Source organism: Camellia sinensis, chromosome 10 (genome assembly GCF_055761805.1).
Source record: "Camellia sinensis isolate YWXY chromosome 10, ASM5576180v1, whole genome shotgun sequence".
Lineage (NCBI taxonomy): Eukaryota > Viridiplantae > Streptophyta > Magnoliopsida > Ericales > Theaceae > Camellia > Camellia sinensis.
In genome coordinates, this window is record NC_138970.1 from 26,192,411 (window position 1) to 26,336,589 (window position 144,179).

The 144,179-nt window shown below is 37.5% G+C and overlaps 6 protein-coding genes and 1 pseudogene across 23 annotated transcripts; 2 read left to right on the forward strand and 5 right to left on the reverse strand.

The window, feature by feature from the left end:
• Window positions 1-20,064: 20,064 nt before the first annotated feature.
• Window positions 20,065-28,709, reverse strand: LOC114266951 (NADH dehydrogenase ubiquinone 1 alpha subcomplex subunit). Its single transcript, XM_028207913.2, is given in 4 exon segments — window positions 20,065-20,366; window positions 28,241-28,275; window positions 28,277-28,342; window positions 28,485-28,709. Coding segments are annotated over 4 exon segments (255 nt in total). The 5' UTR covers window positions 28,593-28,709; the 3' UTR covers window positions 20,065-20,320.
• Window positions 28,710-39,663: 10,954 nt separating this feature from the next.
• Window positions 39,664-40,737, reverse strand: LOC114266996 (uncharacterized; annotated as a pseudogene).
• A 777-nt stretch (window positions 40,738-41,514) lies between these two features.
• On the forward strand, window positions 41,515-49,961 carry LOC114266952 (KH domain-containing protein At2g38610). 5 transcript variants are annotated; one of them, XM_082891119.1, is made up of 8 exons: window positions 41,515-42,048; window positions 42,200-42,291; window positions 43,877-44,028; window positions 46,982-47,101; window positions 47,215-47,331; window positions 47,490-47,633; window positions 48,571-48,682; window positions 49,298-49,961. In XM_082891119.1, the coding sequence occupies exons 1-7, from the start codon at window positions 41,969-41,971 to the stop codon at window positions 48,661-48,663; spliced, it is 798 nt and encodes a 265-aa protein (XP_082747245.1). In that variant the 5' UTR covers window positions 41,515-41,968; the 3' UTR covers window positions 48,664-48,682; window positions 49,298-49,961. The 5 variants fall into 5 exon arrangements, with proteins under 5 accessions (XP_082747245.1, XP_082747241.1, XP_082747240.1 ...); XM_082891114.1 differs by having other exon boundaries at window positions 41,539-42,048; window positions 48,493-48,682; XM_082891116.1 differs by having other exon boundaries at window positions 41,585-42,048; window positions 43,913-44,028; window positions 48,493-48,682.
• Window positions 49,962-51,608: 1,647 nt separating this feature from the next.
• On the forward strand, window positions 51,609-53,504 carry LOC114266953 (protein RETICULATA-RELATED 3, chloroplastic). Its single transcript, XM_028207918.2, has one exon. It carries the CDS (start codon window positions 52,425-52,427, stop codon window positions 53,373-53,375), a length of 951 nt encoding a protein of 316 aa, XP_028063719.1. The 5' UTR covers window positions 51,609-52,424; the 3' UTR covers window positions 53,376-53,504.
• A 3,058-nt stretch (window positions 53,505-56,562) lies between these two features.
• LOC114266954 (ZIP metal ion transporter family) lies at window positions 56,563-65,069 on the reverse strand. Of its 10 annotated transcripts, none has more exons than XM_082891125.1 (8): window positions 64,725-65,025; window positions 64,111-64,174; window positions 63,373-64,012; window positions 61,284-61,568; window positions 60,355-60,483; window positions 59,694-59,791; window positions 57,227-58,051; window positions 56,563-57,041 (listed from the first exon to the last, which is right to left on the reverse strand). In XM_082891125.1, the coding sequence occupies exons 3-7, from the start codon at window positions 63,835-63,837 to the stop codon at window positions 57,238-57,240; spliced, it is 1,791 nt and encodes a 596-aa protein (XP_082747251.1). In that variant the 5' UTR covers window positions 63,838-64,012; window positions 64,111-64,174; window positions 64,725-65,025; the 3' UTR covers window positions 56,563-57,041; window positions 57,227-57,237. The 10 variants fall into 10 exon arrangements, with proteins under 10 accessions (XP_082747251.1, XP_082747256.1, XP_082747252.1 ...); XM_082891130.1 differs by having other exon boundaries at window positions 64,153-64,174; window positions 64,725-64,845; XM_082891126.1 differs by lacking the exon at window positions 64,111-64,174 and having other exon boundaries at window positions 64,725-65,027.
• A 2,856-nt stretch (window positions 65,070-67,925) lies between these two features.
• Window positions 67,926-115,173, reverse strand: LOC114266956 (putative LRR receptor-like serine/threonine-protein kinase At1g06840). 5 transcript variants are annotated; one of them, XM_082891132.1, is made up of 21 exons: window positions 114,978-115,033; window positions 114,790-114,882; window positions 113,978-114,080; window positions 112,656-112,803; window positions 112,335-112,406; window positions 112,165-112,236; window positions 111,079-111,222; window positions 110,915-110,986; window positions 110,737-110,808; window positions 110,207-110,281; window positions 77,678-77,746; window positions 77,463-77,531; window positions 76,968-77,039; window positions 76,020-76,088; window positions 73,879-74,399; window positions 73,423-73,581; window positions 73,031-73,317; window positions 72,069-72,120; window positions 70,460-70,710; window positions 69,353-69,487; window positions 67,926-68,510 (listed from the first exon to the last, which is right to left on the reverse strand). In XM_082891132.1, exons 3-21 carry the CDS (start codon window positions 114,072-114,074, stop codon window positions 68,166-68,168), a joined length of 2,781 nt encoding a protein of 926 aa, XP_082747258.1. In that variant the 5' UTR covers window positions 114,075-114,080; window positions 114,790-114,882; window positions 114,978-115,033; the 3' UTR covers window positions 67,926-68,165. The 5 variants fall into 5 exon arrangements, with proteins under 5 accessions (XP_082747258.1, XP_082747260.1, XP_082747261.1 ...); XM_082891134.1 differs by having other exon boundaries at window positions 114,606-115,173; XM_082891135.1 differs by having other exon boundaries at window positions 114,790-115,070.
• Window positions 88,946-91,648, reverse strand: LOC145801037 (uncharacterized). Its single transcript, XM_082891137.1, has 4 exons — window positions 90,708-91,648; window positions 89,785-90,597; window positions 89,569-89,687; window positions 88,946-89,477 (listed from the first exon to the last, which is right to left on the reverse strand). The coding sequence occupies exons 1-4, from the start codon at window positions 91,462-91,464 to the stop codon at window positions 89,013-89,015; spliced, it is 2,154 nt and encodes a 717-aa protein (XP_082747263.1). The 5' UTR covers window positions 91,465-91,648; the 3' UTR covers window positions 88,946-89,012.
• Window positions 115,174-144,179: the final 29,006 nt, after the last annotated feature.

The following is a 144,179-nucleotide window of genomic DNA, read 5'->3' on the forward strand; positions in this document are numbered from 1 at the left end:
AAGGGAAAATGTTTGGAGCGTTTTTCTTTCCTTAGTTAGGCATGTTTCAAGCTCAGCATCTATTCTGGTTCTAAATTTTGTGTGCCATTAGGCATCAAACAATCTATTTGTCAATGTAGGCTTTTTGGCCTTTTAAGTGTGAAACTCCTTGTTCAAAGTTGAGATTTTTTAATTTTGTACTCTTCATATTTTCCAGGGCTTTGTCCAATTGTCATATACTTTTAAAAATGGTTTTTTAATTTCTCAGTGCCTTGTGAGAATTCTTATTGTTGGTTTGTTTTAGATACTTTGGTTTGGCAGGCAACAATGGTTCTCAAGTGTATTCTATTAATGTACTACAAAAACAGCAGAGGGTGAAATTATCGTAGACAGGTGAGTTCATGTTGACTCATGCATTTAGAAAATTCATTTAGGTTCGTAGAATGCACAATGGTCGTTTTAAAATTCATTTAGGTTCATTTTATGGCTGATAATAAAATAAATTCATTTACTAAAATATTCAACAATTGTATTTATTTCATTTGAAACTTATTTATTTACTAAAATGACACTCTTGGGATATGATGAGAATTTCAAAAAAATATTCAAATAAAAATTGGAGTTTACTATAAGAAATTTAAAATATTTCATATCAAATAAAGCTCTTAACTAAAGAGTTAGGAAAACATTACCAAAAAAGAGTTAGGAAATGAAAGGTTTTCGTGAAGTGTGTATTTACTACTAGACTGTGAATGAAGAGTTTGATCTTGGGGTATCAAATGAATTTGTGGACGAAGTGAAAACAAAATACATAATTGCTAAGGTGAAGATTTATAACTCATTCGAACAGAAAGCCCAACTTCGATAGGATAATCTTCACAAGAATCGATTATCCCTAACCATGGGATAGTGGTCACCGAACAACACATTGTTGATACGGTTCCATTGAGGAATAATGGAGGTTTAACGATTGCTTCGACCTCAAGCTCAAGCTCTACATTGACAAATAGATTGTTTGATGCCTAATGGTGCACAAAATTTAGAAGCAGAATAGATACTGAGCTTGAAACATGCCTAACTAAGGGAAAAAAAACGCTCCAAACATTTTCCCTTCGTAAAAGACAAAATACATTGCTGAGATTTAGGAGGAAACACGAGAAAGAAATCACTTTCCAGCAGGTGCTGAATATAACCTGATCTAGAAGAAAGCAACATGCTTTTATACGTATTATTATGAAGTCAATAAGCACTATACCAGCTAAACTTTAACACTTTCTGATGACTTCCCCAACCTCACACAAAACCTTAGAAAAGGGTGAGGATGTAAATGTTAAAATAATAATAATTACCAAAAAAAATGTATTAAAAAACACTTATTAGAAAAAAATATTCTAATAAATCATAATATAGTATGCGTCAGTTAAAAACAACAGCCAAAAAAAAAAAAAAAAACAGCAGTCAACATAATGACTAAGTGACAAGACACACCACTCACCATAATGATGAAGATAGCATGCCAAAAAGGTGGTATAGCTTTTGAGGCAACCATGATCAACGGATATAGAATATCATCATTCCAATACCACCAGTACACAACAATCACATGAAGCCCAAACACGAAAGAGATGCCAATGAGAATAGGTATTTTCCTCTCCCCCTACAGAGAGAAACACTTCATATGCTTAATAATCAAATTTTTAGGTTATTAAAAATGATAGGAACCATTATAGCTGCATCAACAAACAAAATCCTAAACAGCATTCATAATAGAGAAAAACATTTACAGCACCTTCAGAGCTGTCAGAGCTGTCTGTTTTCGTAAAATATCATTTGACTTAAACATCACGGCAGCAATCCAAATTGTAACAAAAAAACCTACACCCTTGGAACATGTCAATTGTCAATGACTTTAAATATGGTTACAAGAAATGAAAATCAACCCGAAGTTAAAGCCTCAATGGCCACAACAAAGAACATGCTCAACTCAAAATTCTAAAACGCATAAGTTCAGGTGAGCCCCAAAACTAAAGAGAGAGATATATATATCAACAAAAGAATAACTAGATTGTCCACATGTAACCTCCCCTCCAAGGTTGAGCCATGCCAGCCAAGGCAGGCAAGAAGATTCAAACTATTGATGGTTCCTAGGAAGAGTTATTGTTCCGGGTATCCAAAATAGGCATTCATGTATTTTGTTAGAGAATTAAATAACTTGGTGTTGGAATACTAAATGACTGCTCAGGGAAAGTAAATGAGAGTTAAAGGGCATTAAAGTATAAAAGGGGCAGTACCTTTAGTATATTGTAATAAGAATTTCAAAATTGTTGAATTTATCTCATGACATTTGAATTACAAACTTTCAAGGTTTTTTCCATATTTTTGTTTAGAAATCTAGATTCCACAGTGATTGGAGATCTAGCAATCATTACTTGCAACCAAAGGTGTAATTTTCTCTATTTTGATCGCTTCAAAAATAGCACCCTCATCTTGGGCGCTGCTAGCACTAAGGCAAGGTCCACCTAAGCATATATGTCTTTGCTTGCCTATCTTTGCCATCTCAAGACTAAGGCATGGTCATTCTCGCCCAAGCATGCCTTCCCACCTCAGGTAGGCTTGGCAAGTAACAGCATGTTTCGTGTCTATACTTCTCCAAGGACCCCGATGTGGGTAGGGAGTGAAAAATCTAGAAACCTCCTAGATGTTGATTTGTGATTATGTATCAATTTTAAGCAGAATATAACAATCCCAATCAAACAATCAAGACAAAGAGATACAACGATTTTACGTGGAAAAACCTCAATTGGACACCTCCAATTGTGATAAAAAAAACCACGACAACAGCCACAAGAACAATCCACTAAGAAGATTTAAAGGAATTACACAAGTATACTCTCAATTATCTAGCGAATCCACAACCCCTAATTGAACCAACCTCTATGTGCCTCTTCCAACCCCATCTTCACCACGGAATTGTCTTTCTGATGAGCCACTCCAGAATCCACAGAAGCTTCAGGCTCGAATTTTTTAGAATCCACCGAAGAACAAGTCTCTCTTTTGTATAAAAAACAAAACCTTTGATGTACTCTCTTTTAAACCATGAGTTGAATACTCAATAAAAACATCAAAGAAAACTTAACAAAATATCTCCAGATATAACCCTTAAGAACCAAAAAGAAGATCTGGAGGAAAAATTAATCAATCATCTAGTTTTGGGAGAAAACCAACTACTTATAGAAAATCCAAAGTAATCCTGTTTTTGGAAGAAAACCAACTTCTTAAAGGACTCCAAAGTAATCCTAGTTTTGGAAGAAAATCAACTTCCTAGAGAAATCGAAAGTAATCCTAGTTTGACCCAACATGTGAATTTAAAAAATTACAACCTTGGGTTTGATCCATGGAATTTGACAACAAAGAGTCCTAACAGGGAGCAAGGCCTAGGAACCCCTACTTTCTCTCTCCCTCTCTCAGAGTTAGAATTCTTCAATTGGAAGCACCATAGTGAATTGGGTAAAAAAAAAAATGGCCACTGGAGTGCTAATCCGTTCGGACTCTGAATCCCCTCCAACGAGGGGATTAGCAAAGGTGCAAAGGACTTGGTATTAGAATTTAAGCCGTTGGTATTAGAGTGTGAATGACGATTTTGCCCACAAAAATGTTCCTTCCATCTCTAGAAAATATTAACAAACCCAGAAATTTACAGAAAATTGACTCAAATGAGGCAACATTGTTGTTCTGATCCACAAACATCCACTAACCCAAAAATTTGCAAGAAAAAAAAAAATCATACCCGAATGAAGCCATCATTATTTCATCCTTCGATTTTCAGAAAATATCAACAACCCCAGAAATTTACAAAAAATTGGCTCAAATGAGACAACATCGTCGTTCTCATCCACAAACCCAGAAATTTGCAAGAAAAAAAAAATCATACCTGAATGAAGCACCATCATCGTTCTCATTGATCTTGTTCTTAGTCACTGTCGGCCTTAGATGAATGAAGTAAAAGCGTCATCGTCGGCCTTACATGGATGAAATCACAGCGTAAAAGGCAACATATTTTTCTTAATATTTTTAACATTTTTTCAAAACCATGGGCTGGTTTTGGAGAAACCATTGGTTGGTTTCTTTAATAATAATAAAAAGATTAATAGTTGAATTTTTTATTATTTTTAATTATATAATTTTTGAATTAATTTCTGAATTGTTTAATTAGGTAATGTATTTATTAGTTGGTATAACCTTAAATTTAAAACTAATACAACAAGGGTATTTGTGTAATTTTATATGGTTAATCCCATCCATATCTCGATTTTCAACTCCAACTCCACTCTTGATTTTCATCCTTAAATTTTTCGTCATTCTCAAACCAAAATGTCCCAGCTTGTCATTAATTTCATTTGTACTTGTTGAAAAAAGTTTCATCAATCATAAGGCAAAAAATCTTTGTCATCTCCAAAATTGTACTTGTTGAAAAAATTTCAAAATTGTCATCAATTTCATTTGTTCTTAGTATGGAGGGCCGTAACTTCTAACATTTTAATTTCCATCAAAAGACCCTCCACACTAAGAAAATTAACTCTATCTTGTTCCTTGACACCCAGCATATTATTTGATGTAGTTGAACAAAAAACAAATTAAATCAACTTTAATTTGTTATGAGACTCTTCTCTCTTTGTCGACTGCAATTGTTTCTAATTAATACTATTAGTTGTTTCCAACTAACAATTATTAGTAAATATCAGTTCCTAGTTTTTGTTGGCTTCCCCCTCACCTATACTCTTCAACTTAGGCTGCCACATTAATAAGCAAAGTGCATACAGTTGCCGCTTATACATAACGACACATGTTTGGATCTCAGCAATATGGGTTCCATCTCGAAGTCAACGGTTCAAGCCCCATAAATACATGACAAATAAATAAATAACGGATCTCAAGAAGACTCAAACCTCACAATTATTTGAACATTTTTAGAACAAATTGAACTCTCACACCTACTCAGTCTTGGCAATACTAGGATATGATTACCACCAGACGCTTCCATTGCCGATGAGGATGATTCCGTAAACCCAACCCTAACCATAATCCATCAAAATTTATCAATAATTCAACAAAATCAAACGACAAAACGCGTCGATACGTGAACACGAACGATTAAATAGAGAATTACCTTCGAGATCGAAGCTCCGTTGAAGATTCAGTTGATGATGATGATGATTGATTGATTCTAGAAACCAATCGATGAATCGAATTTTATCAACTTTTGATGAAGATCAACAGGTGCGAAGAAGAGAGAGTATCAAAAAGAGAAATGATTGTGTGTATGAATTTGATTTGCTGTCTGGAAGCAAATCATCTCGAGAATTTTGACCTTTCTTCTCTCTCTTTCTTTCTCGCTCTCTCTCCAGAGAAGAAGGGCGCGAGAAGAAGAGAGAGCTAGGAGGACCACCAACAAAAAGAAATAAAATAAATTTAAATAAAAAAACAAATCCACCTCTCCACCCTTTAATTTTAATTTATTTATTTTTTAAATATGTATATAATTTAATTCCACTTTTTTTAATTGTATTATATTAAATACTCTTTACTAATCTATGACCATGTGGTGCTGTGATTGTCACTAAAGTTAGGCCATCTTTTTTCTTTTGTTTTCATTTTTTTCTTTTGTTATTAAATATATATATATATATTTTTTTTTTTTTGAAATAAGACTCGAGCCATGTCTAAATTTTTACGATATGAAAAACATGCCTAATTTAAGGAGATTCTTACAATTTGGAGAAGTAGGATAAGACACCACATGGATACTAAGGTCTTATTTGAAAACATGTTTAAATTAGTCAAAAATTCAATATAAAAATTGATTAAATTTTTTTATACGTCTTTTCACAAAAAAAAAAAATTAAAAAAAATTTGAAATTCTAATTGACAAATGAACTCTAAACATATATGCATAAAATATGTCTAACAAATCAGTCCAATTATTAAAGGCCAACATATTTATAATGTTACGAAAATGCAATTTGCATGGCAAACTCTCTCATATCTTAACAAGTAAGAAATCATGCCTAAAATATAAGAAAAGAAAAATAAGACATTTGTCACAAATGTGTAGAACTAAACATATATTTAAGATGACTCATCTTCATACTTTTTAATTTTGTCTTTTTGCTTATTGTTAGTAATGAGAGTTAAAGAGAATTTGCCAAAAATGTTCCATATATTATCCTCGTGTTTTGTATTTGTTTAAATCGTTTTAAGAATTTCTTTCTATTCTCATTGCTTGATAAGGACAAATCATAAGAACTTTAAATCCAGCTCCATTCATTATTTTCCTTAGCTCCCAACTCTCTGATTTCTTTAATAAGATTAGACACTAGAAGTTGTGGAAGATTTGGAAATGATTGACAAGAAATATTAAAAGAAGACAGAGAACCATACACTAGGTCTCTATGTTTTGATGGTGCACCCAAAGAAGGCACACAAGCCTTATTCCCCTTAACACTAACTATACCTTGATCTCCCTATGAAGGTATATACCCTATTATTCTCATTCTTCCTCCACAATTGAAAAGTGGGCTTTCAAGGATTAAGGGGCACCTATTGTGAGTATGACCAAAACTTGCATTTGTTTCACATTGGAGGTTTCCATTGTACCTCCAAATTGAGGTGTCATTAACCATACCATTACTAAGTTTGATTGTGAAGTTCTTTGGAATTTCTTTATGAGCTTCTATCAAGATGCTCACCCTTTAAAAAATTAAGTCTAGTTCTTCACTTGGGTTGGGTAGACTCATCAAGATATAACTGAGTGACTAAACGCATAGTAAGAAACTCAATTCATCATCATGCCATAGCCGCAGTGGCACATTAAAAATTTTAGTCCAAATCAAAATTAAGTACCACACACCACCTTTTTAATATTAAAAGCCTCTCTCTACAATAATAATAACCCAAACTTACTTTGGTCTCCAATTGCATAGGGTAAAACCCCTCTCTCCTCTAACATTGCAACAACTATGGACGGGATGATTTGAGGTTTCTGAATTTGATTTATAATCAAAGTTGAGATTTTTTAATTTTGTACTCTTCATATTTTCCAGGGCTTTGTCCAATTGTGGTATACTTTTAAAAATGGTTTTTTAATTTCTCAGTGCCTTGTGAGAATTCTTATTGTTGGTTTGTTTCAGATACTTTGGTTCGGCAGGCAGCAATGGTTCTCAATTGTATTCTATTAATGTACTACAAAAACAGCAGAGGGCGAAATTATCGTAGACAAGTGAGTTCATGTTGACTCGTGCATTTAGAAAATTCATTTAGGTTCGTATAATGCACAACGGTCGTTTTAAAATTCATTTAGGTTCATTTTATTGCTGATAATAAATTTTTTATATTATGCCCATGTTTTGAAGATTGTTTCTCAAACTGAAGATTGTTTTTCAAGAGTAGGCTTGGCAAGTAACAGCGTGTTCCCCGTCTATACTCCTCCAAGAACCCCGATGAGGGTAGGGAGCAAGGCCTAGGAACCCCTACTCTCTCTCTCTCAGCTAGAATTCTTCAATTGGAAGCACCATAGTGAATTGGGTAAAAAAAAATGGGAGGCTATTTTGAATAAATTTAATGTCATGGGATTTTGAAGAAATCCTCACATAATCCCTACTCACCCATCCCTCTGCTCCTAGCCTTTACACTCACCTCCCCAACGTCTGGCAGTCCCATCTTGTGAGACTGCCCCAAATCTAGCTACTTCAGGAACAACAATTCACAATCATTTAAGATTAGCCACCCAAGATCTTATATATTTTAAAAGGTTGCCTTAAGGTAAATATATCTTTCATTCAAGACCATGAAACGAGGCACCTCTGTGATCAACAATAAAAAAAAATTTGGACATAGATTTTTAAATTTTATCCTACCACCTCACTTTTTTTCCTTTCCCTTTAGGAAAACTTTCCTTTAATTGGTGTAATTGATCTCTAGGTGGGTCCATTTATAGGAAGTTTTGATTTCTTAAACGTAAGAGAGCAATAAGTAACATGGTTGTGGCTTGTGACATTTGGTTCTAGCTCAGGTGATAACTGTAACATTTTTATGTTTGAGAATAATCTAAATAATTCTAGACTTCTAGTATTTCAGAAATTTTCTAATTTACTCGTTTTTTAACATTTCATGATACTAATTAATCTTGTCCTTGTGGCAATATAATCTTAACGTCCAACTTTGAAGGGAAAACAATTGAAGTCCAACCATATGAGGTCATCCTAAGTTCTCTCACACTTTTTTTTTTTTTTAAATTTAATGCATAGGATCGTATTTAATGGACACCGAGGGATGTCACCCTTGTACATCAAAGGAAATAGATACAAAATAGAAAATTGTATTTCTCCTATAAAATCCACCAACAAATAAGCTATGAACCATGGACACTCCTGTAGGGGACACGGCGGGGACACGCGTCATGGCATGGGACACAGCAAGGGGACACAGAGAAGGAGAAAGAGAAGACCTAAATTCTAAATCAAAAGAAGAAGAAAAAATAGAGAAAAGAAGACTAACATGTTCGATCGATCTCCATGAAAAACAACTAAGGCTTTGAATTCGAATCGACTTACGACTTCGATCTCCGAAATGACGAACAAATGCCGACTCAAATAAAAACCCAGATGCCACGAACTTGAATCGACGAACCCACCCAGATGATGCGAACTGAAATCGCCTTCAACTTCAAACTGAAATGCTCTCTCTCCCTCTCTCTCTCTCTCTCTAAAGGTATATGTGTTTATAAAAGTAAAAAAATTAAATAGAGAAATTAAAAGAAAATAGAATGATGGTAAATACATAAAAGACATAAATTTATAAAGAAAAAAAAAACTAAATAAAAATATATAATATATAACTATATATATTTATACGGAAAATAATTAAAGGTATATATGTTTATAAAAGTAAAAAAATTAAATAGAGAAATTAAAAGAAAATAGAATGATGGTAAATACATAAAAGACATAAATTTATAAAGAAAAAAAAAACAAAACAAAAATATATAATATATAAGTATATATATTTATACGGAAAATAATTAAAGGTATATATGTTTATAAAAGTAAAAAAATTAAATAGAGAAATTAAAAGAAAATAGAATGATGGTAAATACATAAAAGACATAAATTTATAAAGAAAAAAAACTAAATAAAAATATATAATATATAAGTATATATATTTATACGGAAAATAAATTAAAAAAAGAAAAAGAAAGAAAGAAGAGAGTCGGGAGAAGAAAAAGAAGAGAGAGATGTGAGAGGTGAGAGGTGAGAGAGAGAGAGAGAGAGAAAGGGCATTTCAATTCGAAGTTGAAGGCGAATTCAGTTCGCATCATCTGGGTGGGTTCGTCGATTCAAGTTCGCGATATCTGGGTTTTCATTTGAGTCGACATCTGTTCATCATTTCGGAGATCGAAGTCGCAAGTTGATTCGAATTCGAAGCCCTAGTTGTTTTTCATGGAGATCGATCGAACAGGTTAGTCTTCTTTTCTCTGTTTTTTCTTCTTCTTTTGATTTAGGATTTAGGTCTTCTCTTTCTCCTTCTCTGTTTCCCCTTGTCCTGTCCCATGCCGTGACACATGTGTCCCCGCCGTGTCCTTTACAAAAAAAATCATTAAATTAAAGGGACACGCCATCTAGCGTGTCCCATACGTGTCCACGGTGTGTCCACGTGTCGGACACCACCACGGCACCGATTTTGGAGTGTCTATGCTTCATAGGTTCTTAATATGGAGGGCCGTAACTTCCAACATTTTAATTTCCATCAAAAGACCCTCTACACTAAGAAAATTAACTCTATCTTGTTCCTTGACACCTAACATATTATTTGATGTAGTTGAACAAAAAACAAATTAAATCAACTTTAATTTTTTATGAGACTCTTCTCTCTTTGTCGACTGTAATTGTTTCTAATTAATACTATTAGTTGTTTCCAACTAACAATTATTAGTAAATATCAGTTCCTAGTTTTTGTTGGCTTCCCCCTCATCTATACTCTTCAACTTAGGCTGCCACATTAATAAGCAAAGTGCATACAGTTGCCGCTTATACATAACGGCACATGTTTGGATCTCAGCAATATGGGTCCCATCTCGAAGTCAACGGTTCAAGCCTCATAAATACACGACAAATAAACAAATAAATAAATAACGGATCTCAAGAAGACTCAAACCTCACAATTATTTGAACATTTTTAAAACAAATTGAACTCTCACACCTACTCAGTCTTGGCAATACTAGGATATGATTTATGAATGTGACAAAATTTACATATACAAACATGCATTCTACAACCAATAGAACATGCATTCTACAACCAATAGAACAAGGCCCTCTCCTACAACAGCTAAAACGTCAAAATTGAAATTTTGTTGAAGTGTATACCTTGCAAATGCTGCCGGATAAAAACCACCAAGAGAAGCAAAGAGAACGGAAGCACCTGCTCAATCCATCGCGTAGCCTGCGATATGTCGTATCTCTGGTATGAAGAATCCCTGCTATTGGACCCAGCTCCATCCACAGCCTCCCCATCTCCATTCAGTGATTGTGAACCACTCTCTCCCACCCCGCGATCACTCTTGGAATCTCCCTGACCATCCAGTACCGACGAAACTGATGTGGCCGACGCTGTTCTACCAATGGGCTAAACATATGCTTCATTCTGGGCATTCATTGAAGGCGGCAAAAGCCGATCGTGTTCTTGTTCGCCGACACCAATTATCCTAATAGAAACCTCTCCGCCATTGTTAGCCACAAGAGAAGAATCATTCTGAATGTGATCTTGGTAACCAACAGACACGCCGTTGCTGTTTATCGAGTTTTCAGATTCCAAATAATTCGACCTCGTTCGAAGGATTCCTGAGTATTACAACAATGTCGAAAGTGGTGAACGGAAAAAATTCGAAGCCGATAACTGCATTCCGTTTCTTCTCAAATTGCTACTGCTAATCACCAAAGAACCTCTGTACGCGTCCGAATTACCACCAGACGCTTCCATTTTCGATGAGGATGATTCCCTAAACCTAACCCTAACCCTAATCTATCAAAATTTATCAAGAATTCAACAAAATCAAACGACAAAACGCGTCAATACATGAACACGAACGATTAAATAGAGAATTACCTTCGAGATCGAAGCTCCGTTGAAGATTCAGATGATAATGATGATGATTGATTGATTTTAGAAACCGATCGATGAATCGAATTTTATCAACTTTTGATGAAGATCAACGGGTACGAAGAAAAGAAAGTATCAAAAAGAGAAATGATTGTGTGTATGAATTTGATTTGTTGTCTGGAAGCAAATCATCTCGAGAATTCTAACCTTTCTTCTCTCTCTTTCTTTCTCGTTGTCTCTCCAGGGAAGAAGGGCGCGAGAAGAAGAGGGAGCTAGGAGGAGGACCAACGAAAAGAAATAAAATAAATTTAAAAAAAAAACAAAAAAAACAAATCCACCTCTCCACCCTTTAATTTTAATTTATTTTTTTTTAAATGTGTATATAATTTAACTCTACTTTTTTAACGGTATTATAATAAATACTCTTTGCTAGTCTATGATCATGTGGTGCTGTGATTGTCACTAAAGTTTTGGGCCATCCTTTTTTTATTTTGTTTTTTTCTTTGGTTATTAAATACACATATATATATATATATATATATATATATATTAAAATAAAGCTCAAGACATGTTTAAATTTTCACGAGATGAAAAACATGCCTAATTTAAGGAAATTCTTACAACTTGTAGAACTAGGATAAGACGCCACAAAAGTATTAAGGTCTTATTTGGAACAGTCCCGTTGTAGAGCCCGAATTTTTCATGGCTCGACTATTCCGAATTTCAAAACAATGCCGTTTTGAAAAAAAAAAAATTGTTTTCTTTTCTTCTTCCTCCCCTTCCTTCCCCCTCTGCTCTGCTCTACTCTTCGAAACTGTTGGTGAAAATACCAGAAAAAATTATATGTTATTGATAAATAATGCAAAGAAAATGAGATACAAATAAATCAGGCTGAGGCACGGATATCTCATTTTCTTTAAGGAGATCGAGTCCACTGCGGTAGGAAGAACCCCACTACCGATGCAACAGTCACAAAACTATGACTTGTCCACTCCATGATACAACAGCCCGACCACTTGTCGTATGGTTTAGGCCAACTCTGCACAAGATGGTGAACCCAAAACTCCACCAAGAAAAATACCCTTCTTTGCTAGTAATCTCTCTTGTATAGAAAATAGTTGGTGTGTGTTGGTGTAGAAAAGAATAGATGAGAGGGACTATTTATAGGCCACTAGGACCTTACAGTTACACCAAAAATAAAGATGATCATTAAACTAGAGAAAATGGAGAAATTCCAAAAATTAACTCACCACCAAGGTCATGAATTCTAATTAATCTCTATTCATGACCAAGATAAGAGGTTACCAAAGTAATGAAACTCCATTTATGTCCATTTATGACCAAGATGAGAGGTTACCAAAGTAATGAAACCCCATTCTTGAACAAGATATATAAATAAATAAATAAAAGATATTAAAATGGTCCAACAATCCCCCACTCATTTTAATATCAAGGATAAGAGAGACTACCAAACAAAGATAGACTAGTATGCATCATGAAGGTGTGCTCTACATTAAACCTTCATTAGTGAAACAACAACCTCTACTCCAGAGTCAGCAGTGGTCTCAGACTTGAACTATGACTGCTTAGGGGAAATAAAGAATTACTGCTCACACATAATAATCCAGGTGTTGACACGAGCTTTAATAGCTAGCACATTGCGGCCTTGTGCTAATCCCAGTTTTCATGAGCATATTCAAGAATAAGCTTTATTCTCATAGAAAGCGGCCCCACTTTCATGCTCACATAGGTGAAATTTGTCAAGGATGTTCCTATAATTTACACACCCCACTCAACAAGAGCTAGTGAATTTCATTAAGAGTATAAAAATTCAACCCTCCAACATTATAGGACAAATGCACTTACATCATAGGGATGGATAACAAAATATTAAAGAGTGCATTTTTTACAACCACTATATGATTCGTTCTTCCCATTGAACCTAGTTACAGGATCTCTGGTCCCTAGGTTGGGTATCCTCATACATGGTTTATGATTTTATAGGCTTCAAACCCATCCCCCTCGATGTATTCCAGACCCTATCTCTCGCCAAGACCTTGGTTAACGGATCTGCAAGATTATCACAAGATCTTACATAATTCACAGTTATGATGCCATTACTCAAATAGAATCTCACATTACTGTGTTTCCTTCGAATAGGTCTGGATTTACCATTATAAAAATGATTGTTCACTCTACCAATAACAGCAGTGCTATCACAACGAATTAACACAAGAGGAATTGGTTTTTCCCAAAAAGGGATTTCTTGTAACAAATCCCTCAACCAATTCGCTTCCTCACATGCTAAAGCTAACGCTATAAGCTCAGCTTCCATTGTAGAATTAGCAATTATAGTCTGTTTTTTAGACTTCCAACATATAGCAGCACCACCCAAGGTAAAAATAAAACCCGAGGTAGAGAGAGAATCACCTGACAAAGTGTTCCAATCGGCATCACTATATCCCTCAAGTACTGCAGGATACTTGTTATAAAACAAACCATAATTTTTGGTTCCAGATAAATATCTCATAATTCTTCCCATGGCTAGCCAATGATCTCGACTTGGTTTGCTAGTAAACCTGCTAAGTACTCCAACAGCATATGCAATGTCAGGTCTGGTACAGTTAGTAGCATATCTCAAAGTACCAATCATGCTAGCATATTCCTTTTGATTAATCACTTCTTTTTCATTTGTTACAACAGATAAATGTATGCTTGCATCAAAAGGAGTAGCAACATGTTTACAGTCTAGAAAGTTATATTTCTGTAAAATTTTCTCAACATAATGCGACTGATCAAGAAAAATGACATCCTTAGTCTTGGTAATTTTAATTCCCAAAATAAAATTGGCTTCACCAAGATCTTTCATATCAAAATGGCTATTGAACATATTTTTAGTCTCATTTATAATATGTAAATTAGAGCCAAAGATAAGTAGATCATCCACATATAGGCTAATAATCACATATGCATTTTCACAAGTTTTATAATATATGCACTTATCACATTCATTAGTCTTATAGCCATTCTCAAGCATGCAGGAATCAAATTTCTCATACTACTGTTTAGGAGCTTATTTTAAACCATAAAGGGATTTAGTTAGCTTACACGCCTTGCTTTCTTGGCCAGGCTCTACAAAGCCTACGGGCTAGTCCATGTAAATCTCCTCATCTAGATCTCCATTTAAAAAATCTGTTTTTACATCCATTTGATGAATTTTTAAATCATGAACTGCAGCCACTGTTATCAACAATCTAATGGATGTAACTCTAGTAACTGGAGAAAAAGTATCAAAGAAATCAAGATCAACTTGTTACTTAAAACCTTTAGCGACAAGCCTTACTTCATATTTATCTATAGTTTCATCCGGTTTAAGTTTTTTACGAATGACCCATTTACACCCAATAGTTTTACAACCTGGAGGTAAATCCACTAACTTCCATGTTTTTTTTGAAAGTAGTGAGTCTATCTCATCATTTACAGCCTCTCTCCAGAAAATAGCATCAGGTAATGATAAAGCTTCTTGCACCGTAAGAAGAATTTCTTCCACATCGTAAAGATAATAGTCAGGGCCAAAATCTTTTTCAACTCTAGCTTGTTTACTTCTTCTTGGTTGGATTTGAAAATATTCTTTTTCTTGAAAAACTTGAGAAGGAGTAGAAGAGCTAGGCATAGATAAATTTTTTCATAAATTATTTGACCCCCACTATTTCTAGATTTGAAAGGAAATTTATTTTCATGAAAAATAGTATCACCTGATTCAAAAATAATATTATTTTTCATATTACAAAATCTATAAGCTGTACTATGCAACGCATAACCAAGAAAAGCACAGATGTTAGCTCGTTCACCCAATTTAGGTCGTTTAAGATCTGCAAGCCTCACAAAAACTAAACAACCCCAAACTCTCAAATAACCTAGATTTGGTTTATGCCCCCGCCACAAAAGGTACAATTTTAGTTTTTTTGTGTGGCACTCTATTTATCATATGGCAAGCTGTCAAAATAGCCTCGCCCCAAAGATTTGAGGGAGTACCTGAATCAATAAGCATAGCATTCGTCAAGTCAATTAACGTTTTATTTTTTCTTTCAGCTACACCATTAGATGAAGGTGAATATGGTGGAGTAGTCTCATGAATAATTCCCAATGACAGAACAAAAGAGTTGAATCCAAGAGATTCATACTCTCGGCCTCTTTCACTTCTAATTCTTTTAATCTTTTTATCGAATTGATTTTTCACTTCACGAAGAAATTCTTTAAATTTATCAAAAGCATCACTTTTATTTTTTAATAAATATACGTTTGTGTATTTTGAAAAATCATCAATAAAAGTGATAAAATAGCAGCTACCACCTCGAGTTAAAATTCCTTCAAACTCACATAGATCAGTACGAAATAATTCTAGCAATTCGGTATTTTTTGCAATACTTTTATGAGGCCTCTTTGTAATTTTTGTTTTACTGCAAACTTCACATTTCTCAAAAAAAATTTATCACTTTAGGAATTAACCATAAACTACTCATGATTCCCACATATTTACTATTTATATCACACAAACGAGCATGCCAAAAATTAATAGAAGACAACATGTAAATAGTGCCATAGTAATAATCATCAAATTAATCAGCAAGGAAATTTAAGAGATAAAATTGACGTTTATACTGATCTGTATTATAGGAAGCCACTTTTGCTTCATGTGCCTCGTAGTCTTCATCATTCATCTCCTCGGTTGGGATTTTGTTTGGGTTCTTTTCGGTAAGAACATATGCAACTTTTAAAAGGCTAAGGTATAAAAGAACTTTTCCTTTCCACCTTTTAAAATGAACTCCCTTGAACTTGAAAAGCTTGTTGAGATCTCCAATTCCATCATTGATTTTTTCTAGTACTTGTTCCATGGTTGATCTCCTTAAAATTGTTGGTGAAAATACCAGAAAAAATTATATTTTATTGATAAATAATGCAAAGAAAATGAGATATAAATAGATCAGGCTGAGACACGGATATCTCGTTTTCTTTAAGGAGATCAAGTCCACTGCGGTAGGAAGAACCCCAATACCGATGCAGCAGTCACAAAACTATGACTCGTCCCCTCCAAAATACAACAGCCCAACCACTTGTTGTATGGTTCAGGTCAACTCTGCACAAGATTGTGAACCCAAAACTCCACCAAGAAAAACACCATTCTTTGCTAGTAATCTCTCTTGTATAGAAAATAGTTGGTGTGTGTTGGTGTAAAAAAAAGTAGATGAGAGGGACTATTTATAAGCCACTAGGACCTTACAGTTACACCAAAAATAAAGATGATCATTAAACTAGAGAAAATGGAGAAACTCCAAAAATTAACTCACCACCAAGGTCATGAATTCTAATTAATCTCCATTCATGACCAATATAAGAGGTTACCAAAGTAATGAAACTCCATTTATGACCAAGATGAGAGGTTACCAAAGTAATGAAACCCCATTCATGAACAAGATATATAAATAAATAAATAAAAGATATTAAAATGGTCCAACAGAAACAGATGAGTCAAAATCAAAAACAAAAACTCAAAAAAAAAAAATCAACAAACCCAACAAAAAAAATCAACAAACCCAGCAACAGACATGAAAAATCTTAATCAACAAACCCACATGAAAATCAAAATCAAAAACTCAAAAAAATCTCACAAATTGCCAAATCTACAAAAATCAAAAAAATCCACAGCAATAGATGAAGAAATAAGAAGAAAAGAAATAGAAAGAAAAAGAGAGAAGAACAGGGGAAGAAGCTGCCATTGCCTGCTGTCCGTCTCTCTGTCGCCATCATCGTCTCTCCGCCGTTGCTCTTTTCTCTGGCCATCCCTCCTCTCTCTCTTCTCCTTTCTCGGTCGCCATCACACTGTTGTTCTCCTCCCTCTTCTCTCAGCTCTCTTCTCCCCTATTTAAAGAGAGGAAAAAGTAAAAAAAAATTCAAAACGATGTCGTTTTGAATTTTGAGCCAATTTGAGCCTCATACTATTCGGGCTACCAATCTTTTTTGTATTTGGAAACATGTTTAAATTAGTAAAAAACTCAATATAAAAAATTAATTAAATTTTTTTATTTTTTTATACGACTTTTTATAAAAAAATTAAAAAATGATTTGAAAAGCTAATTTACAAATGAACACTAAACATATATGCATAAAATATGTCTAACAAATCAATCCAGTTATTAAGGACCAACATATTTATAATGTTACGAAAATACAATTTGCATGGCAAACTCTCTCATATTTTAACACTTATGAAATCATGCCTAAAATGTAAGAAAAGTAAAACAAGACGTGATCGTTAAACCCCAATTGCACAGAGCAAAACCCCTTCCTTTTTAATATTAAAAACCTTTCTCTACAATAATAATGACCCAAACTTTGGTCTCCAATTGCACAGAGCAAAACCCCTTCCTTCTCTAACATTGCAACAACTTTGGACTGGATGATTTGAGATTTCTGAATTTGATTTACAACACCATGTCAATCAACTGAGCTTAAGGTTGAGGTCGAAGTGATCGTTAAACCCCAATTATTCCTCAATGGAACTATATCAACAATGTGTTGTCTGGTGACCACTATCCCATGGTTAGGGATAATCAATTCTTGTGAAGATTATCCTATAGAAGTTGGACTTTCTCTTTGAATGGGTTATAAATCTGCACCTTAGCAATTATGTATTTTGTTTTCACTTCGTCCACAAATTCATTTGACATCCCAAGATCAAACTCTTCATTCACAATCTGGTAATAAATACCAAGCTATGAAGACACTTCACGGAAGCCTTTGATTTCCTAACTCTTTTTTGGTAATGTTTTCCTAACTCTTTAGTTAAGAGCTTTATTTGATATGAAATATTTTAAATTTCTTATAGTAAACTCCAATTTTTATTTGAATATTTTTTTGAAATTCTCATCATATCCCAAGAGTGTCATTTTAGTAAATAAATAAGTTTCAAATGAAATAAATATAATTGTTGATTATTTTAGTCAAGATCGGGTTTCATTTTATTTGGGTCAAAAACAGGTAAAATTCAATTTGGAATTAAAGAAGTGCTTTGAAAGTTTTTAAATTAAATTTAAATTTAAATTAAGATTCAAGTAAGAATTAGTTACCCCAAAACTCACATTCCAAACATCACACAAGCACTCAAAGTGCACAAAATGAGGAAGAAAGTACAAGCTAAAAAGCACCATGTAAAAGGTATGCAGTAGGCATGTTTTGAAAGCAACATATAAATTCTGCCAATAATGACATTTGAGGACTTATAACACATCAAAAATGTTACGGATCTAAAAAAATTAATAAAAACTTTACATAATATTTATTTGGGTGTAAAAAAAAATTATCAAAAATTATATATAATATTCAGTGAAAAATTTTTGATAAATTTTTTTAGGTCCTTAGCAGTGCTCTTAACAATTCAATAACATCGATACCATCCGATCTTCGTAAGTTTACAATGAAATTTATTTTGATAATCTGAATAATTTATATTGTAAAATTTACCGAACAAATCAACCATTCAAAAATCAAATTAGTTGGACAGTCCAACTCTTCTTTCTGTCAATCACTAGATCTTCACTACTTTACTAGCAGACTGCGTTATAGCTTGAGCAAGAACAAAGGCAAACATCTCTATTGCTTGAGTTGGAGCTTTGGACTCGATGAGATATTGGGTGCATACCCTAGAGTATCTTCCATTCTCTCCTTACCATACAAATGAACAAATAGGCAATCTAATAGATAAATTATGACTTCCTCACCATTAGCAAGCTTCCACAGCCAATGAACTTATGTGATGTGCTGACGATTGTCCAATTAATTTTTTCATGAATAATTTTCTTGATATATTTTATGAATAATTATTTTGATAAATTTTATAATATAAACGATTTAAATCATCTAAATAAGCTCTAACAAACCCAAGGTACCTCAAGTTGACTACAAAAGCCTTGCCCACCACAACGAAGAGTTCAATGATGATTGGCTACAAAATGCTGTAGCCCCTCTCTCACCATGACCACCAATTGAATTCGATTTTTTATGAATAGTGTAAATAGAAGACATTTTATGATTAATTATTACAATAAACCTTTCATTTTAAATAAAATTTGGTCACACTTCAAATGAAATTCATTACATTATTTTAACCAGTCACGATTTGTTTTTTAATTTTCCTTTCAACTCAAGTGAAAGGCAAATTCAATCTTGCAAAATTACCACCCCACCAAACTTTATCAGCTAAAATGCACATTTCCAAGTTTTGTAAATGTCAAATCCACCACATACCATCACAAAGTCTAATAAAGTAGAATATCTTATCTTCTTTACTTCTCACCTAGAAGATTAACTTGAAACCAATATGAGCCATACACATTTTTTTCAAAGAACAAAAAAAGAATATTCATTTTCACAAAGTACATCCAAATGTAAAAAATATGACCATGAAATTTTGTCATCCATTGACAAGTCCAAAAAAAAAAAAAAAAAAAAAGAGAGAGGCTTTCCTACCATGGAGTCCAGAATTACAAGCGTGAAATTAAAAACCATGCAAATTATGCATGGACAGTTTGGTGTACACAAATTGCAGTAGTTCCATGATGACAAGGACGAATCGAGGAATGGTAATGACAAACAGCAATAATAGAGACTGTTTTAATTTGGATCGTGACTTTCTGGTTTGGCATTACCTTTAAAATAGATTCAGAATATTATGAAATCCAGGGATAAAGAGGCCAAAGATAGGGATGAGTGAAGTCATGGTTATATAGTAGAATCCACCTGAATATTTTGTCTGTAAGAGTGAAATTTTACACAATCAAGGCTGTTTTCACTAGGAACCAAGAAGTAGAAGTCAATATCACATATGGAAACAAGAGAACAGACAAAATCGCATAAGTTGTAAGTCTGGCAGACTGAAATAAAAGTGTAATCATCGAATACCTAATGATTTCCAAGGAACAGCAAGCAATGCAATTAGATAACAGGGACCCAACAGCTAACAAGTTTTTAAAAGCCAAATTCTGATTGTTAACATCAATGATTCAACTTGGTTGATTGACCTTTTTTTCCCCTTTGCAAGGTTCAAAAGCTTATGCAAATTCACACACTAAAGCAAAAGAAAATGTAGATTAAAGGTTCCCCTAAGCATATTTCCTGCATTCCTGGAACATCAGATAAGCACTTTATTCCTCACGAATCCATTGAAAAAGAGTTTCCTACATCAATGCAAAACAACTCAATAAGTTAACAATTGATAAACAAACATAAACACGTTTAAATGAGAAAAATATAGAGTACTTTGCAGGTCCACTCTTAAGGAAACTATTGAAAAACAATCTTCAATTTGAGAAACAATCTTCAAAACATGGCAATAATATCCTCACCATTAAGCCTATCAACAAATTGGATAAGAGCCGGGACTGGCACAATCCGAATCTGATCTGAAAATCCATCCCGACCTGATTTATTATAATACATTATTTAAAATCAAATTTCACTTTCTTCATTTTTTTTGTTGTTGCGCATTATTTTTAAAATATAATAGTCTTATATATACATAGAAAATTAAAGTATGAAAATCATACCAGGTCGATAATCGGATCAGATCCAAATAAATATCCAAATCCGACAATAAGTGAATCAACTGGATTTGGATTCCAATTTATCGGATTATAGGATTGGATATTCCCCTAACGGATTCAAATTTTTCACGTCGGGTTTGAAATGAATCTGATTCATTGACAGGCCTACTCACCCTGTTGTAGCACCAGCAGATATGCAGGTTTGCTTTAAAAAATGCCGAGTGATTCAAAGTTGAAGGTTCTCTCTCTTGGAAGTGAGATCATGGAGTGGTTAGAATCTAATTCTCAAGCCTATTGTCAGCAGTTATTAATTACCATATATATAACCAACCTAATATTAAATGGCAAAATTAACAAAGGTCGAGACGTACAGCTAGAAGGCCTCCCTAGATAAAGCCAGAGACAGTTTTCTCATTAATAAAACCCTAGGTAAAGGAAAGAAAACTTTAAAGTTGAAAACTGAATGATATCAACCAAGCACTGCCCTGATTCTGGCAATATGAAGTACATCTACATTTTTGTACAAAGGTGACCAATACTTTCCTCACACAGCTCTGCAATATGCCACAAGTATGCTTTGAATTGTGAGTAGTAAGGTGTGGGTGTCAGCTTCTTAGAAAAAGGAATGGGAAGATGCTAAACACTCATCTTCATATACTTTCAAAATAATTACTCAAATATTGACAAGAATACTTTTTCAATCGGCAACAAAAGAAATTTATTTATTAAAACAGTAAACAAGTACAAGAGGTGAGGGACAAGGAGTACACTAAAATCAAGAGAAAAGAAAAACATGAATCCTCACACCCTACAGATAGCACTCAAATTTCTTGAATTTGTTTTTGTAAAAAAATGGAATCTCTTTAAAAGAAAGGACCCCTGAACCCAAAAAAAAGAAGCCAAATAACAAATTTTCTTCCAAATACTCTCAATGTCTTCACTTTTCTCCTAAAAAATCCTAGCATTCCATTCTAGCCATAAAACCCAAAGAATTGCATAATACAACACATCTCCAAAGATCCCAAGCCTTGCCAAGAACAAATTTTCTCCTAAATACTCTCAACATCTTTGCTTTTCTCCTTAAAATTTGTAGCATTCCTTTCTAGCCATAAATCCCAAAGAACCGCACGATATAACACACCTCCAAAGATCCTGAGCTTCGACATTTGAACCAAATCCTGTAAAATCAATGCTTAACACACCATTTCGGTGGAAAAACCCAATCCTGCTCCACCAAATGAAAAACTCTGCACCATAAAGATAAAACCAAAGGACAATACAAAAATAAATTATCCATACTTTCATCGGTCCCTACACATAACACACCATTTTGGGAATAAGTACCAACTCGGCCTGTTTAGCAGAGAATATAATTCCTTGAATGTTCAAAGAAGAGCAAGGCTAGACTTACGTTCGTCTTAAATTACAAGATTTAGATGTAGATGGTGGTATTAGATATATAATGCATAGTTGCACAAAGCGGGAACGGGAGCAAGGGAACATAGCCACTTAGAGGAGTCGTAAATTAGGAGCGCTTATGTATTATTTTTATTAATTATATTTTTAATTTATCTATATAAATTTTTTTATTTTTAATTGACATACATGTACATATTTTTTCAATAAATAAATTGACATACATATATATATATATATATATGTTATAAATGAAAAAAGATGAGTTTAAAAAAAACCAAGGAATAATAGATTTTATATATAAATGAAAAAAGATGAGTTTAAAAAAAAACCAAGGAATAATAGATTTTTTTAAAATATATATATATATATATAAATAAAATTATAAAAATTATTATAGATACAAAATAAATTATATTATATATGATAAAATAAGTTATTTTTATTTTAGACATTTATATTATACAATTTTTTTTGGATGAACAATATTATATATTATTATATTAATGTAATTTATATCGTATAATATAAACTTAATTAAAAATATTAGAAAAGAGAACAGAGAGAGAAGAGAAGACAAAAAAAAAGAAGGAAGAAGAGAGAAGTCAACAAAAGGAGGGAGAGAGAGAGAGAGATCGAGAGAGAGAGAGAGAGGAGAGGAGGAAGAGGGAGATCGAGAGACAAGAGGAGAAGAAGAGAGAGATCGAGAGAGAAGACAAAGAAGGAGATCGAGCAACGAGCGACAGTTGAAGCAGTCGAAGCAGCGACCAAAGGGATCGAAGTTGGTGACCGATGTCTTCATCCTTTCGAATGGCAACTAGGTTCTCTCTTGCTCTCTACTCTTTCATTTCTTTTGTCATTTGTAAAGAGCTGTGTCCAAGAGAGAAGAGTTGAATCCGACGAGAGAGAAGAGCCGTGTCTGAGAGAGAACGGAGTTGTTTGATTTTCACAGACGTTTTCATCTCATACCGAAACGAGATTTTCTCTCTTAAGAATCGCGTTTCTTACACGATTCTGATTCGGGAACGCAAAATTGTATTTCTTCCAGAAAATCGTCACCTACTTTAACGATTCTTGCTACTAAGATATAATGACTGCTATGACAACTTGGCCTACATCAAAAGGACCTACAACTACAGAAAATGCAGAAATAAAGAGTACTATGATCTGAGTGGACGCAGGGTTGACAACAAAAGAACAGCTAAAGACAACCTATTACTGGCAATGGAAGATTATGCTCACAAAAATCATTACAACACCATGTTGGACAATCTTTTCCTCTTCCATCTCTTCCACTCGAAAAGAATAAAGAAAGGCTTAATTGAGTGCTTCTGTCCCACCCTTTTGCATTTCAGAGAGCCAATTTTGGGTAGACCTGGGTTACCACGAGCCTAGTAGTAGAATTCAGTTTGATGGCGTTAAAAGGAAGTTCATTCTCAATTCTTGTTGCAGCCATGGGCACTGCTCATGGAATTACAAACAATTCATAATAAACAGAAGAGAAGATCTATACATGCAAAATAATATGATCTCTGACAGACTGGAAGCTGCTGTGCGATATATATGCAGACTATCATTTAACAGAATGTTTATATGTTTGTGTAAGAGAGAATGGAAGAAGTTTCTTGGTTGGCTGTTGGGAAAAGCATTTCTGAGCTGTCCAAAAATCCCACTGAACTGACAAAATAAAACTTTCCATCAAAATTAATCAATTAGATTATTTGCTGAAATCTGCAAGGTAATATAGGTCATGTCAATGTTAATAACCAGCAACTTTGTGGATCTGTTAATAAGGAGAATAAGTTTAGAGAATAAAGTACATTATGTGGATGCTTGGAAGTACGTGAAATAACCTGCTGAAAAAACATGAAAATGGATATGGTATTGTGCTAGATGCACGTGGTTGGACTCACCCAATAAGCATTTCCCACAAACAGATTAGTGTTATCACAATCCAAAAGATCCAGAAGTTGCTGAGGTATTTCTTCTCTATTGCTATGTTACAAGCATATCTTAATATAAATGAACTACCATGTTAGACTTCCTAGCTCCTAATGTAGAAACTTTATTCTACCTTAAAATATAAATGGAGGAAAATTGGATATCTTTACCACACATTGCCACAAATTAGGGGACATCTTGACTCAAATCCAACATGAACTACATGCCAAAGTCCAAATATAATATTGGTGGCCAACAGCAAGCAACCTAGTCTACTGCACTATTTTAGATAATTCAATCCGCATAAACTTAGTTTTGAGAGACCAAGACCAAGACCAAGTACACGATAGGTCCAAAAGAATGAGGAGAGGGGGTGTTTTTATAAGAGGTACATGAGTAAACACCTCTCTTGCACACATCGCAAGAGAGTCCCAAGGCTCAAGGGCAAGAACACTAAATGTTTACCTTCACATGCTACAAGTGATGCTCCACATTTTTTTTTTTCATCGCAAGAGAGTCCCAAGGCTCAAGGGCAAGAACACCAAATGTTTACCTTCACATGATACAAGTGATGCTGCACATTTTTTTTTTTTTTTTTTTTTTTTGTGTCCGAATCAAAACCCAACTAATCCCTAGGGGTGCACAAGCTCTCGGCAAGGAATTTCCCGCAAGTGCACCATGGTTAATTCAAGAGTTATCCCCCAGTCTAATGATCCAAGAGAATTGTTAACACCTAAGAGATTTCGATCCCTGAACCTTAAAATAAGCACACCCTAAGACCTAAGGCCTTGTCACCTATGAAGTACAGGTACGGGCAATGGTAATGGTACGATACGGGGCACGTCAATACAGTAAAATTCAAAAAAAATAGGGTACAGGTATAGCTTGGACTTGGTATGCTTGTAAAAAAAAATTTATTTTTAATTTAGATAATGCAAAAATTAATAAAATGGTTTAATTTGTTAGGGTCCAACCTACAATTAAAATTTAGTGTCAAAAGTAAAGGTATCAATCAAAATTAAATGTTAATATATTAAATAACTTACAAACCATATTTTAATTTTAAAATCATGCAAAGCATAAAACAAAAAATGAAAAGAAAGTCTAGTGAAAGGAGTTTTATCTCTGTAGTAAAAGAAAAAATTATTTGGGCAAATTACATATACCCCCTTGAGGTTTGGTTAAATTACAGATACCCCCCTGAGGTTTGAGAAATTACGAATTCCTCCCTGAATGCTATATTTGCATAAGAAATTAGGGGGTAATTTGTTATGAAATATAAACCTCAGGGGGCAAATTGTTATGAAAATACAAACCTCAGGGGGCGGGATGTAATTTCCGAAACCTCAGGGGGGTATCTGTAATTTAGCTAAACCTCGAGGGAGGTATATGTAATTTGCCCAACTAAGGTACAATACGGTTTAGGTATATATTAAGTACGTCTAGGTACGCCAAAAATTGAAAAGAAAAAATTTGGGTACGTGTTTCATGTATTCAGTACGTATGCAGAAATACTATACGAGGAACCATACGATGGTAAATACGCGGTACGGGTACGGCATGTTTTTCCAAGTACTCATGCTTCATAGCTTGCCACCAAGCCAACCCCTCGGGGTTTACAAGTGATGCTCCACATCAACCAAGCACACACCTTTACATCTATATAATACTTCAACTATTATTAATCATCTAGAATTCAATAAATAGAGACAACATTTTCACTTAGGGGAGCCGATCAATTCTTGGCTTGGTTGGGGCTAGGGCTGTAAATCGAGCTTTGATGCATGTGAACAGCTTCAGATCACTTCATTGGGAACCCTTTTGAGTTTGATTCATGCAAGTTTATTGGTCAAGCTTGAACTTCATTCCAAGCTTGGGTAGATAAAGATCAGCTCATAAAAGTTGATTAAGGCCTCGTTTGGGAACATACTATTTTAGTAACCTTTTGACTAAAATATGAGGTAAAAAAATTAATATGTTTGAAATGACTTTTTGAGTTTTTACAAAAAGATGTACAAAAAGTAAAGAGAAAATGGAATCTTTGACTTTTTTATATAGGTTATAGACTTTTGATTTTTTTTAATAATTTTTTGACTTTTAGGCTAAAACAAACACTCGCCAAATGAGGCCTAAATAACATTTTGTTACCAGCTTAAAGGCCTACTTTCTTGGCTTTTTAGGCTATAAAAGCCAGCTTTTGGGGGTTTTTAGCGTAAAACACCGAAAAAAACATATAGATTTTAAATAGGTGCCAAATAGGGAAAAAGAAAATCCTAACCTTTTGTAATTCAAATTCGAATATTTTTACCTCACAAAATCGTTTTTTTAAGCTTCAAAATAGCACCCAAAACCACAACTTCATAAAAGTTAAGCAGCGTTTGGAGTTTATTTTGAAGCTGAAATAAGCATGTGAATTTCAATTTTTGAACTTAAAAAAAAATTTAATAATAATCAAAATAATTTTTAACATACGGAGCCAAAAGTGTATTAGAGCTAGATCATCTTGAAATCCTTATTGAAATAAAACAATAACTTGCCATGACCAACAGTTTCGTTTAGCCGTCATGACGATTTTGAAAGTATTGCATCAAGTATCGAGTAGGCCAAGCCAACTGAAGAGCTTGAGCAGTTCACCGCATAGCTAATTCAAGCTTGAGCTAAACTTATAGTGGCCATCTTCATGTGAGTCAAGTTTTAATTATTATTATGATCAAAATTAATTCCCAAATTGATACTCAGCTCATCTAATCTATGACCTTAATTAGAGTAATCTAACCTTCCACCCCAAAATGACTCAAGGTGGTCAATTCTTCTAAAATAGAAACCAGTGTTGAACCAATGACTTTGGGAAACAAGTTAACCCAACCATGGACACAAAGTTGGTTCACATTATTATTTTTTTGGGCTCTAATGTGCACACACCCCTAGGCTACAGTCTACTACACAAGAATCCCTAGTGCTGAAAATCAGCCATAAACCACCCACCACCTTATCCAAAACACATCCACACACGACCTATCTTATCAAAAATCGACCAACTGATCAAAACATGCATACGGTCTACATTCTCATTTCATCAGTAAACATATCAGATATTAGCCTTGCATCAGTGCACATAGCAAGATCTTGGCCACAGCCGATTACACTCTGACCAATACCATTCCCTCAAAACCATGTAGTGATGTGATCCTATACCCTGAATTTGTGGTTTATGTAAGTGACAACATCCAGAACCAGTGATAACAAACAAACCAAAGAGAACACAATTCATGTAAAAGTTCATGCCAGACAATTCATGTAAAAGGTCATGCCCGAGGATACCAACGAGATATTAAACAACATCAAGGAAATCTTATAAGAACTCCACCCTAGAAGCTACAAGTTATAAAAGGCCTGTGCCATAGAACATAATTAAATTAAGGGTAAATTACACTAACCTCCCTCGGGATTAGAAAAAAATACAATAAGGCCCATAGTTTTGACATAATTATACTGACCACTCTTTTAGTAAGGTTAAATGGACCGAAACTAATCCAAATGGTGCAAAAACACAAATAAACAACGTAGAGTATAAATTTTCATGTAAAATAAACAACATTATTTTTTCTGTTCATATAACTAACAAATTATTGACAAAATAGGGGCCAAGTGTTATATAAATTAAAATCTCAAGGAAGCTCAATGTAATTATGTCAGAACTGTGGAACTTACTGTATTTCTCTAAAACTAAAACTCAAGGTCAGTGTAATTTACCCTTAAATTAACCATGTTATTGACACCTTTTCTATCTAAATACAACTACATAAAAAAATATACAGAATCATACCCAAAAAAATACTCAGAAAAGTAGAGGACAATCATAATCATCCTGTGTGTGACCCACATTTTATCAATTTTAAATTTGCACCATATATGTTCAGAGTAATTTGGGGGGCAAAAATTCACCATAGATTAAGTTTTCTGGGTAATTTTAGCATTGTCGTTCTATATATGCTGTTCCAATATCAAAGTTGAACCCTCACAATACCGATTGTTCAAATCAGACAGTATCAATCAAAACCCTAAATTCACAAGTAGAAACAGATAGAGAAGGCTAAATCATTCAGAAACTAGTAATTAAAAAAATACAAAGAAAGTAACAAAGGGATTACCAGAAGTGGGGACTAATTTGGGGACGAAACAAACTTCTCGATGAGCTTCTTGTCCCGTCTCTCCATAGCGACGTCCCACACATCGTTGCCGACGTGCTTCGGCTGTGATTGTCAAATCAACAACAACAAAATAAGAACAAGAAGAAGCAATCGATTTGGATGCAAAAACACACAAAGATTCAATCTGAAAATAAACAAAACAGTTTGGATCTAAACAACAAAAAGAAGTAAATTGAGATTATACTCGGCCGTGAGCGGCTTTGTGGATGTAATACTGAGAATTTCCCATTATGCAAAGCATTCCGGCTATGATCCCCAATGGCAGTGCTGCTTCCAACCATTGCAACCCCATCTTCTCGCTCTCTCTCTCTCTCTCTCTCTCTCTCTCTCTGCGTCTCTCTATACAAGGCCCAGTTTTTTCCCAGTGTTTTATGTTACCGCAAATCACACTTGGATGAGTTTTGGCATAGAAAGCCACATTTTTTAAAACATTTACAAGCACACTCCACTTCTTGTAATTCTGAAAATTACAATATGTCACACAAGAATTTTAATTTTATAACAAATAAATTTTTTTTATTAATAAATTATTAAATTAATTAACAGTTTTTAATATTGTTAAAATTTTATTTCAATTAATAATTTATATAATTTTATTATTATATAAGAGAACAGTTATAAACTATATTTTTGCAATTAATTCTGTTAAATAAAAAATTCTGACAAACTCCAAGAGGTTTATTTAAATTACGAATTACTTTCTGTAGTTCTAGAAATTACAATATGTCTCGTAAGGTTTTTAATTTCATAATAAATAAGTTCTTTATTAATAAATTATCAAATTAATTAATAGTTTTTAATGTTATTAAAAATTTATTTTGATTAATAATTTAAATAATTTTATTATTATATAAGAGAACAGTTAGAAACTTTGTTTTTCAGTTAATTCTATTAAATAAAATATTTTGACATTGAGATATTTGTAATTTTTCAAATCACAAGGGACTAGAGATGGCAATACGAACCCGGCCCGACGGGGACCCGGACCGTTCCACCTCGATAAATAGGGTTTCTCCCAAAAATTACTCCCCATAGAACCGGGGTTGGTATTAAAAAATACATCCTTGATATTTTTGGGTCGGAGACGGTGATAGGTTCCCTGGGTCCTGGCCCGCTCCTGCCATGAAATTCCCCCGAACCATCCCCGCCTATATACATGTGTTTAGTTTATATTATATATCTCTCACTCTCTCACTTTCTGACTCTCTCACTCTCTCTTTTTTCTCTCTCTCAACTCTTTCACTCTCACAGTCACTGATACGGTGACACCACTACCACTTTCTCCCTCTCTCACAGTCGCTGATCGCACACCACAGTCACCGACACCACCCACCATCGTTGGTCCAGATTCTAATCTATGACAACATCGACTCAAATGGACAAAAACCTCCAATCTCATTTTCCCCATCGCCGATCTCAAGTCTGCATCACCAATCATCACAAAACCCCATCTCTCTTTCTCTCTCTCTCATATATATAAATGTACTACATGTGTGATGATGATGATGATAGTTCCAGTTGTTTGAATCTGTTCTGTTGGTGATGATAATAGACATATCTGTTGATGATGTCGGGGAATTTTTGGGGTCGGGAAAATCCGATCCCCGTTAGCGGGTGAGAGCGATGATAGGTTCCTAGTCCAGGATTGGGGCTGGAGACCGGGAAATTTTTACCATTGGAGATCGGGGACGGAGAGTGTGATCCACGGTCCCACCCCAGCCCGTTGCTATCTCTACGGGAGACAATTCATATTTTAAGCAAACTTCAAGGGATGTATTTGTAATTTATCCAAGCATTTACCTTCTTTGGTTTACATTTTTTTGAAAATTATTTTTTCATTTTTAATAAATTATTTTAATATTTTACACAATATTTTTTATTTTTTAAATACATATAACCCAGATGCATTTAAAAGGTATATAATTTTTGTGAACAAAAAAAATTAAAATCCACCGAATACAAAAAATACAAAATTTCACTGATGGCGTTTGGAAAGTGAGTTTTTATGTAGGTTTTTTTAGTTGTAGGTTTTTATTGGATAAAAAATTTTTGGTGTTTTGGAAGATAGTTGGGTTTTTATGTGGTTGGATGTGATGTTTGTGAGAGAAAAAGTGAAATGATTATGGGGTTGGATGTGATATTTTGTTTGGATGTGTTTTTTTTGATTTTGTAAAAAGTTTGTCTTTTAGTGGAAAAAATGAGAAAAAAATTTGGAACCTAGGTTCCCAAACACCACCATGTTTTTATATTTAGCTGTATTCAATGATTTTTTAAATTTTTTTGTATACTTTTTAAATATATCAAGATTAATTGGATCTAAAAAGTAAACTATTTCTAAAAATTACTAAAAATACAAAAATGCTAATGGAAAATTTGGAAAATTATTTTTGAAAACTCCAATTTTTTTATTCTTGGGGCATGTACCAATAAATCCCAAATTAATAACTTATATACTGTTTAGTCCCAAATGTTTTCTTATGAACTGAACAGTCCCATTGTAAGGGAATTGTCCATTGAGGGCATATACATTGTGGGCGTGTGTAGTATAACTGCTGGGCAACGTTGGTAATTTATTAATGTGAAATTACAGAAAAGGGCCATCCATCATCGAAAATCAGGGCCATGATCAAACATTAGGGCCATGTTGAACATCATCAACATTCGTTCCATCATCAACATCAGCGACATCCACCACCACCGTATCCACCCTCACGACGACTACCGCCACCGGGGAACCCGCCGCCTCCGCCATCGCCGCTTCCGCCGGACTGGGCCTCGTCGACGGTGATGTTGCGCCCGTCAAGATCCTGACCGTTCGGAACAGATCCGCGGAACAAATCTGATCTCTGCGACGTGTGGATCAAACGGACCTTCGATCGATTACTTCATCGAACTGAGAGAAAGTCGTGGTTCGCATTCGAGATCGGATCGCAGTTGAACCCCTATTTGTCTCTTCGAATGGGCCCCCTCGTTCGTCACTAGCGCTATGGTACATCGTGAACATCATCAACATGTTGCTCTGGTTCTCTCTCTGCGATCGGATTCTGTTGGCGGAGTGGCCAGGTCAACAACGCCGGATTCAACCGTCCTCCGCCTCTCGTGTTCTTCGAATGGGGCCCCTCGTTCGTCACCGGCTCTAGGGTACATCGTGAACATCATCAAACCACGAAGGCGGAAAGGTCACCAATTCTCAGATCTCATATCTCAAATAAATCCCAAATTTCAGATGATGAACTACAACATTGGTCACCAATTCTTGCTTCGGAAATGAGGCATTTTTGCGAATCACAGAATGATCCCAAAAAATTGAGCAACAAATCAAAAGTATTGATGATGTCGATGATGTTCAACAAATCAAAAAAATGATGTAGTTGATGATGTTCAATGTTGTAGTTGATGTAGTTCAACATCATCATACATCATCAACAAATCAAAAAAATGGGGCATTTCAGATGATGTCGATGATGTTCAATGTTGGTGATGTATGATGATGTTTGATGATATTTGATGATGTTGATGATGTGTGATGATGTTGATGACGTAGTTGACGATATTTTATGATGTTGATGATGTTTTGATGATGTTGGTGTAGTTAATGTTACTAATGTAGTTAATATTTGGATGATGTAGTTGATGTTGAAAGGGTAAATAGGTAAAGTCTCACCAAAACAAATCAAAAGGAAATATTCCTTATTAGCTAAATAGGACCAAATGGTTTATAAGAAAAAACACAGGACTAAATGGAGTAACATTCTCTCAAGTGGGATTTACCGGTAATTTTTCCTTTATTCTTTAAGTCAGTCTTATATTGTGTTGAGGAATCTCCCATTTGGTACGGCCTATTTTAGCTTAGAAGTTAAAAGTCATTATATATTGTTACATTATTTTTTATTTTTATTTTTTTGCATTTCTTTTTGTTGAAAAAAATTTTAAAAATCAACTAACAGTTAATTTTCAAACCACTCCTAAAAGTTTTTAAAATAAAATATATATTTTTTATATTCAATAAGATTGTGTTTGGTTAATGAATTTGATGAAAGATTTGAAAAAAGTAAATGAAATGTGACTAAAATATAACGACATTTCACCTACGTTTCACACATATTTTCCCTTTTTCTTTACAAATTCCTCTCCAAATCGATAAACCAAACACAACCTAAAGATAATAAAAAAAATCAATTTTTTTTTATCCTTTTTTTTTATTTTAAATTAGTTTTTCAATCTATTCATTTTATCGGACATTTATATTATTCATATAAAAAATTAGGTCAATCTGATAATTATAATCTATTCAATTTATCGTGTTTGTCTCTAAAAATATAGACGGCAAGTTTATTTTTAAAAATAGACTATCTATTATTATTATCTTTATTTTGACAAGCATAACAAATTATATAAATTATGATTATCGAGTATATCTAATTTTATATATGACTAATATACATAATTAACTTCCTAAAATAAAGGATTCAAATAAGAGTCTGGCTTCCCTCCAGAGTCTCAGATTAGATTATATGATGCTGTTGGGCCTGTGGGGGCCCACCATGGGACCCATTTCAATAAACCCTTCAATTGGGGTGTTTGGTGGGGCTTTTTTGAGCCAACTTATGGCTTCTGACTTTTAAAAAGTTATTTTGGACTGTTTGATTAAACTTATTTCAAACAGCTTATGATTCTAACAACTTATTTTAAGTCAAAAAATTTGATTCTGAAAAGCTGCTCACCCCTTACTTCTGATTATCAACTTTTGTTGTGGACATATTAATTCACTGTTATACTCTTAGATTTTTTTTATTTTTTTTTAAATAGAAAAAGACCTAAATAGACTATAGAATATTATTATTTTTATTTTTATTAAAAATGTAGACAAATAGTGAATAATAAAAAATAAAAGTTAATTGAAAAAGCTACTGTACAGTTTATTTAACAAACATTACTCAGCAACTTAAATCTATAATCCAATATTACACCAAACAGATTAATAACTTCTGATTAAAGTTATAATCTATAATCTGTTAAGCTACAATATGTATTAGCCCTGTCTGGTAGAACTGTGAGAAAGTACTTATAACTTATACTTTAACAGCTTATAGCTTATAACTATGAATATAAACTGATTTCTGACTTATAAATTAAGCTTCTCATGCCCCACTCAAAGAATAAGTTGATTTCTGACTTATAAAATGCTATAAGCTGTATTGTTAAGGTAAACCAAACACATCAAAATAGCTTAAATTCAGCTGAAAGCTAAAATAAGCTGAAATTAAGCAGCTGTACCAAACAGGGCCATTATCTGTTTTAACAGCTACACCAAACAGGACCAATATGTAGAACTCGCTGAATACTATATGCTTGTAAAAAATCACGTTGATCGGATATTGATAATTACGTGATCAAATAAGTTTTGTATAAAAAAAAATGAACGGTAAAAAAAGAATCGATTGACAAAAAATTAATCCGATGAAATAATTATTGATATCTGATCAATATAATTTTTTACAAACATATAATACTCGACGAGTTATACACATTAAATAATTACAAAATTCATAATGAACCTCCACAAATCTAACAATATCATCCCCTCTTAGATCGGATTGAAGGAAAAACAGTGCCTTCACATAATTACAACGAGACATATGATAATCTCGCAACCCCAAACATCACCCACCAATTCATATATTGAAAAAGTAAAGTCCATAAATTAAAATGACTAGGCTTCGAAATTCGCATGGCATAGGGGTACAACATAATGAAATGTTACACTGCCCAATCTCTTCACCACATAAAGGAAAAGTCCAGCTAAGACTCCGTTGGCGGGCATCAATTGCCATTGGCCGCATGCCTCAGGCTCAAGGTGTTAGGTAGGGACCTCTCTCCTCCTCCGCCTCTCGTCTTTGGCCCTACTCAACTCACTGCATGTACCTGATTCCCACCTCACTCCCTCCATGCACTCACACACGTGTCCCCCAACACATTGAGAAATTATCACATACATCTCACACACCACACCACACCACAATGTAATGGAGAATTCTATGACACATTATATGCACCCTGGTTACAATCATTAGAATATTGATGTTATTTATAACTTAATTATAATTCAACCTCCGTTTGAAAAGTGGGTTGATTTTTTGACTATTTAACCTAGGCTAAAAAGCTTAGTTTGAGAAGAATTTTTTGACTTTTTTAACTTTTTTTGTGCAAGAATAGTGTAATGATTATAGGTTGAATGTGATGTTTTGTTTGCTATGACTAAAATAGTCTATCTTGTTTTTTGTGGCTATTTTAGCCCCAAAACCACTTGCCAAACACCACCTCATTATGGTATTAATTTAGTTATAATTATTATTTTGATTATGATAAAAAATATTTATATACTTTATATGAGAAATTATTCAATATTCCCGGACATATCTGTACTCCTTAACCAATTATCATTCAATATGTCCCTCATGTTCTCCAATCACTCAACACAATATCGCACTTACCCACATTCTCCGTAAATCACAATATTATAGAATATCACGTGTCTATACTCTGAGATTACTAAATAATTACACACTTTTTATAGTGTTTGTTTATATTTATTTATTTTAATTATTATTTAAATGTGATTTAATTATGATGATTGTGATCATTAATTTCACAATTTACATCGTAAATAAAATAGCATGACCTTATATCTGTTTACTTAAAATAATAAATTTTATAATTTTTAAAATATCATTGTTACAATATTTTTATAATTTTTTTATTAAAAATTATGAATTTGTTGGGAAAATTAGTCTAAGGTTCCTCTCTCATTTTTAGTAATGTAAGAGATCCACAATATTATTTTATGATATCTAAAGTCCCTCAACCCCACACCCATATATCACAAAGAAATTTGACTCTCTCAACTATACACTCAATCTCCAAAAAAGATAGAGAAGCCGTGCAAGAGAAATAATCAGAATAGTACTAATTGACAAAGAAAGAGAGAAGATGTACAAGAGAGAGAGAGAGAGAAAGAGAGATCCTAGATCGCTCAGTCGCTTTTAGCCACTCCTTGTTTCGCCGCCGCTCGCTGTTGTCACGTGGTTCTCCGATCTACTCTCTCTTTTATTTTCTCTCACTTCTTCATCTTCTCTGATCTAAATCGCCACCAACTTTTTTAAATCTTCTAGCAAGACAAACGTAAGGCGTGTTTATGCGACAAGGTGGATAGTTCCTTGTGCAACCAGAGCACACCAAGGTGTTTGCTGGTCTTGCCCTTCACCTGTTCGACAAAACGCCACGGTGAACTTTGCTACTGAGAAATCATAATGGACCTTCGGATACTGAATGCTTTGTAATGAAGAATACAATCCTTAAATGCGATATGCTTCATCGATTACTTCTAGCCTTTCTTTAAACATGGACATCCACAACCAATTTAGGGCTTCACTCGTCCACACGTTGCACAGGCTGTTATCGCAGTTGAAAGGGGTAAGTTTACTACAATTACTATTTTATTCAAGTTAGTTAATAATTTATTTGGTTTCCAAGAAACCAAACAAAAGCAAAGATTGAATATTGTGATAGATATATATTTGAGTTCAACTAAACAAGAATTGTGAAACCAAATTTTTACTTTTCATTTTCTTACCAACTAATTAATGATTTGTTTTCTGTAATTTGATTACAGATATCGGATTCACACGGTTCAAGCAGTCAATAATCGTAGCATCGGTAATTACGTGCAGAGAATTTCTTTAGGTTCAAACTAGAGGAAATTGAAATTTCTCTGAGTTCAAACCCGAGAAATTCAGAGGAAATTGAAATTTCTCTGACTTTGTTCACAAAGACTTGAAATCTCTCTGTAAATCTCTTTCTCTTTCTACCGTTGAAATCTATTTTAATTTCTCTGATTGACTGCTGAGAAACCGAAGGAAAATTAAATTTATAAATCATGAGTTCTTAAGAGAATTCTGTATTTGTTAAATTAATTGGTATACATTACAACAAAAGTCATTTTTTAAAAAAAAAATATATTTTATTTCTTTTGCTCTTTGTTTTCTCATCAGCCAAACAAGTAGCAAGTGAGAGAATTTATGTTGTTGATTACTCTATTACCTTATCAATGTAGTGGCAACGGATGACCGACTCTGTTCGTTGAAGGAATTACGCGGGAAAAGCCTGCAACGAAGTATTCAGAATTACCAGAGAAAATTGTGAACAAAGTGAGAGAATTTCAATTTTCTCTGAATTTCTCTAGTTTGAACTTTAAGAAATTTCAATTTTATCTGGTTTGAACCCAAAGATTTTATTTATTTATTTTTGAGAAATTAGGCTCTAAATTCACGAATTTTAATACTATTTTGGTTAAGAAATGGGTTGAAATTAGGGTAAATTACATTTACACCCCCTGAGGTTTCTGACAAATACAAGGACCTTTCCTGTGGTTTCAATAATTACAGAAACCTCCCCTACTTTAACTGACAATATCAAAATTCCCCTAATCCGTCAATTTTACACAAACGACGTTACTTATCTATATAAAATGACCATATTACCCTTTAAATTAAGTGTGAAAACACGAAAATACCCTACAAAATATCCCTTTTTACTTTTTTGAAACCAGAGTTAACTTCTATTTCTTTTTTCTCTCACTCTCTTCTCTCTTTCATTCTCTTCCAACCCAACCCAACAGTGCCTATTTTCTTGGTATCCGACTCCGATTCTAACAAGGAGACCATTGACGACGAGATATTCCTTCTTGTCGCGATCCAAACCCGCCTTTATGGGTTTAGAACCGTAACCAGCCAGTAATCCGAGATTACTGAAGGCCTACATGATAGTGATACAGTAAAACAGAGTACAGGGACAGGGCGGAAGCCAATACAGTAAATAAACAATGTCCAATGAGTTATGACAATCTGTATGCCAAAAAACTTTTCATACATTTATATATGAACAGTACAAAACAATATGTACAACATTTACAGTGATTCAGGACAGGGACTTAATCCCTATTGGAACAGTACAGTACAAAACATTCAGTCTATACAGTTAACAAAACAGTTATAGAGACAGACGGGGGAAATTAAAACACCCCTAAGCCATAGCTTGGCAGGCTCGGAACCTTGCAGTGGGGCACAATGATTGGCTTGACAAAAAGGGGAGTCTAACCCATGCTCCTAGCTCCGGTTTGGTGCCTGTACACCTACATGTATATATGAGCAGTGAGCTAAAGCCCAGTGAATAACATAATGTGTAAAGGGGTTAAGAATGAATGCCCTTACAGTAATGAAAACAATTCATTAAATCAGTATTTCAGTCATTCAGTCATAACAGTCATATGTGGTACATCCATTAGCATAGCAGTATAGTAAACAGTAGGTTTTAAAAGACCAAACAGTAAATGATGGCCATCAATCAGTAAACAGTAGTGGTTCTAACAAGGGAACTGACAGAGATCTCTGTAACAGTAACAGTAACAGTAAACAGTAGTTGCTAAGGATGCCACAGTACAGTTCGGAATATAGGACATACATTCATTCAATTAACAGTATCAATTCAGAAAGTAGTTCAGTTAAACAGTCAAAAATATTCACAGTTGAACATATCTTTACACAATTGTTACTCACAGAGTTCTGGGCTACAGTTAAGCTAGAGCGCGTCTCCTGATGCCAATCCTACACAGTTTACAGGATGAACACACACTAAGTTCATATTCGGGAATCAAAGACTTAGTCCCTACTTAGACTCAGTGTGGTTCTACATCTATATCCTCATTAAGATGCCTTAAGCTAGGCCTAAGAATACCTAGAATGGAATGAGGATGCAAATATGCACTTCAAAAGCATTTTCAGAATTTTCAGAAAACAGGGGTCACGCTCGAGCGTAGATTACACCGCTCGAGTGGACATGCAGACAAAGGTTTCCGCTCGAGCGTAGCCTTACTCGCTCGAGCGTACTGCAAAACAGTCAAAAGTGCTGGATAGGTGAAAATCGCGCTCGATTGGGCGCTCGACACCGGCTCGAGCATAAGACACAAGGTCCCGCTCGAGCGTCAATTCTTCCGCTCGAGTGAACTTCAAAACAGTGCAAAGTGCTGGGAGCACGAATTTCACGCTCGAGCGCCAGTCACCCCACTCGAGCGTGAGTTCAAAATTTGGAATTTCCAGATTTGAACCTCAAGCTCAAAACCAAGTTCAAATGTACAAATTTCGATCCTCCTAGGCCAATTTTCCAGAAAACATTCCAAAACTCATAATTTAACATGATTCCAAAGCTCAATTGTAAAATCAAGGCTCAAGGGTGTTTCAATTAAATCTAATTTCAACCCAATTTTCATGAACATGATTCAAGCATAACATGCATGAATTTAAACCATTTCAAAGCTTCAATTTCATGATCTAGGGAGCCAGTACCTTTTAAAACAAGATGATTTCATGAACTTAAACATAATCATGAGCATGTATGTAACAATTTTCCATGGAATCAACTCAAAATTCAACAATATAGGCATGCATGCATGGAATAAGCTCCTAATTCAACAACTAGAGCTAGTTCTAGGCTTAGATCACTAAGAACACAAGAACCATGCAAGAATCAACTTAAACACAACAATAAAAGGTTGAATTCCTCACCTAAGTCTTGAATTAGAGGTATGGAGGCTCAATGTTACAAGAACTCCTTTAATCTCCCTAATTTCCAAGCAATTCTCAAGAACACTCACTTTCTTCCCTCTCTCCCTCTTTGGTCGGCAATAACAAGGGAAATGGCTGATCAAAATGTTTTGGTTCAATGTATGCAAGTCTCTAAGGGTGTAAGGTAGTGGGCCACCTAAGTGGCATTAAGGTAATTTAGTCAAATTATGCAATTTATCAATATTTAATCTAATTTACTCATACCAAATCACTTTTTAACTGAATGTGCCATAAAATCACATAAATTATGATGGTCCTAAAACATCAATCAATTCTTGGTTCAGCAGCCGATAAGGCCTTCAATTTGCAGTTCAAACATAAAAACATGAACAGATAATCAAACAGACAATTGATAGAAATGCAATAAATCAGATATACTTAATCAATTCAGTTTCAGATTCCAGTCAGTCAGTCCAGTATTTCAATCAATTCAATTTTCCATCTTAATCAGTCTTAGTTTAGCAGTAATCGGTAATTAATCGGTAATCAGTGATGAGGGTTATTACACTTCTCTATCTTCCTAATAATGAAATCAAACCCTACTCTCTCTCTTCTCTCTCTCTCTCTCTCTCCCTCTCATTCCCTCCCAATCCAACCCAACCTAACCCAACAGTGCCTCTTTTCTTGGTTTCCTACTCCGACCCCGACAAAGAGACCATCGATGACAAGATCAAACCTCTTTTATTCTCTTGCAAAATCACAGTTGAAGAATTTACCTAAAATGGTAAGAACCAATGTCGTGCTTGACTCCACACTTGAATTCACCAATATAACTGCTTCTATTGGAGCAACTCTGCATTCCAACACCATGGCTCTGCCCATTACACCACTTCCCTGCATAAGCATCCCCTCTATAAAACCTATAAACTCCATAACCATGCTGGAGACCTTGCTGATACTGTCCTCGAAAACGACTACCTCTCGCCCAGCTCTCAATTCCATACGCATCATACCTCCCATCAACCCAATCTCCCTTATACCTCTCATTCACAAAGTAATTGTACATTTCACTCCTATTACACTTCCCTTTGCGAAACCCCCCTTTATAGAAATCACCATTGCTGTAAAATTCAACCCATTCTCTTACAATTCGCTTTGATTTTCAGTCTTTTTTCGATAAAATCGACTCGCCGATGAACCATTGGACCGGTTTGTGGTTGTTCTGCGAGAACCCAAGTCGCTTGGAGAGAATCAAAAAGCTTTGGTGAATCAAACCCTTGTTTTTGCCAGCGAATAAGAGAGCGATGACGATGAAAATTAGGGCTAAGATGAGGTTTTTCGAGGTGGGTATGTCGTCCCTGCCGAAATAGAGGAAGGAGGTGTATAGAGAGAGGGAGATGAGGGCGAGAATCGGGGGCGAACCGGCGAGAACGGCAACGAATTGGGGATGAACTGGGTTTCTGGGGCTTTTGAACTGGGTTTGTGGGACTTTTGTTCCTCCATGTCTTCTTCGTCTGGTTTGATCTTGTTTACGGAAGATAGGGTTTGGATTGGGTTTTGTGGAAAATTCTTTAATTGGCATTTTAGTGCATTATGGTTATTTTAGTGCTTACGTTAGATGACATCAGCAATGTCTGTTAGGTATATAAACGACTGTCAAATTTTGGGGGAATCTTGATATTGTCAGGTAAAGTAGGAGAGGTTATTGTAATTATTCAAACCACAGGGGTGGTCTTTGTCTTTGTCAAAAACCTCAGGGGAGGTAAATGTAATTTACCTGTTGAAATTATGATTTTGTATTACAGTTTTGCTGTGTAATTTTGCTAAGTTGGTGAATTGGGGATTTGGGTTTGGATTTTGAAGGTTGATCAAAAATAAAAATAAAAATTTTGTTAGGAAGTTGGGCCGTAAATTTACAAAATTTAGTATTTTGGTGAGGAAATTGCAGGAACTTGTTAGTATTTTGTTCTGATCAATTTTCTCTGGTAATTTTATTTGCATGTTTAATTTTCTCTGTATTATTCAATTTTCTCTTTCTCTGGTTTGAACTCAGAGAAATTTCAATTTTCTCTGAGTAATTTTCTCTGCCCTGTTAAATTTTCTTTCTATTGTTCAATTTTATCTGGTTTAAACTCACAGAAATTTCAATTTTCTCTGGTTTGAATCTAGAAAAATTATTTGAGAAGTCCAACGTTTCTCCGGAAAGAATTTTTCTAAGAAGAATTTTCTTTAATTGAAATTTCTCTTGATCAATGTTAAGAAATTTTAAATATTATAAAAATATTAAATATCATTTATATTATAAAATCTTAATACAGTATCCTAAAAAAAAAAAAACTCTTATTTGTTCATAATTTTCCTTCCAAATAATTAAGGGTGGTTTGAGATGTCCTAAATAAGTATACTTTTTGACTTTTTATAAAATATGGGTTAAATTTTTGACTTTTTATAAAATATGAGTTGAATTTGGGTTAAGTTTAAAATGATATGATAAAAAAATAATATAACTTAAATAAAATGATATAACTTAAATAAGATAATGATTTTTTAATTTTTAAAATTTTTAATTTATACCAAACAAGACCTTACCCATAAAAACACACACCTACACACAGCTATGCCACCTTCCAGATAGATTCTGTTCCACCGTAAATTGCTCCCGTGCTTGCTCTCTCACTTTCCTTCATCGTCCTCCTTGTCTCTCTTCCTCGGCCACTGTGAAATTATTTTCCCTTTTCTTTTCTTTTCTTTTCCTTCAAAATTTTCTCCGCATAAATAAACAAAAAAAACACCTCACAAATTCAACCACAAAAACCCCACGCTGTTTCTTCAAAATCTCCCTTTCATTTTCACCTTTTATTTTTCCCATTTTTGTCTATACATACACATATATACATAAAAGTTAAACTAAAAATCTGCAAATTTCACAGACCTTTCTAGCTTCTACCCTTCTTTTTATACAAACCCTTTTCACTCTCTCTCTCTCTCTCTCCTGCAAGTCTAAGCCCTTTTGGGTTCCATTGATTAGAGAGAGGTCTTCGAAAAAGCGATGTCAGGCCTCTACAATCCCAACTTCTCACCTGCAAGGGCTGTTTCTCCGCAGATTAGAAGTACCCCAGATGTTGAAAGGTATACTTTTACTTGTTTTTTGTAGTTCAATTCTCTTTGCTCTTCATTCTCTGTATGTTTTTTTGATCACTTGACTTGAATTTGAAGTTACGTGGGGTTTGATTGATGTGGTTTTCATTTTTCCCCCCTTTTTTTGCTCATCTTGGTGTAGTAATCAGTACTGGTCGGAGCTGTTGGCAGAGCATCAGAAGATTGCACCCTTCATGCAAGTTCTTCCGATATGTAACAGACTGTTGAATCAAGGTTAGTTCTGTACTGGGTACTACCATTTCTGGGTTTTGGATCTAGGGTTTTTTTGGGTTTTAGCTGCATTGCTTGGCACAGTACTGTGTTTGCTTGTGTGAACAAAGTGGAAGCTTGATTCCACTCAATTGGTTTGATTATTTCGTACAGTTCTTGGCTTTGATTGGTAGTACATCATTGTATTCATTTCTCTCTCTTGTTCCTCAATCGCTTGCACATCTGATTTAGATTTTTCTATGGGGAAATTTGGATTTCCCATGGAACAGGTAGACATCACTCACTGCGTTTGCCATAGGATCTGAGACACTTAAGTAGATATAGTGTACAATGTCAGTCCTCTAATTTTTGTTTTTTTATAACCGGGACATGATCCCTTTCAAGTTAGATTAGACACCCAAACCTGGGGTAATGAGATGCACCACTCTTCGTCACCGGCAAAAACCGAAAGCCTTGGCTTCGCCCAGAGTTGAACCAAAAACCTAGAGGTTATGACCCCAATTCTTACCAATGGCCAAATAGAGAGGTCCTTTGTTGGAATACTAAAATGACTACCTTCAAACTGGTCTGAGGAAGAGTGAATGGATCCAAGAAATGCTGTAAAACTGTTTTTTTCCCCCTTACTGGTATGCAATGCACAAAAGATATATTCAATTATCATGGGCATGCTGGGGTCCTTTGGCATCATCTTAATTGTTCACAGATTTCATTTTTGGTTTTGAAAACGCAGTTGCTCTCCTAAGTTTTTTGGACTGGTAGAATGGACTGCTCCTACCATATATATTGTTGTCTTATCAAAGAATACTTGACTTTTTATGTGAGCTTTGGCAACCATTTACTTCAGTTTCCAAGTGAACTTGTATAATGCACAGCATGACTTGGGGTGTCTGACCATATAAATCCTAAGTTTATACCTGATTTAGTGGCAATGCCAAAATTTGATATTTCCTTTGGAAGTGATGTAAGAGATAGATATATCTTGCATTGCATTACTGTAAATTGAAATTAGTTATTTATGAAAACTGGTGCTTAAAGTTGCAACATTTGTATTATCATGGACTCAAATGTTTTTGGCATTTGGGTTTCATGTGTATTTGTTTATCGAAAACACTTGCTGACTAGAAAGCTGGTGTGGAAACTAGCATAGATAAATAGAATTTATTTATGTAGCATTAAGTGAACAGGATTGTAGGTATTGAAAATTAAAGAATGGCTTCTAGCATTAAGTGAACGGGATTGTAGGTCATGCATTACCTGTTTATTTGTGATTTTTAGTTGAAATAACCTTGTAACTACATTTCTACTTCATTTTCAATATTGCCTTAAAAAGCTGGTGTGGAAACTGGCACAGATAAATAGAATTTATTTATGTAGCATTAAGTGAACAGGATTGTAGGTATTGAAAATCAAGGAATGGCTTCTAGCATTAAGTGAACAGGATTGTAGGTCAGGCATTACCTGTTTATTTGTGATATTTAGTTGAAATGACCTTGTAACTACATTTCTATTTCATTTTCAATATTGCCTTGTCTCGTCCTCTTTTTGTGACTCCTTTTACACACCTTGCATTGTCCTCATCTCCCCACAGAGATTTTACGGGTTTCTGGTATGATGCCCAACCAAGGTTTTGGTGAACTTGACAGACTGCGGCATAGAAGCCCCAGTCCCATGGCTTCTTCAAACCTTATGTCAAATGTTCCAGGATCACGGTTGGGTGGCTGGAATGGCATTCCTCAGGAGGTAATTGGTCTTCTCGGTTTTACTTTAGCATTAATTTAGGTCTGGCAGTCCATCTTTCTTTCTTCTTTTTTTTTTCTTTTTTTTTAAATTTATTTTTTATGTAACCTTTTTCCCCTGTATTCTGAAGCTACAAATTTATCGCTCTGTGTCATCAATTTTATTGGCAATAATTACCAGTTATGGATGTACAATATCGGATTCATGCCTACCTAGAACTAAACAGTAGCTGTAATTAAGTGATGGACCTGTATTGTCAATGTTAATTGGTTTGAGGTTCTCTTTGATGAATATACCTCAACGTCATACCCATGCCTTCCTGGCTTCTCAACTCAAATTGAACAAATGGATATAGAATATCTTTTATAGTAGGACCAGAGTGCTGATTTCTTCGTTGTTTTGGATTTTATGTTTTGACCCCAAATCTTTCTTTTCAGTAGTTGTGTATTTTCCCAAGTAGTAGGCAATTTATGGAATAATTGCAAGCTTCAGGCCAAACCACATTATTGATTTGGATAATTCTATTTACACACCACCAAACCTCTCAATACACACCATTTACTTAGTACACACCACACTCCATTTGAATATTTTAATTTTTTTCTCAATTTACACCATTAATTTTCATTTAATACCAAAATACCCTTTCTTCCTTAATCACAAACCCTATCCCTAACCTAGCATCACCACCCACTACTACCGTTGTCGCTGCCGTGACCGCCACTGCCAGAATCAACAGTCGCCATCCCCTCCCCAGCCACCAGCCCTTCCTAACTCCTCCCTTCACCGCCACACCGTTCCTAACACCCTCCTGTTGCCACTCTACGCCATCCCTATTTCGCCGCCGATCTGCAACCATCCTTCGCAGCCCCTCCTTCCATCACCTTGATGATCGATCTCCCCAGCCTCGTCATTTTTCTCCAATCTTTTCCCAACCTGGCTCTCCACCACCACTCCCTCTTCAACCATCATTATAGTCGACCATAACTACCCCACAACCACAACCCGACACCTCCGCAATCCTCCAATCCTCGCGACTTCACCATAAAGAGAGAGAGAGAGAGAGAGAGAGAGAGAGAGAGAGAGAAGAAGAAGAGTTGACTGGTGGTTGCGGCTGTCACTGCCATCCTAAACCTAGATTTGACATCCCAACTTGAACCCTAAATCTAGGAGCAGGAGAAGAAGAAGAAGAAGATTTGACATCCCAACTTGAACCCTAGATCTAGAAGAAGAAGAAGAAGAAGAAGAAGAAGAAGAAGAAGATGTGACATCTCAACTTGAACCCTAGATCTAGGAGAAGAAGAAGAAGAAGAAATGGACGCTGGAAAAAGGGGTAGCGGCAACAGCAACGGCAATGTTGATGGCTGTGGCCGATGGTGACAGTGGTGGTTGTGTGTGTGCCGATGGTGGTGGTTGGTGTGGTGTGTGAATTGAGAGATTGAGTTTTTGGGTAATGTCTAAAAGAGTAATTTAGTTGAGGGATACAATAAGAATTTAAAAAAAAAATAGCAAATGGTGTGTACTAAGAAAAACAATGGTGTGTAAATAGAATCACCCAATTAATTTTCAACAAATGTGAACCACAATTGTTTGGAGCTAAAACCGAATGTGAACTTTTGTGATATTTTCTAGTAGAAACTAATGTTGCTAACTCGAATTCAAGCCTCATTAGAGGTTAATAATCCCCAATCATGATGTATTATTGCACTCTAACCTTTTGTTTTCCTTCCTCAAACTGAAGAAGAGTTTTTTTTTCAATGGTTTTGTCAGTTAAAGTCATCAGTGGAAGGTAAGAACCCATTTTCAAGATTTTCTTCATGAAGATGCTCTACTTCTTTTTTGTTGTCACAATGAACTTCCTACAACCACTGTTCTTAACAGCTATTGTCTTTATTGTTCACCTACAATGGTAAAACACTGTTATACACCATTAAACCACCAATTCCTCATATTAATGGATTTTCAATTTTTATGTTTCTTAAACGTATTGAGTTTGAAAAAATGTTCATGTTCATGAAATCATGAATAGGAGAAGTTCTTGAGAATCATATGATACCTTTTATTAAGTGTGAAGGAATTGCAAAACTACTAATTGTCATTTTTTCAGCATAGGAAAGCATGGATTGTCCATGTAAAGATTTCATTTTTGTGGTAGAATCACACAAAAAGAGAAGGGAAGAGGATCTTGTCTATAATGCCTACTATTGCATTCACAGTTCCATGTTTCTTTTTGTTGTTATCTTTTCTATTCCAAAATCAAACTAGCTGGTGCTGTAGATAGCAACCATTTAATAGTTTCACGGAAAGTCTCTCCTTACCTATCGAACTGGCAAACAGGTATATGTTGGACTTTTCATGAGTGTTATATGTTAATTTGGTACCCTTATTCTTGACGGTGCCCCTTTTAAAGTCTGCTGATGAAATGGAAGAAGGCATTTAGCAAGATGTATGCATGGTTGATATTTATTTGCAAAGAATTCTTTAACAAGCCAAGTAACTGGAAGGTGAGAGAGTTAAACATTAATGAGACTTTTTCCAAGATTTAAGCACTGCAGAGAATTGAGTTTTCTTTGTTTAAGTTTGTGACAAGGTAGTTCATGAAATAGAGATATTTATCTAATTATCCAATTTATCATGTGAATTATGGATACCTGTGTGGAGTTTTAGTCAAAGCCATGTTATTTGTTTTTATGTGTGGCCACATTCAATAATGTTAATGCTTGGCTGCGTAAAAGTTTTGAAGTTTGAGTCTGATAGCTATTGATAATAGATATTTTAGTATTGCATCCATTCTTGGTCCTTTGTGCTATTATTCTACTTGCTACCAAAGAATTGATCACCATCTGTTTCTCCTACATCTATGATTGCTGTTTTCCATTTTTTTTTTCTTCTTTCCCCTGCTCATGAGAAAACAAAATTATATTCTTGGCACTTAGTCTTATTAATTACATCACAGAGATTGAGTGGACCTCCTGGAATGACAATGGACTGGCAAGGGTCATTGGCGGCAAGTCCTAGTTCATACACAGTGAAGAGGATTTTGCGCTTAGAAATTCCGGTGGATACTTTTCCAAACGTAAGCTTCTAGTTTGTTTTTTAAGCTTAGAATCATGTTTCATTTTATGAAAACAAAAGGCGTCCATTATTACAAAAATGGTATCTAATCTATTGATTTATGTATGATTGTAGTTCAATTTTGTTGGGCGACTTCTGGGCCCCAGGGGCAATTCACTAAAACGGGTGGAAGCTACCACAGGATGCCGTGTATACATTAGAGGGAAAGGATCGATAAAGGACCCGGACAAGGTACTACATATATTTCAATTAAATTATTTAAAAAAAATATTTTTACTGTTTCTTGATAATGACTCAGCTATACCAAAGTGAATCAATTTCAGTTCATTTTTAGTTGATTGGTTGCAGTAAGTGAGCTTAATTGTACTTTTTTGCTTTTCAATCTCCAGGAAGATAAGTTACGGGGAAGACCAGGCTATGAGCACCTGAATGAGCCACTCCATATATTGATTGAAGCTGATTTACCTGCCCATATTGTTGATATAAGGCTGAGACAGGCACAGGAGATCATAGAAGAACTGCTCAAACCAGTGGTATTTATCTCAAACCTAGTTCTTCTTCTTGCATTCTGTGGAGATTCCATGTTATTTTTCATTTTCTAATATAGTGCCAATTGTGACTGAGATGAAAATGCTTGGATAGATGCTTAGTAAGGCTAGAAAAGATAAAATTAAAAGTGAATATATTCGTGAAATAGTAAAAGTAGCACCAATTGAAGATAAGTTAATAGAGAATAGTCATGTACAACGAAGGCCTATAGATGCAACAATAAAGAGAAGTGATATAATTGCTATAAATGAAAATTTTGAGGGAGGAGAAGTTTTAAATTGACATGTGATGCAGTAGTAAGAAAATATATAAATTTATTTAATTTAACTGAGCATAGAGTCCTTGATAGAGCAAGATGGCAAAAAAAGATTCATGTAGCTGGCCACACCTAAATGGGGCACAAGGCTTGGTGTGGTTTGGTGAATCTAACCAAGTCTCTTGTCCTCTGTATGACACAAATTTGCTGGTAAGGACAAGTAGTGAGGCATGCATTTGGTAGATGATCTGGTTTGTAAACTTGTGAGGTGGTAATGGTGAATATGGTCAAGTTCCTGCAATGTTGACCCCTACTACTTGACAAGTATTTACCATAAGGATTTTGGAAATCGTTTTGAAGGAGAACGAATCTAGTCAAACTGTACTGTTTTTACATTGTCATGGGCCTTAATATCATTTTCAGGGTCTGTGGTTTTATGTATTTTGGTGTTTGAGAAAGTAATTCTGAAAGGTAGTCGGTGCCTATCCTTCTGTTGAGAGAAGTTAGGAAGTGCCACTTTGGATGTTTGAAGACCAGGATTCAGTTAAGGTTGCTATATTTTGGACTGACCCACATTTTCTTTCTAGCTGTTCTCCTTTGAAAGAGCTTTTGGAATATGGCAACAGAATTCATTTAGTAGCATTTGGAAGTTTTTCTCTTCGCAGTTGCTCCTGAAAACCCTTAGATATCTTACTCAAAGCTGCCAACTGAGTCAATTAGTGAGCAGGTCATTGACAGATAGTTACTACAACCACTGAACTCCATGAAGTCAATTGAGTAATCCTCGTTTCCCAACATATGCATATTCCGCTCCTCTGTTTGTTTGGGCGAATTTTTTTTTCATATTTTTTGACATTTGGTACAATGGAAAACGAAGTCGATGGAAATTTTTTTTATGGTCATTGGAAGATAAGCTTATTTAGGGGGAAAATGTTTTACACTTTTGAAAGGTAGAAAGGGTTTTCCAAACTAAAGTTTTACCACCACCATAACCACCTCCACCCCACCAGCACCACTAGCACATAACTGTCAAAGTCACAACCAAACATAAGAAAACATTATCTGGAGAAAAAAAAAAAGTTTCAACTTTTTCTATTGGAAAATATTTTTGAATAATGTTATATGCACTAATTGGTATACTAACAAATGATGTGACATAGATTTAAAGGTTTTGGGTATTTGTAATTTGTAAAATGAGTGATGTCAATAATAATGTCATAATATACGTTGGTATACTAATTAGTATACCAATTGGTGCATGTAGCACCACCGAATATTTTTTGCCGAAACAAACAGAGCATTGAGGAAGAGTCATGGTATTTGATAGCTATATCTATTGGTTTGTATATCTCTATATTTCTTTGCTCACTTTTACATCCGTGTTCTGTGCAGGATGAGTCACAGGATTATATTAAGAGGCAGCAGCTACGCGAACTAGCTATAATAAATTCAAATTTCAGAGAAGAGAGTCCTGGGCCAAGTAGTATTGTTTCGCCTTTCAACACTAGTGGGATGAAACGCCCAAAAACCGGACGTTAAGACCTCATATTTATTGCTGTTCAAAATGGTCTATGCTCTTTGCTTCCTAGAGTCATGCTTGAATATACCTGCCGGTATACCTCAACTTCTTATAGCTTACCAAAACAAAAACGAAAAAACCAGGCTAACAGTCCTTGTCGGCGAGCTTTGAGGTTTGGTTTTCTTTTAATTTTGCTTTCGTTTTTGAACAGCAGAAATCAAAGATGAAGGAAAGCAAAAAAAGAAAAAAAAAAAAGATCTTTATATATATAGATGGGTATTGGATATAGGTTTGGTGATGCTAGTTCTTGTAAAACTTCATTGAATTTATTCATCTGTTAGTAGTACCAGCCTTGTCTAGTGTGCAATGTATTGTTACTAATGTAGCAAAAGGCTTTAGTAACAATATGACCTTTAAGCAAAAAGATTGAATTTTGTAGGTATGTTGTGTGAGTACATGATTTGTGACTTGTTTACTTCATATTTGTTCTATTTAAAATTAGATAAAAGGATTGTAGTCTTTGGTGATTTAACTAAATTCAGATTGATTCATTTGATATGTTAATTTTTTTATTTTTAATTTTAATTTTTTTGGGATGATGATCGTGGCCCATTGTAGAATTTTGCAGTCTAGTTTTTATGATCACTAGAAGAATATGGGATGAAGAAGTCGCTTGGCGTAACGATAAGGCTTGAACTGAAGCACCACACCCTATAGGGAGTGTATGTCCTACTAAGACGAAAATATGCATGGTCTTATGATTTAAATTAATCTATAATTTTGACAATTAGGGAAAATGTATCTCATAAAGCAATTGGAATTAACGGATAAAATCTTTTCAATAAGGTTAATTCAATTTTTGTTTTTAATATTTCTTTTAGAGTGATTAACAAAATTTGAGTACTTAACTCTTAGGATTGGTTAAGAGTCATTTTCAAGAATATCAAAGGGTAGTGAATCCAGAGTCTATACTAACCTTTGACTATTATCAAAGGGTACCCATATCAAAGGGTAGTGAATCGAGAGTCTATACTATCCTTTGATAATAGTCAAACGATAGTGAACTTAGATAATGGTTATCATAAAATTATGTAAATTTTACACAAATGTGTAAAATGTGTAACCTTTGATAATGGTTACATAAGTAATTTTACACAAATGTGTAAGTTGATGTATGTTCGTGAAAATTTATATAATTTGTGATAGGATTGTATACGATGTGTATTGCATATCGGAAATTTTTTCTATTTTTGTTCGGGAGAATATCAAAGTATTTGAAATTTGTAATGAATATTTATATATATATATTTTCATATTTTAAGTTTAAATTTCACAATGTTATGAAGTTTACATTTGACCAATTGGACTAGAAAATGAAATTATTCAAACTTGACTTGCTAAAAGTTTATTTACCATTGATTTATTAGGTAACCAAATTAATAAATTTGTTAAATTTTAAAATCAAATTTAAGCAACACACTGATTGAATCAACTTGTTTATATGTACTATAAAATAAAAAAAAAAAAAAAATTACTTGATTTGGTTTAAATTCATTTAAAATCAACTCAAAAAACAAACAAGTTAAATTTAAATATGTTGGGCTTTCAAGACAACTTTGATCAACCTACTACTAAGCTCATTTACATCTATAATTCAAATATAAAATACAATATTTTATCAAAATAGTTTTAAAATTACACTAATCTTATAATTTACTTATTAAAAAATAATATCTAAGCCAAAAATAATATAAAATGAGGACATATTGTTTGATATGGCGACAGTTTATGAAAATGGCAAATTTAAACTAACTGAACCTTATTTTTATGATTCAATTTCATTTCAAATTTTATAAGATCATAAATAAAACAAAACAAAATGAATCAAGCTGATCATCTGGAGGGGCCGTTTGGGAATCAGCTTCCTTCCATATGGATTTCCCAACTGAGGCATCTTATTGGGCCTTTGTGAGCTCGGCAACCTAACATCCATAATTTAAATCGTTTAATATATAGAGCTTATTAAATATTTTATTCTGATAAAAAATCACATTAATTAAATATTAATAGTAACTTGATTATATCACATTTATATCAATAAATTATTTTTAAAATCATAATTATTATTGACATAAATTTAATTTGATTAATTAATAATTAATATCTCATCAACATAATTTTTTATAAAAATAAAATACTTGATAAATCTTAAATATTAAATAATTTAAATAACAATAATACATCCCACTAATTTGGGAGTACTAATGGACCACTAATGAGGTGAAAATTCAAAAAAAAAAAAGAAAAAAAAAAATTTAAGATCAAAACATCACATCAATCAGTGAGATCCACTCTCTAGAACTCCCTCCCAATTTAGAGCTCCCAAACATTTTTCTAATTTAAATTATCGTATAGACTTCATAATGAACCCTAACAGTACGTTTCGGTCCAATTTCGGACCGGAGCTGAGCCTTCTTTGTGCTTATTATTATTATTTTTTTTGTGTACTTTTTTTTTTTTTACAAATTACGTATACCCTTCGAGATTTAACAAAATTATAGATATTTCATGAGGTTTGAGAAATTATAAATACTCCCTAAATGTTATATTTACATAACAAATCAAGGACAAATTATTATGAAAAATATAAACCTCATAGAACAATTTGTTATGAAAATATAAACATTAAAAGATATCTGAAATTTCAAGAGACCTGTAATTTAGCTAAACTTCAAAAAAAGGTATATGTAATTTGTCTTTTTTTTTTTTTTAATAATTAAAGCATGCGAAAGCAAATTTTGGTTCGTGGAAAACGTGGCGTGCGTGTAGGTGAAGTAGAAGCAGAGTGAGTCCAAGCGGAGTCATCGTCTTCCATATATAACTTCCCCCCGTAGCAGCCACCACCACCACCTCCAGTTGAGTTTGGAGGATTGTTTTTCAAGGTTTATAGAAGAGAAAGACAAGAAGAAAACGAAAACTCACCTTGTCCGCCACCAGACCATGGCGGCGGCGGCCCAGCTCCGTCGCTTTCCTCTCTCAAAACACTTATCTCAGATCATCGGAAACCGCCATCTTCCTTCTCAACCACCACCCTCAATCCCAATCGCATCCCCTTCCTCTCCCCTCTTCCGCCCAGCATTCCATTTCTCCTCCTCCGCCGCTGCGGCCGCCGGCGGAGGGTGGAGCAGAGGACCATTGGGGGCTTTTCTAAACGGATGGAGATCTAGAGTCGCCGCAGATCCCCAATTCCCATTCAAGGTCGTAATGGAGGAACTAGTAGGAGTAAGCGCGTGCGTTCTCGGCGACATGGCCACTCGCCCTAATTTCGGCCTGAACGAGCTCGACTTCGTCTTCTCCACTCTCGTCGTCGGTTGCATCCTCAATTTCGTCCTCATGTACCTCCTAGCACCAACCCTATCATCTTCTTCATCCAAAACCCTAACCCTACCTTCGATCTTCTCCAACTCCCCCACAAGCCACATGTTCGAATCCGGACCCTACACTCCCCTCAACCGCTTCGGAACCTTCGTCTACAAAGGACTTCTCTTCGCCGCCGTTGGATTCGCCGCCGGACTCGTCGGAACGGCGATCTCGAACGGGCTGATTGCGATGAGGAAGAAGATGGATACGAAATTTGACACTCCGAATAAAGCTCCTCCGACGATTTTGAATGCGGCGACATGGGCGATTCACATGGGATTGAGCAGTAATCTGAGGTACCAAACACTGAATGGGATCGAGTTTTTGCTTGCGAATTTGGTGAGACCTGTGGTGTTTAAGAGCTCGGTGGTGGTTCTGAGATGTTTGAATAATGTTTTGGGAGGAATGTCGTTTGTGGTGTTGGCGAGATTGACTGGGTCGCAGACTTTGCAGGAAGAGAAGAAGACGAAGACCAAGATGGAGGTGGTGGTGGTGGTTGAAAATGGAGGAGACAAGGAGAAGGTGCTATAGTGGCGAGCGAGCAAGGATTCCCAATCAAGCGGTTTGATTCGAGTTTTAGTTGGAAATCTCTGTTTGGATTCTGTATTTAAGTAAGAATTTTGAGGAAAAAAAAATATATATTCACTCTTTTCCTTTTCAGAATTTTATTTAAATTTAAAAAAATATTTGATGGATCAAATTTGTGTGGTCTTAATGGCTCGAATGTATTAAAATAATGTCGACGTCATTTTAAGACATTCAGTCAATTCAGACCATGAAATTTTGAATCATCTAATATTATTGTTAAATTTATAGTATAGTCCGAGGATTAGCTTGTCTCCTATTCACTTTAGATTTTGGACCAGACTATTTGGGTTATGTAGCTCATTGTGGTTTTGTTTTGATAATTTAAACATAATTTATTAGATTTTTTATATCAATCAAATTTATAAAAAAAAATGCAATAAACTATTGTGTTATTTAAATTTTTTATGGATGATTTACATGTTATAATTTAAAAAATGAATAATTTGAATCATCAAGATCTGACTTATGGTGACTTCATGAGTTCAAACAATATGGTTTAATTAACATAGTAGATTGGAGACAACCTACTAATTTAAATCTAATTAAAATAATATATATATATATATATATATATATATATTTTCATATTTGTTGTTTTGAACTTATTTTTCACATTCATTTTTTTCTTGGTTCTATTTGGATTGGGGGGGTGTGGGAAGAAAAAAAAAATTATAATCTTTTATTTAAATGACAATGATTATGTTTATTTATTTATTTATTATTATATTGTTAATCCAGAGGTTGAAGAATGGGCGTAAGCTGGAATCACGAGACTTGACAAACCCTTTGCAAAAAGTTATTTTTGTACATTGGTCCTGTTTGGTATAGTTTAATTTCAGTTTATTTCAGCTTTCAGCTTATAACTTATAACTTTGTGGAAGTCAGAAAACAGCTTATTCTTTGAGTGGGACAGGAGATGCTTTAAGAATAAGCTAGAAATCAGCTTAAGCTGAAAGTTATAAGGTATAAGCTGTTTAGGCATAAGCTATAAGCACTTTCCCACAACTCTACCAAACAGGGCCATTATTTGTATTACTAAGGTCCCTAAGTGGCTCATGTGTTGGCCAAAGCAGCCTTGTCAGACGGCTGAACTGTGTGGAGCTTTTCTTATATATATATATATATGTTAGGGAAATTCTAATATATATATATATATATATATATTTTTAAGGTGTATTATATATTCTTAATTATGTTATTTTATTTTTTAATTATTATTAATTTTTTGTTTATTTATGATATTATTTTAATGATAACTCATCAGTTTGTGTTTAATTATGATATTTTTTTTTAGAAAATTTACAAGTAAATCTCATGTGAGAGAAAGTTGAACCATTTGATCGTAAGAGTTTTCTTTTGAACCAATTAGTCCTGTGTTTTTTATAAGTGTCATTTATTGTTTTTTGGTTAATTTTTAGTTTACATTAATACCCTTGAAGTGATTCATTTTCCTATTGGGGGTGATTCGTGTTTGTCTGGGAATGGAAATGTTAGGGTAAATTACATATACCTCTCTTAAGGTTTGGTTAAATTACAGATACCTCTTGAAGTTTTGAAAATTACATCCCGCCCTCTAAGGTTTGTATTTTCATAATAATTTGTTCCCTGAGGTTTAAATTTCATAACAAATTATTCCTTAATTTGTTATGCAAATATAGTATTTAGGGAGAAATTTATAATTTCTCAAATGTCAGGGAGTATTTGTAATTTAACCAAATCTCAAGACAACATATAAAATTTGCCCGAAATGTTAATGTTTGTAAGGATTTTGATTGTTTAACATTGAATGGTGGGGGCCAACATTGGCAACATTTGTGAGTATTGTGTTGTTAATTGTGTTCTGCTTCTTTTTCCGTGGATGTGGTATGCTTGCCGATTGGTGTTGGGTTTGCATTTGGTGCGAGGTGAAGCCGGAGTGTAACAGGCGCATTTGGAGGTGAGTAGGTGTTTGCATTAAATTCTTAGTGTATTTTTTTTTTTTAAACGAAATACTCCAATATAATATTAAAAAAGAAAAGATGTGAGATTTCACAAGCCATTTCAAAATGAGTACAAATATTTCTTAGTAAGTTTGAGACAAATGTATAATTTCAAACTGTGAGTGTTACGTTTGGAAAAAATACACTAAGAAGTTTTTGTTAGTGTTTTTGTATGTTATATTGGAATATGTTACATTAAAGTGTTACGTTTGGGATTATACTGATTTGAATGTTACATTTGGAAAAAATACACTAAGAATATTATTTATTTTTTTAATTTTTTTTTACATTAGAGCGTTATGTTTAGAAAAAATACACCAAAATACACTTCAATATAACACTCAATTTTTTTTTTTTTAGTGTAACACTTTAATGTAATATACACAATAATGAGATACATATAATACACACCAGGTACTAAAAGGGTTTCCCAAATTAATTGAAGTCAAATTTTCAAAAACACGATCAAACAGAACTTCACAAAATCAACAAAAAGATTTAAAAAATAAATTCAAAATTACTTGGGCTAAAAATGTTTGTTTTAAAATGGCATGAATTTAATTAAAAACTCCATATTTGGTTGTGGCGAATCTTGGATTGCACTGGGCTCTTTAACCACCTATTATTTTAAGCCTTCCTTCTAGATGTGAATTGATTTTTTAATTTTTTTAACTATTTTAATCTAAAACTAAAAAATCTCATTTTGAAATTTTTTTTAACTTTTTTTGATTTTGTAAGGAAAAAAATAAAATAATTATGATTTGAATATAATATTTTGTCATATTGACTTTTTAACCCACGTGTTTAAAAAGATAGTTAAAAGCTAATCTTTAATTTTTTTAAAACTTTTTTTAAAAAACGTATAAAAAATATTAGAGATGATTTAACTCAAAATGAGTTAAAAGCTAAAAAAAGACTTTTCACTATCTTTCCAAAATAGCTCTTTTTGTGACTAAAATAGCCCAAAAAAAACCCATGCCAAACATACCCTAAAAATAATGTACAAATAAATTTATTCCAAATAATGGTTAAATATGATTAGTAATCACAATTTTCTTTATAAAAAAAATTATTACTAACCACGTTCAGATATTAACAATTGGAAAAAATATATCCCAGGAAAGATTATTCAGAGAGTGTTCTGCATCAAGTAAAAAACGTGCTAACAATCTTGCATTCCAAAAAAACATGATTGTGAATTACATTTTATCATAGTTTAAGAATAAAATTTGTCGATATCCGACAATAAAATCAAACACAACCTTCTCACATAACCCATTAAATGTGTAGATCTCATCACATGTGAGAGGATTGTATCCAATTTTGTGATCAGAATCTGCACATACTCTGTGATCAACTACTAGTCTAGTAGCCAAAATATACACTCACAACACAAGAAATTTTAAACTGTGCAAGTTTCAATCTACTGTCTATAAACGCAAGGTTCTGAAGTAAGAAAACAACCAGTCAGTCAGCCGAGATGAATCTATACCTTTTTTTCCCTCTATGAATAGTACAATAAATTCTCCAGCATAAATCTTTTCCTTTCCTGCTTCCCACCAAAAATTTTCTTCTCTGAGCTTTTGCGCGACTTTCATCATCCACAGAAGAGAACCAGAGCCGTATACATCTGTTTAATGACTAGGTCAAGAGTGAGCTCCGACGTAACAATAAAACTACTCACCTAGAAAATTTACCAAGAAATTTGAGAATTGAAAATGTGGTTGAGATTTAATTGATGTTTTGGAGAGTTCATGCATAAAATGAATCTGGACCACACATTTATGTTTCTGAGAAATTCTAGGTATGTATTACCGCCAATGTAATCATCTGACAGCCTCGGGCGCAGAGTTGCAGTAAGGCGTGTGCAAGCAAACCAACTTCGTGCACGTTAGGCACACAGTTGCAAAGCCCACGCCCATTACTAGGCCGAAACCTCCCTTCCGTGCATCTAACCTCACTGCTCTCCTAACGATGCTGCCAAAACAAGGGAGTAATCCTCCGCATGCAAACATCATCAAGTGGTCCAGGCCACTGTAATCAATTCCGGCTAGTATTGCTCCAATTGCAGATAATGGGCCCACAAACCCAATCAGTGCAGCAGCTGCAAGGGATCCGTACCAGCTGTCAGTTGCTCCGAAAATGCAGCTAGCTACAGCGGCACCGCGAGGAAGTCCGTGGAGAGAGACTGGAAGGACCATGTGTCTACCGAGCCCATAGGCTTTGGGTGCAGCCACTCCTAATGCAAGCCCCTCAGCTAGAGCATGAAGACCGATCGCTACGCATGACAAAAAGGACTGAAGTGTAAGAGCGCTCAAGGAAAAGCCTGTTATTGCAGATAAGGTATCGGCTGAGTTTCTTTTCCGACTAGCGAGCTTCAAAGCACTTGTGGTTGAAATATGGGCAAATGAAGATCCCAATGCAAGCAGACACATGAGAGGAAAAAAGCTCATCTTCGAAGAGAGAAGCAGCTGTAGTGGTCGCCAGGCACCGAGAACAAAGGCAATGCCACAGGCTACACCAGTAAGAAGGGCATGTTGAAGACGGAAACCAAGAGCAAATGCAACAAGAACCATGCCACCGAGTAATGGTCCGAGACCGAAAAGTAGTGACACGAAGAAGCCGGAAGCATCCTCTGGACTGCATTAATAAACCAATTGAAATCTAGTTAAATAGAGAAAGGGAGTGCAACCATAGTTGTCAAACCGGGATTCATATCGTGAATCGAAATGATCTCGTACCGAATCACGAATCAAATCGAATCGTAAATCGTAAAGATTCAGTCACTTCTAAATTATTTAAAAACATATATTTACACATTTAGATGGTAAATATATCTTATGAATATAAAATATTTAGACTTAAATTAATAAAAATATTATTTTAAATGATAATCACGTAGTTTAATAAGTAAAAAGTTAACAAATGTTCCTATATAAGATCACTATCTTACCTTTTTTTCTTTTTTAGATATTTCTTATCAACCATTCTTAATAAAAATAATAACCAAATGGACAAACTATCAATTTCTAAAGTAACAATAATTAACAACGATATTGATATTTTGACAATAATCATACATACTTTTCTAAGTAACCGTGAGCAAATAATAAGAAAGAATCATTTATAATCTTTTTTTTTAAAGCCTAAAATATTTTAAAAATATAACTGACCTCATAGATGTAATATTTAATTTAATAAAATAGTTATAGATAATTCATAGTGTAACTTTAATCTTAAACATCTTTAGAAGATATATTACAATTTTTTAAAGAAAAAAAAATAATGAGAAGAAAGGTTAAAAATATGTTAAGTCTGACTAAATCTAATTGGATTCTATTAAAAATTTCATGATTACTAAAATAACAACAAAGCATATATATATGCTGGTTATTTTCGTATTAAACGCTATTAGAAGTTGTATTATATCATTTTACTAAAAGGATGGAGGAAAAATAGAGTCAAAAATATGTCGGACACAATAATTTTAAAAATTGTAGGAATCGTAAAAAGTGAATCTATTGTGAATCTATTGTGAATCGTGCGATTCACTAGAGATTCACTTCCAAAATAGATTCACCCTTAGATTCGTATCGATTTTGCCAAAATTGCGAATCGAATCGTGAATCGAATCACGAATCGTAAGATTCTGATAACAGAGAGTGCAACCACTATTAAGCTATTCCTTCAATTGGCAGCAGGATTATGCTACCCTCATGGAACAATTCAGCTGGCAATAAAGCTCCTAAAGCTGCCTGTAGTGTTTACATGTGCACATTATGTCACATTTTTTTGAGGAATAGACCACATATGATTTAGAGCTGATTAGGTTTGGTCATTGGTTCAATAGTTAAAACTTGGTCCAATAAGCTTGGGGTTGTGGGTTCGAGCCTAAATAAAACTGAAGATTAGGTTTGTACCCAATCTACACCTCCTAGATCCCGATTCATGGAGACTAAACTGGTTATTTTAGTGTGGGTTTTCTTCAGTACGTACATAGAATATCACCCCATCATTGAAGAAAATGTAATGATGTTTCACAAGGTCAGTAGCCATTAGCCAATTGAATGGAAGAAAAAAGTCCACTTTTATAGAAAGAGTAAGGAGGTATATACTTCAAGCAGAGAGTAAAGCAATTAATTTCGCTATACGACATCTATTTTTCTTCTTTGTTTGACATCTTAGAGGCTGTAATGGGGCAAAAGAATATAATCCGATACACATTCAGACAAATGATTCTCTGTATAGAACGTGAATAAGTTCAATACAGAGACAAACTTACTTGTAGCTATGGCTGAAATTTAGGAAGAGAGCACTAAGAGCTTCCATAAATGCAACTGAAAGCGTAGCTGCTGATGCAACATGAGATGGAGAGGCTTCCTATAGCACAAAAATGCAAGAAGAAACTTGTATCAAAATTTTAAACATGAAAAAATCAAAAAGCTAACTTGTGACAAATTGGAAACAAAACAAGGTTCTGTGTTAAATTAGTGGTTACAGACATAGAGATTCAGTAAATAGACCACTTGGATTCCCTCAAAGTGGCAACATTATGAAGAAGTTGAGGTAGGATAGGAACAAAATAAACATGTCTCACAATAGATGGATTTCAGTTATAAAAAATACATCAACAATAGAATTGTAAGTTTACCATATTTTATCCAACTTAGGAAACAAGGGAATCATAACCACACTGATCAAAACTAAAAAATAAACAAAGTTCAATAGAGAAAGGAAAAATATCAAAACCAAAAGATAATTAATCAAGATGCAACTGCATCATCAACTGAACAATAAGCATAAGGGAAGTAATTCTCCTAACTTCATTAATTTGTTTGAAAGGATTGGTTAACCTATTACTTTAGTCACAACAACAGCATGAAACCTTAGTGCTGAAAAGGGATTCAAGATCAAATATTCAACCAGAAAATTAGGCATGTTACCTTGAATCCATCAGGAAGAACCTCTGCAATGACCATCCAAATCATACACCCAGCTGCAAAGCCCGTACAGAATGGCAAGAGCTTGTTAAATGCATCTGCGCATATAAATGAAGGAACTGCTACAATAGGCTGCAGCAACAAGGATGTGAATGGTCAATAAGTGGGGGCATATAAGCACATCTAACCAAGAATATTTATTTCAACCTCATAACAACTCAGCATTGATTCAAAAGTTGGTTCTTTTTATGCTTTTCCTATTAGATGCATGTGTGATGTAAAGAACCGAGATTATCCAAGTATCACCACATGGACACGGGACAATCCATTCCTGGTCAAGTAAGGTCGTTGACATGATTGATTCACTGACAAGGCAGATTCTGAAAGAATAGAGAACTGACACTGAAAGAAAATTTCAACACATTATGCACTCTCATGTGTAGATGTACCCACATGGACACTTCGCCCCAGAATGTCTATGCAATTTACACCTACAATTAGGCGCCTAACACATTACATGCATATGAGAATTGTCGGCCAAGTGTGTAAATAAATGGCATGAATTCTTAAAATATGAACACCTCCAAGAAGTGCACGACTTTTGTCTAGGGTGTTGGTGTCTGAAATAGATATGCTCTTCCTTAGATATATCCATGCCACTTAGTAGTTATTTGGAGGCTACATCAAGGGAAGCATGCACGCACCAGAATAAACCATATAATGAAACATAAAGTACATCAGTTTCTAAAGTACCATATAGGTTCAGTCGCAACTTAAAAACAACATAAAGGACACTACCGTCCAATATATAACTTTTCCTCCTATTGACAATAAATCATGTCTTTTTAATGCTCTGTTGCTTTTAAGGTTTAAACATCTATTTCCAACTATTGAATTTCTATTTCTAGATCTCAAAAGAATGAATATATTACCTGGGGCAACGATGTAATTACACTCCACAACATTGCATTCTGTGGAGAAACCCCTCTCGATGCAAGCACCATACTCACAGCTAAGCCCTCTGGTATGTTATGCACAGCAATAGCCAAAGTTACCAAAAGGCCCTGAGATAAACCTTTTGAGCCAGCAAAGGACACTCCAACACCAGAACCCTCCCCAAAGGAATGAAGAGTCATTATTCCAATTACAAGAATGACTTTAGCTGCATCTGCTCCTTTTATATCCAACATACTTACTTCACCATATTTCTCCAGAATCTGAACACCATAAACAATAATGCAAGTCAATAAGACTGGCCAAAAAGAAGACAGATCAGCATGACACGAAAGATTAAATGAGGAAGAAACATCGATTCAGGTTTTAAGCATGACCCATTGTTTGCTTTAAAAATATGATGGTAGGTAACTTCCATCAGGGTCAGGGTTTTAGTGCTTCATTTCTTCATGATATTGGGAGCTTCCAAATGCACCTTCCCAATTTTACTCTGCACCCAACACATGCATTGAAGCCTTGTATCTTTATGAGAGAGTCCGTGAGAAGACAAATTAAGTGGGTGTATTGAAACACCCCTTGGTATTTTACAAGGGCAAGAACATGACATTTGTGTTAATGAACCCCTAATTCATTTCATTGCTATATTGTTTTTAATACAATTAACATTTTAGCAGTACAGTGTATCCAACTACTACACAAACTCCACAATGGAGCCACTTAAGAATCTTATTGTCAAAATCAAAACAACTCAGGAGCAAGGGAGTTGAAATCTGACATCTTGTAATATTTGACAGAAAAGATATGATGAAAAGGTGCCTGAGACATGGAACACTAGAATTTTAGCATTTGTGAAAATCTTCTGCTTTTTCACACTTCATTGGCCCTGTTTGGTAGGGCTTATTTCCAACTTATTTCCAGCTTATTTCAGCTTTTAGCTTAATTTAAGCTATTTTGATGTGTTTGATTCAGCTTAATAATATAGCTTATAGCTTTTTGTAAGTCAAAAATCAACTTATTCTTTGAGTGGGGGAGGAGAAACTTAATTTATAAGTCAAAAATCAGCTTATGTTCATAGTTATAAGCTATAAGCTATAATCACTTTCCCACAGCTCTACCAAACGGGGCCATTGACAGTGCTATACCTTTATAAATTAGTGGTATAATATGATTATTGTAAAAATCTACCTTTTTCTTAATCTTTTTATGAAGCAGAAATTTATAGAATCTCAAATACTGATACATGTCCTCAATCCACATATATCTATTGTAGAAAGAGGTGACAAATTATTGCCTTAACTCAAATATGCCAAGCAAAGCTAGGATCAAAATTTTGTTTCGGTGAGCTGTTTCAGTGAGCCTAGAAACGGAAACGTTTTGGGAACACAAGGGAAATGATGAAAGAATTTGGAAACATTCGGAAATAAAAACTAAAATCTATTATAAATTCTCAATAATTTGCATCCTGAAGTAAGGGCATCTTCTACATAAGGGCACATGTGTCCAATCTGGAAATAAACTCAATACAAAAAATTGTTTAATTAATTTCAAAGAAATCAATCTTATCAAGAACAAGAGTATACGTATTCAAATGTGCAGAAGGTTACAACCAAGTAGGATTTTACATTTTTTTTTTTTTTGATAAGTGAGTAAGGTTTTAAGAAATTATTACAAAAACTAAAATAAACACATTAATAATAAACAAAGGTGAAAAAGTTTAAAAGGTGTTGGAGGTCATTTGGAAAAACAAGGTTTAAAGTTTTTTGAGACCGCTTGAGACCCCTAAAACATGATCCCTAAATTTACCCACGGGCATGATGATGTGTATTGGTTTAAAAATCAACCACCTAAGACCCAACCCCCCTGCCAGTGACACATAATTAGGGGCTATATTTTAGGGATCTCTAGCATTTTCTCAAAAAAATTAAACTTATCAATTTTTACCAAGATAAGGTTCTTTAAAGTTGGTAACAGAAATAAAAGTTAGTAACTTGGTAATATCATGGTAAAACACCAAAAATGAAAATAAAAATTTCCCCATTCAAAATATGAAAGATTCAGAGTCATCACCTTCTTACAAACCCAAATGAAAATTCCGCCCGTCAAAATTCCAGCCACAACCCAATTGCCACTACCATGCTCTTTCCCTTCCTGAATAAGGTCAAAGCTTGCTGCCAACATCACCCCAGCAGCCATCCCATTGCATATTCCAGCCCAGTGGGGATCAAGTTCCACAAAGAAGAACGGTACTGCACCTAAACCAGTAGCGGCAGCCATTGCGAGCGTGAACAATGCAACTGTGATCACCGAGACTTTACTACTTCCAACCTTCCTTTCACCCAGCCCATTTGCAGTACTATCAAATCTAAGGGCATCGTCAGTTCCTGTGCCATCTATAACACTACCCACTGTATTAGTCAGTGGAGGAGCTCTTGACCTTGGTAAGCTTTCTGTTTCTGCCTCTGCTGTGGCACAACCCTTCAGAATCACAAGAAACAGCAAAAATAACAGGACCTGTTGGAATCTTAAATCCATTCCTGTTCATATGTACATCAAAAGGCAATCATTTCTCAACTCAAGAATGTCAGATGATACATCCAACAATCTCGTTATAGAATCGACCACAATAGAAATTGCTCCAAAGCCCCCCTTAAATCTTATTATGTAAATCCACTTTAACTTGATTCCCAGATGCACAGACCTGATTGACCTAATTTTCCAGATCAACAGAGTTTGTTTGAATATGGCCTGATTAAGGTCAATGCAGTTAAATTTTAAAATGAAAACAAAAACAAAAAAACTAGCAACCAGTGGTTGAAAGCAAAGGAAGACTGGAAGTCAGCTAGCAACCTGTAGCTGCAAAAAATCTCAACTGCAGGGCAAAGATGAATGCGTATAAGCAAAAGATCTTACAATAAGTATATCATTTCAATACCCATGTCACATTATTCAACAAATCCACAATTACTTTTCATCTCAGAAATCCCAATTCACATTCAACTAAAACTAAGCAGATACGAAATCTTCAAAAATCAATTCTCTATTAAAAAAAATGGAAGAACATATCTCAACAAAGGTAGCAAAACCCTAATCGTGTCAATCAGTAATCGGTGTCAAACCAATGTAAGAAACTATAAAGTGAATCAAATTGATAATCAGAACAACAAAATTAAATACAATAAATAAATAAATAAATTCAAGAACGCCACTTTCACCGACAAAATCATAGATTGCAGATGAATTCAAATCCAAATTCCGATCAGATAGAACCTCAACTTACAAACAAAAGATTGAGTCTTCAAGAACAAATTGCAAATATATAAATTAGGTAAAATTAGTAAAGGGTTCAAACAAAAAGTAAAATGGAAAGATAATACACAACAAACTAAATCAAAATTAAAATTAAAACCATTTAGGATTACCTGATTGCACAACCACGGCGTGAAAGAAAATGTATCAATGGATCGAATCAAGGGGTTTGAGAAGGGGATTGGGGAAGATCGATCGATCGATCGAATTAGACAAAATTTTGAGACATATAATAGAATGACTCAATGACGAAATATATTTGACTTGGCTTTTGTATGTACGCAAATAAATACTAACAATATTTGATTTGATCTAATAAAAAATCCAAAATGTTTTTCGAAAACAAATGTCTCCGATCGTGTGGACTCGATGAGCCGATAACCAAGTAACCAAGTCCGTGACGTGAATATCACTGCGACCTTTGACACTAGAATCATGCAACGAATATACCATCCGACACTCTCGATTATTCGGTAATTTCGAAATATATGTAAATCATATTATAATCAATCATATAATTAGGATTGCATAAAATATTATTTAATTCATAAAAATCACACTTAGTATTTATTCGTATCATTTTATTCACTAATTATGAATTAAATTTTATTTTTTAAATTGTTCTGTTATGTTATACTTAATACATATATATATATATATATATATATATTTTAATCTCAATAAAATATTAAAATAAAAAAGAGTGTAAGAGATATTTAAGATGTAAAATTTATTATAAATTAGTAGTTATATATGAAACATATTATGCAAAATTAATTCGTGTTATATATAACAAAAAAATATTATATAAATTAATATTATATATTATACAAATATTTGATAATTAGTTAGAATATTTTCAATCCGTCAATCCGTTCAAAACTACCTAAATCGTAATTTGTCAATCCATTAATCTATCGATCTATCATTCGATTTGTAATTTTACTCTCAAATTATCCCGAATCACACCACGCACACCCCTATATGTAATGTTAAAAATATAAAAAAATAATTAAGAGACCAAAATACAAAATTCATAATTCAAAATATAATTTCACACTTAAATCATAATTTTAAAACTAAATCAAATAAAGACTAACTTATTTTTATTAGGTAATTAAAAAATATTTATTTATTTATTTATGAAGTGGATCAAATTTAGTTAAGTGGTATACGCCAGCAGTAGGTACATGGACTTGAAACCAAAACTTTGGAATACGGCTAAACAATAATAGGAGTGTAAAAATGGTCTATGGTAAATAGGTGGTCTAAAGTTTACCTGCAGTTCAGGGTGGGCTCAGGCCCGGGCTGGAGCCCAGTCCGAGATCCAGGGCTAGGGCTTGGACCATCATTTTGAAACCTGGCTCAGATCGTGAGCTCTGTCCATCGGCTTGCTTAAAACCCATTTAAGGCCCGGCCTAAGGCCTGATATTTTTTTTTAATGGAAAATAATAAAATTTTGGTAAAAAAAATAAAATAATTTGTTCAAACCCGTCCAAGCCCGCCCCAAGTTTGAACCCAGGCCCAGGCCCAAACCCCGGCCCGTCCAAAGCCCGACTACCCTCGGGTCTAGGCCTAATTTTCTAGCTTGCGGGTTGGCCCGGACCGACCCGGCTTGAATTTTGGGTAGAACCTGCGAGACCCGACATGGTCCAACCCGAGCCAAATTTACACCCCTAAACAACAAAAAAAAAAAAAAAAAAAGGGACCAAACTCAATCCAAAGTTGGGAAGTAGCAAGCTGAGCTGGCTGGATGGGTCGAGCAATTTATTGGGTCAACTGACATTAAGAGATTAAATTCCCCAAATTCCAAAGATGCGGGCTCTTGGACAAAATGGAATATAATCAATTAGGTTGAATGTGCTAAATTATACAGGGATCGAATTGGATAAAATATTGATAAATAAAGAATGATCGATGACAAAATATATTTGACTTGGCTTCTATTAGTACGCAAATAAATATCAATATTTTGATTTATAAAAAATTTAAAATGTTATTCAAAAATGTCTCTTTTCGTATCGGATTCGCTAAGCCAATTGCTGCAGTGACCAATTGCATAAATATTACTATCACACTGGAATGATGCTATGAATATATTACCTAACACACTAATTATTCAACAATTCTGAAACACTACACGAATCATGCTATAAACAATTATGTAATATAAAAAAAAATGACTTGTTTTTATTAAGTAGTTGAGAAATATATAATTGTTTATGAAAGGGTCAAATTTAATCAAATGGTACACACGGCCACACTCTAGAGATCAGAATTTTGGACCACGGCTTAACCAACCTCAACCTATGGATAGGAGGTAGCAGGCCGAGCTAACTAGATGAGTTGAGCAGTTTTTTAAGTCAAGTGACATTAAGGGATTAAATTCCCAAAGCTCCGAAGATGTGAGCCCTTGGAGACGGGGATAAAACTAATTAGTCTGAATAGGTTAGGAGCTGAAAAATGCCGATTAAGCAGGGTGGGGTACCCGTGTAGATTGTTCAATTACTTAACCACATTTCTTCATGGATTGATAGTGAAATGGATGGGACAAATCAAGTCATCAAAATAATACACTTCAGTGAATGCCCCCCTGGATACAAAGTCAATGCCCCATCCTTGACGAGATTACACATTGGGGGAACCATCCCCTCTAGAGGAGATGATGAGGGTGGACACCCAAGCTAGAATTACATTTGTAGAGTAGGAGGGCCCAATAAATATTACATTAACAATGCTACAGACTCTTAAAAAATACAACTTGACAACTTTTACTCATCTGTGATTGGTCTTAGAAGGAAAGAAAAAAATAAATAAATAAAAACATATGATTGGCTCATATCATTTTAGGGATCATGGAGTCCCCAACTTTAAAGGTCTCGAATTTCACCCCCACACAGTCCATTTTAGTATCTGTTGTGTTTTTCATTTATTAAGAATACCCGGTAGAGAATGTCATGATATTCTAAAAGTATTTAATAAATTTCCGTTATTGATAAGATTCAATATTAATGAGATTATTAGTAGAATTGTGGGCAAATATAACGATATTATATGAGATATAAAATAAAAAATAAAATAATAAAGGTATTACATAGATAAGTTATACCATGTGATAAATATAAATTATTCTATTATGTTTTATTAAGATATGATAAAAAGAAATAATTATTTTTTTTAGTGCTGCATGAAAAGAAGAAAAAATATTCATTAACAAAATTTGATACTATAATGACTGATCAACGGGTAATCATCAGTCAGGATGTAACTGCAAATAATATATAAAATGTGTAAATAATACATAAATATAAAAATATTCAAGAATATGTAAAAATTTTATTTAAGAATTAACTATATTGATATCATCTCCACCTATCTATTTAAGTAGAACGTATAAACATGTAAAAAGAAGAGCAATACATTTGCACGGTTAAAACTAAAACATTGTTGGCATACAAAATAAAAACTACAAAAATATTTACAGAATAAAATTATTTTTGCTCCCAAAGTACAGATTTTGATGATTTCTTCCGCATACAAAAATTCTATGAACATCAGCGAGGTGTTATGGTAGGAATGACCCCACTGACAAGATCACTTCCTGACACAATCGAAGATACATATGGATCCCTGGTTGTGAAGCCCCAGGAAGATGACAAAGCCGATTCACCAAAATATTTTGATGTGGATTTTGACGAGTCCAATTCGGTTTCTGGCATCATTCGGAGAATGTTTTCTAGCTCCCTGACCACATCCAACATCGAGGGTCGTTGTTCTGGCTTGTCCTGGCAACACCCGAGTGCCAAAGCTATTAACCTCTCAACGCATTCAGCGGGGTAAGAAACCATTCTGCTGTCTATGATCGAGAACATTGTGCCCGATTGATGAGCCAAATTCACCTGAAGACAAAGATGTTAGGTGCGAATCGATACTGATCTTTTCTGCCAAGGGGAGGGGTAAAAGGAAATAAACTCTTTGATACTTCATTATGTAAAGAATTTAATGCTTTGTTTGATTCGGTGAAAAACATTTTATATGAAAAACTTTTTTTTCAGAAAATGTTTTCCTATGTTTAGTTTGCAACCTTGAAATAATATCCTAGTGATTGTATTATTGGTGGTGGTAGTGGTGGGAGGTGTAGTGATGAGTGGTGGGAGCGGCATGGTGGTGGGGGCTGTAGGTGGAAGTGTTGGTGGGGTGGCGGCGTGGTGGTAGTGGTGGTGGGCTGTTGGTGTTAGTGATGGTGGTGGCAGTGGGGTGGCAGTGGTGGTTGTGGTTGTGGTATTGAAAGGCTTTTCACCTTTCAAAAGTTAAAAATATTTTTTATTCAAATAAACTTGTTTTCCGTTGATTAACAGAAAACATTTTCAACTAATTTTTATTTTATGTCGTAGCGAAAATGAGAAAAAAAAAAAAAAAAAATTCAAAAAACATTTTTCTCTCAAATAAACAGAGCGCAGATGCAAGTAATATTTTCAAGAAACAAAATTACTGCTAGGGCGCATTTAACATAATTTGAAATGAAGTAAATTATTCTAATCTTTCTTGCAGCCAAAATCGGATTAGTTTTTACAGAACTTCAGTCAAACAATGACAAAATTTCAAAAATCAAGTACCATGAACGATTTTTACCATTTACCTGAGTTGTAACTGTTTTACACTCCTACCTATGTTTGACATCAGTAAGCAAACATGCGAAGGATTGAGAACCCCAAAGATAACAATTAGCAAGAGAAAGTACCTCACGGACAATGTTTTTGCCATGTGCAATTGGTTTCATTCCTGTCAAGATCTCCAGAAACACGACACCAAGGCTATAAACATCACTTTTGTCCGTCAGTTTACGGGTCAAAAAATATTCAGGATCAAGGTATCCCTGCAGATAACATCACATAATGAGACAGCTTCTTAAGAATGGAAACAATTGAACCACAAGACATTTGACAATGCTAGAAAAGTTAGATCTCATGTGAACAAGTCCTCCAATTCACAAGTTAACCCTGTACCATTTCCGCAATCGAGTTTCAAAACAAATTTCAAGTATGCAAACCTCTATTCCATCTCTAATTTTTTTTTTTAATCTTTTCTTTCTCTTTATTTTAATTTTGGCTAAGTTACTCCATCTCTAGTGTTGTTTCATAAATAAATAAACAAACTTCCCTGGTTACAGACTCAGGTTTTTCCTTGCACTGTGTTTGGATCATAGATTTGGATAAGAATTTGGAAAGGGAAAAGAAAATGAAGAAAAAAATTAACTTCTATCTCATTCACATTTTCATTACCTTTTCCTTTTCCATTTCTAAATTCTTACCCAAATCCATGTTCTAAATGCAGCCTTAGGGTTCAAGGCACATATAGGTGGTTTGGTTTCAAATGGTCGTCGATCTCCTTAATAGAATAAAGGAAGAGCTGAAATTTGATTGAGTTGGAAAGCTAAGAGAACATTTTCTCTCAACAAACTTTGCTAAACTCCTCTTCTTGAATAGTACAATTAACCTTATAACAAAATCTCCAGAGTAGACATGATCACACAAATTACCACATTTATATTTATGAAGATGATGCGGAAACAAAAGCAACCAATCATCTTTCCTAAATTCACATGTTTTACGGCAATGACAGATATAAATCACAATCTTTCCAAATTTGTTTTGAAAACGTTGAAAGAAAGCTCTCATTTTGGCATTGATAACTGATTACAGCCTAAGAAAATTAGAAACAAAGTTTATAAATACATGTATATAATTAAATATGAAAAAAAATTCTTTATTTTTGTATGTAACAATTATTTCTTAAATTTGTTCCCAATTTTATATAATTTTAACAGTGCTGGCAAAGACAGACTTACTGGTGTTCCCTTTACAATTGTGGATACATGATTAGGTACTGTCCCTTCATCATCCATAACTGGTGCAAGACGCGAAAGTCCAAAATCAGCAACTTTAGCGGTAAGTTTGGTGTCCAGCAATATGTTGCTGGCTTTGATATCGCGGTGGAATATAGGTGGGTCAGCTTCGGTATGGAGGTAAAGGATGCCCTTGGCTGAACCCAATGCAATTTGTAACCTCACACCAAAGTTCAGAGTCTCCTTGGATTTAGCTGTTGAATTACAGAAACCATTTCAACAAAAACATAGCATAATCAAATTTGAACTCACCAAAATGTTGATGTGATTTGCATGAAATTGTAAAAAGCAGATAAAATATTTTAGAAACAGATCGCTGGCATCTTGCATCAAAATAACTTCACAGTAAAAGAAACCAGCAACAACAGCAAAAGATTATAATTTTCTTTTTATTTTGTTTTTAATGGTATTTTTAACAATTTGGTTTGTATTGGTTTGTTCATAGTTGTGAGCCCTTCCTAACAGTCTGCTGCAATACTAAATTTATTAGCTGTTTGTATAGAAAATGATGAGAAGATTATAATAGATGCATAACAAGTTGAATAGCTTGATATACATTGTTGGGCCCATTTCCTAACAACTTAAACTTCTGTGATAATTGGTAACTTAACATGGTATTAGAGCTCAGGTTGGGAGTTCTTGGCTTCAAGTCTCTCCGTTTGCATCTCATCACTGTTTGCATTCCTTCTTGCACTCTTTGGATTTGAATGTTTGCATCTCCACGTGCAAGGCAGGCTTGTACACGAGGGAGGGTGTTTGGAAAGCTTGATATATATTGTTGTGTCCATTTCCTAGAAGTTTAAACTTTTGGCATAATTGGTAACTTGACACATTGGACCATGTTCGATCTAAAACATTAAGCTGCACGATTCTCCTGAAGAACAATAGGTTGATTCAATCTGAATGGAAAAAATTAACTTTTTCACCATCTACAAATTGAATACCATTCAGACCCCCTAAAAAAAATCATATAAATTCTCATTCCAATCCCACACTAAAAAACTTGAATCTCCAGCAGGGAAAGAAATGAAAGAGAGAAAGAAAAGAAGAAAAGTTTAACCATGGAACAGAATTAAGTAATGATATAACCTGGGAGTCCGTGGATTATTTGTTTCTGAATTGTCTTGTGGCTAGTCGTTTGTGGTGTCTTATTTGCTCTCTTTTTGGGATTGTTTGGGTTCAGCCGCGTAGGGTGATGGATATGCTGTGGAGTTGGCGTGGACCTCGGGTTGGTTGCTGGTGGCGGCCCGTGTGGTCATTGGCGCCTCTTTGTTTGATATGGTTAGTTTGGTTGGAACGTAATAGGTGAACTTTTCAAGAGGTTCATCATAGCGCTTAATGGCTTGGATGGAACTTCTGATTTGTTTGTTTTTTAAGATTGTTTAGATGGCATTCTTGGTTAGGAGTTGGTGTTTATCCCTTGGGAGTTCGCTACAAGTTTTCTAGTTTCCGCTAGCTGTTTGAGCGGTTTTGTATTCTTTGCATCATCTTGATGCTTTTTCAATAAAATTTATCTTATTTATAAAAATAAAAACTTAAAAAACTTCCTTACCAGAGAGCCAATCTTGCAAGGTGCCATTAGGCATGAACTCATAAACCAGCATCTGCATGTGCACCAAGAATGTAATCAGATGAATAAATTTTTATAGTGGAATTGATCCTCGTGCATCAAAATACTGCACTAAATCATGCTATTAGTTCATTGCACAAAAAAAGCATTTACGCATTTAATCGTCAAGCATGAATAAGAAACTAGTAAGTTCAGCAAAACTCAAAAGCCGCTGAGTATATAGTGAAAGGATGTTATCTACATACACAAAACTAAATTTCCTAAATAACTCTACGATGATTTTAAGGGGAGCATTATTTCCCCTCAAAATCTCTTCATTTTTTGTAGCATAATATATCAAGTTTAAGCAAGTTTGCCAACTCCAATATTCCAAGAGCTTATATTTCCACACACCATATTATCTCAGTTCACACACTTTTTAAGTTTGGATATCAACTTCTGAACAAAATCTTATAATTTGGTTATAAATTTGGTTCGGAAGTTGATTTCTAAATCACGTAATTTTGTTTGGAAATCAACTTCCGAACGAAAAATGATGTGGAAATAGAAGCTCCCCAATATTCCATTTTGACAGCGTGACTATCTTCCACATTATAAACTAGAACTTTGCTTTTAATTAAATTTTAACACTCACTATGACAATCATAGTTATCAGTGAGTTTGTGTGCACTTGAAAATTAAGAGAGACATTGACTTAAAGGCATTATGCTTATGTGAAGTGTCTCTTTCATATAAAATCAACAAATAATCAAAAGACTGAAGACCATCAGAAAGATTTCCATGGTTATGTCGTTTGCTGATAAACTAGTTCATGGTCTTAGCAGAATAAACTAGCTAACTAGAGCATGGGTGAATTCTAACGGTCCATTTGGTTGTACGGACAAAATTTCTGGAAAAAAAAAAACATAATACTTTACTGGAGTGCACTGCCCAATCGACCATACCTGCTCTCCTTCTTCATCACAGTATCCAACCAACGAAACTAGATTTCGGTGATGTAACCTAGACAACATTTGTATCTCTGTTAAGAATTCCTTTTGGCCTTGTAAAGATCCTTCTGTAGCACGCTTTATGGCCACAATTGTATTGTCAGATAAAATTCCTCTATAAACCTTCCCATAACCTCCTTGACCAACTTGAGTTGAGCTATTGAAGTCTTCAGTTGCCAACGTCATTTCTTTGAAGGTGAAGCTTTTAACACCATCAATCTTTATAGACAGCCTTGAGGAGGCTGCAAAAATAGCATTGGAGTTCATGTGAATCTCTTTTGTAATTCTCAGACAAAATATAATTGAGAAAGAGAACCCAATTTTAGTATGCATATAAAATAACTCACATAAATGCCTTCTTGACAGGGTATGCTGGTGTCTATCATGTCTTCTAATAACCAAAAATGTAACCACTACAGAGACTATAACAGAAACGGCAACAGCTGCTAATACGATAGTTACCAAAACACCTTTGCTTATACGTTTCACTTGAGTCCCGAAATTCACTACAGCAACAAAAAAAAATATGAGGTTACAATTCCAGGTAAAATAAACATGAATATGAAGAAATTCACATAATATCCCCATAATTTAGGAACTCCCTATACGATGTGGCGACATTTCATCAAAGCCATTAAAAAAAATACATGGCTACAAAAGAATAAATGTAGCCAACTTGTTTCTTAACATGAGAATTAGATAAATCCGACACTTCGACACATATCAACACCCAACACCATACCCAAAATCAGTGGTTCTTGAACTTCTTCAACTTAGAAAAAGATGTCATCTTGAGTGCTTACCATATGAATATGGCCCCAAAAGAGTGAAGTTGAGAAGCTCATAAGGTCCAAAAAAGTCACTAGCATTAAAGTCCCAAGATGTGAATCTGCCTCTAATGCGCAGAATCTCACTAAAGTTGAAAGTATGTGTGTGATCATCAACGATCCTAGGGAAAAGCTTCAAATACATCCTCAGACGAGGTCCTTCTTGCCAGACAAACGATTCGATAGATAGTTGATAAGGTTCCAGGTTAAGAGAACTTGTCAAGTACATCTCAAATGGATAAGAAACATTCGGAGAGAAATAAGAGAAACTAGGACTCTTTAGCCGATACCCAATTCTCAGAGGTGCTGCACAAACGCACGGCATTGGAGAAACTGGCATATATTCAAAGTTACCATCCATAGAGCATGCCTGAAGTAGACAAACCATAGTTGACTTCGTTAAGTTCTCTGGAATGTCATTCCCTCCAGTTTGAGATCCACAGAATTGGCCTATGTTTGGTATGTTTGCGTTGTTGCAGATAGGATTGCTGTGTAGCCTGAAGAACAGCCGCCAAAATCATAAGCACAAAGAAGGCAAAACAAAACATAGTAATAACTAATAACTACTATAATGATTACATCTGTCAATTCATTACCACTAGAACCACAAATAATATGAAGAAAATGCATTCAGTGAATCCAACATCTGAGCTGAAGTACTGAGATTCATAAGCACAGTAGAACATTGTTAAAAAATGAGAAATGCAGCTTCTTAGTTGGCACACCTGAATGTACAATAAATTTTACATGTTATGTTCCGCACGTGTTTTAAATTCAACAGCAATTTAGTGCCTCTATTACAAGAAAATATGCACAGAGTATTAAATGTTTTCCACAAAACAAATAATTAAACAATTGAAAGCTCTAATTAATATTTTTATAATAAGGTTCCAGCCCTTAATGAAATCATACATTTCACATTTGCACATATTGAGACATAGATTAGACAACAATCTAAAAATAAAACATTTTTAGCATCATGAGTGCGTGTCATTGTCTCACAACCTGAAATTCCATGCATATTTCCAATTTTTTTTTTTTTTTGATTGGCGAAAGTTAGTTGTTAGTTGTTAGATTAGTACCTATGGGAGTTAGCCTCCCCACCTTTGCAAAGCACCAAGTGCTTTCAACTCCCACTTAGGGAGAGTTGAACCCATAACCTCTCCCTTGGGACTAAGCCCTCAGGAGAGTTATGGTGGCTAACTAGCTAGGCCTAGTTGGTTCATGCATCTCTCCATTCAACAATAAATGTCTAATTATTTTCTCAAAATCAATAAATCGAACATGTCTTCACTGGAAACACATCAGAAATCAAAATTTAATGGTGTAAGCTTCTTTAAATGGATTCTTGATGCTCATGGCAATAAGTGTTAGATCTGTATTTCCCCAAATCTTATAACAAAGGGATTTGCAAGTGTTTAAGTGAAACAAAATGGAACAGATATGCATGCATCAATCCTTTAGAACACTTTTGCTACATTTGGTTGAAATAAAATAGGAGAGGGAAAAATTATCAACACCATTACTTTTCTGCTGCCTGATTTAAGCAGGAGAAGCAAAAAGAAGGAAAATGAAAGAAAACCTTTTAAACACTTGTTTATACTTCCATCAAATATTTTCCTCTTAAACGGGGTCAGACCTGGGAATGGAGTTTACGATTAATGTCGGGATGCACTATCTCAGCCGAAGTACAAGTATGTCGTAAAAGGTCAAATATTTTCTAGCAACTTTCTCTCCCTTCTTTCTGCCAAAATGAAAAAAGGAAAAGGGTTCGGGTTTGAAACCTATATCAACCTCCTTATAGCCCTTGACTGAAATTGGGGGGTGAGGGGTGGGTTTCTCAACATCCTCCCCCTGGTTGGCTTGTAGGATCGGGGTCTGTTAAGTATGTTCGTCATTTTTGTTAAATTTGGTCCTCATGCACCCTGAGCTCATCCTCCCAAAATCATAGAGACCCAAGTGTGCATTCTATATCCTATAACATAAAATGCACTTCATGCATATCTGAACTTTTATTAGCATAACTAATTTGGTTTAGTCAAATCTAAATCATTGGATTACATGGAATCTGCAGTATTAATGTACAAGATTTATAGGGGAAAAAAAAGGAACCATACCTAAAGGTAACATTTTCCGGAGGATTGAGATCTCCAACAATGTTTGAAAGTGAATTATTCTCGAGATCACTGCATATGTTCAAGTGCACAGAAGGGAAAATCAGCATGCAACATTTAAGAAATTGATGCTATTTTATTCCAAAGAGTAACAGTAATTTTATGCTTCAAGCTCTTTGCAATGAAGGACATGTTCTTCCAAATGCTAGCATGCACGGAACCAGTCAAATAATTATACTTTTTTTTTTTATCAACAACAAAAGCTTTATTGATAAAACAAAAAAGAAAAAGAGGATAAGGCATCCTCTTACAATAGGACAATGACAATACAAACACAAAAATAACCCGTAACAAGCTAAACACGGGCAAAACTCTACACAGCACACACTGCCACCCAGTCTCTAGCTAACAAAAAAAGTGAAACTCCCTTAAATAATGAGTTCCCTGATGCCCAAAAAGAAGATAAATGACAAACATGATCCCACAAACAGCTCATCTCCCGAAACTTCTCTTCAAACAACCTCTGATTTCGCTCCATCCATAAAACCCAAAAAATTGCGAAGACGGCACAAGACCATAGAATTTTGGCTCTTTTCGATCCTCCATGAACCAGTCAAATAATTATTCTCAAGTAACCTATAATAAATATTCACATCGTTATCAAGCATGCATGGGAAGCACAGACCAAAAAATAACTCACTAGAATCCTCTATTTTAAAGTTGAAAAATTCCATCAAAAAGGAAAAGCTAAAAGTATTTAATTATTTATTAATACCCATGAAGTTTAAGCCTCACATATTTCCTCAATACTCCAAAGAACCACATTTAAAGTATTTCATAACGATTACCGTGCATAAACTACTTCGCAATAGGAAAACAAAGTACCAAAGAAGTATGAGGACTACTTCGCAATAGGAAAACAAAGTACCAAAGAAGTATGAGGATACTCACAGTTTCTGTAGGGAAGGGAGACTTAAGAAACTTTCTGGAATAGATCCATTAAGTTGGTTATTTGACAGGTCACTGCACATGACATGTAAGTAAGAACAAATGTCTTATCATTAAAAATTCTTCAACATGTCTATTTCACATTGACTACTGAAATGAATTTTGAAACTTTACATTTAGATTTGACAATTTGCTTGCAATAAGATGGGAAAAAAAGGGGAAAGAGAGAGAGAGAGAGAAGAAGAAGAAGAAGAAGAAGAAGAAGAAGAAGAAGTAAAGCCTAGAGATAAAAAAGGATTTGTTAACGTGTAGACTTGGGGCATATGTTAAGAAGCTTAAAAAGATTTGAATTCTGAATGCAAGTGAGTGCAATAGAGAATGTACAATCTTTTTAAGCATTCTTAACCTATGCCTTAAGGCCACACTTTAACAAGACCCTACAAAGAAATATGTAATCATATTCAATTATAGGCAAGTCTACATTGGCCATCTACATACATTGTTGTCATATTTTGTGAAAGCTGATTTGATGGTATGGATCCAGTGAGCCGATTGTGACTGAGATCTCTGTAACAGAAGCTCAGTTAGTAGTACCCCAGAAAAAAAACTTGAAAGGAAATAAATATTTGAACATTCTATTTATCAAAATATATATATATATATATATATATATATTAGAACATTCTAGTGAGTTGAACAGCACTCCAACTTACAAATAGCTAAGCTTTGGTATCCTGCTGAGATCAGGTACATTTCCTTGCAAACTGCAATTTCTGAGACTTCTGCGAAGTCAGAGCAAAAGAAATAGCATAAGAACGCCTTTTTAAGTACAATAAAACAACACATTGAATGTACATTTTTTTCAATTTGTATAATTATTCTTCAGGTTCATAAGGGATCTGATGGGAACTGTCAGGCTACCTAACACACAACCCTCCTCTTTCATCCGGACTTGGGACCGGCTGTATAAAAGATTAAGCAATAAGCATGACACATGCGGCGTATTAACTGAGCATATAGCCCTTGATAGAGCTGAATAGCGAAAAATGATTCATGTAGCCAACCCCACTTGATTGGTACACAAGGCTTAGTTGGTTTGGTTAAATATAATTATGCTTCAGGATGGACATCAAAGTAAATACTTCAAAAGCATCCTGAAACTGGGAACTTCTATTTAATGTTTTTGAAGTAGTCTAACATTGTAATTACTGCTTAAATTTATGATTCAGCGTTGTTTGCAAATAATTAATACTTATGCAAAACCCCAAGGCATACAACCAAGAACCAAGGGAGACAATAACCAATTTAGAGAGATTAGCCAGGAAACAAACTTATTTCAGCTGATTAGGAACTGTAATTCTGAAGCCATTTGATTCTTGGATTCCAAAGCCATGAAGCAACCATCATTCTTAGGTCTAATGAAATTATTTAAGAACTGAAATAGGTGCTCATCTATATCTACAGAACATACAAAAAAAGTCAAAGCCTCTAGAAGCAAAGGATGCCTTGTGGCGTTTTGTAGCTCTTTCTCCCTCTTTAGTTTCTCTCACCTCGTTAAAAGGGGCTCCTATATCTATTCAACTCGATCTCTTTTTCAGTAACCAAATCATCAGCCTAAAAATAAAAAGAAGAATAAGCATTCACTAATGTAAAAAACTTAAATAAAAAGACATAATTGAATAACTGTCTTATGTAATTTAAAAGCATCTAAAGTCAATTAAATACAAAACTGTATGTTAAAATTGATGTATTATTGATTGATGTGTTGATGTTTCTGTATTGTATGTGATTATTACAAAGAGAAGGAACTCTCTCTTTATAGAGAGAAGAATGAAACATTGGATACCAACAAGACCCACTATCACCGAAAGCAACAAAAGGAATAAAGCTAAAGCTATACAATTTATATACTAAAGCTAAAGCTAATTATAAATTAACAATTATATATTAACAGCCCCCCTCAAACTCAAGGAGGATAGGTACTAGCCAACTTGAGTTTGAAGAGAGTAACAAAACAGGAAAGTAAACTGATAAATAAAACAGGATAGGAGACACGGTATGGTCGTGTCAGACCGTTGTAGCAGACATTTTACGGGGTCATGTCGGACCGTTGTAGAAGACAGTTTACGGGGTCATGTCGGACCGATGTAGCAGGACAGTTTACGGGGTCATGTCGGACCGATGTAGAAGACAGTTTACGGGGTCATGTTGGACCGTTGTAGAAGCTGACCGGAATCAATGTCGGGACAGTTTATGGGGTCATGTCGGACCGTTGTAGAAGACAGTTTATGGGGTCATGTTGGACCGATGTAGCAGACACTGTGTGGTCGTGTCAGACCGATGTAGAAGACAGTTTATGGGGTCATGTCGGACCGTTGGAGAAGACAGTTTATGGGGTCATGTCGGACCGTTGTAGAAGACAGTTTATGGGGTCATGTCGGACCGTTGTAGCAGATTGTGGTGGTGCACCAAGGGGGCGACTTAGGGAGTGCGCCATGAGGTGGCTTGAACATGATACTGTGTATAACCCCCCCTCAAACTCAAATAGGTGTGAAGATAGAAACCTATTTGAGGTTGAAACAAAGGGATTGATAAAGCTGACTGGTGTAGAAGACACTGTATGAGTGTGTAGATAGGCTGCCCAAAAGATATACATGGATGTAGATATCGAGCCCTCAAAAGTCGTGCCCTCAAAAGGTGTGCCCGCACCCTCAAAAGGCGTGCCATCAAAAGGCGTGCCCGAATGCATCAAAAGGCGTGCCTGTTTGTCGGCGAGAAGAGGCGCGCGATGCGCGTGGCTGCCTCGGCTATTTAACCAAGACAGAGCTGAGGCAGAGGCGAAGACAAACAATTGGCGAAAATCCTCTGAAAAACTCTTCGTTTTGCTGAGAAGGTTTTGCTGAGAAGATACTCTGTAACACTCTCTATAACACTCTGTTGCCCAGAAAAAATGGCTTCGTCTTCCCGCGGGCTGCTTACCCTCTTTCCCGACCTCAACGAGTCAACAAGAGAGATAACGGGTGCGGTGTCCCGTGAACCTCAACCAAACACCACTGGGTTTGCTCCGTTGAACTTTCCGATGCAGTCGGTGGAGCAAAAAATGGCAGTGCAAACGGATGTGGAGGCTAATCAGTATACTTTGAAGGCATGTGTGGAGTCCATGACGGCGGTCACAAACTTGTCGCACCGGCTGCAGAGTAGGACAAATGAGGTGCAGCAGTTAAACTCCCAGCTGGCTCTGCTCCAACGCATGTATAAGGATGCGCGAGCAGAGATGAGCGTGCTAAGGGCAGAAAACAAGGAGCTGAAGCGGAAGGCCACCGTGATGTTCCGATTTGGAGGGCCGCCATATGCTGCAGTGGAGGAGCAGGGAGTAGTGATCATGCCCAGTGGAGGAGAAAGCACAGAGGCAGCACGGTCAAGGGCCGTCCAGGACGGAGGCAAGAAGAAAAGACCGGCAGCAGAGTAGAGAAGAAAAATCCTGCCTGTGGAGGTGGTTGTTTTGTGTGTTGGTTTTTTTTTTTTTTTTTTTTTTTTTTTTTTTTTTTGTATTGTTTTGAAGTTGTTGTATTTTTTTTTTTTTTTTTTTGTTCGGTGTAAAATGCTGATCGGGGTTGATCCCGGCATGAAAAAAAAAAATGACAAATTTGTGGAATGAAAACCGAGTTGGGTGTGAATAGATTTTTTTTTTTTTTTTTTTTTTTTTTTTTTGTTGAAAATAATAATAATAATAAGAATAATAAATAAAATGAAGTGGTGGATCAGCAAGAGTTGAGAATCAGCAAGACTTTTTTTTTTTTTTTTTTTTTTTGTTTTGAAAATAAGAATAATAATAATAAATAAAAGAAAGTGGTGGATATAAAAAGAGGTGTCAGGAAGAGAACAAAATAAAGGTGATGAAAAGTTTGAAAGAAATGATGGTGAAAATAAAGGAGGGACAAGGAAAGTGGTCACGTTTGTTTTTTTTTTTTTTTTTTTTTTTTTTTTTTTTTTTGGAAATGAAAAAGGAAAAGTGGGGTGCAAAATGATGATGATAAAATGAATATAAAAAAAAAAATGAGTGTGTGTAATGCGGTGCCTTTAGTCAAAAAAAGTGAATAGATTAAAAATTAAAAGGACTAGTGGGAACCAAGTGGTGTTTGGTCGGTGGAATAGATTATAGGGTTTTGGATGAGTGGGTGAAATATGATGGGAACAAAGAGAATAAAAAAATAGAGGGTGAGGAACAGGAGGATATGGGGTAAAGACCAGAAAAAGTAAAAATAAATAAATAAAAGAAAAAGTAGATCGGATGGGTGAAGGATAGGATCGATCTCAGGAACAATCACACGTGCTCCAGCTTGCTTCATTACAAACCCAACCTGCCTGCCGTTGCAGTACATGGCCCACACTGGTACGTTGAACAGCGATGAAGAGGAGCAGCTGCTGCTAACAGTATTGATTTTGGAAGACGAATTGTACTGGTCGTAGTAACCTTGGTTAGAGGCAGAGGTTATGTGACTACGGCTGTACTCACCACACTCGACGAGAGCTATACGAAGAAGGTGGTGCCACCTGCTATCGATACCACCTCCCATTTTAAGAAGAAAGTTTCTCATGCCGTGTCTTGTCTTTCTCTCTGCAAACTGAGCCACTGTGTGGACCTAACTCAGTGGGTTCGTGACGGTTTTGATGGCCTTGAAGGGGAGGAAGATTGGAAAGAGGGTGAAGATGGCAAGCAGGAAGAGGAACGACGGCCACATAACCACGTGCATGTGCAAGGGCCCCCTTTGGCTTCCCAAGTCTATCATCCTCATGTTTGCTTCTGCTTCTGTTCGGAATAGCACTAGTTGATGATCAGATCAGATGAGATGTGATCCATACAACACGGAATCATCAACCTCCAAGACAAGAGAGATTGAGAGTGAAGGTATGTGTAGAAAATTCTAGCGGACTAGGTTGAGGTCCGGCGGGCGGCCAAGGCGAGGTTGCCGCCCGCCGGTGAAGCGAAAAATACTAAGTGTTTAACCTTGCTCTGATACCATGTTATAATTGATGTATTATTGATTGATGTGTTGATGTTTCTGTATTGTATGTGATTATTACAAAGAGAAGGAACTCTCTCTTTATAGAGAGAAGAATGAAACATTGGATACCAACAAGACCCACTATCACCGAAAGCAACAAAAGGAATAAAGCTAAAGCTATACAATTTATATACTAAAGCTAAAGCTAATTATAAATTAACAATTATATATTAACACTGTAAGTTCACAATAAAGGTATACCCTAAACCCTAACCCACGCCACTCAGTTAAACTTGGCCTTGTGATCATTTAAATCATCTACAAATTTGCATGTGCATGATGTCCCATCTGCAAATTGATTGCATATTTGCTATCAGATCATGGATGCACAATTTAAGAATATGATGCATTCTTCCGCGGACGGATTAGACACTCTGGCAATTTATGAACACTAATGAACCTAAGAAGATCCTATTGTGTCTCGTATAGACTTTATTAAACAGCATAAAATGTATTGGCAATATATAAAAAAGATAGCATCCATGATCCATTCTTCATAACTCAAAACCAGTCTCTCGATCATGCAAAGAACTAGCTTATCAGATATGCTAACTGCTGTTTGTAAGAAATAAGAAATACTGAATGTTCTGTATATTCAACTTGTAAATAATACAAAGATTACATCCTAACCCTAATCTAGAATAGGAAATACAATCAATCGAATATTCACGATTAACCTAATTCCATAATTACATATTAACCTAATTCCATGATTACATAAATGTCTATAATGACATAATATTCTCATCTCACACCCCCGCTCAAACTCAAAGTGTTTTAGCAGAAAACACTGAAAGTTTGCCAAGAAGAAACTGAAACCGAGCAGTGATGTGATTCTTCGTAAAGAAATCAGCAAGTTGCAAAGCCGACGAGACGAAAGGAAGCAAGATGGAGCCAGACTGCAAATGCTAACGTACAAAATGGCAATCAATCTCAATGTGCTTCGTCCGCTCATGAAAGATAGTGTTATGTGCAATCTGAATAGCACTATGGTTGTCACAGTCGGAGAAGACTGAGGGACACCTAAATCAGTCAAGAGACAACGAAACCAAACAATCTCAGCAGTGGCATGAGCCATAGCACGAATACTTAGCCTTGGCAGTGGAACGCGCAACAACAGTCTGTTTCTTACTCTTCCAAGAAATCAAGGAATCACCAAGAAACATGCAGAAGCTAAAAGTGGACTTGCGATCAGTGACATCACCGGCCCAACCAGAATCAGCATAAGCTACTAACTCCAAAGAGGAAGTAGAAGACAACAGTAAACCCTAAAATATAATACCCCGGAGATAGCGAAGAATCCAAACTAAGGCAGCCCAATGTGTAGAACAAGGAGCAGAAATGAACTGACTAACCACATGAACATCATAGGCAAGATCAGGGTAAGTAACCGTCAAATAGACTAAGCAACCCACAAGTTCTCGATATAAAGTAGCATCATCTAGAAGAACACCATCAGTAAGGGTGAGCTTCACATTAAGCTTAATGGGGGTATCAGAAATCTTAGTGTCAGTAAAACCGACACGATGAATAACTGCATTGGGATACTTGGCCTAAGAGAGAAAGTAGTCCCTGGGAGAAGAAGCTACCTTAATACCAAGAAAATACTGTGAGGGACCCAGATCCTTCGTCTCAAAGTGCGGAAAAGATGCTGGTTGACCTCAGAGATAGTAGAAGAGTCAGAGCCAGTGATGATCATATCATCCACATACAGTAATAAGGCAACAAATCTAGAAGAGGTGTGGAGAAGAAACAAAGCAGAGTTTTAAGCACAAGAATGAAACCCAAGCACAGTAACAACAGTCTGAAAACGATCACACTAAGTATGAGGAGACTGCTTCAGACCATACAGAGCATGCCGAAGGCGGCAAATCTGTCCAGAGGAATGGTGAAAGCCAGGGGGAGAACGCATGCAGTGAGATGGCCATTAAGAAAAGAATTCTCAACATCCATCTGATAAAGAGGCCAAAAACGAATAACAGCGACAGAGATCAAAGTACGAACAGTAGTCATCTTGGCAACAGGAGCAAAGGTCTCCTCATAATCAATACCATACTCCTGTGAAAAATCTTGGGCAGCCAAACGAGCTTTGTAGCGCTCAAGAGAACCATCAGAATAAGTCTTGACTTTGTAGACCCATTTGCAACCAACCAGATTCTTACGAGCAGGCAAAGGAACCAACTCTCAAGTACTAGTTTTCTGTAAAGCAGACAACTCATCCTCCATAACTTGAATCCAAAGGGGATCCTGATAGACCTCCTTGTAAGACTGAGGTTCTGAAAAAGAATGAATAATAGACAAAAAAGTACAATAGGAAGCAGAAAAACATGTATTAGACCAACCCAGCTTGTTTGGAGGACGACGCTCACGAGGAGGATATCGGTGGGCAACAGGATTAGAGTTGTCAGAAGTAGAAGGAGCAGCAATAGGAGTAGAGACAACTGGTGGTGGAGGAGCCTTGCGACGAGAATAGACCAACAACGGAGGGGAAGAATAAACCGAAGGAGGAGAAGGAGCCATAGGTGACGCAGATAGAGAAGTAAGAATGGCCTCAGGAGGCACAGTGGAGATGTACTTATCAGACGGGACCTCAGAAAGAAATGGGTCAATACGAACCAAATCCTCTTTGGAAACGAGAACAGTGATAGGGGAAACTGAAGGTAAGACAGACGTTCGAGAAAGGTAACATGACAGGAGACATAAAGGCGACGAGAGACAGGGTCGTAACAGCAGTAGCCTTTTTGAGTAAGACTGTAACCCAAAAAGACACACAAGACAGGCCAAGCACTAAGTTTAGTCCTATCTTTACGGGAAAAGAGGACAAAACAAGCAGACCCAAAGATACGCAAAAGGGAATAATTAGGAGGTTGGGAATACAGAGCCTCATAAGGGGATTGATTGGAGAGTAGGGGAGTCGGCATGCGATTAAGGAGGAAAACAGCGGTAAGAGCTGCCTCACCCCAAAATGGTGTCGAAATAGAGGCAGAGAGAAGGAGAGATCGAGCTGTCTCAAGGAGATGATAGTGTTTACGTTCAGCACGACCAGTGTTTTTAAAGGCTCAAGGCGCACTAAGGCGCCGAAGGTCTCTTGGAGCCTAGGCGCAAGGCGAGGCGCGGGCTTTATTGAAGTAAGGCGCACAGTATTCGTAAAAAATAGAAAAATTAATATAGACTAATCATTCATAGTAGTAAGACAATTTTTTAAAAAATAAAAAGTAATCAAGATTCAAGACAAAATATAGAATAATTCTCAAAGCCATGAAAGTGCATATTACATAACATTCCAATTTTCAAAGATCAAATAATCCACATTCAATAAAATAAAAACATAAACACTAAACATCCAAAACATAAATATCCAACAAATATTAATATATGTCTTCATGTTAAAATCCACCTACTCTCCACCTACTTCACCCACTTAAACCTACTCCACTAAACCTAACCCACTACACCACTACCACCTCACCTACTCCACTAAACCTAACCCACTACACCACTACCACCTCCACTTCACCTACTCCTTACCTACTACACACTCACCCTCTTCTATATATAGGAATCATGAATCATTGTAATAGAAATCAATAAACATCAATCAATAATACATCAATATCAATTTTTAACATGGTATCAGAGCAAGGTTAGAGAACCTAGTATTTTCGCTTCACCGGCGGGCGGCAACCTCGCCTTGGCCGTCCGCCGGACCTCAACCTAGCCCGTTGGAGTTTTCTATACATACCTTCACTCCTCATGTGGAGGAGGCGTTGCTCTGCTCTGTATAAATACAAAGTTTCTCTTTCCAAGCAGCTTGCACATCAGCACTGAAAGATCCCATGCTCAGAAATTCTTGACCAGTGGAATAAATTCCATTTCTCACATGCTTCAACAAGCACTCCTCAGAGCCTTTGAAATTCACCACTAAATCAATATCAGCAATTCGGTCAAGGATCTCAACTTGGATTCTTGTATGAGGAATTCCATCCAGAATAAACCCAGTTTCACCCTTGGAGTATCCTTCTTCCAACCCCTTCCTCTTTGTCGAGATCAGCGGCTTTGGAGTCAAGCATCATAGCCTCCACGGTGAGGTCGGCAGAGTGCTCGATCCAGTAGCTTTTTTTGAATCTCACGTTCTTCTCCATGCGCAGCCATGGTTGACTCTTCTACAGAGATGGTGAAAACAGGCCGATGTAGAAAAGAAATGATTTGATCTTTGTTGTTCATCGTGAACACCATCGTAGCCACCGGAGCGGGCTGAAGGAGGAACGTAGAGTTGCTGATTCACCTCTGAGAAGTACTGAGTTGCTGATTCTATACAGCATTTTTGGGTTTGGACACCACTAACATATATCTATACATATCTTTACCCTATCTCTCCATTATATATTACTTAAGTGTTTAAATACCCTACACACCACCTCCACCCACATGGGTTGGTTCCACTTTTTGTCTCCACTCAATCTCTCTCTCCCAATACATGGGTATTCTTCTCCTATTATTATTCTTAAACAAAAAAAAAAAAAAAAAAAAAAAATAAAATAAAAAAACACACTGCAGCAGCAGAGGGAAAAGGGCAACACACACACCACCCACCGAATTGCCTATGCCCTCTATTATACCTCCCACATGCACTTTAGGATGAAAACATTTTTTTTAATCATTCTCCCCACTCTCTCTCTCTCATCTTTCCACTTTCAAACCCACAATCCTTTTTCAACCCATTCCCTCACATGGGCTTGTACCCTCTCTCTCCTCCGTTTGATTTCAAAATATATTATTTTTATTTATTTTCTCCAAACCACTTTCCTTATTTCTCCCATCTTTCATTTTAATTTCACATATATTTTTATTATTTCTTTCTTTATTTTTCTTTCACATTATTTTTAATCGTTTTCAAATTGCATTCATACCAAATAGCTTTGCACACCAAACCATATTTTATTCCTCTCAGGGATAAACCCCGATCACATTTTTACACACAAAACAACCGATCACATTTTTACACACAAAAAAAAAAAAAAAAAAACAAACAAACAAACAAAAAAACAAAACAAAAAAAAAAAAAAAAAAACAAACACAAAACGATTTGTTTTCTTTTCTGCAGACGGCCACCCACCGACCTCACTTCCTCTACTCTTCCGCCGGTCTTTTCTTCTTGCCTCCGTCCTGGGTGGTCCTTGCCGGTGTTGCCTCCGTACTTCCTAGACCACCAAGCAAGTTGCCTCCTCCCTGCTCCTCTACTACAGCATACGGTGGACCTCCAAATCGGAATATCACGGTGGCCTTCCGCTTCAGCTCCTTATTTTCCGCCTTTAGCACACTTAACTCTGCTCGCGCATCCTTATACATGCGTTGGAGCAGAGCCAGTTGGGCGTTTAACTGCTGCACCTCATTTGTCCTACTCTGCAGCCGGTTCGACAAATTTGTAACCGCAGTCATGGTTTCCACACATGACTTCAATGTATACTGATTGGCCTCCACATCCGACTGCACTGCTATTCTTTGCTCCACCGACCGCATCGGAAAGTTCAACGGAGCAAAACCAGAGGTGTTTGGTTGAGGTTCACGGGCCTCCGCACCAGTTATCTCTCTTGTTGACTCGTTGAGGTCGGGAAAGAGAGTGAGTAGACCACGGGATGAAGAGGCCATATTCTGGGTAGCTGAACGGGAAGAAGAGGCCATGTTTTTTGGGTTGCTGAGTGTTTCAGCGAAATAGCAATTTCAGACTGATAATGTTCGGAAGGGGAGTGTTTCAAGATTTGCAGCTCTTAGAGGCAATCTCTCAGAAAAACGAATATCTCTCTCAGAAAATGAAGGCAATCTCTCAGAAAAACGAATATCTCTCTCAGAAAATGAAGAGTTTTTCAGAAGTTTTTTCCCAGGTTTTTTTGTCTTCGCTTCTGCCTCAAGCACAGCCTCCACATTGGTTTATATCGACACTGACGACGCGGCCGACACGCCACTCTGTCGCTCACGTGCCTCGCCGCGTCTCCGGCTCACCTTTTGATGGCTCGACGCTTTCTGTCAGGCACGACTTTTGATGAAGTGGGCGCGCCTTTTGAGGCCGCAACTTTTGATGGCACGTCTTTTTATGGATTGGGCACGCCTTTTGATGGCACGCCTTTTGAAAGATTGGGCACACCTTTTGAGGGTGCGACTTTTTAGGGGTCCGACAAGACTCTGTAAACTGTCCCGACATTGATTCCGGTTAGCTCTTTTATGGGTCCGACAAGACTCTGTAAACTGTCCCGACATTGATTCCGGTTAGCTCCTTTATGGGTCCGACAAGACTCTGTAAACTGTCCCGACATTGATTCCGGTTAGTTTCTACAAGGGTCCAGCAAGACTCCGTAAACTGTCACCACAACTGTCACAACATTGTCTGCTACAACGGTCCGACATGACCCCATAAACTGTCTTCTACATCGGTCTGACACCGCCATCCAGTGTCTTCTACACCGTTATGACACCACCATACAGTGTCCTCTACATGGTTATGACACCCCCATACAGTGTCCTCTACAACGTTATGACACCACCATCCAGTGTCTTCACCAATGGTCTGACACGACCATACAGTGTCTCTTATCCTCTTTTATTTTTATGTATTTTCTTGTTTTGTTACTCTCTCCAAACTCAAGTTGGTTAGTTCCTATCCCCCTTGAGTTTGCGGGGGGCTGTTAAAATCCACCTACTCTCCACCTACTTCACCCACTTAAACCTACTCCACTAAACCTAACCCACTACACCATTACCACCTCACCTACTCCACTAAACCTAACCCACTACACCACTACCACCTCCACTTCACCTACTCCTTACCTACTACACACTCACCCTCTTCTATATATAGGAATCATGAATCATTGTAATAGAAATCAATAAACATCAATCAATAATACATCAATATCAATTTTTAACACTTCACTTAACACTTAAAAACATCAATATCAAAAGCAAGGGTAGGTTAGGTCGGTGTCAGTCAATCATCATCCTCAACATCAATGGCAAGCAAACTATCATCTTCTTCTCCATCAGTTGATTTGTATCCCTCAACATCTTCCTCCTCTGTGTCATCTGAGCCCGCTTCCTCTTCATCTATTAATTGAAGTGGAGTCAATGTTGATGGTTTAGATATCCTCAGTTGTGCCTTTGAGCGTGAACTTGTTGCTCTACTTGCATGGCTACTTTCTTCTACTCCAGAAGCTCTAGCAACAGTAGCCCACGTCAAGCCATCATCATCATCAAACACAGGCTCATTATCTTCATCTGATTCTCCATCCATCCTCCCAAGCAACCACTCATTGCTTTCATCAATATTTTGCAAAGATATGGGATCAAGAGTGTTGCGCATGTCATACCTAAATCTCAATGTTCTATTGTATTTGACATACACTAAATCATTGAGACGTTGTTGTTCCAATCTATTTCTTTTCTTGCTATGAAGCTGCAAGCATTAAAAAGATATTAAATTCTATATAATGAGAAAAAAAAAATTTGAATTCAACAAAAAATTAGTTAGAATGTTAAATACTCACATGTTCGAATACACTCCAATTTCGTTCACAACCCGATGAACTACATGTTAGGCTAAGGACTTTTATAGCAAAAGTTTGCAAGTTTGGAGTATAAGAACCATATGATGCCCACCAATCAGCTGCGATAATCCACTAGTTAGAAATAATTGTTACCAAGTATTAAGTTTTACTAAAAGTATTACTCAAAATAAACTCTATGAGTCTATAATATATTACCTGGTGCTCTTGTATTTCTTTGCCTAATTGCAACAGCCTTGCCAAAAAGACTCTCAGCCTTCATATAAATACTCATCTCATTAGTGATCAAATCTTGAACAGTGACATCCGGGACCAACCTTTGCATGCATTCATAAAACCCATTCATCACTTCATGATCTCTTTGCACGTCTAACGCTTTTGGGTAAAAGAATTCTGGGTTAAGAAAATGCGCAGCTGCATGTAAAGGTCGATGCAATTGGACATCCCATCTTTTGTCAATGATTTCGAAGATTTCATTATACTTCTCTTCTTTATGATCAAATGAACTTGCAATGCATTCTTTTGCCCTATCCATTGCCTCATAAATGTATCCCATGGGAGGTTTCTTCTCAGTATCAACCAATCTAAGCACTTTGACAAGAGGACCCGAGACCTTAAGGGCAAACACAACAGTATTCCAAAATGAAGGCATCAACAAAGTTTGTGCCATTCTTTTACCTTGTGGCTCCTTTGCCCATTTGCTTGAGGTCCAGTCTTCGGAGGTGACCATCTTTCTCAAATTGTTTTTTTGTTGATGCATCCTAGTCAAAGTCAAAAAAGCGGTTGCAAATCTAATTTTTGCAGGCTTGATCAAATTCTTCAAATTTGTATAGCGCCTCATCATGTTTAGCAACGTAGGCCGATTGTAAATGTAGCCATGTACTGCAATACCCCTTTCAAATGTCTTTTTCAGTCTAGGTATCTTGAAAATGTCTTCCAACATCAAGTCCAAACAATGAGCAGCACATGGTGTCCAATACAACTGTTCATACTTAGCTTCCAAAAACCTCCCTATAATGTAACAATAATGAAGAATTATTATTTTCAAGTTTTTAAATTTTAAATACAAAACAAATTATGAGTAAACAATTTTGATGTAAGGAATGAGGAAATATTCTTACCCGCCAACACATTAGCTGCAGCGCTATCAGTGATAACTTGCACGACATTCTCTTTTCCAACTTTCTCCACAAACTTGTCTAGTAATTCAAATAACTTTTGCCCATCCTTGGAATAGCTAGAAGCATCAACTGACTCAACAAACATAGTTCCTCTTGGACAATTAACTAAAAAATTAATCAATGTCCTTCCTCTCTTATCAGTCCAACCATCAGCCATTATGGAACACCCGTATTTTGCACAATCCTCTTTATGATACTTCATCAAATCTTCAGTATGTTTCACTTCTTTTTTGAGTTGGGTAACCCGCACTTCATGGTAAGTCGGTGGCTTCATACCAGGACCATATTGGCCAATGGCTTCAATCATTGGTCCAAAACTCTCATAATTTACTGTATTGAAAGGGATACCAGCATCATACATCCACCTTGCAAATCTTTGCAGTGCCCGAGCTCTCATTTCTTTTTTGTAAGGGTCATTTGCATCAATTTTTGTTTGTTTCCCTTTTGCTTGGTCTCTTCGATTTTTCACCACTGATTCAGGATTGGGTGTGAAGTAAACATCCATAGGCCCTTTTCTCTTTGGCATTTTTGATTTGGATTTGGATTTGGATGAACCTTGGCTACTACTTGTCAACTTGCGGTGTTGATTGACATTGATCTCAACAACATCATCATCTTCATCTTCATCTTCCATGTCCATGTCATCAAAATCAGGCAACATGTTCATTTCTTCTTTTTGTGTCTTTTTTTTGGACATGAACTCTCTAATCTCTTCTCTTACATGAGAAGGACACTTCGGGCAAACAGTAACATTCCTATAACCTCCCGCAAGGTGTTGTTTCACCCGATAAACACCTCCATTTGATACTTTACCACAAAAATTACACTCAAACTTGTTTAAATTATTCTCCTCCACCAAATGGGCATATTGCCACGCCGGATCTTTCTATTACTTTCCGATGTCATTTTCTACTTAGTAATAGTACTCACTACACAACACAAAAAATAAATAACAGAAAAACAATTTCAGTATAATGAATGTAATGTATGTTATGTGATGAATTTATTAATGTATGTAATGTATGAATCAATTTTCTATTTTTTTAATTAATGATGAATAATGAATTAATTAATTAATGTACATTACATTCCATTACATTCATTCCTATGTTACATTATTTTTTCAAGAAAAACTTTGATTTGACCAATTTATTAATTCATCACATTAATAAATTGATTAACTTATGAATCAATTTATCAATTAATTAATCAACCAATTTTCTATTTTTTTAATCACAACACATTAATCACAATAAATTGATTAATTGATAAATTGATTAATCTTTATTAATTAATTAAATTCTTATTAAATTCTTATTAATCACATTAATCACAACACATACAACACATTAAATTCTTATTAATCACAACACATTAATCTTTTCTAATTAATTAATCAATTTTCTATTTTTTTAATTAACTTATGAATCAATTTATAAATTAATTAATGTTATGATTCAATGTATGTACTGTAATGAATGTATGAATTAATTAACTCATGAATCAATTTTCTATTTTTTTAATTAATGATCAATTAATTAATTAATGAATATTACATTCCATTACATTAATTCCTATGTTACATTATTTTTTCAAGAAAAACTTTGACCAATTTATTAATTCATCACATTAATAAATTGATTAACTTATGAATCAATTTATCAATTAATTAATCAACCAATTTTCTATTTTTTTAATCACAACACATTAATCACAACACAATAAATTGATTAATTGATAAATTGATAAATTGATTAATCTTTATTAATCAATTAAATTCTTATTAATCACATTAATCACAACACATACAACACATTAAATTCTTATTAATCACAACACATTAATCTTTTCTAATTAATTAATCAATTTTTTATTTTTTTTAATTAACTTATGAATCAATTTATGAATTAATTAATGTTATGATTCAATGTATGTACTGTAATGAATGTATGAATTAATTAACTCATGAATCAATTTTCTTTTTTTTTTTAATTAATGATCAATTAATTAATTTCAGTATAATGATGAATCAATTTTAATATAATCATAATGAATGTAATGTAATGTAATGTATCTATTTTTTTATTTATGTATGTATGAATTAATTTATTTATTTATGTAATAATCATAATTTATTTATTTATTTATTTATTTAATATAACTCAAATAATTGAAAAAAAAAAGAAAAGGAAAAAAAAAAAAAAAGAAAAAAGAAAAAGAAGAGACGACTGAACCTGCGAAGCCGAAGGAGAAAGAAGAAAAGGGAAAAAAAAAAAAATATGAATGTCGAAGTCGAAGACGACCTGTCGAAGACGAAGAAGAAGGAGAAGGGGATCAGTGTCGAAGACGAAGAAGAAGGAGTCGAACCTGCTCAGCCGAAGTCGATTAGTGTCGCAGTCGAAGTCCAGCTCGTGTCGCAGCTCGTGTCGCAGTCGTAGCTCCAGCAGCTCGAAAGAGGGAGAGAGACGACTTCGATTAGGGTTAATCTGAGTCGTATTCGGCTGATATGGTACATGAGTTCTGATCCTCTGTGATTTTATGCCATTCGAAAGCTTAATCTAAGTCGAATCTGAGTCGTTCGATCTGATCTACAGATTAAACGCTCAGTCGCGCCTAGGCGAGGGCCTTGCGCCTCTCTCGCCTGGCTCAAGGCGCGGCTAAGGCGCTCGCCTGGCTCAAGCCGCCTCGCCTGGCACCTGTACAGGCGCAGATGGTTCGCCTCGACTCGCCTTGCGCCTAGGCGCGACTTTGACAACACTGAGCACGACCATTTTGGGCAAGGGTATCAGTACATGAGGTTTGGTGAATGGTGCCTAATTTGGCCAAATACTCCTAAAATTCAGTTTTAAAGCATTCCCCACCCAAGTCAGACCGGAATATTTTAATTGTGGCCCCAAACTGTGTAATGATCATAGACTGAAAGGTATGATATATCTGGTAGAAATCAGATTTATGAGCCATAAGATAAACCCAGATATAGCGGGTACAATCATTAATAAAGGACACATAGTACGTAGAACCCTCGTTAGTGAGAACATAAGAAGGTCCCAAGACATCAGTATGTACAAGAGAAAAAGGGGACGCAGAAATAGAAGTACTGTTGTTAAAAGGTAAAGCTATCATTTTAGCAAGTTTACATCCTCGACACTCATTAATTTGACTAGAAGAAACTTTACATAACAATCCTGAAAGCTAAAGACTGCAAGCGGTCAACAGACAAATGACCTAAGCGAGAATGCCATAAATAAAACTGACTCGACTAAGAATCTAACTAAAAAGATGAAAGTGCAACGGGGGAGGTAGACAGAGGAAGATGCAGGCTTTCCACCACATAGAGATCTCTAATTCTACGACCGGTCCCAATCTGCTTCTTGGACACCGATCCTGCACACAACAGACAAAAGAAGAAAAGATAACATCAAAACTAGAAGCCTCAAATTGACTGATAGAAAGCAAGCTAACTGACAGTTGAGGAACATTAAGAATAGAGGGAATAGTAACAACAGACATGGCAAAAAGTAAAACAAACTCAATAGATAGGACAGACATACCAGACCCATTAGCAGTATTAATAGTAATAAGAAAGGGAGAGGGGATACAGTTTTGGAGTAAGGAAAGGTAATGAATCATATGATGAGAGGCACCAGAATCAAAAAGTCAAACAGAGGAAGAAATAACTGAAGAGAACCTAAGCAAACCTGAATGAAGAGAGGTGAGAGTAGAGGCAGATGAAGATGACTGAAAGGTGGACTAAAGATGCTGAAGCTGAGTGTGGGTATCTATACTGCTGGAAATTTGTGTTAATGTATATAATAAGATAGTGGCATGTATATAATATGATAGTGGTGTTGGTGGTAGATAGTGGCATGTATAGAATATGATAGTGGTAGATAGTGGTAATATATAATATGTAAGTGGCATATAATGGGTTATAATGATGTTTGTAATATCTCCTATATAAGGAGTGTCATTTGGTCTTGTAAGATAATAAGTTTTGAATATAACAGAAATATATTCCTTCTTCCTCATATTTTCGGAGTTCTTCTTCCTCATATTTTCTAAGTTGGTATCAGAGCAACAAAAAACACAGCAGCCCTAAAACCGTCATAGCCATGTCGGAAGTCACGTCCGAAACCACTTCAACCCCTGCCGCTGCCATTCCGGTGAAAACGTCCAACTTTCACTCTGTCCAAATCATCACCATCCGCCTAAATGGTGATAATTTTCTCCGCTGGTCACAATCTGTCCGGATGTATATCCGTGGGCAAGGAAAGATCGGTTACATCACTGGTGACAAGAAGGCTCCTACTGTTAATGATCCGCTGTTCGACAGTTGGGACGCTGAAAACTCCATGGTTATGACATGGTTGGTCAATTCCATGGAGGAGGATATAAGCTCTAATTACATGTGCTATACTACTGCACAAGAATTGTGGGATAATGTTAGTCAGATGTATTCTGACCTAGGAAATCAATCTCAAGTTTTCGAATTAACTTTGAAGTTGGGAGAGATTCGTCAAGGAGATGATTCCGTCACCAAATATTTCAATTCGTTGAAAAGGTTGTGGCAGGATCTTGACATCTTCAACACATACGAATGGAAATCGGTTGACGACTGCAACCACCACAAGAAAACTGTGGAAGACAGCCGTATTTACAAGTTTCTTGCCGGCCTCAACATTGAGTTCGATGAAGTGCGAGGAAGAATTATTGGCAGACCTACTCTCCCATCCATTGGCGAAGTATTTGCCGAAGTCAGAAGGGAAGAGAGCCGAAGGAGCGTCATGCTTAAGAAAAAAGGTACTGGTGAATCAATTGAAATTTCTGCTTTAATTAGCGATGCTGCGGCCAACAAGGCTGCAAATTACCAGCGCAGGTTTGATGATAAGCCACAGGTTTGGTGTGATTTTTGCAACAAGCCTCGCCATACACACGAAACGTGTTGGAAGATCCATGGCAAACCTGTCAACTGGAAAAGCAGCAAACAAGGAGAGAAGAATCGTAGCTTTCCTACCGCTAATGAAGCCGATTCAGGTCCCTTCAACAAAGAGCAGATTGATCAACTCTTAAAGCTGATAAAATCCAACTCCTCATCCGGTACTCCTAGTGTTTTGTTGGCACAAACAGGTAGAAATCCTAAAGCCTTCTCTTGCCTAAACTTCTCTCCGTGGATCATAGATTCCGGTGCCTCCGATCACATGACTAGTTTTTCCTATTTATTTAGTACCCATTTCCCTTGTTCTGGTCATGACAAAATCAGAATAGCCGATGGTAGTTTTTCACCTATTGCAGGAAAAGGATTTATTAAACTAACTGAGAAAATTAATCTCAATGCTGTTCTTCACGTCCCCAACTTAGCCTGTAACATTTTGTCTGTCAGTAAACTATCTAAGGATTCTAATTGTCGTGTTACATTTTTTGAATCCCATTGTGAATTTCAGGACCAGAACTTGGGGATGATGATTGGGCGTGCTAGGATGCTTGAAGGTCTTTACTACTTTGATGAAGTACCTGTTAGTAATAAAAAAGCTCAGAGTTTTAATAGTACTAGTTCAATCTCTGTTCGAGAAAAAATAATGCTATGGCACTATAGGCTAGGACATCCTAGTTTTCTTTATCTGAAACATTTATTTCCAGAATTATTTAAAGGGATTGATTGTTCTTCTTTTCATTGTGAAAGTTGCATTTTTGCAAAATTTCATTGCTCTACTTATTTGCCAAAACCTTACCAGGCTTCCAAACCTTTTTATTTGATTCATAGTGATGTTTGGGGCCCTTCTAAAATCACTACTCTTTCTGGTAAAAGATGGTTTGTTACATTTATTGATGACCATACCCGCTTATGTTGGATTTATTTGATGAATAAAAAATCTGACGTGAAAAATTTATTCACAAATTTTTACAATATGATTGAAAACCAATTTCAAACCAAAATTGGTATTTTACATTCTGATAATGGAACAGAATATTTCAATGAGCAGTTGGGTGAGTTTTTGGAAAAAAAGAGGATTTTTCATTAATCTACATGTCGGGATACCCCTCAACAAAATGGCATTGCAGAACGAAAAAATAAACATCTACTTGAAGTAGCACGTGCTATAATGTTTTACATGCATGTTCCTAAATATTTATGGGGTGAAGCAATTTTAACAGCCTCTTATTTGATAAACAGGATGCCTACAAAGGTGTTAACATACAAAACACCTTTTGATTGTCTCAAAACTTTTTTCCTGACACGAGGTTGTTTTCTGATTTACCCACCAAAGTTTTTGGATGTACTGCCTATGTTCATGTTCCCAGTCAATTTCGTTCAAAACTTGACCCCCGTGCTATAAAATGTATTTTTTTGGGTTATTCTTCAAACAAAAAGGGGTATAAGTGTTTCGATCCTCAAACCAAGAAATTTCATGTGAGTATGGATGTGTCATTTGTGGAAACAAAATCCTATTTTCCCAACACTTCTCTTCAGGGGGAGACAAGTGGAGTAGAAGACCGTTTTTGGGATATTTCTATCCCGCTCCCCAATGTCATTTATCCTACACAAAAACCACATCTGTCTGATAATGATCACTTAGGAGAACCAAGTTCTATGGTGCCTAGTCAAGAAGATTCTTGTTTAGGGGGAGAAGTACTACAAAATGATATAAATCCTGAGCTTCAGGTTTATACTAGGAAGCGATTTCATCTGAGGAATAATGACCCGAATGTCCACCCGAGTTCTGGCATCGAAATTTTAGGTAATCCTATTCCTTCTATTTCCGACCTTGATGTTCCTATAGCAATTAGGAAAGGTGTCCGAAATTGCATTAAACATCCTATTGCAAATTACCTCTCCTATCAAAGACTGTCTAAAAATCATAGAGCTTTCACATCTAGGATTTCACACTTGTTTGTTCCAAGGAATATACAGGAAGCATTGGATGATCCGAATTGGAAATTAGCAGTCATGGAGGAGATGAATGCTTTAAGGAGAAGTGGTACTTGGGAGATAGTTGATCTACCCAAAGACAAGAAAACAGTTGGGTGTAAATGGGTGTTTACGATAAAATGTAACGCAGATGGAAGCGTTGAGAGATACAAGGCGAGACTGGTGGCTAAAGGCTTCACTCAAACTTATGGGATCGACTATCAGGAGACGTTTGCTCCTGTTGCTAAAATAAATTCCATCAGAGTACTGTTATCTCTTGCAGTAAATTCAGATTGGCCTCTACATCAACTTGACATTAAAAATGCATTTCTCAATGGTGATCTTGAAGAGGAGGTGTTCATGAGCCTACCGCCGGGATTTGAGCAGAGACTTGGAAGCGACAGGGTATGCAGATTGAACAAGTCATTATACGGACTCAAATAATCACCAAGAGCGTGGTTTGAACGCTTTGGGAAGGCAGTTATCAGTTATGGCTTCTCGCAGAGTCAAGCAGATCACACAATATTTTATAAACATTCAAAAAACAGTAAAATTGCAATTTTGATTGTTTATGTTGATGACATCATTTTAACTGGTAATGATGAAGCAGAGTTAGCAGCCCTCAAAGAGAAACTCGCAAAAGAATTTCACATTAAGGATCTGGGAGCCCTCAAGTATTTCCTCGGAATGGAATTTGCAAGATCCAAGGAAGGTATATTCGTTAATCAGAGAAAATATGTTCTTGATCTCCTTGGAGAAACAGGTATGCTTGGTTGTAAGATGGTGGAGACTCCGATCGAGCCTAACTTGAAGTTACAAGCTGCTAAGGCTGAAGAAGTCAAAGAGAGGGAACAATATCAGTGACTTGTAGGGAAATTGATTTACTTGTCTCATACGCGGCCTGATATTGCCTTTGCAGTCAGCATGGTAAGTCAGTTCATGCACTCACCAGGGGCAGAGCACTTTGAGGCTGTTTATAAGATCTTAAGATATTTGAAAGGAACTCCAGGGAGAGGCTTACTGTTCAAGAAACATGGACATCTTCAAGTTGAAGTATACACAGATGCAGACTGGGCAGGAAGTGTTACAGACAGGAGATCAACATTCGGCTACTGCTCCTTTGTAGGTGGGAACCTAGTTACATGGCGGAGTAAAAAACAGAATGTGGTAGCTAGAAGTAGTGCAGAAGCAGAGTTCAGAGCTGTTGCCCATGGAATCTGTGAAGTAATGTGGATTAAAAGAATTCTTGAAGAATTAAAGCTTTCTCACCCGACACCTATGAAGGTCTATTGTGACAACAAAGCAGCTATATCTATAGCTCATAATCCAGTTCTACATGATCGCACAAAACATATAGAAGTGGATAAACATTTCATCAAGGAGAAAATCAATGCTGGCATAATCTGTATAACCTACCTTCCAACAGGTGAACAATTAGCTGATGTGCTAACGAAGGGACTACACAAGAAGCAATTTGATAAGCTGACTAGCAAGCTGGCTATGGAAGATATCTCCAAACCAGCTTGAGGGGGAATGCTGGAAATTTGTGTTAATGTATATAATAAGATAGTGGCATGTATATAATATGATAGTGGTGTTGGTGGTAGATAGTGGCATGTATAGAATATGATAGTGGTAGATAGTGGTAATATATAATATGTAAGTAGCATATAATGGGTTATAATGATGTTTGTAATATCTCCTATATAAGGAGTGTCATTTGGTCTTGTAAGATAAGAAGGTTTGAATATAACAGAAATATATTCCTTCTTCCTCATATTTTCGGAGTTCTTCTTCCTCATATTTTCTAAGTTATACTATACTTGGCACGTGGCGAGCCCTACGGGCATCACGTCAGCACCACCACACATCTACGTGGCAGACCCCCGAGACACCACGATGAGTATGTCATCACCATCACGTATCCACATGGCAGACTCCTGAGGCACCACGATAAGTCAGGATTGTATGCCTAGTCTAAGCGGAGGCATGCACACCACCAAATATGAAATAAGACCACATAGAACCGGCTCACTTAGACCTCTTCATGGCCCTTCATAACTCAAGAAATACATTCTCTACCCACTCACCCAAACTCCATAGCAACATAGCCAAACTCTTGGCTCACCTATGTTCGGCTCACCTATGTTTACTTAACCACTGAGATAAACCCTTGGCTCACCCATGCATTCACCCTTTTGGCTGCCTAGGTCAAGAGCAGGACCTAGGCACTCCCGCTTGGTATCATTGGAGGATTGTGGATTAGAGGCTAAGACCTCGGGATCGTCAAGGTCGTGTAGCTATCTCCCTGAAATGATAGCTCCTCCTTTGACCTGGCTTAGAGAAAGAGAAGTTGACCTTACACTTACATCTAATGTACATATGATACGCCTCTCAAGATATCATACCTACCCCTACAGTTCCTCTGATGTAACCTTCCCAAGGACCTAAATCATAGGACACAGCTAGTAAGGCTGATATCACCCTCCTATCAAATTGAGGAGAATTTGCCACCTGTCTTGAGGTTACTTGGGCTCCAATACTTTTGGAGTCTATATAACGGCATCATAAGTGTAGCCATAAACACAACAAGAGCAATAAGAATCACATAACATACATTAAGTGTTCAAGGTCTCTCACTGCCACCTCTTTCCTCTCTAAGCTTGCCTTGATCTTCTCCTCTTCCGCCTCTGGTGATCTCAAGTCATTGAAGTGCCTACCATCTTCCCAGAGGTCAACAACCGATCGTCTCTAATCTCTATCACCCACATTATACTCCATTGGGGAAGAGTGGTGCCCACTTCACATGGCACCCAAAAAGAATGCCAAAACTGGCATAGCGACATCCCAAGGTGGCGGTAGGGAGGCTTTGGTGGAGACCTCGGAACACAACCCTGACGGCTTTCTGGAGGAACAATCCTCTCAACCTGCCATAACGGAACAACTCCATGCTTTGGTTGAGAATGTCACCTCTCTCCAACAGAACCAATAACTCTTGATGGATGCCTTATTAGCCTTACAAAGGGGGCCCACACTCCCATCGATATCTAACCCCCTTTCATCATCACAAAATGGAGTTCTGCCATCAGCTCAGAATGGCTCAGAGGCTAACCCCACCCTTCGAAACAACTTGCAAAACCAAACAGGAGGGTAGACAGCCGTTCCGCACCCCCCACCGACTCCAAGCCAAGCGCCCTTGCCACCAGTCGGTTTGGTCGGCGGAACTCCCGCCACAGTGGTTTCGACTTGCTCTCCGGCTCTTTCGTCAGATCAAGTTCCTTCAGTCCAACCCCTGACATTGGATGAAGTGAAGAAACACATACACAACCTACTTCAGACAAACAAAGGTCACATCCCTACCTCTCCAGAATTGGATCTCCGTCACCCTTACCCTATTAATATCGCAAGTCTCCCATATCCGGCAGGATACATTGTACCAAAGTTTGCCCATTTTGATAGACGGAAAGGGAACGCTAGGGAGCACATTTTACGCTTTCTCGATGCCCTTGGTGCCCACCGAGAAGACTGAAACCTCCGCATGAGAGAATTCTCCAAGTCCCTCACAGATCAGGCATTCTCATGGTACGCCAACCTCGCCGTTGGCTCTATTTCTTCGTGGGAGGACTTGGTGAAAAAGTTCTATATCAAGTTCTTTTACGTCAAAGAAAGGCTAACCACTATTCATCTTATGAGGGAAACACAACGACTTGGGGAGGACATCCTTGTTTATGTTCGCTGCTTCAGGGAAAAAGTAGTAGACATTCAAAGCCCGATGGAAGAGCATCAACTAGTGTGAATGTACATCAAAAGGATGCTCACAACTTACAAGCTCCAGTTGGTCAATCATCACTTCCCTGACTTTTCTGCCTTATGCGCTGTAGCTCAAAACATAAGTGAAACAGTAAGATCGAGGGCACGAAGGGAAGCTCCACAGCCTCATTCATGGCGGGCAACAACACCTCCACCTTCCTCATGGAGGCCTAACAGACGCAACCACGCCGTATATGCAGCGGAAGGTTCCAATGGAGGAAGAATAAATCTCCAAGCAAAGAAGATAAAATTTGATCAAGTTCCCCCACCGTTGCCTGTCTCGGTGGACGAGGCACAAGCACTCCTCAATGCTTGGGTAGAAGATGGAGAAGTTCATCTCCCTGAACCAAGGCGAATTGTCACCAAAAAAGATCAAGCTCGGGCAGACTATTGCATATACCACCGCTCCGTTAAACATCCTACCGCTGAATGTTGGGCGCTCAAATCCCTAGTTCGAAAGATGATGGCTGACGACGCTTTGGAGCTACCTCGTCGCCAGACAAAGGACGTCTTAAAAGATCCTCTCCCCTGTCACAAAGATAATGGCAAGACGGTCATGATGCTTTCGCATTATGACGAGACGGAAGAACCAATGGCGTGTGAGCTCTCTGAGCTCGCAGCTCCTACTTGTCCAAACTTCGAGACCCGACGTGCGATAGCACTTAAGAAATCAACAAAGTTCAAATGGTTCTTCGACCAATTCGGTTTGTCTGAAGCAACACGTTTCGAAGCTACCAAGGCCTTTCTAAGGCTTGCGGAGCAAAATGGTGAGGCATGCATGAGTGTAAGCAGATCGGTTAGGGAAGTGTTCCGAGATAACTCCTTGGCAATAACCTTTAGTGAAGCAGACAAGCAAGTATCGTTCCCACACAATCGTTCCCTCTATGTCCCAGTGTTCATCACTGTAATGGAGTTTCAAAGAGGATTTCATGGATGGAGGGGCTTCACTCAATGTAATGCCCTATTCTACTTTCCAAGCAGCCGGGATCTCACAAAAACACCTAGTCAGACAACCCATTTCCATCACCAGTTTTGGAAATCAAAAAATCAAAACCATAGGGCATGTCCAACTAGACTTAGCAGTTGGACCGATCTGTTCCACCACTAAGTTCCATGTCATAGAAGCTGAGACGACCTATCAAGCTCTTTTAGGGAGAACTCGGCTCCATAGATACGCCGCAATCCCCTCCACCAACCATCAATGTTTTAAAGCAATTTACAACAACGAGGTAGTAGCCATAACTGGCTCTCAAAAACCCTTTCAAGTAGATGAAGCTCATATGGCGGATGCAGTGTTTTATAATCACGTTGATGAGGACGAGCCCCCCTTGTCGCTCCGAGGAACTCCCATACCAAATTGGGATAATCTCTCGGAAGAAGATGCATCACCACCTCGTAGAAAGACGTTCTCTAGATCTGAACCCTCAAGAAAGCTCCCTAAAGTGACGAGGCTCCAAACAGAAGATGGCAGAGTGGTATACCGTTTATGATGGTCTCTGGGGTTGGCAAGTGTCGCCAATGCCAACTCCCAGCCAGACGAAGTAGCAATCGCTTGTCACGAACCAAATGAAAAAGATTACCTTTGCTGCACTCTGTCTACACTGGCTCAAAGCCCTCTAAGGACAAAGAATAAAAAAAGCAAGGACAAGAAAAACAGAAAGGAAAAGAAAGCCATGGCTCTCCCAGTAATAGAAAAGCACTTTGACAAATTCAACGGTCCCTCAACAAGTCACTTGGATAGAGCTGGGGGCTCAAAAGTCAAATCCCTTACTAAGGCAGCCACTTCATCCCCTGACCAAGCCCTTACTAACTCGGTTGCAATCCCAAAGAAAGATGGATTACAAGAAGTTAGGCCTGCTCCAGAATGCTTACAAGACGGCCCTTGGCCCCAAAAGCAAGAACTGGAAGAAATCAACATAGCCCCTGAAGAAAAACCCAGACGTCCTATCTTCATTTGCAAAGATTTGCCAGAAGAACAGAAAGGGCCCCTCGTCAAGCTAATCAAGAAGTATTTGGACGTCTTTGCGTGGACATATGAAGAAATGCCAGGCCTAGACAAAGAAGTTACCATACACCGCTTGAACGTCATTCCCTTGGCTCGGCCAGTCAAGCAAGGTGTTAGATTTTATAAGCCTGAGGTAGAGCTCAACATCAAGGACAAAGTAGTAAAGCTGCTTGGAGCGAGATTCATCAAGCCTATCTAGCAACCTGCATGACTTTCTAGCATCTTCCCAGTCATAAAAAAGAATGGACAAATTCGAGTATGCGTTGACTTTAGAGACTTAAACAAATCTTGCCCCAAAGATGAGTTCCCACTCCTAAACATAGACACCTTGATTGATTCAGCAACTAGACACCATATGTTCTCATTCATGGACACGTTTCAGTGGCTACAACCAGATTAAGATAGCTCTAGAGGATGCCCCCAAGACAGCATTTCGCACTCTCATAGGTAACTTTTTCTATACTGTAATGCCGTTTGGATTAAAAAACGCGACAGCAACATACCAAAGAGCTATGACAGCCATCTTCCACGATATGTTGCACAAAACCCTGGAGTGTTACATTGATGATTTGGTGGTAAAATCCAAAGAAGAAGCTGGTCACCTCAAAGACCTCCAAAAAGTCTTTGAACATTACAAGAAATACAGACTTCGAATGAACCCGCTTAAGTGCGCATTCGGATTCACTGCCGGCAAGTTCCTTGGTTGCATTCTTCACCGCCACGGGATAGACCCCGACCCAGCAAAGGTCGCCGCCATCAGAAATATGCCACGACCGAGTATAGACAAACTGAGAACCTTCCTTGGTCGGGCATCTTATCTAAGACGATTTATCCCTGCTATGGCTGAAATAACACAAACCTTCAACTCATTACTAAAGAAAGATGTCAGATTCCCATGGAATGAGGAGCACTAACAAGCGTTCGAAGGGGTGAAGTTAGCTTTAACCTGCCCTCTCACCATGACTCCTCAACCAGCAAAGCCTTTACTCCTCTACATCACTTCCATGCCGAAGTCAGTTGGAGCTTTGCTCGCCCAAGAAATCGATGGACTTAAACGACCTGTATACTACATAAGCAGAGTTAACCAAGGGGCTGAAGTCCGATACTCCCCCATCGAGCAGCATTGCCTCGCCCTAGTCTTCGCCGCTAAAAAACTCCGACATTACCTCCTTTCTAAGCCATATCTGATAGCTCACCATTTTCTTAGCTCGCTAATATTTTATTATTATTTTTAGAGTTCTCTTTCATAGCTCTCCATGTGATAGCTCAACAATTTCTTAGCTCACTAATATTTTATTATTATTTTTAGAGCTCTCCATGTGGTAGCTCACCAATTCCTTAGCTCTTCAATTTCATCTCTCCATATGATAGCTCACCAATTTCTTAGCTCTCTAATATTTTAATATTATTTTTAGAGCTCTCCCCTCATAGTTCTTAGAGCTAGCTTCCAACTCTCTCATGAATTTTTCTAAGTGTCCGAATTTAGAGCCCACATATGATAGCTCACCAATTCCTTAGCTCTCCAATCTCATAGCTCTGCATATGATAGCTCACCAATTTCTTAGCTCTAATATTTTATTATTATTTTTAGAGCTCTCCAATCTCATAGCTCTCATGTGGTAGCTCACCAATTACTTAGCTCTCCAATTTCATAGCTCTCCATATGGTAGCTCTTCAATTTTATAATTCTCCAACATTTTAATTTTATTTTTACACTGTGTTTGGATTGAGTGATTTGGAGAGAAAAGAAAAGAAATAGAGAGAAATGTATTTCTCTTCCTTGTTTGGTTATCTTAAGTGGAAAGAAATGGGGAGAAATAGAGAGAAATAGAGAGAAACTCATTTCTCTCATAACCCTTATTTTCAATCTTCCCAAAAGTGGAGAGATTGGGAGAGAAAAGAAATCCACAAATGTTTATATTTTCATAATACCAATTTTACCCCTGTAAAAATAAAAGAAATAAAATGATTGAAAATATAAAAAGGTTATTTTGGTAATATAACATAAAATAATTTCTTTTCTTTTCTCTTAATGAAATCTAACCAAACAAGAAGGAGAGAAATCACAATCATTTCTTTTCTTTTATTTTTTACTTATCCAAATAAAAAGGAGAGAAATTACAATCATTTCTTTTCTTTTCTTTTCTCTTATTACTTAAGTAATCATTTCTTTCTTTACTCTCCTAAGTTACCAAACATAGCGTTAGAACTCTCCTCTCATAGTTCTTAGAGCTACCCCCCAATTCCCAATTCTCAAAATTTATTAAGTATCTGAAGCAAGAACCCACAAGTGAGCTCCCCACAACTCTCATAATTTCATAGTTCTAATATTTTATTATTATCTTTCGAGCTCTCTAATCTTATAGCTCTCTAATTTTTTATTTTTTTTAATATTATTCTTAGAACTCTCCAACAACTCTCCAAGTTTTATCATTATTTTTAGAGCTCTCCTCTCATCAATTTTCTTAGCTCTTTAATATTTTATTATTATTTTTAGAGCTCTCCAATCTTATAGCTCTCTAATATTTTAATCATATTTCTGCAAAAAGGTGAGCTCCCCATTCGAACAGTTCGAACAGGTTGAAACTATACCCAGAATGTACACAAACTTCTTTAAATTCATACAAATATAAAATATTGGACGCAATAAGGCAATATTCAAGTAAAAGGAGGCGCTAAAAAAATAAATAAAATAATAATTTGTATATATACACACATACTCAAGTTGCACCTTCCCAAGGATAAATCCTTAAACCAATCAAAAACTTTCTTTGCAACAGACTGCAAGAACCTTAAACTCTCCAAAAACGTCACTGCTACACAAGCTATCACAAGCTACTATGACCAACTCCAAATCAGTAGGTCTGCTCTAAACCTATAACTTCAATTGATGAGTTGTCCTCTCCATGGATCGCCCATTCTCAATGTAAAGCTGCAAAAGTTAGTAAATTCACCCCCTCTTTCCCAATGCAACCTCATCTTATAAGAGAGCAAATACAGACAACACAAAACACAAGCAAATTCATATCCAATTGCTAACGCTCTCCTCTCAACTTTAACAACCCATTCTCTCTAAATGGCTTCTGTATGAGAGGGACACTGTGATAACACTGTTTGGCGGCCAGTGAACAAGGCTCCAAACCAGAGAGGTTCAAAACATAGAGCTTCAAGCTTCACTCCCACTCACCACTGTCGCCCAGTGTGTGAGTTCTTTCGAAGGATGCTCTCTATGCCTCCATAGCAATTCCAAGATCTGCTATTTGAATCCCCTTGGATCCAACACCCTGCTTCTACAGTTGTAGAGGTGTCGGAAGCTTTTCGAGGTAAAATAAGAGGATGGTACAAGGCACTAACCATTCCAGAGCTCTACACAATACCACACTTGGTTTTTGCTAAACCAAGAAGGCAACCTCACTCTCCAAGGATCCATCTGCCAGGAAAATCAGGTATTAATCTCACATTTTGAGAGGATCCGAATCAACATCCTCTCGCAAAGACCGACAGAAAGAGATCTAGATCACCATATCTCCATCATGTCAGCACCATTGGAAAACCCAAATGAAGATTTGGGACTAATAAAGAACTTTGCAGATCTCAACATTAGAAAAGAGAGTGTTTCCCGCAATGCTCAGCCAAACATTCCCCACAACACTCTGCTCAACATCCTCTTTTTCAATACTGAGGGCGTCGCTCGCCCTAACTTCCTCCAGCACTACATACACCTACACTCCTATGGACGCTTCGATCTTGTCATCATTACAAACACAAAAAATAAAGAAAGTGAAGCCCAGTTTATGAGTAAAATCATGGATTACTCCAACACCAAGACCATGAACCCACCTCCCAGCGGCATGGAAAGAGTAACGGGTAGAATTTGGTGTCTATGGAATGAAGATGAAATCTCATGTGACATAATAGAGATCCCGTGGAATGAGGTTATCGCCCAACAAGCCCATATTCTCTTCCGACCAGTTCGTGTCAAATGAAATTAAAATGTATCTCCCCCTTTAATTCAAAAGAAATCAAAATTTATTACCTTCATGAGTCATGTTTTCGACATCTTTGTCATACATGTACAGACACTCTCATGAGAATATCTATACAGGGGGGCATTAATGTGGATATCTATACTATACTTAGCACGTGGCGAGCCCTACGGGCGTCGCGTCAGCACCACTACACATCCACGTGGCAGACCCCTGAGGCACTACGATGAATATGTCATCACTATCACGCATCCACGTGGCAAACCCCTGAGGCATCATGATGAGTCGGGATTGTATGCCTAGCCTAAGCGGAGGCATGCACACCACCAAATATGAAATAAGGCCACATAGAGCCGGCTCACTTAGACCTCTTCATGGCCCTTCATAACTCAAGAAATGCATTCTCTACCCACTTACCCAAACTCCATAGCAACATAGCCTAACTCTTGGCTCACCTATATTCGGCTCACCTATGTTTACTTAGCCATTGAGATGAGCCCTTGGCTCACCCATGCATTCACCCTTTTGGCTGCCTAGGTCGGGAGCAGGACCTAGACCCTTCCGCTTGGGATCATTGAAGGATTGTGGATTGGAAGATAAGACCTCGGGATCGTCAAGGTCGTGTCGCTATCTCCCTACAATGATAGCTCCCCCTTTGACCTGGCTTAGAGAAAGATAAGTTGACCTTACACTTACATCTGATGCACATATGATATGCCTCTCAAGATATCATACCTACCCCTGCAGTTCCTATGATGCAACCTTTCCAAGGACCTGAATCATAGGACACAGTTAGTAGGGCTGATATCACCCTCCTGTCGAGTTGAGGAGAACTTGCCACCTGTCTTGAGGTTGATTGGGCTCCAATACTCTTAGAGTCTATATAACGGCATTATAAGTGCAGCCATAAACACAACAAGAGTAACAAGAATCAGATAACATACATTAAGTGTTCAAGGTCTCTCAATGCCACCTCTTTCCTCTCTAAGTTTGCCTTGGTCTTCTCCTCTCCTGCCTCCGATGATCTAAAGTCATTGAAGTGCCTAAAATCTTCCCAGAGGTCAACGACCGATCACCTCTAATCTTTATAACCCACACTGAGCAATCTGGGCACTCAAGGACGCCAGGTCAGGATCAGAAGCCGGAGCAAATGTAGTATAAGCGGCAAGAGGGCAAAAAATACTCGGAGCAGGACCTCGGAATTGTGGCTGAGATGGCTGAGAAGACTGAGCAAACTGACAGTCCTTCTTGGGACAGTTGTACTTCCAATGGCCCTTCTGATGGCAAAAAACACACTCATTAGAGGCTAGTGGCCCTTTCTTGGGCTTTGTAGTAGCTTGAAGCTAATGAGGTGGGGGGTTTGACAACAGAGGAGGCTGAGTAGAAGCCAAGAAGACAGATAGAGATAGAGTCTGACTGGCCGTCTTAAGACGAGTTTCCTCGAAGAGGAGCTCACGAACAATAACATCCACAGAGGGGAGAGGAGACTAATGAAGGATGCCAACACGGATAGCCTCATACTGAGGGGAGAGAGCTTTAAAAACTGCACTAAACGACCCTGTTCCCGAAACTCAACATAAGTGTCTAGTGCCTTGAGGTTAAATGGTTCCATGAGAGCCAACTAATCCCAGAAACGTGTCATCTCAATGTAGAAGTCCTGAATAGATTGATTCCACTGACGAGCACTCTGAATAGCTGTTTCCAACTCATACCGCTTGGCAAAGTTGGACTGTTGATACACACCCAATAAATAGTCCTATACCTTCTTGGTAGTACTGTATTTGGAAAACATCATTCCAATACGGTCATCCACAGAATTATGAAACCAGGTCAGAACTTAGGCATTATCACAATCCCAAGTATCACAGGAAGTTAGATATCCTTCTTGTTTCGGGTCCAATGGACAAGGAATTGAACCAGAAACATAGCCCCATTTTTTCTGACCAAGAAGGAAATTCTTCATAACACTGGTTCAATAAGCATAATTGGCACCGGTGAGTTTACATCTGATGGCTTGGATTTTGGTGTCCGTCATTGTAATAAACCAAGAGTAACAGGTTGAAAGATAATACCAAATACCAAAAGGGCCAAACTATAAATAAATATTTTTAACCAAAGCAATATTATAGAGCCAAAACACGAACACAGAGATAAGAACCGAGAGAACCGACGATGCTGATGATAATGAGAATCGACGAGAACCAAGGCAGACAACGATGATGAAGACGATGCGAACCGAGAGAGACGCGATGATCAATCGTGATTCATAGCAGATGGGTCGAGACAAGGAGTCGCACTTAAACCGAGAGGCAGAGAGCTCTGGGTCAACTTCGAAGAGTCTTCAAATCAGACGAAGCCTTTGAGTCAGACGAAGAGCCAGATGGAGCAACCCTACTACGGCTGCTAGGGTTTCCAATCTTCAAGCTAGGGTTTCACACCGAGCTCTGATACCATGTAAGAAATACTGAATGTTCTGTAGATTCAATTTGTAAATAATACAAAGATTACAACCAATATTTATAGGAATCCTAACCCTAATCTAGAATAGGAAATACAATCAATCAAATATTCACAATTAACCTAATTCCATAATTACATAGATGTCTATAATGACATAATATTCTCACACTGTTATGAACTTGAGTTACCAGGGCCGCAAGCAATCAACATCTCTTCACTGAATAAAATGCAAAACAGATAAAAAGGCAGACATTCTATAACTAGAACTTACAATTTCACTAGTTTCAAGAAGTTTCCATAAGAAACTGGAATTTCAGCTCCGTTGAAATTGTTGTTGTCAAGTTGACTGCACAAGGGAAACATAAACGTTAACAGAAGAGGTACAATTATGCCACATGATAATTTGAGTTTTTTGTCTTCGTTGGAAAATCAACATGCACCAACTCCACAATGATTCTTGGGCGGTAGGCAACAAAGAGATGAGAATAAGCCACAAGGAACTTAATATAACTATGAGAATTAAATAAGACAAAAACATGGTAAAAGGTTGGTAACAAGAGAATATACATACATACCCAAAATATTGAGGCAAACTATTAGGCAAGGGAGAAAAATTTTAAGTCTAAATTTACAGCAGACAATAAGCCTAAAAAGTTCACTCCAGACATACATACAAGTGCTTGGCAAACATATTCATGACAAATTGCCATCATGAATGCACAATGACAACCCAAAGTGGAAGCATCAAAACAGGAAGATTGAACAGAGAAGGACCTAATGATACTCAGGGAAGGAACTTACAGTATACTCAAATGCAGAAAGTTTGAAAACTCTGATGGAAGATATCCAGTTAAGTTGTTATTGTCCACAAGCCTGTGAACATTGAACCAATGCAATATGAAATAATTACCACTAAAATGGTACAATTTAGTGAGAGGGGGAGAAAGAAAGAAATCAAGGAATCTGCTATACAACTCACAAGTGACGGAGAGTGGATAAGTTGGAAAGCTGACGGGGAATTTGACCACTGATTGAGTTATTGTTTAAGTGGCTGCAGAAGAAACAGACAAACAGATAAATAACAAAGTACAAAAATAAATTCCTTGTTAAACTCAAGTAACAATTAGCTTGAAGGGCACTCACAGATGTTCAATACTGCTCAAATTTGAAAATGAATCTGGTAGTGGTCCTGATATCTGGTTCAGGTCTATTTGGAGTATAATCAACTTTGAAAGATACCCAAGCTCATTGGGTATGGAACCTGATAATTTGTTTCCACTCAAGAGGCTGCATAAATAACATAGCACAAATCGTTAAAAATTAACAGAGTAGTTATATTACAGATGAAAATTTATTTATGCAAATAATTTGCAATTACCAACTGTACCTAGTACCAAACAATAATTTCAGTTAATATTCTATCGTGATTTTGTATAACATCAGTTTGATCCAATTTGGCCAAAAACAAACCTAATAATACACAAAATTAAGTCAAGCCTCTAAATTTTCTTAAAGCTGAAGCAATCAAGTTAACTTGTATACCTCCCCTGTATGCTCATTAAGGCCCCGTTTGTTTTCAGAGATGGAATGGAGGGGATTGATAGTGAGGGGATTAATAGTGAGGGGATTGTTAGTGAGGGTCGTTTGTTTTCAAAGATAGAATGGAGGGGATTGATAGTGAGGGGATTAATAATGAGGGGATTGTTAGTGAGGGGATTGATAGTGAGGGGATTAGTAGTGAGGGGATTGATAGTGAAGGGATTAGTAGTGAGGAATTGTTAAATTATTTTTATATAAAATAATAAAACAAATAAAAAAATATAAAAAATTAAAAATTATATTTTAAAAAAAATTTCCAATATATAAAAAATAAAAAAAATAAAAAAATTTCTAATCCCCTCACTATTTTTCTAATACCATCTCTACCTCCTCACTATGAATCCTCTCCCCAAGGGTATTAGTAATACCAAGGTATTAGTAATACCTTCCCTATCTCTCAAAACAAATAAGGTATTAGTAATACCAAGGTATTAGTTAGTCCCAAGGTATTAATAATCCCAAGGCTATCTCTCAAAACAAACACCCCATATACTAATCCCAAGGTACTAGTAATCCTAATCCCCTTGCTATAACCCAAAACAAACGGGGCCTAATATCATTAACCATGACAAAAAAGATCACATTGAGAAAAAAGCTTCCGAACATTCAAGTTTTGTGGATTGAACTTACAGGAGTTCCAAAGATGCAATATTTCCAATCTCCTTTGGTATACTTCCAGTTAAGTCATTCCACATGAAATCTCTTCCAAAAGAAAACAAAAGAAAAGAGAATCAGCATCAATGGGAGGATTGCATGGTTAGTGATAACTTTGTACATTAAATGTTAATGCTATGTCTCACAATATTTTAAGCCGTGAGAGTTTGCCAAGCTCAGGTGCTAAACTTCCAGACAGGTTCATATTCAATAGCTGGCTGCACCAAAAATAGAAGAGATAATTAGGAGCATTTCCTACAATTTGAGACACTATAACCAATATTAAGGAATGAAAGATCATTTATTCTGTTAGAGGTAATAAAAAGTGATAAGGCACTATGCCGACAATAGAAAGCAAATTAAACACGTCCATATCATCAAATCTTGAACTCCTATAACAACCAAATAGGTAATGAGTAAATGACTTCTATTAAAGGAAAGTGAGAAATCCTGGAAAAGCAACATACAGCTCTTGGACATGCAAGTAACCATCAGTCATGACTGAATCAAAGCATAAAACTCCTCTCCAGCGGGACGTACATGGATCCCCTTTAGTCCAATTCTTGAGATGCTTAGGATCAACTAAATTGCTCTTGATCGCTATTAATGCAGAGACTGCAAAGAGAACAAATCATCAGCTAATTCTCATCATAAACTAATTTACAAATAGAAGGTCCAACCATCTCTACAGCAAGCATGAAAATGGGAAAGTTGATGGTATCAGTCCCATTCCTTGTTAAATGCACAAATAATGTGAGGCACACACACTCTTCAAAATATAATTAATTTTACAACATATTATCCCTAATATAACACACAAACATGCATACAAAACATGTAATTGCTTTAGTTACGTTTCAAAGGAAAAAGTATAGAATGATTCTTAGTTCTATTTTGGCACTAGAAGTGAAAAAAATAATAAATTAGATACAATGGCCTTATCGCATGTATTGAAATCAAAAGAGGTGGATGAAGAAGTCAAGACTTGTAATCTGCATCAGTGCATGCTTGCGAATTAAGTTATGTAGCTGGTTCAAATCATGGGAACCAATAGTTATCTAAAAAATTATTGTGTGATTGCAAAGTCCATAACCCGCTTTCAAAGAGGGATACACACCATATCCCAATTAACCAAGTGAAACTTGAATTCAACTCCTAGGCCAACCAATAAAAAGTTCCTCTACAGCTTCTCTAACCTATTCACCACCAAGACAGGAATGGTCAAGAGGGCAACAAAATAAGAAGGAAAAATACATAAAGCACTGTTAATTAGAGTTAGCCTTCATCCCTTTGAAAGGCATTGCCTCTTCCAAACCCACGTAGTTAATCATCTCTCAAAATGTTCCACCACACTATCCCAAACCAAAATGGCTTTGAAAGAAGAGCCAATCAAAAGTTTCAGATACAGTATACAAAGAGAATCAATCCTAAAGCCCAAAACATTTGCCCTATATTACATGAACTCTTCAAATTAAATCAATTACTTGTATCAGACACTCAACGTCTAGGCAAGAGTATGGGATGTGTTCGATACTTTCAATCATATATGCGCTTAGCAGGCATTTCCATAGATTCAATTTTGTTATATAATAATTGCATTTAACACTATCATTAAAGCATACGTGATGACTCATGAACAATGAGAACATTAGAGCATATTGAGGTTATGAAATAAAATTCATAAATAATAACTATTATATTATATCCCTTGTGGTGTATTAAAACTGAAACAGACCTACAACTAGAATGAATGACACAAAGCTTAAAGAATAGTACAATTAAAATTTACCTTCAGAGGGATCGGTAATTTGTGCTACAGCAAGGAGCATGAAGCAACAAAACGACACCGCAGAAAGTAATTCACAAACTCTCAGTCCCATCATCATGATGCCCTACAAATTAAATGATAAAAAGAAAAACATTCCATATGGTCATCTATCATTCCATATTAAATTCAAATCCAATTACTTCAATAGCCAAAAAGTGAAAAGAAAAGAGGACTAATTGGTCATCATGTAAGTGCTACAAAATATGTATCTACGAATATATATTATCATCTGTAGCTACATATCCATTTTCCTACAAACAATGATGAAAAGGAAATTTATTCCATATGGTCATCTATCATCCTATATTAAATTCAAATCCTCATATCCATTTTCCTACAAATTAAATGATGATGAGAAGGAAATTATTCCATACGGTTATCTATCATCCTTTATTAAATTCAAATCCAATTACTTCAATAGCCAAAAAGTGAAAAGAAAATAGGGAAATTCTTTGAATAGGTTAACATCACGTAAAGTGCTAAACATGTATCATCTGCATCTATATATCCATATTCCACAGTAAAAAGGGTAACAAGATGTGGAAACAAAAGCAATTCACAAGGAACATCAAAGTGAAGAAAACAATACCCCCAAGGCTGTGAAAAAAGCTATTAAACAGAGATTTAATCTGGGTTTGTTTTTCCTTTGATAATTCTCAGCAACAAAACAGAGGATCAGAGTAAAACCCACCAAATATCAAACATAAAACAGAGTATCAGAGTAAAACCCACCTAATATCAAACACAAAACGGAGTATCAGAGTAAAACCCACCTAAATACTGTTCATGAGGAGTTGAAAATCAAACACAATAATCTTCTTAACACTGCAACTTGATCGGAGAAGTAACCCAAATAGATATTTGTACTGTGATAGCAGAGTCAAATAAACCTAAAAGGGATAAACATAAAGTTCAGAGGCGAAGAATGGGAAATCAATAAAGTTGAAGAGTTGTGTGATACATCAATATAATGGAATTCTCGGGTACAAAACGATTTCTGAGATGCCATCGTCGTCACGTTTGGTTGATCCACAGAGATATTTGTTGTATCCATAGTCATAGTCAGAGAGAGAGAGACAGAGATTACAACAGATAACAAATGTATCAAAGAAATAAATAAAGAGAGAGACAGAGATTACAACAGATATGAAAGAAATAAATAAAGAGAGACAGAGATTACAACAGATATGAAAGAAATAAATAAAGAGAGAGACAGAGATTACAACAGATAACAAATGTATCAAAGAAATAAATAAACTATTATGTAAAGGGATTTGGCCGTCATTCATCTTGTCTTGTTATATAGATTCTTAGGATAATTACAAATAGTTACATATTTTTAAGGTTTGTTAAAATAGAAAAATATATATTATATAAAAAAAATAAAATTTAATCATAGTAATAAAATAAATTCAAATTTTTTATTTTATCAATTTAAATTTAATTTTTTTTGGATTTATTTTCAATATAAATCATTTGACTATTATCGTTGAGTAAAATCGATAAAAAAAAATTATATTTTAACAATTAAACTCAGTATAAGTGTGTATAAAATGTGTACAATACTTTGTTAGTAAAATTTTTGTTAGGCTTAGATCAACAAAGCTTTAACACAAATTTTATCAAATAACATAATGATCAAGCAATCGTATTAAAATTCTATTCCTTGAAATGACTTATTTGGAGTCAAAATAATAACAATACAAACATAAAAATAGAAAAGAGAAAAAGAAAAAGAAAAAGATGAAGTTGAAGATGAAGATGAAGTAAAATGATTAAAAGAATGATATTTTTTGATAAATCCTCTTTCTAAGTACTTTATTCCATCTAATTTATATTTTTTTTAGTATTCTATTAAGAGTTTGTTTGGGATGTCTTAAATAAGTGCATTTTTTTTTTGACTAAAAAGTTGAGAAAAAAATGTGGATGTTTTGGTGAACTTTTTGTCTTTTTATGAAAAATTGTATACATAAAGTGTATATGGGAAGAAAGTTGAGTAGGTTGTACGACTGCCCTGCTGGGAGCAGTGGATCTTACACAACAAATTATTGCCTCATTTGGGCAAAGTGTTTGAATAGTGATGGTTGGTCCGTGGGGGCCACCACGGGTCCTATTTTAATAATCTGAACCGTTCAACATGTAAAACTCGTCGAGTATTATATGCCTGTAAAAAATCACGTTGATCGGATATCGATAGCTATATGAGCAGATTAGTTTTTTTTCAACAGTTAACTATCACACCATTCGTTTTGTTTATACAAAATTAATTTGATCATATAGTTAACGATATCCGATTAACGTGATTTATTTTTAAACATATAGTACTCGACGAGTTCTACATATTGATCGGTTCGGATTATCAAAACGGAACCTTTAGTGGACCCCCAAGGGCCCAACATTACCATCAAACTTTTTGGCTTTACATATGTAATTTTTTTTTTTGCCCAAAAAAATGCCTTCCTGCTGGGGCAGTACGGCTGACAGTGTAATTCAAATTTTTATATCAAAAAAATGTATAAAATATTTTTTAATATTTTTTATTTGTGAATAGTAATGACTTTTTTGCTTTTTGTGTAACTTTTTGACTTTTTAAATTTTTTGGGACTTGCCAAACCTGGCCTAAGTCATGTTTAATGTAATATGACTAAATCATCATTTTTTGTATATGTTTCTATTTTAAAACTAAATACATAACAATAGTCTCTCATTTTATGGAAAAATTTTCTCTCCCATTCTAAAGAGAAAATATTACCCTTAATTTGTGGAAAAAAATCTCTCCATTATTCTAAGGAGAAAATATCTCACACATTCCATGGAGAAAATCTCAAATTATGAATTTTGAACTTTTTTATAATTTGAAAATTTTAAAAATAACCCAACAAAAAATCTGACTGAAAATCAAAATATAATGTGAATGTTCACAGTAAACAACAAGCATACAACTAACTTTTGAAAAAAAAAAAATGCATGCTAAAGTACAATGTGAATGTTAACAATAAACAACAAATATACAACTAACCTTAAACAAAAAAAAAATTCATATCAAAATACAATGTGAATGCTCACAATTTATAATTAATATACAACGAGCCTAAAAAAATAATTCATACCAATGTAAACATTTACACTACAATGTGAAAACATAAAACAAACTGAAAAAAGTAAAAATCGACTATTTCAATTGTTCAATGATAACAAAAATGATTGTTTAACTAACAAGTATAGTAACAAAAACAACAAAAATATAATTAACTTTTAAAAGAACAAAACTTTTACTAAAATACAATGTGAATGTTTACAATTTATAATTAATATATAGTTTTTTTTTTAATAAAAAAAAATTATATCGATGTGAACATTCACCCTTCAACTTGAAAATATAAAATAAAATTGAAAAAAGTAAATCGACTATTTCGATTGTTCAATGGTAACAAAAATTATTGTTCAACCAACAAGCATAATAAAATATATATATATATATATATAACTAACTTTTGAAAAAACTTCAAGGGAAAAGAAAATTAATACCAAAATACAATGTGAATGTTCACAATTTACAATTAACATACAACTAACTTTAGAAAAATTAAATCATACAAATATGAACATTCACAATACAACATGAAATAAAATTGAAAGAAAAAAAATATTTCAATTGTTTAATGGTAACAAAAAATGATTATTCAAACAACAAGTATAGTAACAAATAACCAATAGACTTTCAAACAATGTGAAATGTGAACATTCACACTAATTGATAAAAAAAAATAGAAACAATGGCATCAATAAAATTAGAAATCTAAAAAAAAACTCAATCACTCTAAAAAAAAAAAAAAAAAAAACACCCACATCCTCATATTTATTATCATCTTTATCATTATCATTATCATTAATAATCTGTGGGGACGCAAATTTTGAATGACGACATGTGGCTGATGTGTCACCGAAGTGCCAATTGGAGTGCCACGTGTCCTGGTTATGACGCTGAGATGATCTCAGCTAGGCCGAAGTTGTCTGCGGAGAAACCGGAGTCCGGGATAAGCGGATAAGGGACAAGAGTCCTAGAATGGGAGAGGACTTTAGTTTGGATAAAGATAAGACTCTTAGAGAGTTTATCTCAATCCTACTGGGAGTCCAAGATTAGCAGTAATCCTAAGTCCATTGAAGCTATGCTTCTATTGGGATTAGGTAAGTGTTGGCTATAAAAGAGAGGCACCCTCATGGGTCTAAGGTATGCTTTTTATGTTTTGAATAGTGAGTTAAGCTCTTTTGTTATCTTTGAGAGATAACTGACTTGATCGTCGGAGTGCCCCCGGGTGGACGAATCACTGCCGAAATCTCTTCTTTTCTGTGACAGGTCGTTCGAGTAATCTATTTTGCTAGTGTTCTCTAGCTGAGTACTAGGTTGGCAATGTGGTCAGAAATTGACACACACATAATCTATGTAATTTTACCATTCTACCAATCAAAATCAAACCAAATCCACCTTTGAAGAATATGTTTGTAACAAAATTGACTGGACATAAATAGAGTTTCGACTTACAACAATGAAGAAACATAGAGTTTTGAACACAGAGCAACAATGGACGAACACAGAACTTCGATCAATGGAAGAACACAAAGGTTCACCGCAACAATAGATGAACATAATATTATTACACCATCATGTGTAAACTAGAATTTTTAAACCTTACCAAATAGAGAGTTTTGAAACCCTAGCACAATGAAATAATACCACAAATGTGAATGAAACTGATCAAAAAGAAAAATGTGAATAATGGTAACTACCAAAATACAGGTAACAACAAAAAGGAAATGTGTATATCTTTTTTCTATGTAATACATATCAACAATAGATATAAGGGTATAATAATCCAACAAATAATATAAATTAGTAAAAAATGATCTTATGGAATAAAAGAATAAATACATGGGATTAACTAGGGTAATTCTATTTTCACACACTAATTCTACTCAGTTCACATACTTAATGAAACTTTTCATTAATACAATTTTGTCCTAGACTAAAAATACCATAATACCCTCATCTTCTTCTACTCAAATCCTATTTCTAAAATACCATAAAATTAGGCTCTGTATGGTATAGTTTTAGAATATATTTTCAAAAATAAATAAAAAAGTTTCCTATTTCAATATGGTTTCATCTTTTTATGGGCAAAAAAATTTAAAAAAATAAAAATAAAAATTGATATTTATTTTTGTCAAATTAATTTATATTTTTCTCATAAAAATTTAAAAAATTGAAACCAAACATAGCCTTAGGGTTTTAAAATTGAAAATGATGGTAATATTAGAATATAAAGACGTGCACTGAGAATTTATATTTTTATAATGTGTGTATTGAGAAAATATTCATTAAATGTGTATACTGAGAATAATTAGAGTGTGAAAATAGAATTATCCGATTAACTGGGTTATAATTTTTCTTGGTGGACTTATTGGGTTGAAACACCTCTAAATGAGATTTATAAATAAAAAAAATCCTAGAAAGAAGAATTATTAAAATTAGGGGGACTTACCAGGCGGTCCCATGGAAATAGGTTAATACCAGTCAAGTCCTGTCCTATTTCCATTTCCAATTTTACCCCTCCATATCACAACACACGTGAAGCAAAGAAGCCATCCCGAGCTCTCTTCTACGCGCGTGACACACACATGCCTTTTCAAGGGTTCTGTTGCAGACGAACCTGTGAAGATTTGGAAACCATTTTGAGACGATTTTCGATTTGGAAATCAAAACAAATGAAGAGATTTTCGATGAATCTCCCATCGTTTCCAAAGAAATTGGAAATTGTTTTCATACCGGTTCTGAACAGATCCCCAACAAATCTTCCACCGTTTCGATCTATATTTCGATTCGGACATTGTCACGACCCAAACCCGCCCCTATGAGTTTAGCATCGTAACCGGCCAGTAATCCGTGATTACCAAAGGCTTGCTTAACAGTAGAGACAGTAATACAGAGTAAGGGGCTGGCGGAAGCCAAAATAGTAAATAAAAGGTGTCCAATGAGCTGTGACATTCTGAATGCAAAAAGACTTTCCTAAACATATTCACATTCATAAGCAAAACATATATACACCATATGTACAAACATCCAGGTTAGGGACCAAATCCCTAATTAGCACAGTACAGTACAAGTCTTAAACAATATTACAAAACAGAGACGGAAGGGTGAAACTGAGACACCCTAAAACAGCCTTGGCTTGAAACGACTTGGAACCTCGCAGTGAGGCACAACGGTTGGCTTGACAAAACGAGAGCTAACCCGACGCCCCTAGCTCCGGTCCAGTGCCTGGACACCTACATATATATAAAAACTGTGAGCTAAAGCCCGGCGAATAACAACTATGTAAAGAGGTTAAGAATGAATGTCCTTTCAGTCATTAAACAGTCATATCAGTCATTTAGTAACCATAGCAGTTATATGTGGTACATTCAATAGCAAAACAGTACAGCAGGTCTTAACAGACCGAACAGTCAGTCGATGGCCATCATAACAGTAACAGTAGTGGTTCCAAACTTGGGAACCGACAGAGATCTCTGTGACAGTAGCAGTAGCAGTACAGTAATAGTAAGTTGCTAAGGATGCCACGAATACAGTTTACAAATAGGACAAACGTTCGTTCATTAAACAATAACGTTTCAGTAAACAGAACAATTGATCATTTAGAAAATATTCATAATTGAACATATCTTTACAACATTGTTACTCACAGAGCACTGGGCTACAGATAGGCTAGTACGCGTCTTCGGATGCCAACCCTACAGTTACAGAACGAACACACACTAAGTTATACACTTGGGTTTAATAACTTAACCCCTAACTTGACTCGGTGTGGTTCTACATCAATATCCTCCTTAAGATGCCTTAAACATGCCCTAGGAATGCCTAGGATAGAAAGAGGATGCAAAGAGGCACTTTAAAACACTTTTCAAAATTTGCTGAAACAGGGGTCCACGCTCGAGCGTGGCTTTCTACGCTCGAGCGGACATGCAGACAAAGGAGTTCTGCTCGAGCGTGACTTTTCCTGCTCAAGCGGACTGAAAACTCAAGCAAAAGTACTGGATGCACAAAAATCACGCTCGATGGGCGCTCGATCCACGCTCGAGCGTGAGACTCAGGTCCTCGCTCAAGCGTGAACTCTCTCGCTCGAGCGGACTGCAAAACAAATGAACTTTTGGGTACACACATTTCACGCTCGAGCGTGACTTTCCACGCTCGAGCGGAAGTGCAAGACTCAGAGTGTATGCTCGAGCATGAAGTCCTACGCTCGAGCGTGGGTCCAAATTTTGGAATTTCCAGATTAAACCTCCAAGCACAAACTCAACTTTTCAAACATCAAATCTGATCTTTTTGGGCTAATTTTCTGGAAAACACTTTACAACCCATAATATGACATGTTTCAAAGATCAATTTTGTAAAATCAAACCCAAAGGTAAGCCAATTAATCACAAACTTCAACTCAAAATTCAAGAACATGAAGAACAATGCAAAACTCATACATGCATGAGTTCGCATGAACTCTTATGCTCTAAGACATGATAAAATGCAAGTTTTAGCTCAAGAACATGATGAATTCATGGACTACAACTAGAAAATGGACATGCATGTGGAAATTCATGAAGAACAATCTCAAAATTCAAGAATATGTACATGCATGCATGGATTAAGCCTCAATTCAACACTTTAAACCATAATTTGACTTTAACCTCCAATAGTCCCATGAACCATGCAAGAACAACTCAAATTCATAAATGAGAGGATGAAATCTCTACCTTAGGTCTTGAATTCAAGGTATGATAGCTCAAATGTGTAATTCTCTTTCAAATCTTCTAAGTTTCAAGCCAATCTAGATGAACTCAAGCTCTTTCTCTCACTCTCCTCTCTCATACGGTTTGTCTAAGAAAATGGCTGAAGGAATGATGCCTCCAATACATAAATTAAGTCCTAAACAAGTTTTGTAGGAAATGGCCACTCAATGGCAAAATTGTAATAAACTTAATCCAATGTAAATTATCATTATTTAATCTAATTAATCATACCAAAACACATTTCAATTAAATTTACCATAAAATTACATAAATCCTAATTAACATAAAACACCACTCGATTTCTGATTCGGTCGCCGATAGGACCTTCAATTCGCAATTCAAAGATAAAACATGAACAGATCATTTAATGACTAACAGATAGAAATGCATTTAAAACAGTATACTCTTGCAATCAATTCAGAATCTCAATCAAATCAGTTACTAATCATTCTCAGTCACAGTTTAGCATTAATCAGAGGTGAGGGTTGTCACAGTCTTCCCTCCTTACAAAGAGTTTGGTCCTCCAAACTCGAATTACCTTCATTTTAGAAGAATACTGGATCCAGAGGGAACAGTTCAGGATATCTCTTCAACATATCGTCTTCTCTTTCCCAAATGGCATACACGCCACCATGGTTTTGCCAGCCCACTTTCACTAACGGAATTTCTTTATTCCTCAACTTTTTGATTCGTCAATTTACAACCTGAATAGGCCGTTCTTCATAAGTGTAGTCATCACTTAGCATTACACGGGTAGGCTCAATCACATGGAAGGGATCCCGAAGATAATCCCTCAACATTGAAATATGGAAGACATTATGCATATGCTCCATTTCAGGAGGAAGCGCTACTTGATACGCCACCGGATTAATCTTCTCAATGATTTCATACGGTCCGACATATCTCGGCGCTAGCTTGCCCTTGACTCCAAAACGAGTCTGCCCTTCCATTGGTGTCACTTTAACAAAAACATGATCACCTACTTCATACTCCCTGTCTCGCCTTCGGGCATCCGCATAACTTTTCTGTCGGCTTTGTGCGGTTTTCAATCTCTGTTGAATCAGTTTCACTTTTTCGGTGGTTTCCTGTACAATCTCGGGCCCAAGCAAAGGCCTATCTCCAACTTCTGCCCAGCAGATAGGAGATCAACATTTTCTGCCATACAAAGCCTCGAAAGGCGCCATACCAATACTCGAGTGAAAGCTGTTATTGTAGGCAAATTCAGCTAAAGGTAGATGACTTTCCCAATTTTCCTGGAAATCAAGAACACACATCCGCAGTAAGTCTTCCAGAGTCTGAATGGTTCTTTCTGACTGACCATCTATCTGAGGATGATATGCACTACTCAGTCTCAGTTCAGTACCGAATGCAGTTTGTAGACTTTGCCAAAATCTCGAGGTAAACTTCGAGTCCCTGTCAGAAACAATGGACACAAGCACTCCATACAATCTAATAATCTCATCAATATAAATTATAGCCAATTTATCCGCATTGTAAATTGTTTTGACAGGTAAGAAGTGAGCAGATTTAGTCAATCTATCAACAATAACCCAAATTGAGTCCATACCTTTACTGGAGCGAGGTAAACCAACAATGAAATCCATAGTGATATATTCCTATTTCCACTCCGGTATTGGTAAGGGCTGCAGAAAGCCTGCGGGTCGTTGATGTTCGGCTTTAACTTGTTGGCAATGAAGACATCTCGATACAAAATCAGCAATCTCTTTCTTCATTCCCAGCCACCAGAAATTCAGTTTCAAGTCTTGGTACATTTTCGTATTTCCTGGATGGATAGATAGTTTCGAATTGTGGCCCTCTTGCAGAATTCGTCTTTTCAGTTCAAAATCGTTCGGTACACACAACCTTCCCTGGAATTTCAACACATTGTTCTCAAATTTAAAGTTCGGCCTCGGTTTGGACTCCCATTCATCAATGACCTTTTTCAAAAAGTCATCTTGTTGTTGTTTCTCTTTAATCTCCTCAATCAGTGCCGGTTGAGCAGAAATAGCGGCTAAGGTTCCACCTTGTTCATGCAAAACAATCTCAACTTCAAATTTTTCAAGGTCACATAGCAATTCTTTCTGCCCGGTGAGTAAACAGGCTAAATTTCCAACTGATTTCCGACTCAGTGCATCGACAACGGCGTTAGCTTTCCCCGGATAGTACAAAATTTACAAGTCATAATCTTTTATCAGTTCTAACCATCTCCGCTGCCTCATGTTCAATTCTTTCTGTGCGAAGAAGTATTTCAAACTCTTATGGTCTGTGTACACCTCACATGTTGCCCCATAAAGGTAGTGACGCTAGATTTTCAATGCAAATACCATTGCGGCAAGTTCTAAGTCGTGGGTCGGATAATTTTCTCATGCGGTCTCAGTTGTCGGGAAGCATAAGTAATAACTTTACCATTCTGCATTAAGACACATCCCAAACCCTTATAAGAAGCATCACTAAATATGGTAAATCCATCTGTACCTGAGGGTAGGGTAAGAATCGGTGCAGTCACAAGTCGAGTCTTTAACTCTTGAAAAGCTGATTCTCTCTGGTCAGTCCAGTCAAATGATATCCCTTTTTGAGTCAACTGAGTCAACAGTAGGGCAATTTTGGAGAAGTCCTTCACAAATCTTTTGTAGTATCCAGCTAAGCTTAAGAAACTTCAGATTTCAGTAACATTAGACAGTCTGGGCCAATTCACTACTACTTCAATCTTCTGTGAGTCAACTGAAATGTCATCCTTACTGATCACATGTCCCAAAAACATTACACTGTCTAGCCAAAATTCACACTTCGTTAGTTTTACATACAGTTTTTGTTCTCTTAAGGTTTGTAAGGCAATGTTCAAATAATGTTCATGTTCTTCCGTGCTTTTGGAATAAATCAAAATGTCATCTATGAAAACAACTACAAATTCATAGAGGAATGGTTTGAAAATTCTATTCATAAGGTCCATAAATGCAGCAGGTGCATTAGTAACTCCGAAAGGCATTACAAGGAATTCGTAATGTCCATACCTCGTTCGAAAGGCAGTCTTTTCAATGTCCTCGGGTTTGACTTTCAACTGGTGGTATCCGGATCTAAGGTCAATTTTTGAAAAGGCCTGGGCACCCTGTAACTGGTCAAACAAATCATTAATACGAGGCAATGGATATTTGTTTTTCACTGTTACCTTGTTCAATTCACGGTAATCAATGCAGAGTCTCAGTGAGCCGTCTTTCTTTTTCACAAACAAAATTGGAGCGCCCCATGGTGAAGTACTGGGCTTGATAACAGTTCCTGTAGCTGAACTTTCAGTTCTTCAAGCTCGGTAGGTGCCATTCTGTATCGAGCTTTGAAAACTGGCTGTGTACCCGGAATCACATCAATGGTGAACTCAATGTCCCTGTCAATCAAATCCCCTGGCAAATCATTTGGAAAAACATCTGGGAATTCTCTAACTATAAGAATACTGTCCACATTAGCTTTAGTATCAGTAGGTACAGTCAATATACAACATAGATACCCCTTACATCCCTTCTTAATCAGTTTAAAAGCTTTCATAGACGAAATCAGATATGGGGGAGGTACTACTCCAACTCCGCTAAACACAAATTTAGGTAAACCAGGTGGACGGAAAACAACTTGTTTTGTTACACAGTCTATGGTAGCATAATATTTTGTTAACCAGTCCATTCCCAATATCACATCGAAATGATCGATATTCAAATACAGTAAATCAATATACAAATGCACATCTCCAATAATAATTTCACATGCATGGTACATATAAGCACACGTCATGGATCCCCCCACAGGTGAAGATACAGCTAACAAATAATTCATGGGTTCCAGCGGTCTATCTAGTTTTCGCGAAAAAGCATGCGAGACATATGAATGTGTAGACCCCGAATCAATCAGAACATAAGCATTTTGAGCACAGATTGAGAGTATACCTGACACAACGGTCTCGGTATTCTGCACATCTCCCGGTACAAGTGCGAACACTCGGCCTTGCCTTAGAGGCTTCTTTCCGGTAGCTTTGGGGTTGGGTTTCGGTGGAGCAGTTGATGCTGCGGCGCTAGCTGCAGCTTTACTATTGCCTTGAGATGTGGAAGGGCGATCTTTAACCATATGGCCTACCTTGCCACACCTGTAACAGGCACCAGAAATTTTATAACAAACCCCTTTATGTCTTTTCCCACATTTGGAGCAGGGTGGTACGGAACCACTTCCCTGACTAGAACTGGTCGTTGACCTTGTATTTTGCTTCTTATTCGATGAGTTATTTCGGCATTTCTTAAACTTAAAACCCCGTCTCTTACCACGCCATTCAATTGTTGGTGTTTTGGTCTGTTTTAATGCTTCGATATTTGACTCGGCCATTATTGCTCGGTTAAGAACATCTACATATTTTAGTAATTTCAGCACATTGATTTTGTCAAGTATCTCTACATTAAGGCCGCCATCAAACTTCCTAGCCTTTTTGTAATCAGTGTCCACCATGTGTGGTGCATATCTGGCGAGTTTGGTAAACTTTGATTCATACTCTGCTACTGACATGGTACCCTGCTTTAACTGTTCAAATTCAGTTACTTTACGATCCCTGACACACTGAGGAAAATATTTCTCAAAGAAGGCTCCCTTAAACTGAGCCCAAGTCATAACATTGTCGGTGTCACGGACAAGCATCCATCACCGTCTGGCCTCTTCTTGTAAAGTAAAGGTAGCCAGCAATACCTTGTGTGCCTCAGAACACGGAAACACTTCGAACAACTTCTCCGTTTCTAGCACCCCTACTTCGACCTTTAATGGTTCCAGGCCTCCTTGGAAGGATGGTGGTTTCATTTTGCTGAACTTCTGTGTCAGAGCAATTATATCATTATTAACATTCTACTCGGGTTGAACTGGAGGAGGTGGGGGCTATTGGTTCTGTTGTAGCCTCAAGGCCTCAGTCAACAGTTCAATTGTTCTTTCTAATCTTGCCATTCTGGCATCAGATGATTCTGTTTCATCGGTGTGCGAGGAGCAAATATTCTGGCAAGCCCGCACTCCTTTCTTTTAAGCTCCTCCTTGTCCGATCGACCTGCGAACACAACGGCGGTGAGCTACCCGGAGGTGTGTGGCCAGAAAACCCCTCCGACGATCAAGTTAGACACACACAGGGATAGAGAGGGAGTCAGAGAAGGGTGTTGAGTGTTTAGTGTATGTCTCACCAAATTGTCATCTGTCTAGGCATGGGGGGCGCATACCCGCTTATATACCTTCTGCGCCCTAAATCTACTCTCATTCGTCTCTCGACACGTGGTGCTGCTATCCCATCCGTCAGCACAAATCTTGCTGTACATTACCTAACCCAACTGCCAGCCCACTCTGTTGGGAGCTCGGCAACCGGGGTACAACATCACGGCCGCCGACATCCAAGCTGCACTTCATGCGCAAGTGTAGCAATAGCCGAGCTACGTCCCTATCGTGCTCGACTGCATTCCGGCAAAGTCGAGCTCCGGAAAGGTCATGCCGATCAACCAAAGGCCTTCCTACCGAGCTTTGGGCAGGAGCTTCCCTGCCGAGCCAAAGGCGTATGCCTTCTAGCCGAGCAACACAAGTTGCACGGTCACCACCGGTGCGAGTAGTTTGGCCATGGGCCGGACGGCCCCAACTCCGGGCAAGTCCTAAGCTATCTCGGCCCAACACGCCCTTGGGCCTTCAACTTGCTCGCCTTTTATCTCGGTCCACTCCTGGCTCATAAATCTCCCTCTCAATTGCCCCTTAATTCCGTCCGCGCAAGCGTGACTGGGATTATTTATCCTGACCGGGGTAACACTTCCTCGGTCTTCGGTTTTGCAAGAAGTCAACTGAGCTAGTTTTCTTGTTCGGCTACGTGATTCACTCGGTCGACGCCTCGTCTGGCCTTCTTGTCTTTTCAACTCTGACGCTGCCATTAATGGGGGCACGTGTCAATCTCTTATTGGCCCTCGAGCAGCCAACCCAACCGTCCCCTCAAATTTGAATTTGGGCGGCTTCTTTTCCTCTATAAACATGCCCCTTCTCGCTTCATTTCATTCCTACTACCTCTCTTCAAGTTTTTGACGTTTCAGAGCTCAAGCACCCACAGCAAAACTTCATCCCTGCCATTCCTTGCATTAGTGCTCGAAGAAGTTGGCCCTGCCCTCAACTGGTAAGTTCCTTAAACCTCGTTTTTTGCTATTTCAGTCGGCGTTTCACATATTAGGGCACTAAAAACATAGGTTTTAGGGCATTAGGCACCCAAAACCGTCCCTAACCCTTCACTCTCCTTGTTGTTCTTCATTTTCTCTGATGAACACTAAGGATCTAGAGCGGACCAGGCTCCAAGTCTTCATTCGATCCAAAAAATCATTAAGACCGAGCAAATGACCAGTTTGCCAAAACCTTTAGCAGAAACCGGGGTAGGCAGGGAGCTTGGCCGCTCGACCGGGCTAACATCTGGTCCACTTGAACGGCCGAGCTCCTTGGTACACCTTCAAGATCGAGGTGGTTGGCACTCTTCATGACCGAGCTAAAGTCAAGCTCGTTTTGCGCGACCTCGCTCACACTTACCATTGCCATCCTTTTCCTGCAGAGTCCAAGGGGACCAGTTGACCAAATATTGAGGCTCTCAAAGACCGAGCAGCCATCAAGACACCGGTCTGTGCCATTCCACCTTAGCCGAGCTAAACCAGCCGGCTACAAATGGGGTGCTTCCGCTACCTAGTTGACACCCCGGCTGCCTTGGCCGTATTCCGGGAAGATTACGGTATCCCGGTAGATGTTCACCTAGAGCTCGCCGAGATCGAGACAATCCCTTGGGGCAGATTAGACCAGTGCCTCTTCACCGTTCTTTCCATTATTGAAGGAGGCCTCCGCTTCCCGGTCAACCCTCTGGTGACCGAGTTTTTGCGCCGCACCGGGCTTGCACCCACACAAGTATCAACCAACACCTACCGAATAATCAACGGCATTCACGAGCTAAATAACCGGCTAGGGACCAACTTAGGTTTGGCCGAGATATTGCGACAGTACACACTTGGGCACACGGGCGACGACCTCTCCTATTACTTAAAAATTCGACCGGGTAAAGAAAAGATAGTGACCGGCACCCCAGACAAGGACTTACACGATGACAACTTTTTCTGGGTGTCTGGCAACTATGAAACGGCTGACGTACCGGGTTGGTTTATCAGTAAGAATTTCGGCTCCACATGTAAGCCGTGCAACCTTGCTCGGTCAATTGCCTTCGTTCCATATTCTGTAAATAACTAACACTTCTCTTCTTTCCTTTGCAGCAATCCAGGCCTTACAAGCCAACTACCACTACCCCAACGAGGAAGCCATCAGGGCCGTGCTCCGTTATCGCAACCCGGATTGCAATGAACTGCTCGGCTACACCCCGACATACTGGTACTCTGCTCCACGCCGGAGTAAGGTCACAGACTTCCTCCGTGCTCCATCACCTCCTCCAGACCCAACACTACCGGACGTGCCACTAATCCGGTTAACCGAGGAAGAAGAGATGACAAAACGTAGCCGTATCAAAAACCTCCTCACCGCAACATCCGCCGAGATACCGAGCGTCATCACCCGCGCTCTAGCTGTCGGTCAATCAAGGGGCGCCGTGGTGGCGTTGGCGTCTCCAGCCATCGATCAAGCCAGCCAAGAAGCCCGCCGGGCTGGGACAGGCCTCGCGCAGATCTCTCTGCTGAGCTGGTTGAAGAGCTGACTACTGAGCAACCAACTGTCACCATAGACCCCACGCCGGCATGGCGTCCGTAGCTCAAGCACCGGGGTAAGGAGATCCCGACAATGGCCTCCGTGAAGGGCGACAAAGAACATCTCCTTGCCTTCGACCTCTCCAAGGCCCTTCTCTTGCCGAGCGACGTGGTCGGGAGCGACCATGTCCCAGACACCTGGCTGGTGAAGTCGGCCGTGAAGTCCATGACCAGGGTAAGAGTCTCAAACTTCTACTCAAATTTTCACAAGTGTTTGCACAGCTTCCACTCTGATCCAATTTTCTTCTTGCAGGCCATCCAGAAGCAACACTTGGTCATGGAGCGCATCCATCGACTGCGGCAAAAGGCAAACGACATTGCCAGCCAAGTCCAAAGCCTTCAAACCGAGCTCGGCCGAGCAAAGTCCTCTCTGTAGATTGCCAATGCTGACAACACCAAGTTGCTCAGCCAGCTTGGCGACGCCGAGAAAAAACGGGATGAGCTCTAGGCCGAGCTAAACGCACTCAAAGAGTCAAGGGAGAAAGAGTGCGAAGACGCCAACAACGCCGGCTTTAAAGAGGCCGAGGACAGTTATAAGAAGCAGCTCTTTGCCACCCAAGACATCTATTTCAAAGCGGGTTAGAAGTCGGCCTGCGAACAACTCGGTCAAGGTCCTGATACCGACGTGTTTGCCTCCCCGCCAACTGTCTTCCTACCGACCTATCTCGTGCCATATGCCAACGACGTCTTCAGCGCGTTGGAGGCTGAGGCCGAGGAAGGACTTGAAGGAGCAGCCGACGCAGATGCTGAGGGAGAGGACCGCCAAGAGCAGGAGCAGCCCAGCCAAACTGCGACCAGCGTCCGAGGTCAAAGCCCACCGATCAACCTGGAGGAAGCTGGCGACGAATTCACTAACCTTTCCCCCCTAGTGTAGTTTTCTTAGTTTTTCTTTCTTTTTGCTCAGCACATGTAACCGGGCTGTTTGCCCCACCTCTTGTACATATTTTTATCATCAATGAAAAAGCTCAATTTTCTTGAAGTGTTGGCACGGTCAGCTGAATAACCTCAACCGGACAAAATACTTTGGCAACATTAACCATCTTGCTTAACTTAACTAACAGGCAAAAGCATCTCGGTAGTAGATACAACTGAGCACGTCAACTCTTTCAACTGGGGTAAATCATCTCGGTTGAGAATACCAAAGTTGAGCAAAACATCAACTCTTTCAACCGAAGGGAATCATCTCGGTTGAGAATACCCAAGTTGAGCAAAACATCAACTCTTTCAACTAGAGTGAATCATCTCGGTTGAGAATACCCAAGTTGAGCAAAATATCAACTCTTTCAACCGGAGTGAACCATCTCGGTTGGGAATCTCCAAGTTGAGCAAAACATCAACTCTTTCAACCGGAGTGAATCATCTCAGTTGAGAATCTCCAAGTTGAGCAAAACATCAACTCTTTCAACCGGAGTGAATCATCTCGGTTGAGAATCTCCAAGTTGAGCAAAACATCAACTCTTTCAACCGGGGTGAATCATCTCGGTTGAGAATCTCAAAACTCAAAACAACATTAAAAATGCTGAGGCAAAGATGAGTCGCTTCTATATATTGACAAAAATGAATATTACATGAAGTGTAAGGCAAAAATTTCCTTTGCACAAAAAGAAAGCTAAAGCTAGAAATAATATAGTTTGAGATTGGCTGCATTCCATGGCCGGGGTATTCCTCTATATGCCCTCTTGCCCGCCAGACTGGTTATCTTGTAGGGTCCTTCCCAATTTGCCCCTAGTTTGCCTTCACCTGGCACCAGGGTATTGCCCATGACTTTCCTCAAGACCCAATCACCTACTTTGAACGGTCTGGGGTGCACCGTTTTGTTCTATTTCCTTGAGAGCTCTTGTTAGTAGGCAGCCACATGGATGAGAGCCTTTTCCCGACGCTCTTCCACAAGATCTAGTTCAAGGGCAATGGCTCCGGTGTTCAGCTCGGGTTCAAAGCTTTCACGACTGAGGGTGGGCATGCCGACTTCCAAAGGTATGACTGCCTCCATGCCATAAGCTAGAGCAAATGGAGTTTTTTTGGTAGACCGCCGCGGGGTTGTTCGGTATGCCCAAAGGACGCTGGGGAGTTCTTCAGCCCATTTTCCCTTGGCCTTTTCTAGCCGTTTCTTCAACCCATCAAGTATAATCTTGTTCGACACCTCGGCTTGGCCATTGGACTGTGGGTAAGCCGGAGTAGAGTTATAGAATTCAATCTTTAAATCTTCACAAAACCCTCTGAATAGGCGACCGTCAAACTAGGTGCCGTTATCAGAGATCAGGATTTTAGGGATACCAAACCGCGTGACCACGTTCTACCAAACAAACCGCTTCACGTCTTTCTCCTTGATTGTTGCCAAAGTCTCCGCTTCAACCCATTTGGTGAAGTAGTCTGTGGCCGCGATGAAGAACTTCCGGTTGCCTGGTGCTGTTGGGAGCGGCCCCACTATATCTAGCCCCCACATCTCAAAGGGCCAAGGGCTGGTGAGAGGAAGAAGTTCCCTGGCCGGCTGGTGGATCTGGTGGGCAAACTTCTGGCATTTCTCACACTTGCGAACATATTTCTGGGCGTCGGCTTGCATGCACGGCCACCAGTGGCCTTGCGAAATAGCTCGGTAGGCCAAGGACCTGCCCCCTATATGACTGCCACAGATGCCTTCGTGAATTTCATAAAGGAAGGCTTCCACGCTGCTCGGGTGCACACATTTCAGGTAGGGACCGGTGAAAGATTTCTTATATAAAGCACCTGATGGAGAGAGCCAAAACCGCTCGGACTTCATCCGCACTTTATGCGCTTCCTTCTTGTTGGCTGGAAAGGCCTGTTCTCTGAGAAAGATGATTATAGGGTCCATCCATGAAGGACCTAACTTGGCGCAGAATACGTCTGTCTGCCCGGTTTCCTCAATACTAGGCCTCGGAAGGAATTCAATCAAAAGAGGGTTGGGAGATGTGTTGTCGACCATAGAAGCAAGGCCGGCCAACTCATCTGCTCGGCCGTTTTCTTCTCGGCCAATCTGTTGGACCTTGATCGCCTGAAATCGCTTGATGTGGTCTCTGACCAGAGCTTGGTATGTCATCATTCTGTCATCATTTGCCTCGTAAACCCCAGAAACTTGGTTAACCACAAGCTGGGAATCACTGTAAACCACTAGCTCGGATGCTTGCATCTGAAGCGCGCTCTTTAGACCGGCCAAAAGCGCCTCATACTCGGCTTCATTGTTGGATGCTGGGAAGCCAAGGGTGATAGAATGTTCAATAGTCAGTCCGTCTGGCGAAATCAGAACTATACCCAGCCTGGCACCGTGACGATTCGAGGCTCCATCAACAAAAAAGTTTCCACATTTCACCGACAAAGAGCTTCCAACACTCTGTGGGGTCCTGAGAAGCTTGAAGGTTGATGAGATCACGGTTGCTCGGCTGTTCGGCTTCCGGTCCCGTGTTGAGCGGTTCCACTTTAGCCCCCCTTGGTGGTTCGGCGCCGGACTCAGCAAGTTGATCCATAATGCCTAAGTCCGTAGGAGAATCGCCAAGTTGTGGTATTATGCCGGCCGTAGGCTTTGTGCTAAGCGGTTCCATTTCTTCCCTCCTCGGTGATGTGGTGTCGGACAAAGCGGGTTGGTCAGCGATACTCAACTCCGTCATCACATCACCGGGCTGTAGTATCGTATTAACTAAAGGTGCTTCGGCAAAGCGCGCAAGTTCCGCGTCGCCAATGCCGCCAAGCTGTGGTATTTCGGTCGAGCTTGTAATCATCTCTTCATCTGCCATGGCAATATCGACCGGGCATACCGGATGAGTTCCAGGTGAGAATTTAGCAACGAAGTCGGCCAAAGTTTGGGCTTTGATGGCAGTGCGCAGCTGGAACTTTACATCAAACTGTCCCAATTCGACCGCCCACTTAAGAATCCGACCGGAGAAGTCTGCCCGTTCGAACAAAGCTTTGAGAGGGAACTCGGTCAAGACGATGATGGTATGGGCATGGAAATAGTGTGGCAACTTCCTTGAAGCCATTATCAAAGCTAACGCAAGTTTTTCCAGCGGCAAGTACCTCGACTCTGCCGGTAGCAAGGTTTTGCTGACGTAGAAGATGGGTAGATATTTGATTCCTTCCGACCGGACAAGCACCGCACTGACTGCATGCTGCGATACGGCCAGATAAAGGTAGAGTTCTTCTCCGGGCTCCGGTGTGACCAACAACGGCGCTGAAGACAAATACTCCTTGAGCTTGGCCAAAGCCCGGTCACACTCTTCATCCCATGAGAACTTTGATTTCAAGGCTTGAAAAAAATGGCGGCAGCGATCTGATGACCAGCTTATAAATCGGTTAAGCGCGGCGGCCATTCCGGCCAGATGCTGCACATCCTTAGCCGAGCTAGGCTGTTTTAACTCTTGCACGGCTCGGATTTGTCTAGGGTCTGCTTTGATACCTCGGTTCGTGACTAGGAAACCCAAAAATTTTCCGGATCCCACGCCGAAGGCACACTTAGACGCATTCAGGCGTAGCTTGTGCTTTTTGAGAATGGCGAACATCTCGGCCAAATCAGACAAATGGTCTGCTTGATGCCGGCTCTTAACCACCATATCATCAATATAGGCCTCCATTGTTCGGCCTAGCAGAGGAGCAAACATCTTGGTCACCATCCTTTGAAAAGTTACCCCGGCATTCTTCAAACCAAAAGGCATGACTCGGTAGTGGAAGAGTCCCCTTGGTGTAGTAAACGAGGTGATCTCTCAGTCAGGCCCATGCATGGTAATCTGATGGTAGCCGCGGTAGGCGTCCAAGAAACTGAGCCTGTTATGTCCAGCCGTTAAGTCCACAAGCTGGTCTATTCTAGGCAGTGGGAAGCTGTCTTTCGGACAAGCTCGGTTGACGGTCTTGTAGTCAACGCAAACTCGCCACTTCTCATTCTTCTTGGGCACCATGACTGTGTTTGAAATCCACCAAGGGTAGTGCACTTCCTGAAGCGCCTCAAGCAAGTTCTTCACTTCCTCCGCAACTACCTCGGCGTGATGCAGCGCCGATCTCCTTGTGCGCTGAGTGACCGGCTTCGCTCCGGGGAAGACATTGAGATGATGGCATATAAAACTCGGATCGAGACTGGGCATGTCGTAAGGTGACCATGCGAAGACTTCAATGTTGGCCATCAAAAATTCAACCATGTCGGTCCTTTCTTGGGCTGTAAGGCTTGAGCCGAGCAAGAAGAACTTGTCCGGATGCTCTGTACCAATGCGCACTTCCACCAATTCCTCAACAGCTTTGTCCTCGGCCTTGGTGCCCACATCGTCAAGGACTCCCCGGTCTTCCGGTCCCTCAATCATTTGAACGAATCCTTTGGCGGCTCGGCTCCCGTTGACCGCCACGAAGCATTGCTTCGACATGACTTGATCGCCCCAAATCTCCTCGATTGCCCCCATAACCGAGGGGAATCTCATCACCTGATGATAGGTCGACGCTACGGCTTGCATAGTGTGAAGCCATCCTCTTCCAAGGATCAAATTATAGGTGGATGGCACCTGCAACACCTAGAACTCCACTTGTTTGACCACGGATCCCGCTTTGACCGGCAGGATAATCTTTCCCAAAGGCCACTCCGGTTGTGAGTTGAAACCAACCAGTGGCGAAGTTGCCGAGGCCAGATCTGTATCCTGGAGTTTGAGCTGTTTAAAGGCGTCGTAATACATGATCTCTACCAAGCTTCCTTGATCGATCAAGATCCGTTTGACATCAAACTCTTTGACGCGGAGTGTAACCACTAGGGCATCGTTGTGCGGCGTTTGGATGCGTTCTAGGTCTCTTGAGGAGAAACTGATCACATCTTTCTCTTCGGTCTTCCCCCTCTTGATCGTAGGCTGAATCGACAAAACTTCCCTCATGTGCTCTGCCTTCTTGATCATACCTTGGAGCTCGCATACACGCGCCGGTTCCACTATGCCGTGGATGACATTAATAACCCCTTGGGGTGGCGCATCTCGGTCATCCGGTCCCCGCGGGTCAACTAGAGCTTGATTGGCCTTCACGCCGCCATCAATGTAAAGGTCCAAGTGTCCGGCCGCGACTAGATCTTCCAAGTGTTGCCTCAAAGGCAAACAGTCCTCTGTCTGGTGGCCTCGCTCTCAGTGAAACGTGAAACGGTACCTCGGATTGAAGCCCTTCTGTCCGTCGCCTAACTTAGCAGGAAACCGGACATACTCCTCGTCGCGGATTTCACTAAGTATGCGATAGATTGGAATCTTAAAGATCGTGGTGATGCCTGTCCTTGCTTTCAACCTTCTGTTTGCATCGGCTACGTCATCTCGGGGGTAGTCATCTCAGTCATTCCGACGTCCCCTACCCCGATTTTTGCGATTAGTGCCACGATCTGATTCCTCAGTGCGGTCGCTGGATCGGCCGAACTCCTGCCCGACCGCGTGCACTTTGCCAGCTGACCGCTTGTCCGCTACTACCGGGGTTGTTTTCGCACTAGATGCCGACGCAGCATTCTCCACACGGATGTGCTCATTGATGCGCTGGATTAGCTGGCCCATGGATGTCGGCTGGTGCATGGTAAGCGAGTCCCGCAATCTATGTCCGACCGGGAGACCTCGCTTGTATTGTGCGATTGCAAGGTTGACCGGGCAATCCAAAATCTCGTTGAAGGTCTCCCAATATCTGGAGTTGTATGCCTTCAATGTGTCGCTCGGTTTCATTTTGACACTCAGTAGGTGGTCAACTTCCTTTGATGTTTTCGTGTTTGTTTTGAAGCACGTCACAAAGGCTTCGGCCAACTGATGCCACCTTTCTATGCTTGCCTCCGGCAACCTCTCAAACCATTTTAAGTCCAGCTCGCCCAAGCTTGACGGGAAGATTAGGCACATAAGGGTGTCATTTCGCCTGTGTCCAGCCATGACCTGTCGGAAGTGGCTTACATGCATATAAGGATCGGTTTTACCATCATAGAGCGTGAACTTTGGCTGGTGGAACCCTGCCAGAAGCGGTGTTGTTTCTATCTCCAGAGAGAAAGGAGTGGCACTCAGCCTAGCCAAGTCTGTGTCTAAAGGGAGAGGTGCAATTAGGCGGGGTGGAGGCATTCTGACCTCTTCACTGGCGTGACCCCCGTAGGATAGCTGTTGGAATGTCGGCACCCTCTGAGCCTCCCGCCGGCGAGCCCGTTCCTTCAAGACAGTCCGCAAATCCTCTGAATGAGCGGAATAGGAGCACCTCGACGTCGTCACCGGACGTGAGGGCTGGTAAGTGCTATCTTGCGCGCTGGATTTCTCTACATGTACGTCGGAATCTGCAACCTTGTAACTTCTGGTGATAGAAATGGAAGGAGTGTGCCACTGACTCTGACTGCCTGAACGGTGGGGTTGGGTGCGCTCACTGTGGTCTCCCCCTCCAGCTACACCCTTCCCTTTGACATGCCGCTTCAGTTCCTCCATCTCCGCCGCTATTCACCAGATGACGGCGTCCTGGTCCCTTAGCTTGTGTTCTAGACGTTTGGCGTGCGATTTTCTCCGCCGCCGATGACTGTCTGGACTCCGTGAATGACCATAACTTCTTCCGCACTTATCCCGCGCGTCTCTTGAGTGTCCTCCTGGAGAAGTCTCCAGGTCCGCCATCGGAGGAACGATGGTGGGATGCCCTTCTCTCTGTCTGCCTGACTCCGGGGTAATTCCGTCGACGGCAGACAGCGGAATCTCTTCGTTGTTCGCCATGGACGGTGATCAGACGAGTCTGGAAGACAAGGTTTTGTCTGTAAAGTTTCCCACAGACGGCGCCAATTGTGCAGGGAGCAAATATTCTGGCAAGCCCGCACTCATTTCTTCCAAGCTCCTCATTGTCCGATCGACCTGCGAACACAACGGCGGTGAGCTACCCAACGGTGTGTGGCCAGAAAACCCCTTCGATGATCAAGTTAGACACACACAGGGATAGAGAGGGAGTCAGAGGAGGGTGTTGAGTGTTTAGTGTATGTCTCACCAAATTGTCATCTGTCTAGGCATGGGGGAGGCAGACCTGCTTATATACCTTCTGCAGCCCAAATCTACTCCCATTCGTCTCTCGACACGTGGTGCTACTATCCCATCCGTCAGCACAAATCTTGCTGTACATTACCTAACCCAACTGCCAGCCCACTCTGCTGGAAGCTCGGCAACCAAGGTACAGCATCACGGCCGCTGACATCTAGGCTACATTTCATGCCCAAGTGTAGCAATAGCCGAGCTCTGTCCCTATCGTGCTCGACTGCATTCCAACGAAGTCGAGCTCCGAAAAGGTCACGCCGATCAACCAAAGGCCTTCCTGCCGAGCTTCAGGCACGAGCTTCCCTGCCGAGCCAAAGGCGTATGCCTTCTGGCCGAGCAACGCAAGTTGCAGGGTCACTACCGGTGCGAGTAGTTCGGCCACGGGCCAGGCGGCCCCAATTCCCGGTAAGTCCTAAGCTATCTCGGCCCAACACGCCCTTGGGCCTTCAACTTGCTCGGCTTTTATCTCGGCCCACTCCCGGCTCATAAATCTCCCTCTCAATCGACATTCCTTGCATTGTCCATTTCACTATATGCAATACAGTAATAATGAACATAGGAATTGCTTACCTAAACACATTAGCACATTAGCACATATATTCATGTCATGGCCACACACACTTTTTCAATGCTCATGCAATGCCCTAATCACTTTTCTAGGACATCCTGTAGCTCTTTTGGACACGTGTGTGCGGTATAACTCGTGCTTTAGTATCGCTCTGATACCACTCTGTCACGACCCAAACCCGCCCCTATGGGTTTAGCACCGTAACCGACCAGTAATCCGTGATTACCAAAGACCTGCTTAGCAGTAAAGACAATAATACAGAGTAAGGGGCTGGCGGAAGCCAAAACAGTAAATAAAAGGTATCCAATGAGCTGTGACATTCTGAATGCAAAAAGACTTTCCTAAACATATTCACATTCGTAAGCAAAACATATATACACCATATGTACAAACATCCAGGTTAGGGACCAAATCCCTAATTAGCACAGTACAGTACAAGTCTAAAACAGTATTACAAAACAAAGACAGAAGGGTGAAATTGAGACACCCTAAAACAGCCTTGGCTTGAAACGACTTGGAACCTCGTAGTGAGGCACAACGGTTGGCTTGACAAAACGAGAGCTAACCCGACGCCCCTAGCTCCGGTCCGGTGCCTGGACACCTACATATATATAAAAACTGTGAGCTAAAGCCTAGTGAATAACAACTGTGTAAAGAGGTTAAGAATGAATGTCCTTTTAGTCATTAAACAGTCATATCAGTCATTTAGTAACCATAGCAATTATATGTGGTACATCCAATAGCAAAACAGTACAACAGGTCTTAACAGACCGAACAGTCAGTTAATGGCCATCATAACAGTAACAGTAGTGGTTCCAAACTTAGAAACCAACAGAGATCTCTATGATAGTGGCAGTAGCAGTACAGTAACAGTAAGTTGCTAAGGATGCCACGAATACAGTTTACAAATAGGACAAACATTCGTTCATTAAACAATAACGTTTCAGTAAACAGAACAGTTGATCATTCAGAAAATATTCATAATTGAACATATCTTTACAACATTGTTACTCACAGAGCACTGGGCTACAGATAGGCTAGTGCGCGTCCTCGAATGCCAACCCTACAGTTACAGAACGAACACACACTAAGTTATACACTTGGGTTTAATAACTTAACCCCTAACTTGACTCGGTGTGGTTCTACATCAATATCCTCTTTAAGATGCCTTAAACATGCCCTAGGAATGCCTAGGATGCAAAGAGGATGCAAAGAGGCACTTTAAAACACTTTTCAAAATTTGTTGAAACAGGGGTCCACGCTCGAGCATGGCTTTCTATGCTCGAGCGGACATGTAGACAAAGGAGTTCCGCTCGAGCGTGACTTTTCCCGCTTGAGCGGACTGAAAACTCAAGCAAAATTACTGGATGCACAAAAATCACGCTCGATGGGCACTCGATCCACGCTCGAGCGTGAGACTCAGGTCCTCGCTTGAGCGTGAACTCTCTCGCTCGAGCAGACTGCAAAACAAATGAACTTCTGGGTACACGCATTTCACGCTCGAGCGTGACTTTCCACGCTCGAGCGGAAGTGCAAGACTCAGAGTGTATGCTTCAGCGTGAAGTTCTACGCTCGAGCGTGGGTCCAAATTTTGGAATTTCCAAATTAAACCTCCAAGCACAAACTCAACTTTTCAAACATCAAATCCGATCCTTTTGGGCTAATTTTCTGGAAAACACTTTACAACCTATAATATGACATGTTTCAAAGATCAATTTTGTAAAATCAAGCCCAAAGGTAAGCCAATTAATCACAAATTTCAACTCAAAATTCAAGAACATGAAGAACAATGCAAAACTCATACATGCATGAGTTCGCATGAACTCTTATGCTCTAAGACATGATAAAATCCAAGTTTTAGCTCAAGAACATGATGAATTCATGGACTACAACTAGAAAATGGACATGCATGTGGAAATTCATGAAGAACAATCTCAAAATTCAAGAATATGTACATGCATGCATGGATTAAGCCTCAATTCAACACTTTAAACCATAATTTGACTCTAACCTCCAATAGTCCCATGAACCATGCAAGAACAACTCAAATTCACAAATGAGAGGATGAAATCTCTACCTTAGGTCTTGAATTCAAGGTATGATAGCTCAAATGTGCAATTCTCTTTCAAATCTTCTAAGTTTCAAGCCAATCTAGATGAACTCAAGCTCTTTCTCTCACTCTCCTCTCTCATACGGTTTGTCTAAGAAAATGGCTGAAGGAATGATGCCTCCAGTACATAAATTAAGTCCCAAACAAGTTTTGTATGAAATGGCCACTTGTAACAAGTCCGCGGGGGGGACCTCGCTGCTACAGTTCAGACTCGATTTGTGTCACGGTTCTTAATCTGAACCAAAGAGTCCAAATCTGGCAAATTGTTTTGAGAAATAGATTTTTGAAAAAGTAGTGCCAAACATGGACTGCTTTGCCAGATACAGAGTCGCCACCTAAATATTTTTTGTGGGAGAATTTAGGAAACCCTGACTCGGTGCCGAAGGCCACATGTCCGTCATCACCGGAGTTGTCTCGGCTCGGGAGCTTGGGTACGATCGGGGAAGGTCAGCTATGAGCACCCCCTTTCGCCCGGTCCGAAGACCGGCCTCTACTAACCGTGATATCCAATTTTGAAAACGTTATGTGTTCTTAATCCGGTTATTAGCCTAGAATTACTATGTTGTGCGCGCAGCAAACCAGTATAGACCAAATCGCTTAAATTGGAACAAAACATTTCATGTTTGTTTTGAAAATGGTTTGCTACTCGCAAGTAGGCTAAAATGCAGGTTTTGCCACCCTCAAGTGGGCTTTTAGAAAAGATGGTTTTGCCACTATCTAGTGGGCTTAAAACTCACAATTTTAATGCATTATTCCATTTTAGGTAATTCAACCTCCATCCACAGGCATTCAAGCAGTTATATCACATAAGCAGCTAGCCTCATGGTAATCATACTGTCATGGCAACACTCACAAGCATGCGATATGCTAAAGCATAAATACTTACATCGTACTCCGTGCCAAAACAGTAAACTAGTTAGCAAACATGCATGTCCTAGTTCATGTTAAAAAAATGGCTAATGCATCACATGCAAAAATGCAATCTAGGCAGGCTCGGCTAACCTAAGCATGGCATATGAAATGCGATCAACTATCACATAGTCAATTTTTGAATTGAAGTACAAATACAGTTAGCGTGATGTACCGAGCCTAATGCATGCAGTACAAATGCGTGGATGCACGCATGCATAGCATAAGGTATGCTAAATTAAACGTGCCCTAATCTACCATCGTAAGCAGGTAAATAAAAGGGAAGAAAGACGTGAGGTTGGAAGACATACACACACTCACGCACAGTTATTACAAATAAGCCCTCACTCGGAGGGACCAAAATAATAATACAAATTAATTAACTATGCAAGCTAATTAAATATTACAAATTAATTAATTAATTAACGAATTAACTAATCTAGGAAAACAGGTAAACCGCCTCGGGAAACGCGCCGCCATGCATAGGCTGTCTCTGTTTTCTTTCCTCTGCTCCTCTGAAGGCTACCAAAACCTCAGGACTGCTTCTTTGGACACTGAGGAGTGCCGCCGGCTGAGTAGAATTGCCACCGGCAGTGTGGTGTAGTCACCGGCACAAGATGAATCCATCGGCTGCTTGTTTACTGCCGGTCGGCAATATATACTGCCGGTCGGCAAGGAATGTCTGCAGAACCTGCAATTGACAGCAACAGAGTGCAAAGCAAAGCATGGCAGCACAATTCAAGGCATATATGCACCATTCATGTCCCTTATCATGGTAATGACTCAAAGGGGCATGCGCCTCGATTCTCGGACCACCAATCACGCATTTCCATGCATGATGGCCCAAGGAATCAAGTATGCAACTTTCATGTCAAATGAAATGCAAACCAATCAAACAAACTAAAGCCCAACCTCTATCACATGATCAAGAGGCAAGGCATGCATGCCAATGCAATGCAACCTAGGCATACGAGCTAAGGATGCAACATGCCGATACAAGCAAACATGCAAGGTGAGCATGCAAATAAGCAAAGAATGGTCTTAAACATGAATTAGGCAGCTCTAGTTAGGCCCAAAACAGTGGCCAATGGAAGAAAATGAAGTGCCTCGAAATGCGTGCGCACGGGCACGCAAACCGAGGCAATGGCATATGCAATGCAATGGCTAAAACGGCATATAGAATGCAACACGGACTTATACTATCATGAGAGAGCCTCAGCCACACTCACATAAGAAGCCAATGGATGAAAATGAAGTGCCTCGAAATGCGTGCACACGGGCACGCAAACCGAGGCAATGGCATATGCAATGCAATGGCACGGAAAATGATATGCAAACATGCCAATGGGATTTCAGCACTGAAATGTGGGGGAAAACAGCCCCGAAATGAGGCGAAAACACACCCGATGCATGGAATAGTCCCGAAACATGGACTTTTGGCACCCGAAATGGCTTACAGCTATACAAAGCATGCACAATATGGACATGGAGCATGAATACAGAAGCAAAACAGCTTCAAAATAAGAATTTTTCTAGTACAAGTCATGGCCAAACAACAAGCAAAGATAGGGCAACAATGGCATGCAAAAATGGCCCTAAACATGAGGTTATGAAGCAACTCACAGCTGCTAACTCCAAACAGGTTAGGGCCCTTCAACAACATTGAAGAGGGGCCCAAAATAAGACTATTTACAGTTTATGGCAGCCCCAAAAACAGTATACAAATATATTAGAAATGCAATGCAAAAATGAGGCTCAAAAGTGGCTATAACATGAGGTATACAAAACATTCACCAAACCAGAAAATATCCTTAATAAAAAAATGTTCAGGAGGTCAAAATAAAGCCACTTTTACTTCGGACTAAGGTCCAAAAACAGCAACATCAGGGGCTGCCAAGACATACAAAAATGGGACCAAAAAGAGGATATAAAGGGAAGTACGACATGGAAGTCCCAAACAGTGTTGAGCCCTTCTTCAATGTTGAAGAGGAGCTCAAAATAAGCCTATTTTCAGTTTACATAAGGCTCTAAAACAGATTACACATAGGCCAAAAATAACATGCAAGATTAGGGCCTAAAGGAGAGATAAAGAAGGAAGTGCTAGCTACTATCCTCAAACAGCAAGAGGTCCTCAATCAAACATGAAGAGGACCTCAAAATATGATGATTTGAAGTTTGGGTCGGAGCCCAAAGATGTAACCACAAGGAGCTAAGATATAGGCCAAAAAAATGCACAAAAGAGGGAAAATGAGACTCACCCTTGTAGAACCAATCTTTAGCAACCTTTGGACTGAGTTTGGGAGCTTTTAACCTCTGGAGGACAGCCTCAAGCTGCTGGAATGGGCGTTGGATGCCTTGTGCTATGAGTTGATGAAGAAATGGCCCAAGAACAAAGGTGTTTGATGGTTAAATGAGAGAGATATGGAGAGAGATGGAGGTTTGTATGTATGTATATCAGATATATGTGGTATATCTCTGGTTTTTCTTGCCTCAAATCTCTAACCTCAACAAAGGAGGAGGAGAGGTGCTTATATAAAGCAAGGAAAGCACTTAGCTTACAAGCTAAGTAAAGGGAAAGGGTCAAAGGGGTTCAAAGGGGTGCAAGGCTTCTAGAGGAAGCTAAAACAGAGAAGCTTGGCCAAAAGGTTCAAGCTTCTAGAAGGTTAAGGGGTTCAAAGGCTCACAAGGTGCAAAACAAACACACATGCACGTGGGGGATCGATTCTGTGCATTCCAGCTGGCACAGCTGGAATCCACTCAATCTGCAGAATGCTCCGGAAGGTCGTCGGCTAGCAAAAATTGCCGGTCAGCAAAATAAAGTGCCGGTCGGCACAATAAATTGCCGGCCGGATATATATAGTGCCGGTGTATGGCCGGTAAGGTCAAAAAACTGCCGATTGGTGTCCAAATTGAAGCCCCGGAAGTTAGCTTTCCAATGGCGCAAACTTTGCATAAAAATTCCTCCTATGCAAAAAGTTATGCCCTTTTCCGTGAAGCC

Bases quoted from the DNA above. Each gene is read 5' to 3' on its own strand.
- LOC114266956 (XM_082891134.1), bottom strand. From the start codon at position 114,074: ATGATGATGGGACTGAGAGTTTGTGAATTACTTTCTGCGGTGTCGTTT. The intron at 112,804-113,977 runs GTAAATTTTAAT...TTCTCTTTGCAG, and splicing joins AATTACCGATCCCTCTGAAG to TCTCTGCATTAATAGCGATC. The intron at 68,511-69,352 runs GTACTTTCTCTT...CTTTGTCTTCAG, and splicing joins GCAAAAACATTGTCCGTGAG to GTGAATTTGGCTCATCAATC.
- LOC114266952 (XM_082891114.1), top strand. From the start codon at position 41,969: ATGTCAGGCCTCTACAATCCCAACTTCTCACCTGCAAGGGCTGTTTCT. The intron at 44,029-46,981 runs GTAATTGGTCTT...ATTACATCACAG, and splicing joins GGAATGGCATTCCTCAGGAG to AGATTGAGTGGACCTCCTGG. The intron at 47,102-47,214 runs GTAAGCTTCTAG...GTATGATTGTAG, and splicing joins CGGTGGATACTTTTCCAAAC to TTCAATTTTGTTGGGCGACT.
- LOC145801037 (XM_082891137.1), bottom strand. From the start codon at position 91,464: ATGTCCAAAAAAAAGACACAAAAAGAAGAAATGAACATGTTGCCTGAT. The intron at 90,598-90,707 runs GTAAGAATATTT...GTTACATTATAG, and splicing joins TGCAGCTAATGTGTTGGCGG to GGAGGTTTTTGGAAGCTAAG. The intron at 89,688-89,784 runs GTAATATATTAT...GGATTATCGCAG, and splicing joins AAGAAATACAAGAGCACCAG to CTGATTGGTGGGCATCATAT.
- LOC114266954 (XM_082891120.1), bottom strand. From the start codon at position 63,837: ATGGATTTAAGATTCCAACAGGTCCTGTTATTTTTGCTGTTTCTTGTG. The intron at 59,792-60,354 runs GTAACATGCCTA...TTTGTGCTATAG, and splicing joins TTCTTCCTGATGGATTCAAG to GAAGCCTCTCCATCTCATGT. The intron at 58,052-59,693 runs GTAAGTTTGTCT...TTATTAATGCAG, and splicing joins AATTTCAGCCATAGCTACAA to TCCAGAGGATGCTTCCGGCT.
- LOC114266953 (XM_028207918.2), top strand. From the start codon at position 52,425: ATGGCGGCGGCGGCCCAGCTCCGTCGCTTTCCTCTCTCAAAACACTTA.